Genomic DNA, 142,120 nt, shown 5'->3' with positions numbered 1-142,120 from the left:
ATCCATCTTCAAGCCCTCTGTAGTCGCAATGAAGCCCAAAAATTCCATCTCATTCTGGTGAAATTGACACTTCTCCAACTTGGCGTAGAGTCCTCGTTCGCATAGTTTTTCAAGAACCAAACAAACGTGCTTCTCATGTTCTTCTTCATTCTTGGAAAATATCAAAATATCATCCAGATAGATGATAACAAAGTCATCGAGGTACTCCCAAAAGATGTCGTTCATCATATGCTGAAAGACCGCTGGAGCATTAGTAAGACCAAAAGGCATGACATTGTACTCAAAATGGCCATACCTTGTACGAAAGGCTGTCTTCCATTCATCTCCTTCTTTGATTCGCACAAGGTTGTAGGCTCCTCTTAAATCAATCTTTGTAAAAATCCTTGCACGTCCAAGTTGATCTAAGAGGCCGGAGATCAAAGGTAAGGGATAGCGATTTTTCTTGGTCACCTTGTTGAGTCCTCGGTAGTCCACGCACATCCGCAGTGAGCCATCTTTTTTCTTCACGAATAGGATTGGTGCTCCAGTTGGCGACTTTGAATGTCGAATAAAATTCTTGGCTAGATTCTCATCGATGTACTTCCGCAATTCTGCCAACTCCGTCTGCGATAGGTTGTATATTGGACCAAAAGGTGGTTGCGCTCCTTCCTCTAAGTCTATGGCGCAATCATATGGTCAATGTTCCGGCAGTATATCGGCGTTCTTCTTCTGAAACACGTCTTCAAAATCCCTATATTGCTCTGGTATATTCGATGTTGAGATATTCTCACCGCTAGTTGGAGCTGCATAAATGACAAATGGTGCGCCTTCCTTGGACAATCTTAGGAATGCTCTCGCTCCAATAAACATGGATTTCTTCATGTAGGTTCTACCAACAGGTTTATTATTTTTTTTTTCAGGAAATGTTATCCTTCGTAGCCTCCAATCAATGGACGGATTATGATCTTCTAACCAAGAAAGACCAAGGATAACAGGGCTTGATGGGGTTCTAATAATATTAAAAATAACGTGACTACTATGGTCCTTAAACACCACTTCTATAGGTTCTGATTCGTGGGTAACGTTGCCTGACAATAAGGGTCGTCCATCTATCACCTCTACGTGAACAGGTTTGGACTTCTGTACTAAACGGATCTTGTGGCGTTTAGCAAACTCTTCATCTAAAAAACAAGTAGATGCCCCCGAATCCAATAAAGCTAAAGTTTTTTGTTTTTGAGGGCCTAAAAACAAAGGAATTGTAAAACAACGGGCAGGTTGGACAGAGAAGGAGGAACCTGATTGTTGTCGTGATATTAGATTGTCCAGCCGCACGCTTCTTACTGTGGCTGGGCGTCGTCGTTTTCCGGAATCATCGCACTTCTAGTCTTGACAGGGTGCCAATTTTGCTTCTTTGGGCAATTTCCAACCTTGTGACCTTCTTCTCCACAGTACAAACATAACCCTTCCTCCATACGTCGTTTCTTCTCTGTTGGAGTAAGAGATCGGACACGCGCCGTGTCGATTTGCATGTCTATTGCCTCCGAATGTGAGTTTAAGCTATTTGCAGACATAGTCACGTCGTAACGAGTCATTTGGTGTCTTGGACGTTGGTCTTGGCGACGCTGGAATAGGCGGTTGTCACACTTTACAGCTTGGCTAATAGCTTCGTTGAGCGTTTGAGGATCAGGAAGAGATAACAGCAAGTCCTTCACATCATCCTTCAAGCCCCAATAAAACTGACTCACCAACGCCTCTTCACCCCAATTAATGTCACTTGCCAATTGTCTGAAATCCGAGGCATAGACTGATGCAGAGCGTGTTCCTTGTCGTAGCGATCGGATCTTTGTTGTAGCCCATCGAACTTTATCATGCTCGCCAAATGCTTCTGCAAACGCCTCCAAGAACGTTTCAAAGTTGCTCAGGATTGGCGATTGCTTCTCGAACAAGGGAGTAAACCAAGACAGAGCTTGTGCTGTAAGCAAGGTTCCAACAAGCCCAACACGCGCTTCCTCCGTCGGATAACGTTCGGGCTGTAAAATTGTTATCAACCTGATTTGGTTGACAAAACCTCGAAACTTGGAACGAGTTCCATCAAACTTATCCGGAAGACTAACTCGAGGCTCCTTTCGTTGTAGGACTACTCGATCTTGTTGAAATGGAGGTAGAACTGCTTCTTCTGGCGCAGAAGTTTGAGGCTGATATGCTTTAGATGGCGCTATCCCAGATGCTCCATTGTTATGGAGTCCTACCATGACTCCTTCGATCTCTGTTGTCCTATGTGACAACGAGGCAAGAGCATTTATGATGGCGTCTAGTTTGGATTCCAAACTTTCAGCCATTTTAACGTCTTAACCTTCGGCTAACCTTCAGAAAGAAGAAAAAAGAGTTTTGACAAGAAGACAATATTGGTTCAGAGGAGAGTACTCCGCAACCTCTAAAACGCCTTAAGACTCCAAGATGAGGGGTAATCCACTCTCTCCAAGAAGAATAAGGCTCCAATATTGAGAAAGAAGAGATATCAGTTTAGAGGAGGGTAATCCGCAACCTCTAAAACACTAGCACACCTTCAAGAAGAGGGGTAATCCACTCTCTAACAAGAAGGAACTAGCTCTGATACCAGTGAAAATGCAGTCTCGACAAACTGTCACGGACACAAAATACAGACTTGAAATCTAACAAGAAATTCAAGAAGAAGTGGCAGAACTAGATTAAACAGATGAGTACAAGAACAACACCAGAAAGGTGAGCTAGAGCTCCAAGAGATGTGTTGTCGAGACTGAAGAACCCTTTAGCCTCGACTCCTATATATACTACTGAATAGGAAGCTTCTCGAGCTACTTCCGCTAACTAGGACGCTTCTCCAACAACTTCTACTAATTAGGAAACTTCTCGAGCAACTTCCTAGAATCTATCAAAATATTCTAGAACCTTCTAAGAATATTCTAGAATCTTCTAAGAGAATCTTTAGGGAATATTCTAAGAATCTTCTAGAACCTTCTAAAGGAATCTTTAGAGAATCTTTAGAGAATATTCTAGAAGAATATTCGAAGAATCTTCTAATGTATGTCCATGACACATAGACATTTATATTTATCTAACTAAGAAGTATTAAAAAGAAGATAAATATAGATAGATTTGATAATATCTTGTAGTGAAGCTTCTTAGAAGTTTCATAGATACAAATTTGACTTTAGTCGTGTTTATGATTAAGTGGTAGATTTAAAACTTAGCCAACAAATTGGCCACATATTATGCATGTTGGTAGCTTGTGATATAAGTTGGTTGTGTGGCACACATTTAAAAAACTTATTTTGTAAGTTAAATATGTGTCTTATAGGTTGGACATGTCTTAGAGGTTCTACAAAACATTGCTATGTAGTTCTTAGATAGTATATATAGATGAAAGAATAAAGCCTTCTTTATTCTTGTTAATGTCTTTCTTTTACTTAGTCTTATTTTAAGAGTCTATAGTCTTCTTGTCTTTGGCAATAATCATTTTAGTTTTAATAATATACTATTTTTGAATAAATATATACTCTGTTCTAGTGATATAAGAGTGTATTAATAATTTTATTGTTTGTGATTCATATCCTTGATAATTCAAGTTTCAATATTTTTAAGCAAGTTTAGCTACAATGTCAAATAAATATACTATTCATATAGCCAATGGTACATCAAATGAAGAACTTATTTTTATCTAATACAAAGTATCTTCATCAAATGTTGTAATGATTTTAATTGCCTACTTTGCTTAGAACTTAACCAAATCATCATTTCTTGAAGGCTTAGTAATTACTTAAGCCACTTCAAAAGATAGAATAATCACCTTGCCTTCCAATATCTTATCAAATAAATAGAAAATCCTTCTTGACTTAAAATTTAGAATCAACATGTCAATATTAAAAAAAAAATACATCTATAGTATTTTATAAGCCAAAGTGTATGCAATAGGCTTAAAAATAGTTTCTTCATCTTATATTAAAGTTAAAATATAAGAATTTTTTATAAAACTAATATTTGTAAGTCCAAATAACAATGACAATTGAGCTAAAGTAATAGAAAGGATACGACAATTATAATAGCTATGTAAAAGTATAATATCCTTTTTGGTATCACAACTTTTCCATGATTACAGAGGATATGATAATTATAATAGCTAAAAAATTCTTTGTAGTGTTTATCTATAATATTATAGCTAAATACTCAAACTTCAAAATTGTCATGTTTATATCCATAATTCAATAATATTTTTTAAATATTTTTTTATTATAAAAATAATAAAAATATTCATATTATTAAGATATTGAAACTAAAAAAAATTGAAATCTTTCAATACATATCAATACAAATAAAAAAAATCCTTGATTATATCTTTATATAAATTTTTATTGTTCTTTACTTTGACTTGTGTATTAAAATTGATAACATTAAAGGAAAACAAATCTTTAGTAATTTTGTGAAAGAACTTGCAAGTGTCACAGGTGATATATGTTGAAATTATCAAGTGATTATTTAAATATTTATGATAGAAATATAAATAGTATTTAATTGGAAGTTTATTGACTATGATGTAATCAAATGTTGTTAAATTTCAAAATACTAATGAAGTCACAAACATTACTGGTTTGTAAAAGAAAATTATTCAAAATCTCATGTTAACTGTAATTGCCACAGGCATATGAAAAGAGTTAGAAAACTGGCTGAAAACAAAATACGGTGCATTATGCATTGCTTCTAAAATTGGCAAGACAATTCCAAAACTCATGGATGCTTTTCTCTTTCTTACACATTAATATATGACAATTTCTACACGTTTGTGCGTTCGTATAATTTGACAATTCGTACAACAAAAACCACAATTTATCTGCGCTTATGAGTGAAAAAGAAAAAATAATAACTGCACAGAATATACTCTTGACGCCTTTAAGATAAATATGTCAAATGTAACTCACTTAAAGATACATATCAATCAATGTAAAAATAAGCATGAAAAGCTATGTACACATCCCGATATAGATATTGGCTGCGACCTAAGATACGTCTTTCACAAGGGAACACCGCTTGTGGGGAAAAAAATGGTAATTAATCAAATGATCTGGGCTTTCTAGTACAGGTCATAACTGATGACCGTCAAGTACTAGGTTAACACCTACACTAAATAAAAGAACAATTCTTTACTGTACATAATGTTTTCAATATTTTAAAAGCTCTCCGTATCTGAGAAGTCTGAAACAACGTCGTCGCTTTCTTCATTTGTATCTTCGCTGCTACTATCACTGATGATGTATTGCATCTTCCGGCGGCCAACCCGTGCAGGTCGGGCTGCTGCTTCGGCTTCTGCAGCTTGCAAGACTTGTTTGGCTGTCAAAGCCTTGGTCTTTTTGTTAAGAGGTGAGGCCTGAATCCTCTTGATCTTCGGAGGTGCCTCCTTGGGCTCAGGAGCTGCCACTATCTCAGGTGAGCTTGGAGATGAAAGAACTTGGCTCTTGGCTCCTATCTTCTGGAGTCGTTTCCTTGGGGCAGGTTTGGTCACAATGGGAGCTTCGTCCACAACTTCGGAACGCTCCACATCCTCTGTAATCATGGAAAACCACGGATCAAAAATTACGCAAATAGCAGAACAGGGGCGAAGAGTTTACTGCACTTCCATAGTTTCCTATACTGAAAGTCAGCCCACTCAACATGGCTTCCCATATCTTGTAGATTAGGAGCGATAAATAGAGCACAACAGCTAGGGTACCCACCTATCACAATGCTTGGTTGCACAACCTGGGCATTGTAGGCAGCTAAGCGGTCACGAAGGCTTGCAGTGAAGTCCTCTTCGTCGCTGTCGTCAAGTTCCTGTAATTGCACAACTATATTTGTTGGTATTTTCCAGGAATTCGACAAGAACTGTTTAAATAGAGAAAAATGCTGACTTTCCCAATTCCCGCGACAGGTGAATTGAAGCTGTCCTTACCAATATTTTGGCGGGCTTCTTAGGGACAGCCTTCGCTCGTGGTTTTGGTGCAGCTTCTGCATGAAAACAGAAACGTAAGATGATTGGTTTATTATGCACATAGCATCTAAGATCCACTCAATAATTCGTACCATTCAAGATGAAGAATAAACTGCTAAGCTGATAAATACGGTAGGCACTTACTCGTCGGCGCAGGTTTGCTTACTGCTGGAACAACTGGGGCAGCCGCAGCTGGCGCATCATAATCTTCATCCACAGATTCGACCTTCTTCACTTTAGGGGCAGCTTGCTTTCTAGGAGCAGGTTTTTTGAAGGTTTGATTCCCTTCTTTGGCGGAGTGCTTAGCTTCATAGACAGCATCAATCGCCTCTTGTTCTTCCTGGGCCTGTGCGACAGCAATGTTGTAACGTAGTAACTTATCAGACACTGCATTATCATCAAAGTCATAGTTGCGGTGGAGTAGAAACGTATAGTCGGACGCTTAAAACAGGAACTTAAGGCGGACCAGACTTACATCCAACTTGACTAAAAACTCGTCAAGATCCTTTATCCACAATGCTTCAGGTGTAGCCCTCTTAAGCTCCTCCACTTCCTCTTCCATCTTATCACGCTGACCACGAAGTTGTTGGACTTTTTCGTACGTCAAAGATCCGATTGGCATGGACAATAGATAGTCGTAGTCCGCAACCTTTACCCCTTTCACCTTCTCGTCCTGAATGCATTGGACACAAGATGTCACATGGCTAAAAACATAAATGAACACACGACATAAATGACTCTCAAGTTTTACTAGAAACATTCCTACAAACTGCATTGTTTGATCATTTCTGAATGGCAAGGACTAGAACGCACCTGCTCATTGTCTTCCGGAAGAGGGTCGGCACCTACGACGGGGGGATCAGGCGACTTTGCCTTCTTGGGGAATGGAGCAAAACCTTTGTGTTGAAGCTCGGATAGTAAATCTATACGCTTGCGATTGTTCACAATAATTTCACCCTTTACCACACCCAAGATGAACCTCACTTTATTGTCCACCTTTACAAGCTCGTATTGCAAGTTTTGTAATTGTACCGCCTGCATGGAAAAGTAGGAAAATAAAATTAGACATGTGTAAAGCTGCTTGCACCTACAGCAAAGTCATCATATATCAGAAAGATGACAAATGTCTAGACAGGCACTGAAATACAGCTGCAGTACCTTTCTCTTGACGTAGAGATCTAAGCGGATATGGAAGAACTCCTCAAGAACTGTCAATACGAACACATTAACACACGTCAGTTCCACGATGTAATTATGAGATGCCGACAGGGATTAAACGACTCAAAACTACAGCTTCCTGCAACAGTCCATACACTTTCTAACGAAGAAAGCAATTTTTACTGATAAATAAATCTTACTTTGTTCTGGCGTATCGTATTTCTTAATGATTCCCTTCGCATCAAATAAGTGCATGTTACTAGTGCTTATTGTGGTGGTAAGCTTGAACTTTTTCACTAAGCCTTCCGCCAAAGCTATCGCCATGTTCTCCTCTGAGAGAGTGAGTTCAAAGTGCACTTTGGTATCCGTGTTGTGCTCTCGGAAATCCTGCACATCAAAAATAGATAATTGGCTTTTTAGACATCCACAAATAAGGTAACTGGTGTACAGATAGAAAATAGTAACTCATTGTGAGAGCTGTGAGTATCGGTAGGGCTAAAATGTGCTGAAACAACATTAAATACAGGAGGTGTATTGAGAAAGAGAGAGAGAGAGAGAGAGAGGCGGTCTACCTTGATAAATGGCTCCTTGTTCTTGTCAGAAGGGGTCATCAGGGCATCGAGAAACTCTTTGTAGTCCTGCGTCCACTTGCGGACAGGAAGCTCCAAGATTTTGATCGTTGTTTCATCGATCTGTTCTATGGTACCAGTGATTGTGTACGTGAGACCAATATCCTTGGTAGCTGAGCACTCAATTGTTCCCTGGGAGAAGACATCAAATGGATAACTGTTAGATAAAGGCACCTCGATTTACTCTAGCAGACAAATTTTAAATTCCTCAAAAACACAAAAAAACATAAGATTTTACGATTATCTGCACTCATTAGCCTGATAAAGTAAACATTGAATATCCATACAGCATGGATAGATCTTCAGAGAAGTGCATACCATGAAGCTCTTATACCACGGGTGCATAGGTGTCAATTCCTGGCCAGCCAACAGCCGTCGAATATTGGCAACAATTTCTCTGGGGTTGTAGTTAGGCACGAAGGAGCTCCATCCAGTGCCAATACCTTCGCTGCCATTGACAAGCACTAGGGGTATAATGGGGCAATACCAGCTGGGCTCAATGGACTGTCCATCCTCTTTCATGTAGTCAAGTAGGACGTCGTCCGGCTGAGGAAAGAGAGCACGAGTAATCGGCGCTAGACACGTAAAGATATAACGCGGGCTAGCATGATTTTTCCCTCCCTGCGTATAGCAATCTCGCCATATCAGAGACTGTCCATGTGGGGCATAAGAGATTCAAGAGCTTCTCAAAAATATCATAGACAATTAATTAGCATTGCTAGCGTATGAAGATATCAAAAAAATGTTCCATAACTTTACCTGCTCACGAGTTCCAAACTGACCCTCTGGTGAAAGGAGGTTGATGTTATTGCTTCCAACAAAGTTTTGCGCCATTCCAATGATGGTACTAGCTAGACTCGCCTCCCCGTGATGATACGCCGAATGTTCTGACACGTAACCAGAAAATTGCGCGACCTATCGGACAAGGACACCTGAATTAAGCGAATTTATATACAAATCAAGTGTCAGCACATACATGCTGAGCAGAACTATACAAGGCACATACAGACACCTATCAATGACATGAGTACAACGATAATAACCTTCGCTTGCGTGACAAAGTTCCTCTTGAAACAGCAGAAAAGGATTTTTCGTTGGCCAGGCTTCAATCCATCCACCATCGATGGAATGGATCTTGCAAGATCAGCCATAGAGAAAAGGATTAGTTCTTTGTTCACAAAATCACTGTATTTGATTTTATCCGCGGTCATGTCAAGGAAAGTACCGGGCTGCAGGAAGACAGTCAAATATCATTGTCAGTAAGGTTATTACTTACATCTAAAGGAAATGGAATGAAAAAGAAGGCGTTACCAACTCTGAACCACTTAACAGCACTGAAGCAACCGGAAAACCTCCTTTAAGGACATAGGCGATGGCGACAAGTAGTCAGATGATTGTTATAATTTGAGAAGCTTCTTAAAGAGGGCATGATGAACAACCTCATAATGGCGCAGCCACGTCTTCCGAGCCTCGATCTTTTTCTTACTGAATGCCATTTCAATTGCGTCGCCATCCATTTCACTTTCCCACTTGAAATCCTTTTTGTGCTTGCTGAGCTCACGAAAGTACTCTTTACCTTCTTTCGATGTTGAAGTACCCAAACCCTGCACCGCTCAGTGCTTAAGTCGGATCATCGACATAGGAGGGAGTGAACGAGTTTAAAAAATTCAAATTCTTCAAAAAGTTTGATTCCCACATAAGCACTTCACACACGAAAGAAATCTGATGACCTTAGAAAATACTTAGAAACCTATCATGGGATTTAGAGGGTCAAACCTTATAGTACTTTATGGTCCACCCTTTCGTCTCGCCATTGAGGGATTCTTTCCATGCCTCGTACTCAGGCATCGTGTAAAAGGAGAGCATCTTTTGCTTGTTGCTTGCCTGCACGCGTCGAAGTCATCAGCGAGATGAGCATACAGAAGCTAGTATCACAAGGCCCCAAGGACAACAACCAAATCCATCACAACTTACCTTAACGATTGGAGTGATGAACTCCACGAGGAATGATGGAATTTTGAGCAACGAGGGCCAGAATGAGTGGATGAAGTTGATTAACAATCCTTTGATATGAGACCCATCGTGATCCTGTGGTTACAAAAGCCAAGCAGGTAAATTTTTAGAGCTGATTACCATTAGTCGACACCAAGCTGGATATGAAATTAGCACACACAGGAACTTGAAAGGGCGCCTACAAGACTAATAAAATATGATCTAGACACTAATAGACTCAAACAAAACGAAGTATACACACCTGATCGGTCATGATCATCAGATGCCCATATCGTAATGATTTTGTATTATCATAGTCTTTGCCATGCTGGAGGCCAAGGATACGCTTGATGTTCGTAATCTCAGCGTTTTCCATAATCTGCTTATGGCTAGCTTCCCTCACATTGAGGAGCTTTCCTCGCAGAGGGAAAACACCATATTTGTCGCGGCCCACAACGCTGATTCCACTCATCTGATAGAGTGCAAGGCTGAAAGTAAGGAATGCTCAATTCCATTTCGAATTGCAAGGATATAGTAAACTAGAGTGCTGTATAACAATAAATTCTCTGAAGCTAAGTGGAATAAATGCTTACAGCAAGAGCTTTTGCGGAGTCACCCTCTGTCAGGATGAGAGTGCATTGCTCTGAAGATCTCCCACCAGCATCGTTGGCGTCATCAAGTTTGGGGATGCCGGTAATGCGTTGTCGTTTGGCACCATCGTTTTTCTTCAGCTCTTTGCTCTGCTTGAAGTCTGCCCAAGTTAACACGTTCTCCACAACTCCACATTTCGCAACTGCAGCAGCCGTGTATGACACTAAGACGGGGACCTCCATATGCTTTTCGTTTCAAGAAAGATACAGCTTGGATAACATCCAGCTAGAGTCAACTCGACTTGATGGTCATAATTAGGATAACAAGTAGACACATAGGTTCTCAGCATATATTCAGGAACATTCACTTGAGGGCACTGGTGCTTACCTTTCTTCAGGAATTCAGCTGACAATTCACATTTGGACCCGAAGCTACTAGCGCGAGTAGTAAGTGTCTCTTTCGTTTGGGAGTCGAATGTGGGATTGTTAATGAGAGCATTGACGAAAACCCACATGTGGTTTTTGATTTGAAAAGGTTTTACACCAGCTGTTTTGTTCTTTTTGTTTACGAGTCCCAGGACGTGGGAAACAATCTGATCCGCAACGTACGCGACATGGGTGCCTCCTCTGATCGTGGCAATGCTATTACAAAAACTCACCTGCGTCACAAAAGTCATGAAGCTTTTAAGCTAGCCCAATAGAATGGTTGAATTCGTAGCTGAAGACGAATTGAACTATCATGAACTAGAACAAGGTTTGTCAAATGATGAGAACATACGCACCTGATTGAACTGTCCGTCACTGAGACTGACGCATATCTCCCACCGATCACTTACTTTTTCATAAATCCTGTAACACGAGGAAATTGATTAAGTTAACAGATATGCGTTACAAGTGAAGTACTCATCAGTGGTTGTTGATAAAAAAAAATGCGGCATAATAAACTCATGGGCATGACCAAGAATGGTAGGGCTCGGAAAAATGCGTTTATGAAGAAACACAGATCAGCTCTAGACGTAGAAGTGATGCCCGCAAGCCCGAGTGAAAGACAAGCAGTGCAATGGTTAACAGGATACGAGATAATGACGCAAACCTCGGCAACGGCTCCTCACGGTTGAAATTAGCAACAGAAAGATACAGTCCGACATAATCTTGGAATGATTTAATTGGAAGACGTTTCCCATTTAGCTCAACTTTACAGCCTTTGCCTATGCAGCCAGCAATATCCACCACACGCTTGCTCATGAGGGCGACTACATCACTTTCAAGGTGGGTCATGTTGAATTTGGAGAGGTCGGGTTTAAACGAAACTTTGGTCCAATTTTCGTAGGGCTTGCACGTAGTGATTTTTGGCTCAGATTTGAGGCTCATGTTATTCGTGAAAATCTGTTTGAAAGTGACGGTGGCAAAAGTTAGCTAGTCTGCAGAAACTTCACACAGCAACAGGGCTTTGATCAATCAAACGACTCAATTCGTCATAACTCATTAACGTACCTGCTTATACCGCCTCTGACGTGTCCCGTCTGCTGTTTCAATGGTAAATTCTGTAGAAAAGATGTTAGCCAGCTTTGCTCCATACCCATTGCGACCACCCGTAGTTTTCTTTTCGGAGTCATTGTAGTTACTGCTAGTCAAAAGATGCCCGAAAATCATCTCAGGAACGTAGACACCTTCTTCTTTGTGGATCTCAACCGGCACTCCAGCCCCATTGTTGTAAACGCTAATAAAATTTTGATCGATGTCAATCTCAACCTGCGAAAAGTTGATTGATTTGCGACAGCTCAGTCCTTCATACTAACCAGGAGTATACAAAGCGCTGAGTAATCAGACGGAAGAAGAATCTGATAATATAAGCTCAAAACGACGTCTCCGAAAATACGAATCTTATGGTATTATCAATGCCTATGGACAGAAAGTACCCTTCCACGGCCTACATGATTGTAAACAAGTCCCACGCTCCGACGTGTATTAGCGTATGTTCTGTTATTATTTCCTTTTTCCGTCCATGCTGGCAAAAAATACTTTAACATTTTGAACGACAGCATTCGAAACGCTCTCTACACGTACCAATATCCTTGAATGCACCGAAGACTCTAGTAGCCCCTAGCAAACGGCCATGAATTGCCTTCAAGGAACGACAGTCTGTTCCTCACATTCACAAAGGTACACAAGCAATTGTTCAGCCTACCACGACCTCGAACCCAGCACAGAAAGGATCGCATGGAAACAGATAAAATCGAATGTGTTGGGCTGACCTTCACAGTGTCCATGGAAGGGTCGCGCTGCTTATTATCCGCGGCGTTCACAAGAATTTCATCGAAAATCTTGTACAAACCTGGGACGAATGTAATACTCCGGTTCACCATTTTCCCGTCTTCGTACACCCAAAGCGTTTGAGTGTATTTTTCAATGCTTCCGACGTAAGTGTCAGGCCTTAACAGGATGTGCTCAAGCTGAGTTTTCTTTTGATACGTCTCCTCGATGGATTTGTCCCCGTGAGGCTCGCGCTTTGAAGGTTTAACAATCTTTTCATCGACATCGTTGGCGTCGACGTTGAAACCAGAGCTGGATTGTAGCGGAACCTTGGGGGCCCTGGGAGCTTTCGCAACTTTAGCCCCAGCGGGCTTCGCTTTCGAAATCTGCACTTGGGTGTCAACATTAGAGCGCCTTCATGAAAACAATAAAAAATTCTGCTAACTTCGCTGAGATGTTGGCGGGAAAAATGCAGTGATAACACTTCGGCGCGTAACGCGAAGACCCAGGCACATAATTGAAACGGATTACAATCACTGAAAGGGAGAGATACAAGACACAAACCCCACACTCCAAAACCCGCACACGATCAAAACTCAATAAGCAAGGACACTTAGAAGCACACAAACAACCGGCAGAAGGACAAAGGCAAGCGAAAAGGAAGTCCACAGCATAATGAGCAAGAGCGACAGGAACCTCACCTTCTTCTTCGCCACTCCCACATTCTCCACTTCGCCAAAATCGTAGTCATCCATATTGTCCTCGCCGCACTAACTTTCGCTCAATACCTGTCCTCAAATTACATTTCCACCTAGACTACCACTGCCAAGGGCGGCACACAATCGACACAGACCCCACAATAACGCCGATCTTCACCTCACAACTCCCGAATTCTGCGAATATCCTCCACGCGACCGACAAGAATTGAACAATATGTCCAAGGCCGCCGTGCAAAGCGATCCACCGCCAGTGACGTGAATTCGTACCCTTGGAGCGGGACAGACATTCTCCAGGTGGGAGAAAGGCAGCATTCTCGGGAGCCGGGGGGACGGAAGGAGTTCAAATAGATGTGCGAAAGTCCGTCACCGCCACAATTTTCAAATTCAAATTCGTAGTCGGCGTCGTAGTTGTCGTCGTCGTCGGCCTCGGAACGGTCGCCATCTTCCGCGTGCACGTGAGAGCGTCTGGGAACTCTCAATGGAACGGGATCAAGGCTGGGAACAATGTGAGAACCATGTGACCCGTCAGCATAAACTTTTAATTTATAGTACCGAAAAGTGCATGGATGGTGAAAAGTGCATGCATGGATGGCAACTGGGTGAGGGGTCTACGTACTTAGAAGCCCAAATAGCAATGGCCGTTTTACAAAAAATTAATTAATTAATTAATTAACTACACAAAAGATTTTTGTGCTTTGGAAAAAAGACAAAAAAAAACATTGTCAATAATAATTTTTAATTTAGAGATAGAATAGAAGTTACGACATAAACCAAATCATTGTTTTGTTAAAAATGTAAATGTCAGTTTATATCTTGACATTTCAATCATGAAAAAAAATATATATATATATATATATATATATATATATATATGTTAAATGTTTATATTTTAAAAAAAATAGTATTCTATTATTAGAATTAAAAAACTAACCCTGAAAGTGAATCTAAAAGTAAGTGTCAAGAAACTTAAAATACAATGATTTTTCTGAGTATGAAGCCAACTGAAGAAAGATTTTCATGTATGTTTGTTAACTAAATTTGAAATCAAATTTAAAGTTTAAAAAAATTGTATTTTATTTCTCCTTTTTATTGAAAGTTGTTACATATAATGAATTATTGAAAAATATCATGAAAGCAAAAAATAATAGTTGAGACACACAGTGTCTCATTTGATCTCTTCTGAACATTTAAATCATGTTTGAAGGAAAAACAAAAAATAGTTAAACAAATATACTTGTGGAAAAAGTGATTGCTCAATACCCCACAATGTGTGAAAGTGATTGCTTTGGTTTACACTTCAAGTAGAAGTTGTAACGCACAGATGTAATTCAAATGGCACTTTTCCAATATCACCAGGATGTGATATAATTCTTTCATGTAAATCGCCAACACTTTCAATTGATTTCGATTAAAATTTCCATAAACCTTGAAAAATAATTATGTAATCATTTTGAGTAATAAAAAATTACAAACAGGTGACAGTATCCACAACCCTGCAAACAAAGAGTTCACCCACAAATACAAATCTAAGTGTGCACTTTTCTCAGGAGCTCCATGAATAAAATCTTGATTTACTTTACAAGATTACATTCTGAAAGCATCGATCAACATAGCTTCCGCTTGAATCGTGTCAATCGAAACATTCCTCTCGAGCATGTGAAAAAAATTAGAATTTGAAGGTTTCTGACCTGTCGTCAAATCAAGGTTTACAGCTCCCAAGTCTGATCCAAGTTGGGATTTCTGGCTCTCGAGCCTGTTGTGTACTCGGGTTTGAAGTTTGAAGACCTACTGATCCCGTGGCTACTTGCCGTCAAGACGGGGTCATGAATATAGACACAACAGTAGTATAAATGCTGTAAGCAGCAAACGTGATTCCACACAGAGTGAGCACCATATCAGCAATCCGGGATTGCATGGAAGAGCTTCCTGCACAAAGCTGCATGTGAAACAAAGACGGCAGGACAAACGCGAGCAAAGCACACACAGTGCCTCCAACGAGAGAAATAAAGATGGCGAAACCCGGGGCAGAGACAGCCAGAACTGCTGTGCCAATAACTGAAGCTCCACGAACTCCATTACGAAGAAGAGTATGTAGGTGAGAAGACGGCGGGGCAATTGTCTGGAACCAGGCGCTTCGCATTAGCTTCCCCTCAAAAATTTCATGCACTGGATACATCATGAAGGGGTACGTGAAGAAGAGGCCGATGCAGAGCCCTAATTTCACCAAGATCGTGGACAAATCCTGTAGCAAATTGAGCGTGATAATGTTCTGGGTTTTGTTTCCGAAGGCCAAGTATCCGACGAAGCCGAAGAGGAGGTAGAGGGATGCGATTCCGAAGAAATCGAGGGCTAGGATACGTGGGAATTTTTTAGGGTGTTTCATAGAGGCTTCAAGAGTAAGGGTCATGGAGAATTCTTCAAAGCAGTAGACTGCGACGCCGATAGCGAAAGGGATAGAGCCGAGAGTTGTGTAAGGATGAACGGTTTGGAAGCCGCTCGGATTTTAAAGATCGCCTTTGATCACGAGTGTCATAGCAGCAACATTACAAACGTCTGCGAAAATACTGAAGGGAGCCAGAGATGCTAATGATCGCACACAGGAGAGGATGATCTGGAAGACTAATATGATGAAAATAATGTCGGAGGAGCGGTCGGTAACGCCCATAGTAACAGAAGAAATTTTCTGCCCGATAAAGATAAGATAGGATACGCAACACCCGATTTGGCTTATGCAGATCAGAATATCGACTGCCACTCGACCGGGTGCGCCGTAAGCCATCTGTCCAAGGTCTCCATAAGTGTGGACTTGCATTCCTCCGCCCTTGGCAATCGAATCATTGCACTTTATCTGCAAACTCACCACTCCCTCAAGCTTCAAACTCAAATTTCTTCATAGCCTCATTTCTACAATTGAAAAAAAAACAGTTGAAAGCGCTCAGAAGGTTTGAAAGGTGTGAACAGACTGACCAGAAGTAGCATGCAGTGGTAAGTGAGGCAGGCTGCACAGACGACGGAGACTGTAGTAACAGCCCGGTCACTCCTGCGGAATGTGTAAGGTAATCCTAAGACGCCTGCTCCCACAGTAGAGATGAAGATGTTGCCCACCGTGCGCTCTATCGAGGCTTGGCCCGTTCCAGCGTGCATTAGCAAGGACGTCTCTTCCTCTGCCGGTGGCTTCCCAAATGCTACCTCCTCTACTGCAATTTCTATCTGCTGCTACAATTGCTATGAGAATTGGAATTCCCTATCTCGTCACTGACAGCCGGCTAGGGCGTTCCGAGGTTTTCAAAACCCTTGGATACACCGCAAGGGCTTTGAAGATCAAGATCAATCAGGATACCTGAGTCATTCTTCTCACCCTTGATGGAACTCACAAACGACTGCGAAGCCCAAATTGCTTTCGTGAGACGCTCTTCTAAAGTATCTGGTTGAATTGAGCGAGAAAATTAAAAATACAGAAAACAATGACAAAAGCCTATACACGGGACATGACAACACAAACTACCAAACAGCGGGAGTCTCAAGTAGGCAAAGAAATGCTTTGCATGGGCCCTCAAATTCAAAATCTACAACGACGAAGTCCCAAGAATGAGTGAATAGAAACTCTCTGCACCTACATAATGACGAATTCCTAATATCATGGACAATAGTGCGCGGAGCTTCGGCGACCGCACGATTCTCATGCTCCTCGCAATGCCGAACACCAAATTCCGGCACTGCAACCTCAACTCTCACATTCTGACATGAAACCTCACCAAACACAGCTATTCCCAACCTCCATCCCACAAGTCGCACGCACGTATCCAAATCTGGCCAAATCCTCACAAACCTCGCCACCTAGCAGATCGAGAACGCAAAAACACAACCCTGCCACCTCTAATACAATCTAATCCTTTCCACTTGCAACTTCACAACCTCCGCAATCGCCCACCCGTCAGCAGCAGTTCATGGAAGGGCATCCAACGTGCACCATCAACAGGCCTCGGAATTCTGCGATTGCACGGTACTTTTCAGAGCCTGGAACCATTATCGTGTACATTTTTAGTAGGACATTGTGCTGATGAATTCCGAAATTACGTTCAATGTAAGTTTGAAGCTTCGATGCTAAATTTGGAATACTTCGCGTTGGGAACGAGCATCCACGATGCCTGAGAGAGTACAGTCAGATTTTGACCTCACCTTCGGTTCGTTAACCTGATGTTGCTGCATTATCCTCCTGGAATCTCGATTCCTAACTCGTAACTTCCACTATCGGACAAAGTGTAAACGACAACCATGTGAATTTACGAAACTAGGTGCAACAACAGATGCAGGAAGCTGAAATCATAACTCCTAAACCGTAAATCTTGAAGCCCTGACCCTAATCCGAGATGGTGACATCAACCTCGCCCGTGGACGCCCATCCAAAGTGTGTTCGTATCTTGCGGGTGTGGCACCACATTCCCAGTTAGAATGATTGGTGTGGATGGTGAATTGTTGATTTCCATTCCTCGTGAATATAAAGTTGACGAACTGGGCAAGAAATTTTCCATTTCTAATTCACTTTATTTCTAAAAGAACCACCATTAAGTAGAAACATGAACTGTACAAGCAAATTTTAAGAGAAAAACAACAATATTTACCTCATCCACTGTCAATTTTTGAACTTCATGCGGACAGTGTTTTAACTATAGCACTGGATCTTATGAGATGTCTACCACAAGATTTTTAAAATCACCATAATACAGGTTGACAATATCTTGGTATAAAAATCAAATACCCACAAATGCAATTGATAAGTGAATGGACAAGGCAACACAATGCTGTTCAAGAGACATGTACAAATCTTCCACAGCATTCCGTTGCATGAAAACAACCATGTGGAGAGCTACCCATACAGAGTTACTTCTGTAAAAATATGCAGTGGCCATGAGGAAATGGAGATGAAGATGGATGAGCTACAAGGTTTGTGAGGGAGGACCCCATCAATTCCTTTGATACAAGCACCTCTACCTTGACTAATCAACTTACAAAAAACTGTGGTTCCATGGTACAATGAATCCGGAGACTGCACGACGATGCAGGTCCTTGGAACCAGCCACGCATGGGGTTTGAAAAAGCTAATACCCAGATCACTATGCCATGGTGATGTAGCCATTACATCACCATTCCACCATCGATGTTGAACGTCTGCAATGAACATGCCAAACCAAGTAGTTACTCATCTGCCTCGAACTCAGTTTTCTACTCTGCCATCCTGAACCGTCTACATAATTACAACTCGAAACATCACAATCCAATTTCATACCCTAGATAGGCAGACACAGAAGGAAACTTGGTGAGCTCGACTATCGAATCACTACACTTCAACCAGAACACGGCATCAAAAACTTCCAGAATATGTCTCGTGAGTCCAGGATGTCACGGTTCAAACCTGGCCAGTGATGTACGCTGCTGCTGGATCTGTTGCTAGAAACTTCACCAACCCAGCGACATCCTCAGGCTGACCATATTTTCCTGGAAATGAATAGTCACAAACTATTTAGAAAAATTCAATGCATGCAAGAGAAATCCTCATGATTCTGAAGAAAAGGTCTTGTCTCTTAACCCCTAACGCTTACTAAGTTACAGAACAAAACAGGAATTTTGAGACAGAAAATTCAGACTAAAATCCGCAAACTGAGAACCGTCTAAAACTATTTTTCTAGTACTAAAACATATATATATATATATATATATATATATATATATATAAGCACTCACCCAATGGAATGGTCTTAAGAATCGCCGCCTCGATCTCTTTGTTCAACTTTGCTGTCATATCTGACGCAATGAAGCCAGGAGCCACCGCATTGACCTGAGGAATAAAAGGAAGGCCAGGCGCAATCAAACAACTTCACCATAAGATGTAGTAGACAGTTCCGGGCTTCACAAGGGATCAGCATAAAGCTTACCGTGATGTTACGGCCGGCATACTCCCGAGCGACAGATTTAGTGAAGCCAATCACTCCTGCTTTAGCTGCGGAGTAATTTGCTTGTCCAACGTTTCCCGTTACACCTACTACTGATGAGATATTGATTATTCTTCCCTGAAAGACATTGGGCTCATGTAAATCTTAGTGAAAGCTATGTTAGACAAGAAAGACGCTTTAAAAGATAATAAATCCGTTACCCCGAAGAATTGCGCTGAAGGCATCGCGACAGATAAATCATCCCAACAAACCAGATCTAAGGCTCTCTGGTCCCAAATTTGACAATGAATACAGCAAATGAAAATTTACCTTTCTCTTCTTCATCATCACCTTCGTTGCTGCCTGATCAGAAAGTTGCACAACCAATACTCATGAATTAGAATTCTCGAGCATAAGGACAATGATTTTAAAAACCAAGAAAACAACAATAGTTTTTTTAAAAAAATTAAATTAAATCTTGCAAATTTTGAAACCCTCTGTGATGCAGACATGAAACACAAATAATGCATGTTTTCTATAACCAGCTCAAAAAACATGAACTTAGGAGTACTCCCGAAAAATCACCCTGGTTCAAGGCTACAAAGAAATGTTCTTATGCAAGCATGCATGCAGGGGTACGGCATTCAATGAGAAAAGTAAATCTTTCATTCGACAGCTCATGAAGAGGAACTCTTTCAGACCTGTGTGCAAAGAAAAACACCGGTGAGGTTGAGATCGATGACATCTTGCCATTGTTCCTTCTTCATTCTCATCAACAAAGTGTCCTTCGTAATTCCTAAACTTGCACCAACAACACAGGCCATTAAGACGAAATCAACCTCAAAGATTGGTACCCCACTACACGACCACTACACGACCACTACACGCATAGTCAACCCTTTCAAAAGATCCCAGGAGCTTTCCTATGTCGAATGAGGTTAAGTCAGGGCAGTCTCTTAAATGTGCATTAACGACATAGGGCCAAACATTCAGGCAAATGGTGCAGCACGAATTTCGCAAATCTCATACCGGCATTGTTCACAAGGATATCGATTGTGCCCCACGTATCCATAGCCTGCCAACACGCACTAGTTCTGATGAGTTGGACGCGGAACATGATTGGCATATTCTACAACAAAACCCGATGGTCCGATACAAAGAAATGGTTTGAACTCACGGCTTTAAATAACGCATCAACGTCTTCCTGCTTGGACATATCTCCACCGACGACAAGGGCAGACCCTCCCATCTCCTCAATCTAGGAGCACATCAAAAGGATTAACACACGAAAACCAACCAATCCTGTCTGGTTCAAAAACGCAGTGGCAGAGAATAAGAGAAACATGTCGGCGTTGCCACAGTATCAGTCTACACCTGTTGGGCAACTTCTTCGGCCTCCTTCGCGGATCGCGCGTAGTTCACCAGCACCTGTGTTACAAATCCCAACGATACAGCCAATACACTAATTGAGAAGTTCATCAATATTCAAATCCAATCACAGGAACACCCAAAGAACCACATCTAAAACCCTTCCAGAACTATTGCAAAATAGCCATTGGCAAAGATACGATTTCGAGGATTCACCTTTCCTCCGGCGCCTCCCAGAGCAAGAGCAATGGCCTTTCCAATGCCTCTGGAAGCCCCGGTGACAATCGACACAGGGGCATCCACGAGCTTCGGGGACTCCGCCACAGCAGCTGCGGACTCTATTGCTGCAGACTGGGCCCTGGGAACCCAACAAATCTCCCGTCTCGCCTCAACGCTCTTCAAATGGAGCTGCTGCGCCAGCGGGAAACCAACGGATGCCACACTGGACATCATTGGCATGCGCTGGTGGGGCAATGCCGCGCACCCTTGCTGCAGCCGCTGCGCTGAGCCGCACGCCACCATGCTCGAAGCTGCCGCCCATGTCGAAGCTGCCATTGCTACCAAAACCCGTCGGGCTCAGACCACGACCTAAGTAACCCACCTCGAATCCTACCACCTGCAAGACTATCAAATTCATAACACGAACCAACAACACCGGTGCAGTCAATCAATCCACGAATTTCGCGTTCACTCAAAGCCCGCGTCAATCACCACCCACTTCAAACTCTCCAACAGCTCCGAACCACTTTCACTGTTTCAAAAACCCACAAACAAAAAAGAAATGTACGAATCCAGGAAAGTTGTCGCAACTAACCTCCCCGGCGAGACGCAAGAGTGGCGATGGCGTAGTGGAAGAAATTGGGTGCGAATTCAGACAAGGCAATCAGTCGATTGAGTGAAGTGAGAGAGTTGGTCGTTGAACACGAAATACAAACCCGAAGGGCAGATGGAAGCCAAAGTAGGTTGGCTACGGGTTTCGAGCCGCATCATCGACTGGACGAATGTCATCTATATGAGACGAATGTTGAACGGATGTCGTCCAACGAGGCGACGTAAACGAGGCCAGGTTTTGGAGGACTTTTTAAAAAAGCTGGATTCAAGGGATAAGTTCAAAGTTGTGTATCTCTGTTCGTGGGGCCCACATGAGTGTTGAATTTTTACATTCTTTTGGAAGGGGCAGGAAAATTCGTACTTATTATTCACACAATCCATTCAAAAATACATGTGATGCATAAAAAACAACAAATGATATATTTGTTGTATATTATTTCCATGATATTATAAAAATATCTATAAATCAACAATATACAACAATGTTGATTTTTGAGTTATCAACAAGTAATTAGTTACCATGATATTATCAAGCAAATATCTTTAATTTTAAAATCTACTATTTTTTTGTCGCTTTCTTTTCATTTGGAATGGGGATTTTTCTTGATTATCTATAGCAATGGTAATTACAATTGAAATGTGCATGTTTTTTTGTACAAAAATCTATCTTAATGAAGAGATTAAGTTTTAAACATGAAATTACAACACAAATCAAAAATCAAATATGCATGCATCTATAAAGTTATCAAGGATATGAATCTTGAGGAAAGAAAATCCTTAATACAATCTTGTATCACTAAAAGGAAGTAAAAGGTCACTCAAAGATGACATAATATTAAACTAGAATGGCTATTACCAAAAACAAGAAGACTAAAAAGTCTTGGAATAAGACTAAGGATTAGAAAAGCGTTGACAAGAGTGAAGAAGGCTTTATTCTTGCCTCCATATATACTCTCTAACTATGAGCTACGTGGTGATATTCTACAGGACCCCCAATATGTATTGACTTTGCTAGCCACATGTCTTAACTTGCAAGGCAAGTTATCTATGTATGTACCACATAGTTAGCTTATTCCACAAGCTACTATACGGAGTTAACTTATTCCATAAGCTACCAACACATGCTTAACTTGTTAGTGAAGTTTCTAATCTACAAACACATCTAAAATCAAAACTATGTCTATAAAGCTTCTAAGAAGTTTTTCTAGAAGAATTTATGAAATTAATGTATATTTATCAACTTCTACCTAATCATATAAGTAACTATTGGGATAAATATATATGTTTGTGACATTATCTTCCCTTTTAGTGATGAGTTTTACAAGGAGCAATCATCATCTTTCATGGATCTTACACTTCTTCATCTTGATTTTGATGGATGTCAGTGATAAAAGGCTTTAACCTTCTTTGTTGCATTTACTAATATCATATCTTTGTTGGCTCCCATATGCATTTACTAATATCATATCTGTACCAATGAACAAGATATTTTAATCTATTTCAGTGTCACCTTAAATCTAAAATTTCTTCTACTTCAAATTCTTAATCATTATCCTTTTTTATAGGAGGAGGTAGCATTTGTCTTCTTTCTAAAATATTCACTATCTTATATGGCTCAAGAAAAGACACGTGAAATACAAGATAGATCTTTATAGACTCCAATAGATGTAATCAATAATCAATAGGATTGGTTTGTTCACAAATACAAAAAGGTTTCAGCCTACAATAGTCCAATTTATGACAAAGACGAGTAGTCTTGATATTGTGACAAAGTAACCATACCTTGTCACCCACATTGAATTAAGGTTGTCACTTGCAATAGGCATTCGTGTTGGTCTTTTGTCTTTCTTGAGCTTCATTTAATTGTATCTTCATTCTTACATGTAGCTTTGACTAACAATTTGCTAAATCTTTTGCCACAAGATTATCAACTTTTGAAAGTCAAAAATATCAAGTCATGGATGATAACCATAATTAACAAAGAATCTTTTGCCACAAGATTATCAACTCTTTTGCCATTGGCAGAGTTTGCATATAATAATTTAGTACATTTTTTTATTCAATAAACTATTTTCTTTGCTAATTATGGTTTTTCATCTTCAAACTAATGGACAAATAGAACTAATGAATCAAGTTTTGGAAGAATATTTGAGGTGTACCATCAACTATCATCAATGGCAAAAGATTCATTGAAAAGCTTAGTTATTTCTTCACTTGAAATAAATTTTGTATATGATAAAAAATATACCATTTTGGTAAAGTGGTCTATAATTACAAATATAGAGTCATATAAACTTGAAGTTGAAAGATCTATAATAAAATCCATAGAAATGGAAGACCATGATTGTTCAAGTATAAACAATGATTGGACAAGTCCATAGGATCAATGACAAGGAATTTTTGATCTTGAATAAACGTCACATAATTTGACAAAGTCTTTTATCACCTTCTACATTTGCGGCCACCAAAAATCTTTAGATATAAGCTCTAAAGTCTTATTGTATCCAAAATATCTTCCTACTAGAAAGTTATAATATACTTGAAGAACACATAAACATCCTTCTCATTTTGGAACGTATAGGCATACTTCAAAATAGAGTAGGTTGTTCTTGAATTCAAACTTCAAAACATCATGAGACTTAAAAAAAAATTTCTTGATATCATCAACAAGAAAATCAAAAGACATGCTTGATTGAATTTGTTTAACAAATGTTAAATCAATAATCAATGTTGATTTTATTGCTCAAAGTTGAAAATGCTTTAGCTTCAAGAGAATTGTTCTTTGTTAATCAAAAGATGCATGTCCTTCTTTTGGTACAAAATAAGAACGTCTAGAAAGGGCATCTAATAAATCTTATTGTTTTTTGGATTGATAAGTGATCTTGAAATCAAATCTTGATAAAGACATGCTTCAACAAATTTGGCAACAATTTAAAATACATGTTGACATGAAATATTTGAAATTCTTATGATTTGTATATACAGTGATTAGAGTCAAGGTGACTTCTAAATAATGACACCATTTTTAGAATAAATCCACGATTGCAAAGAATTCTTTGTCAAAAATCTCATAGATAATCTCGACTGCTGAAAATTTTCTAGAATGAAAAGCTACTAGATGGAGTTTGTCATCTATTTCCATTTGTAATAATACTACACTCAAGACAAATTTTGATGCATTTGTTTCTATAAAAAATGCCTTAGAGAAGTCAACACAATATAAGATTAATACAAAAGTAAACTCCTTTTTAAAACATTAAATGAAGCTTTGGCTTCTTTACTCCACTTAAGTTTATCTTTACAAGTCAAACTTGTAAGTGGAGTTGCAATTTGAGAAAAATTCTTGATGAAGATTTGATAGTAATTAGCAAAGCTCAAAAAGCATTGTAGGTCTCTTATTATTCTTGGAATCTTTCAATCGATGATAGTTTAGACCTTCTTCAGATCCATCATTAGTCCTTCATTGGAAATGATATATCCTAAGAAGTCAACTTGAGAAGTATAGAATATACACTTTTTTAACTTAATATATAACCTTGCATCTTTAAGTTTTTGTAAGGCATCATGAACATGAACTTCAAGTTTTTTTGTGTTCTTAGAATAGATTAAGAAGTCATCCAAATAACAAACAATAAAATCATCAAAAAACTCACAAAAAACATCATTCATTAGATGTTGAAAAGTAGATGGTGCATTCATGAGTTCAAAAGGCATGACATTATATTCAAAATATCCATAATTGGTTTGAAATGTAATTTTCCATTCATCTTCTTTTGTAATGCATACCAAATTATAAGCTCTTCATAGATCTATTTTTGTATAGATCTTTGCTTGATTCAATTGATGAAGAAGTCTTGAAATCAAAGGTAGAAGATATCTATTCTTGATAGTGATCATGTTGAATCCTCAATAGTCTATACACATCCTCAAAAATCCATCTTTTTTCTTCACAAATAAGATAGGAGCCTTGGCTAGAGATTTAGAATGATGTCTAAATTCTAGGCTAAGTTTTTATCAATGTATTCTTTGAGTGCAATTAACTCGTTTTGTAATAGGCTATAGATTGGTCCAAATGGTTGTTGAGTTTTTTCGTGAAGATCGATGGAACAATCATAAGCATGATGCTTTAGAAGAATATTTATATTTTTTTTTAAAAAAAACATCTTAGAAATCTTGATATTAGTTAGGAATACCACTTGACATCTATTTACCATTAAAAATAGATGTGGCATATAAGGCAAAAGATAATCTTTCTTTTGCAATATGCGTAAAGGCTCTCGCACTTACCAGTAAAGATTTGGATGTACCAAACTTATGTATTTCTACTAGACTAAGAAGATTTTGGATTAATTATTAAAAAAATTAAAATTACAAGAAATCAAATCTATTTAAGGATTATTCTTCTTTAACCAAGATAGTCCTAAAATATTCAAATTGGATGGAGATCTTATTATGTTAAATATTACTATGTTATTATGATCCTTAATTGCTATATCTAAAGAAACAGTCTCATGCGTAACATCTCTAGAAGTTATCAAATATCTATTTATGACTTTTTTATCTATATTTTTAGTTTTTTTGATTAATAATATCTCTTATTTTTTGACAAAATCTTCATCTATAAAAACAAGTTGAAGCTTCAAAATCTAACAAAGCTTAGACTTTCTCATTTTTTGTCCTAAATAAACTTTTATTGTAAAACAAGGTGAGGGATCTGAGGAAAGAATAAAATCTTTATTAGAAATTATACAAGATTCTAATCATGCGGTTCCTATGATAGGTGAAGAAACTTGTTTTTTAACACATTGTCTTCTTTGGCAACCATGTTCTTCATTTTGTAATTGCATTGTTTTTTTGGACAATGTTGAGCAGTGTATTTAGCTTCTCCACAATATAAGCATAAGCCTTCTTGACGTCATCAAGTCTTTTCCTACTCAATGAAGGATTTAAAATATACTGTATCAATTTGTATTGATTCTGACTTTGATGAATGCATTTTTGAAAACTTGGGAGTTGTTGTCATTATTTAATTTATTTCTCTTTAACCAAGTCTTTATTCTTGATGTCTTTTAAATAATTGATTGTTACATGCAATGGCCTCAAGGAGAAATTGTTCTAAAGATTTCACTTTTGGCATTGACGATAACAAATCTTTGATATTATCTTTCAATCAATATCAAAATTAATTGATAAGGGCTTTATCATTCTAGTCTATGTCGTAAACTAGGTTTTGGAATTCAACAGAATATATATGGTGGTTGACCATGATCCTTACTGTAAAGATAAGAGCTTGGTCTTTGCTACTCTTTTTCAATCACTTTCTCTAAATGTGGCTTTAAAGACTTCTAGGAATGAATTTAAATTGTAAAGGAGTCACAAATTCATTTCTATTAAAGGTACAAATCAAGAGAGAACACTTCTTGATAGAAATGCATCTATGAATCCGACTTGAGTAAATCCATCAGGATATTGGAAGAGATGCAATCTTAAATAGAGCTTGACTTGTCCCAAAAATCCTCAACTAACTAGGATCTTGTTCCATCAAACTTCTCAAGCATACTAATTTTTATCCCCGTCATACTTGTAGAAGCAAAACTCCTTGGATTTGGTTGTGAGGTTAATCTACTTACTTCCTTCAATTGCACAACTTCTTGCTGCAGACTTTGAACTTTTTTTTATAGGTATAGAAATAGTATCTTTATGATTCATGATGAAAATATGTAAAATTTCTACTCTTAAAATGTTAACAAGCCTAGGAAGATCTGTGGTAGTTGTAAATCTATTTTCACTTTTATTGAAAGTAGCATCTATAATCTTTCTTTTTATAAAAAGTTCAAAAAACTTCAAAAATTTAAATTAGAGGAGGATAATCTGCAACTTCTAATATCAAATGAAAATTTCCGTAAAGACAGATAATCCATTCTCTTTAAGGAAAAAGATCAATATTAAAAAATAAGATTAATTGTTTAGAAGTGGGATAATCTACTCACTTCTAAAACAAGGCAGAAATAATAAGTTAGCACTCTTGTCAAATTTTTAAGGACATAAATTTCAAGGAAAGAAAATCTTTAATATACTCTTGTATTATTAATATGAACTAAAGAGTCACTCAAAGATGATACAATATTAAATTAGAATAGCTATTGCCAAAAACAATAAGACTAGAAAGTCTTAGAATAAGATTAAGGATTAGAAAGGCATTGATAAGAATGAAGAAGGCTTTGCTCTTGCCTCCATATATACTCACTAACTAGAAGCTACATTGTAATATTCTATAGGACCTTTAATATGTGTTGATTTTGCTAGTTACATGTCTTAACTTGTAAGGCAAGTTATCTATGTATGTGCTATATAGTTAGCTTGTTCCAAAAGCCACTATACAAAATTAACTTGTTCCACAAGCTAGTAATACGTGGTTAACTTGTTGGCCAAATTTCTAACCTATGAATACATCTAAAGCCAAAATTTCCTCTATGAAGATTTTAGGAAGTTTTTTTAGAAGAATTTACAAAATTAATCTATATTTTCCTACTTCTTTCTAATCTTATAAGTAACTATTGGAATAAATGTATATGTATGTGACAAAAGCTCATCTATCATTGTTCTTAGTCTCAAAGTTTATATTACATGAATATTTTACAACCAAAATATAAAGATCAAAAAATAAATTAATAATATTAAATTTTATAATCTATTCATATCTTATAGAAGCATCTAATCTCAAGGCTATAATTTTTAAAAAATCACATGCACTAAGGCAATACACTTAAGTTTGTTGCATCTATTCATCTTAAAAAAAGGTATATTTTATAGACCTATATCAAATCTATTAATCATAGGCAATTTCAATAGTCTTATAGCAAGCAATCAAAAATAATCTACAATAATAGAGCCACTATAGCAAAAATTATAAATAATATATATATATATATATATATATATTATTTATATCCTTAGAGTTCAACTAAAGTTCATATATAAGTTGTTTTATAGAGATAGATATCTAAAATTCAAATTTATAAAAATAATTGTCAAGTAAGAAATAAATATGATTAAATAGTTATAATATTCTTCTACCACAAAAATTAATATATATATTCAAGCACCACATTTTATAAGATAACTTTGCAAGAATTAAGATCTATATATTTTTACACATAAAAATTGTCATGTGATATGGCATTGGGTGCCAAATCTCATCAAATGTATGTAGTTTAGTTTGATTAGTAGTTTTTCATCCATTGATAGTATTTTAGTTAGTTGATTTTATTTATATCAATTAGGATTTAAGTACCTCAATTGAAAAAAATCCTTGACATGACATTCTTATTAAATCAAGTCTTATGAGTGATTTTGAAAGTCAGAGAACTTTCTATAGGGGTTGCTTGGCTATGGTGTTTTAGCCATTCTAGTAAAGCTTTAGGGTTTTTCATATTTTCATACTTACATTCTTGGATTCTTCTTTTTATGGTGTGAAAGATAGCTTGACTTAGTTTGGTGTAGATTTCTAATCTTTCACTTAACAAAAATCTCTCCTTTTGTTCAATTTGTGGTATAGAAAGTTAGTATGAAGTAGATTAAAAAAATAAACAAATAAATAAATTTGGTTCTGATTTTGGTTTATTTTTGTTGTTGGATTCTGGGCACTACTATGGTGGTTTGTTTTGCTATGCACTACAACTTAGTTGGACTACGTAGTATGATATTTCAGCAATATTGTAACAGAGTAGAAGGTAGTATGGAATAGCAATATAAGAGCAAAATATGATATTAGGTAGTACTAGAGCTATAAGGCAGTAGTGGAATATAGGAACTGAGCTTGGAATTGCGATGTTGGAAAATTATAGGTTGTAATCAAAGAATACAAAATTATGAGGCAAGGCTATGTTGTGGAGATGTGGCAATGAGTTACTAGCTTAGCTTGCAAGGCACAGTGGAGGATTGTAGTAGAAGGCTTAGCTGCAACAATGAAGGCTTTAGAGTCTAGATCATAGAGCTTCTCTTAGAATAAAAAGGTACATTTTTTTTTTTTTTTTTGTTTTTTTTTTTGTTTTACAAGATTTATTGCAAGACTTGTTTTGATTGCAATAAGACATTCTATTTGTGGTTGTTGGTATTGAAAGTGACATTGGGATTGTTTAACAAGGCTCTTTATACAAGGTGATACAATACAAGGATTTTAAATAAATTGTAAAAAAAATAACAAGAATCCTTAGCAATAGATGTTGGCAAATAATGACACACAATGTTTGCATATAGTACAAACTATCAATCCACAATTATAGGACCATGGTGACAGGGCACCAAAATATCATGTGGTGTGATGTACAATTTAAAAATACATGAAATATCTAGTTGTAGAGAGTTTAGTTTTAACTTATTAACTAAGCTTTAATAAGTGATTTATTCCAAATTTAACTTATATACAAAGTCTTGGCTTCTAAAACCTCTTCACTTTACATAAAATGCCCAAATTATAGCAAAACCCTTCAAAACACATTTTTTCCACAAATAATTTCTTCTTCTTGTACTTTAAAAATTCATATGTCTTAATCCAACAATTCAATTTCTTTCAAATTTTATATAATGTAATTATTATCTTTAAGCTTTATTAGAAAGAAAATAAACTAAAAAATTACTACTTATCTTTTGGCATCTTAGAAATCCTAGCATGTACTCTAAATCCTAACTTATAAGCACCCAATTACTATTTTCTTCATATCTCAAAAATCCAAATTTTAAATTCTATAAAATTTATTTAAAAAAATTATTAACATAATTATATAAATTTTTAAAAATTTTCAGCCAAAATCTCATCAAATTGCTCAAGATATAGCTCAAAACACAACCACTTGTGAATCGGGTTATGTACTATCCTTAGATTTAAAGCACTGACTTCAATTTTCAATATCTCCTTCATTCCAATTTAGAATTCATTAAAAAAATATAGAAAAAATATAGCTAAAAAAATTTTCTTTTCAAATCTAGTTGCTAATCCTTTATTTCTTTCACTACACGTGAGTTATGTTCAAAAGAGTGATAATAGGTACAAAATCATCACCTTAACTTTGAGTACCCATATCTCTTTCAAATAAACTCTAAATCACACAAAATTTGTATCAAAACCATAGCCAAAAACTTAAACTTGCTGATTTTAGACTTCAAAGCTCAAATGATACCTAAAAAGTAATCCTAATTCCTAATAAGGATTGAGACAGCCTCCTTGAAGTCCATTGGGTATGATTTTTGGCCAATAGGAATGGAGATTTTCATCATTTATCTCCATTCATCAATATGGATGCCCTAAATTTTCTTTTTGCTACCAAGACTCTTCTCTAACTTTTTTTTAAATAAGATTTACATAATATATGTCCTAAACATCCAATAAAAGAAATAAAATAAAACTTTAAGTCTCACCAATGTCTAACAAAGGTGACTTTAAATTTGTAAAAGTTACTATCAACCAAAATTAATCTTATAACCACTATCAATAGAAAATAAAGTTATTTAAATTCTAATAGAATTTCTTGTAAACAACCTCTTTTTAAATTAGTAATTTAACTACATTCTACAAGTAATTAAAATCCATTAACATGGCTTTTATCATATTACTTAGTAAATTATATACCAAACATATAAACACAATATTTTCACATGGTAGCTAAATCACAACACGACAATGGTCAAAGACTCTTTATAATTATAAAACCATGATTATAAGGCACCATAATCAAAGGCTCTTTGAAGCCATAGGACCATGGTGATATTGGTCCGTGGTCACAGATTTAGTGTGTAGTTATAAGATATTAAAGAAAATAAAAAATAAAATAAAATACATACTTACACACATTGTCCAGAATTCTTAAGTGCCAAATTTAGAAGCTTATTTTAAGTGCATATGGAATCCAAATTTGATTATTTTTTAATCATTTTTATATAGAAGAGATTCAAAGAATCCATTGACATGTTCAACTTTTAGAGTAGAGGTCATTTAGAGCATTGAAGTGGCATTTACTAAATGTTGATTGCTTTCTAAATGTCTTTTTGGTTATCTTTTACTTCTCTATATTTCATTTTATTATAATTATCTCTTATTGTCACATATTTTGTAATATAAAATAATCAACTACAAAGACATATTGGTTGCTTTAGTTTACTTTTGATTTTTTCTTATGTATTATTGGGGATGAGATTTTAGTATGGATTTCCGGATTTTATTTTTGGAACCTTCATCTAATTACAAATATTATTCCTATAGATTTCTCATGGTTATTCCATTGTGTATTTGTATTAGTTTTTTTTTATAAGCAAACTATAGGAATCATGTTAGATTGATGGTTGATGAAATCCTTTTGTTCATAGATATGTTAGACTTATAGCGATCTAGAGGTGATTGCTAGTGAATTGCAAAGCTTGGTGGTTGTGTAAGCATAAGTTGCTCTTTTAGTCTTTAGATAGTTGCAAGTATTCAAATAGCCCTTTTTATAGTACATATTAAGAGTTGATATTATTGATCTTCTTCACCAAATTACTTAGGTAATGACCACATTGAAGATTTTGGGCCAAAGATAAATGCTAATAAGACTTTTTAGCTTCTTTTAGCATTGAATACCAGTTAAAGGCTTTGGATTCTGAGAGTCGATACATTTTATGAGATGGAAGATGATCCTTGCAACATGATAAGAGATTGATTCTCAAGAAGAATTGAGAGTATTTCTTTGCTAGATTAGAAACTTGAATTTTAAACATAGATGAACAAAAAACATCAAAGCATTATTAGAGGTATCATGAATTTGTTCAGATAAAGAATGTTCCTAATTATCTCAAAAAGAAGAAAGCCTTACAGATGAAGAAGACTAAGCTAAAAATTGATATGGCTAAAAAATATATATATATATATATATATATATATAAAGAAGCAATTAGAGTATATTTATTATAGTAAATTTAACCACAATGAAGATAATTGCTTTATATTACATTCATACAAATAATTTGCTTTGGATTAAAAAAAGACTTCAAAAGCTAAAATTACTAAGTTAGAAGAAAGATTCAATAGTGTTCCTTCATTAGGCCAAGTCATCAGATTTTATGTCGCTTTTAGAAGTGAAATAAATTCTTCTCTAAAAAAATTTATGTTTGGTACATTGGAACAAATGGTGGTTGCAACTACCACATATGCCCAAACAATAGTTAAAAATATGGCATCTATAATAACTGAGATATTAAAATCTTTGTCTAGCCATCTAAGTAATCGTGGAGATCCTAATACTCATGTGTAATTGTGTTTATCTTTTGACCTTACAGATGTTAATTCTACAAGAAAGTCTTTTATTTTAACTTCAATATAAGATGAAGATATTAGTATTAAAAATACGGTATATACTTTCGCTTACAAAGTATTGAATATTTTTATATTTTTTAGTGTTGACTTATTGACTTTAGAATTTAAATCAATATGGATCTTTCAATTGGTTGATAAAATATTAAAAGACAAAGTATCTATGCTATCATTAGAAAGAATTCAAGCAGTAATAAAGTCTTTAATATAAGAAAATTTGGCTTAGTTATAAGAAAAATTTAGAATTAAAGCTTTTACCATATTTGATAAAGGTCACTTAAAGGCAATATAAATCCTTGAGTTGAGGTGCCATTGGCTACAAAGATAGCATTTTTATCTAATGTTGTAGCTAAATCTACTTAAAAACATCAAAATTTGCACCTATGAGTTGTATAATTAATTAACAACAATAACGTGGTTGTTATTAGCTCTACTAGTGGCAATACCATTTATGCTACATTTCGCATGTTATCCTGGATTTTGACACTTAGCTAGTTATGATTGATAAGCGGCTTGCTCAAGAATTAGGTTTCACTCCTATAGACTTAAAATCTTGTGTTTTCATGATTTTCACTTTAATAGGAGGCACAAAGCGAGCTATTCGCTATACCAAACAATCTTTGCAATTAATATTTTATATTAGATCTGGTCCACTTTATTCACACTTGTTTTTAAAGTATTTAGTAATTAGTGCCATCAACTATGATATTTTAATGGATCACCAAGCCATTTATCTATTTGATTTTCGGCTAGATAATTAGATTGAAAAAGCATATATTTGACCGAGATGGTCTACTAATGATAGAAAAAAAAGAATTTATTCTAATCACATTTTTAGTAATTGCTATAATTATGTCAATACAAATTTTATTTAGTTATAGTACATTGGCATCTCCTTTGCCTTATAAAATGATTCTATTAAAAGAAAATTTAACATTTATATTCCATTCTATAAGATCAATTAATCCACCATTTTTAGAAGTTTATACAAAATACTAAAAATAATCCATCTGCTCCTTGAAAAACATGTTCATAATTTTTTTGTCAATGTAAAAAGATTGTATCTTCATTGGATATATTGAAAATACCAAAATTTTTTCTTTTACCTACATTGGCCTAATCTATTCATTGGCATCTACTAAATGAAGGTATTACCCTTCTAGAGCTCTTTGTAGGTATTAATATAAGTTTAGCAATAGAATTAAAAATTTGGCTTATAGTTTGATGGTATATTCATGTAGATACTAAAATTATACCTAATTAAAAAACTCAATATCATTTTTAAAGATTTTTGGATATGTATTCTAAAAAACTACAACCTCTTGCCATTCTTAGTTTTTTTAGTCAATTTCTTCTTGATTTTACCTTCATTAGTGATGAAGATTTGAAGATATTAAGCAACATAGACTTATTGATTATTGGATGGCTTTATCAAGGTCATTCTTGTAATGGAGCAAGTCAAGGATTAGATGATCATTGATTCAATTTATTTACAAATTTGATATAGCTCTCATAATGGTCGTTTACATATCAAATCACACCTTCTAGATACATTTATAAAAATGTACTATTATTCTAGGAGATTTGAATACTAGTATTGGAGTCTTATTAATATATTAATAAATTTCTTAGTCTTTCAACTTATACAAATGTTGCAGCTTTAAACTCCTATGCCTATCGACTTTGTTTAATTTAGACTAATTTGAAATTATTTTACATGCATACAAAAGTTTTTTCTAGAATTAAACGACCTTTTGGACACCATGTTGATGATATCTTGGATGATAATTAAATTTCTTTGATTGTTACTAAGGCTAATGAATTTCTTCTTGCCTTGGTTAATAAGCTGGAACCACCTTGTCGTGCATTTCTTACATTTGTAATATTTTCAATATCATTTGTATTTCAAGCACATAGACTTGATATAGTTTAAAATGTCAATTTATAAACCTATGAAGAACCTAATGTCAATAAAAGAGAACATACCATAGGCTTTTTAACTAGTACGACAATTGCTTATGATCTTACTAAAAGACAACATTATTTATTCTTAAGTTAGGCTCTGGTCCTCAAAACTTTAATATGGATTTTTGGCATATGTATTATTATTCAAAAGCATCTTTATGACCATATTAGTACTCTAAAGTCAAAGTATAATGGTCAAATGGTAGTTGATCCTGAATTTATTAAAGTTGAGGAATCCAAGTCATTTTTTTGCTTACAAAGACATACAATTGATGAACTACAAGCTAAATATGTCTTTGTAGTTTTAGCTAAAGACTTAGAGAAAACAAATGCTTAAGAGACTCTCTCACGAGATTTATTTTTGAAAGATACTCCATGTTCTACCAACATTTCTAATATTTATAAATATTATGGTAATGAAATCCTTCATTTAGTTAGAGTGAGGATGTTGAGGACATAGGAGTTATTTCTTCAACAAATTAGCAGTTAAAGGCTGTGTTAGTATATAATAGTATTCCATTAGTGATAGAAGAGACCACACAGTTTGATCATTGGCCATTGGAATTAGGGCCATATCTTACAGATGTCAAAGTATGAAGGATACGAGCTTTTATCTGCTTATATTGTAATTGTTTTGCTTTTAGTCTTGAAGATCTTAAAGATTATAAAGACAATCCTATTCACATCAAATTGAAAAATGATCATTCAATCATTTGATGACCTTACAAGCTTAATGCCTCAAAAAAAGCTAGTATCTAAGCTCATTGTCAAGAATTATTGGTTGCAAGCTTGATTGAACTTTCCAATAGTGAATATGCTTGTGCTATAGTCATACTTGCAATAAAGGATATTTTTGGCAATTAGATAGAGAAGCAAATGTATAGAGACTACTATTTAATTAATTGTAAGACTAAATTTCATCAATATTTAATACTAATGCTAGAAAAACTATTTGATGTAGTAGGATTTTCCTGAGTATTTAGCACTTTGGATTTAAAATTTGGTTATCACCAATTATTATTACTTGTTGAAGTTTGGATGAAGACAATATTTTAAAAAGTTGATTAGGATAACAAGGATTAATTCTATAATTGGAATTTTTTATATTTAGTTTTAAGAATGCCTTAGTTGAATTTCAATGGATGATGGATCAAGTTTTATCTGGCTTGTCAAATGTTAGATTCTACATTGATGAGGTTATCATTTTTAGTAGTATCTCATAAGATCATGTGAGGCATTTATAAATAATATTTAAGCAATTATGATAACAAAGATTGTACTTATATCATGAAAAGTGTTAATTCTCCATAAATGATTACCATACTTAGATCACATGATTATTCCATGAAGTCTTAGCTTACAACAAAAAAAAGTAGATGCCTTGCAAAAAATCTTAATACCTAGTGATATTTCATGATTTCAGGCTTTCTTAGGATTGACAAACTACTACCAAAGGTTTGTTAAAAACTTTAGCATCATTGCCAAGTCTTTAAGTATTCTCACAAGTAAAAATCAACTATGGACTTAGAATCATACATAAAAATATATATTTAATATATTGAAGTAAAAGTTGGATTTAACTCTAATGTTTCAATGTTTGGATGCCAATAGACCTTTTTAATTATACACAAATTGAAATACAGTAGAATTGGAAGCAGCCTTGACATAGAAGGATGATAATGGATGGAAATATGTTATTGTATTTACTTCTAGAAGTAATAGCAATGTGGAGTAAAAGAAGAAGCTTTGGCAGCAATTTAGGCCATTGCTCACTTTTGAACATACTTGTATAATCAATCATTTATATTGATAATTGACCATCAACCTTTGAAGTAGCTTATTGGCAAGCTTTCAAGATAGGCTTTATTGCTTCAAAAATATGACTTTGACGTTGAGCATCAAGCATGCATTATCAATTTAAATGTAAATTAACTATTACCTATTATGAAAGAAGAGAGTTTCTTTGGAATTTTGAAGCTTTATATACTAAAGCTTTAACAAACTATTATACTATATTTAGAAATCATCCTAAGATAGATGGCCTAACTAAGCACATTGTTCAAATTGTCAAACATAGTTTACATATATATAGATTACTTCATGGCAGCATTGTGATTTAGACTTGATGTTGTCGTGGATTGTGATGGATTTTTATTTCAATAGATAAGTATTTTTAGCATCTTATAGTCCTTATTAGTTTTTATATGGATAAAAGCCAATTTTACCCAACTCAATACGTAAGAAGCTAATTCTAATTATGCCAAGAGCATTCAAAGAATTATGCTCCTTGTCATCTTCTTATTGCTAACTCTATACATTTTGAATTGGTAGTTGTATCAATTGGTCTTCCTTGTTTTATATGTGGTGAAAATAAAGAAACTTCTATTATGCTTTTGTGTGATCAAGGCTAACGTGGGTAATATATGACATACTTGACACTACTTTTTTCGATTTTCCTTTCAGGAGATTAGATTTGCCCTTGTTATAAGAAGACTTCTAGTCATGCTTCATCTCTTGATAAAGATTGAAGAGTTCTTCTATTGTGTTTGTCACACACCTTAGTGATCTAGTTGCTACAACACTAGTTTGGAGGAATACAATTCAACATTCACATCAATATCATTGAACAACATTCAAATCTTATGAAAAGTGTCAAGAATGCCTAAACTCCTTGCAAATTTTGAATTCAAATGCTCGGAACTTCCATGCAAATAGTTTCCAACCGACATTAAATGATATCCAAACCCAAATTTGTTTATTACTTCTCGCATCACATTTGATGTGCTAAAAGAAAAAGAAAAGAAGGGAGCACGGAATAAGGAAAAGATAGACGAGAAAAAGAAAAGACGACGACGACGACGACGATCGTCGTCACTGTCGGTGTAGAAAGCTGCGTCCCATCGACGACGGCCGCAGCTTTGATTGCAGGAGAAACAATTTGCTCGGTGCTTCACAGCTTTGCGTGAAACCTCTCCACCTCGGTCTGAACGTGAGCTCGGCTGATGTCTGAGACCTTCGTGCAGCCCGCGAGCGCCATGGCCAACTCAAATTCGTCTCGTAGCATCTGCAGGACCTTCTCGACTCCTTGCTGGCCGTCGCATGCGAGCCCAAATACTACGGGCCTTCCAATCTGTGCAAGCGAAAAACAATCAGAGAAAGAGCTGGAGGGGCGCGATTCAAGACTGGAATCCTACTCCCATGCCGTGAAATTCTTTACTGGAGAAGGTGGAATTTGGATTAGGGTTACTCACGAAAACGCCAGATGCGCCGAGAGCGAGCGCCTTGAGTACGTCGGTCCCGCGACGCACGCCTCCGTCCAGAAACACGGGTAATCTACCGGCTGCGGCTTGCACGACCTGGCACACAATGGATGGAAAGCTGGGAACACATTCTGCAGGTTTTTGCGTAGTGGATATAGAATTTTTCTTGCGAGAAATGGGTTTGAGTGCTGCACATGAATGAACTGATGGTGAGTGAGTGAGTGAGTGAGTGAGTAACCTCCTCAAGAGCTGAGATCGTTGCCGAGACGTGATCGAGCTGTCTGGCTCCGTGATTTGACACTATGATGCCGGCTGCGCCGTTTTGAATTGCAAGCTTGGCTGTGGACATCACCAACGAGCCATGGATGAGTCAGTAAGAGGCGTCACTACACAATGAAAGCGTCCTTGCATTGGAGGATAGTTGATTGCAAATATTCTGCGGAAGAGTTAGCTTGCGGAGAGGACACGTACTGTCTTCGGCGGTGATGACTCCCTTGACGAGGATAGGGAGCTCGGTGATCGATTGCAACCATTTCACGTCCTGCGAAAGAACGAGAAAAGCATTTTCAGAGAAGAAGAAAACACTGCTTTATTTCTTTTTGCATAATATGCAATGCCGTTGATAAGGGATAGCATGTTGAGCTACGCACCTTCCAGCTCAGAGACCTGTCGATTTGACCGGCGACGTAGGAAGCCAATCCGGAATCCTGGGTCTGTGTGATTGCAATACAAACCCACCGCATACAGAGGTAAGTGCGTGTGGTGGCGAGAAGTCAGAGGCTGTAACATTCGAGAAACGTCAGAAGAAAGGTCCACACGTTGCAGTAAGAAGAGAGGAGATGGCAAATAGGCATCGATCCAAATGATCCTACCTTGTCCATCTGTCCAAGGTCCAGCCCCTCAAAGTTGGCGAGGGTGAGGTGTTTCGGCAAGGCGAATCTGCAGGATGATGGGAAAGATGTTGGAGGCATAATGCCCTTAAGTGATCGTGCTGAGAAATCAGAATTGAGAGTTTTTCTATACACGAATTTTGATTGCTGTATGAGGGCAATGCATGGCGAGGGTGAGTGCATGACAATACCTGTTCTTGATGTCAGACTCTCGGCGTCCGAGACGAGGAGTGTCGACTGTGAGCGCTATGGCATTGAAGCCCGCCCTCTCGGCACGGCGCACAAGCTGGGCCACAACATTCCTGTCCTTGTAGACGTAGAGCTGGAAGAAGCGGATGCCGGGGCCGACGGAGGCAACCTCTTCCACGCTGCTGGTAGACCATGAGGAGAGCGTCTGCAACAAGTTAACAAATCCATCACTAAATTCGTAAGCACGTTTTTTCTTCTTCGTTGCCTCGGTTTTCTTCGTTTGTTTGTTTGTTTTTGTGCCTGTTTTCTTTTTTCTGGTATCCTTTTTTGGTCCAAAAAAAATCATTAGAAGCGCCATGCAGAATGATTTCTGATTGTACAGATAATCTTACCATGATTGTGCCGGCCTTAGCGGTGGCCCTGGCAGTAGCCAATTCGCCTGCACCTCAATCACATTATCATATTAACTCACAAAATTCGAAGAGAAAGACGTCGTTGATGCAATTCAGAATTTGCAGCGGAGGGGAGAAGAGCAGCTACCGTCGGGGTGAGCCATCCTTTGCATGGCAGTGGGAGCAACCATGATGGGCATAGAGATGTTGAACCCCAAGACATTGGTGCTCAGATCGACTTTGGTGACATCGATAAGAATGCGGGGACGAAATCTGAATGGCACAACAAAAGCGAAACCTTCTCAAATTAGCGAAAGTTCTTCCGTGCCTTCATGCGAATTTTGATTGCTACTCAAGCATTGCAATCGAGGGGGGGGGGGGGGAGAGAGAGAGCGAGAGAGAGAGAGAGAGAGAGAGAGCATGCAAGTGAATTGCAACTCACCTGATGCGCTCGAAAGCGCTACGATTCTCCTTCAAAGTCCATTGGTCCTCAGCGCCGGAGGCGTAATAATCGTACACCATCTTTGGCAGCTTCTGTCGCGCTAGTTCCTCATACTCGGACACGTTCACGATCTCGGTAGACGGCATCGTGAGGGACGGAAGTAGACTCCGACTGTCCGCGTGCAAAGCTAATTCCGCTCAAAAGCTTCACTGTAGTAGAAGCGCTCTAGTGTCTACAGTATTACCGTAATTGCTCCTCGCTGTGACCGCGACTCTGCGTCACACAGAACCTGACAGTGTCAGAAGCATTCTGCGATACAGATTCCTCATTGATATCGAACTGGGTTTCTCAACAAATACGTGCCAGAACTCAAAATTCCACAAGCACGCACTGTAACACGAACTCCAAACCTCACAGATCGGTTGAAGTGCAGCTAAGAACCTTTCCTGTCAACCGAGACTTGTAGCGTTTGACTGGGAAACAACTAAAACAAGGAAGTGCACTGGAGTCGCTATTATTTTTAATCTTATCGAAGTTTCGTGATTGTTTGATATTGACACGAGGTTGGCGACACCGCTGTCAGCCCCAGCGAGGCACGATAAGACCAGCCCAGAAATCTCGCAAATATTCGGCGCACACGACCGCATTCGTCTCCACCGAACGCACTCATTATCTAACCAAATTGAAACCAGAAACTACACCTCGCTACCCATTCCCTGCATTGCTTGACAGCATCGCCAGACGAACACCCAGCATGGCCATCTCCACACCCACACCGACTCCCCCAGCGCGAACGATCGGCAGAATTTTGCGAAACTCACCAGCATTTGTCGCAACACAACAAACACAATCCACCTCCAAACTCCTAATCCTCGCAATCCTCATGAGAAAGCTTCCGCATCGATCACGAAGACCTCCAAATTACAACCCAAAAAAAAAAAAAAAAAAAAAAAAAGAAAAAGAACTCGACTTGTACACAAAGCAAAACAAAAAAGTATAATCCGCAAAAAGTAGAGAGAGAGATGACCATGCACTTGGAAAACCGTAGCCAGGTCAGCAGTCGGATGGCATGGAGGACCTGGTGAAATCGAAGCAAATCAGTGCTGGAGAAGAATATACAAACGAAAGGGGAATCGAAGCAAGCAAGAGACTGATTGCCCAGCCCTTCATTCAACAAAACGGCCCCTCCTCTTTCTTTCCTTTCCTAAACCCCCTTCTCTTTTGGTGCCTCTCGCTCTCTCTCTCTCTCTCTCTCTCTCTCTCTCTCTCCAAACTGCCTTCGTATTTCGTCGCAGCTTCTGGTTGCTAAATTTTGGGTGGCAGCAGCGGCGTCGCGGCAGACGATCCAGAAGTGTATCGAGCGAGGGAGGGAGGCATCGATGCACACGGGCTCCTCCTCCTCCCCGTCCTCCTCGTGGTCATGGGTACCAGTGTGGGCATGAGTCACCGTCTCATGGGTACAAACCAGTCTGGGTATGGGTGAGCTGCTTCCGTGAATTACTCAGCCCTGCACCCGCCGCACCTGCCGTGGTGGCACCGCCTCGGGATTTGCCTGCATCCAGATTAATTTGATGTATAAATATATACTTACTAATGAAAACTCGTGTCATTGGCCATGAAAAAACATTGTTTTTGTTTGCAGCTTCATATGACATGAAACTCCATGTTGCATGTCATTCCATATTGTGATGCTTGAGAGCTCCACAACTAGTGATCTCGCAATGTTACTCTATGAAATTTGCAGCAACAGCATGCATATTTTGATCTCTGAATGATCAAAAGTTGAGTTATTGTTCCACTTTTGCTTCACTTTTGATGAAAAAAATAAGATTTATCTCCTTTGGTTTATCACATCGGTTTATCCTCCTCACTAGTTTTACATAAGAGATTCACACACACACTCTTCTTAAAGAACATTATAAAATGATAAAGAAGGATTTGTAGAAGAGGATGACTTTTTATTATTATTATTTTAATCTAATTGGATCATGACACCTATAAGTCCACTTAGAAAGGTTGTAGTCCAAAAGTTTTGTTTATGTCTTTTATTTAGTAAAAAAAAGTTACAAAAATAGTATATAGTGATAAGAAATTATAGAATGGATCAAATTGTTATTTTTAATATTATGCTTTTGTATAAGGTAATTTATACCTTTATTAATATTCATTTATTTATAGATTTATTGAATGAATATTTGGATATTTTAGATATTTCATAATACGAGTTTTCAAATTTTTATATCAATCACTTCTTATGGAGTGCCTAAAGCATATTTCAAGGAACATTGTTGTTTATAATATTATTAAAAAAAATGTCTATTCTAATTTATATTTTCTTCTCCTAATTTTTTTGTTAATTATCTCAAATAGAAAGCCAAACAAGAGAGGTTTTTTTATATTGATCAATTACAAACTTTGAAAGATGTTGCTTCTTGTCTACATTTCTAAGTATAATAATTTCCTATAATCGTTTATTAAATACAAGTCTATTTGTTATACAAAACATAGAGTGATAAGCATAATTTCACCCACTATCTTATATTACTAATGAACATTGTAAGCTTTAAAACAATCTTATTAGACATTCTTTTAAAAAGAATATGAAACAAAACCAGTCTATCTCAAGTATCCTAGACCCTTCTAATCCTTAGCAGCATAAAACCTCATTATAAGGTAGGACAAACTAGACCAGAATAAAATTGAATAAAATTAAATAGAATGATATATGAAAGACAAAACTAAGCAACCGATGTCGTGATGTAATACGACTATATAGTGAAACTATAATCAAAATTAAATTTCTAATTAATATTTAATTATCTTGGTTCAATAATAATTCAAGGTATCTAAACATGGCTTTTATAAAAGCCTCTTGGATTATTTTCTTATCTTAATAGTTAGTAGGTTGAAGAATAATTAGTAATTTTACCTTCTAGCTATAGAGACTCTTTTATTACCTTAGAAAGACCATAAATTAATAAAATCAGATTAAAAGAGGTAAATAATTAATATAGTTGATACTAGGGTTAAGTTGAAGGTAGGATTGGGCTAAAAAATCCTTAGGATATACTAGATTGATACCTCGGGATTGACTGTTTGTGAGACAGGATCAAAATCAGACCTCCGGACTCTAAAATGACCACCTAGGACAAAATAGGGATTCATTCAAAGATTATAGATTAGAATTTGAGAGCTAGATTAGAGCTTATTTCAAAGACATAAAATTGGTTTTGATAGGATTTGGGAGGAGTTAGCAATTGTTGTTGGAAGTCAAGGTTTTTATTAGCAACTTGGGATTTATGCAATGAAATTAGGGCTAGCACTCTCAGCTAGTTCATAAAATTGGTGTTACTTCTATATTCCAAATTTTGATAATGCTTGGATAATTACATTTTCTCAATGTATGTGAGATTTTGTAATAATCTAACAATGCAATTGGGAGATATCTAGATTTTGGTACAAGAACATATCATAAGTTGGCAGTTAGGGGTTGGATAGGATTTCTGTGACATCTGGAGATCTACTAGTCGGATCAAGGCGAAATTTGGCATAGTGTTGATGGACTTGAAGATCAAGGTGCACACCAATTTTGAGTCTAAGTTAATGGTTGGAGAAGGATGAATCACTATTGGAACTTTTGTTTCACATTTCAAGTTGGAACTTTTTAGATTGTTCCTAGATAATGGATCCTACTTAGATAACCGCCTTAAATTCCTTTTAGAAGGTTCTATAGTAGGCTCTACTTAGATAATTGTTCTAAATTCTTTTTAGAATATTCCATAGTAGGTCCTATCTTTTCCACTAATCTAACCTCAATTCTAGAAACTTCTATAACTTTTCAAATATGGTTTTAGTTATCTATTCTTATTTGTTAATAATATAAATATTTTATTTATACCCTGTTATACTTAATCCCTCTCCATTATTACAAAACGCCCTCATTTTGCTCTCAATGATATCTACAAATTGCCTCTTAGCAATGGATGCAATTTAGTCAGAGTTGCCATGTTGCATCATGGATGGGATAACCTTTCTAAAGAATTTTGTACTCAAGTTATGGATGTCCACTTCCACAAAAACGTAGCAATGCTCCAAAATGCTATCTACTTCATATTCTTGTTGGTCATCAATTATAACTGGTGATGGTAGTCGTTGATGTCAATTCGGAAAGCGTTTTGGCTCGGTATGAAATTCCTTCAGTTGCAAAAAATGAAAGATTGGATGGACTTGAATATGTCGTAAAAGCTTGAGAGGATATACAACATCAAAAATCACTAGAAAAATGTAAAAGATTTAAGCCATCGAGGTACCAATTTATGGATTTGGATTGATGTAACAAGTGACGAGTTGGCATTGGAGAGTAACACTTGGTTATCCGTCCACAAGGTCTTATCCGCATACTCTTTCTATCAATTTTGTGCAATAAAGAGGCGGTGTCGTACCTCTTATAAGGCTATTATTGTATTGTGGTTTGGTTGCTATGTAAAAATAATGTGATTATATACTTAATGTATAATTTATTTAGTAAAATGAGCAAATATTATGTGAATCTTATACAAAAAAAGGTTGAAGAAGGATTTTGGTAGCAAAAAGAGTGGTTAGGGCATCCATATGGATGAATGGAGATGGATGATACAAATTCTTATTCCTATTGGTCAAAAATGTTGTCCAATAGAATTCAAGGAGATTGCCCGAGGCCATATTAGAAATTAGAGTTAGTCTTTTAGGAGGATTTGAACATCAAAGGCTAAAATTGACAGTTTAAAAATTTTGTTATGGTTTTGGTGAAATTTTTGAGTTATTTGGAGTTATTATGAAGGAGATATAGGTGCTCAAAGTAGAGGTATTGATTTTGTACCTACTGTCACTCTTTTAAATATAATCCATGCATACAAAAAACAATAGAGGATTAGCGACTAGAATTGAACATAATACTTTTTCAGCAATATTTTATATATACTACTTGATGAATTCTAAGCTGGAACAAAGGAGATATTAGAAGTTGAAGTCAGCACTTGGAATCTAAGGAGTAATAACTAATTCAAATTACTAGTCGTTGTGTTTTGAGTTATATCTTAGGTAATTTGACAAGATTTTGGTTGAAAATCTCTAAAAATGTATATTTTCATGTTACTAAACTTTATACACAAGTTTTGTGGCATTTAAATTTTGAGCTAATGAGATATGATGAAATCAGTATATGAATGTCTGTAAAGGTGATATGTACCAAACCTGCTTTTGAATAGACAACATTTGGAGTTCAGTAATGAATTTATGGTTGATTTTTTGTGTGGTAGAAGTTAAGAGTATTATCTGGCTTTTCAAAAAATTTGAGCTCAATTCAATGGTTGGATGGAAAAAACTGAGTATTGAAGTTCTATAATTTTGAAGGAGGTATTGTTATTGGTTATTGGTTATTGTTACTAGTATTGGTTATCATTATTGGTTATTGATTACTGTTACTACTATCGGTTACTGTTATTGTTTTTGGTGATTGGTTATTGTTTCTGATTATTGGTGACTATTATTGATTATTAGTTATTATTATTAGTTATTGATTATTATTATTGATTATTAGTTATTATTATTACTTATTGATTACTATTATTGGTTATTGGTTACTATTACTAATTATTGATTACTATTACTATTATCAATTATTGTTATTGCTATTGATTATTGTTATCAAAGTTAATTATTATTACTATTGTTGATTATTGCTACTACTATTGGTTACTATTACTACTACAATTACTGTATTCATGGAATCTTGATAATTTTTTATTGTTGTAAATAAAATTCAAGTTGGGTGATTTTAACTATAGTCACCAACTAAACGATAGTTTGGTAAACTCAAGAAGTTGAAGGTATAGTTAAGAATATAAAGACTTTTCTTGGATTATATAGACAAAATTTATGTATAAAAGTTTATGATATATAAAAGCTTTATTTGATTAATTTATGTAAAAAAAAAATAGTTATTTGTTTTGATCTTCTATTGAAGATAAATTGGTTGTTGAGTAAGAAGCCATTAAATCAAAAATAAGCTCTCTACAACCAAGTACCCAGTCTATTCCTAGATAGAAAAACATGTACTATGACACCATTATAAGCCATTGTATAAATTCTTCTATTATCAAATTGTTGGTGTTGATGGGACAATGGTAAATTGCTGGCGTAATTAGATGTTAATTGGTGTTAAGAAAAAATGGTGAATGATTGGTACTTGCTTAAATATTATTATAAATAAACTTCAAGAAGATCAAGTATTCATTCCAATCATTATAATGAACCATCATGAATGCTTGCAACATATCTTTCAAGGTCTAATTTACATATTCTATTTTTCCATTTATTTGAGAATAGAAGGGTGTAGACATAGCAAGTCATGTACCTAGTAGCTTGAACAAGACTTGCCAAAAACTTCCTATGAAGCATGGATCTCGATTTAAAAAAATAACACGATGTAATCTATGGTGATGAAAGACAATATCAAAGAAGTCTCATACAATCAATGGACATCAATATCCAAGTGCACTATGATCAAGTAAAGTTGTTTGAAGAGTCAATCCACATAGATGGCAACTACAATATGATTATAAGGCATCTACGGCAAACATATAATGAGATCCATAGTTACTTGCTTCCAACATGTCGTAAATAGTAAAATTAGCTGCAATAATATAGGAGACATTGCATTGCATGCTTTATTGCATTAATATGATTTGTAAGAGCATATGAAAGCTCAAATATTATGATCCAAATATGGCCAAAATCATGTCCTTAAGATCCATTCTAGAGTCTTCTCTCGCCTCAAATATCTGAATATTAGGATATCATATCTCTCTTGAAATATGCGGATCTAGATTATAGTATTATTGGATATATAAATCTGCTTCTTGATATAGAACAACCCATTACTAAGACTGTAATCTTGATATTGTATATCGCCTATCTTCAACCAATTGCTAACTATGTTGAAATAAGCATCCTAATGTGTAGCTTCCTTCCATTCTTGCTCTTTGGTTAGATTTAAAATGACACTACTTATAGTAAAGACTTCTCCCTTGTCTCCCAATTTATCCTTTAAATCTAATGTTTGCAATAAGCTATCTAGCATTGCATGTTATTTTCCTTACTTGTATTTAAGCTGGATATCAAAAAAATTACAACTATTCTTTCAATAATGATGTCGTAATTTCATATTTTTCAGATACAAATCGTGTAGTAAGGGTTGATGGTTAATCCAAACAACCTTTGGCTTCTCTAACAGATAGTATTGTCATATCTTTGTGGTGTATATAATTGTTAATTGTTGTCAATCACGTGTAGAGTAATTGTAGTCTATCATTTTCAGCTTGCATGATTTATATGCCACAAGTTAAAGGCTCCTACCAAAGTCTTGTTGAAAGATTTTTCCAATAACAAAGTCAGAAGCATCAATGTCAAGCATACAAAGAAGCTTGAGATCATATGGTTGCAATATTGGAGCAGCAATAAGTGCATCCTTCAACCTATCAAAGGTATTTTGCGGTTCCGATTTCCATTCAAATCAGGCACCTTTTTCTAATAGATTCGTTAATGAGATAACAATGTATACAAATTGTCAAACAAAATATCAATAATATCTAACAAGGCCTAAAAATGAACAAACTTCAAAAGCATCCTTTGGGGTTGGCTAATCTTCCATGGCTTTCACCTTATCTTATTCCATATGCATGCCTTCAAAGAACACCACATGCTCCAAAAAAGTGACTTTTGACTTTGTAACTTCACATTTAAATTACTTACAATTGAAGACACTATCTTATAATTGATGTAGCACTTCTCATAAGTGTTACTCATGCTCTTAAAGGATTTTATTATATATAAGGATATTATCAATGAAGACAATTACATATTTATTTAAAAGATTCCAAAATAATTTGTTTATATAATATGTAAAAGAAGTTGGAGCATTGGTGAGGCCAAAAGATAAAATCAGCCATTCAAAATGTCCATAGCACGAACAAAATGTCATCTTTTCTACATCATCTCTTGCAATAGGTGTCTTCCAATAGTTGCTCCAAAGATTCAATTTACTAAAAATGGTAGTACCTCAAAGTTAGTCAAGAAGATCATCCACGCATAGAAGTGGATATTCATTCTTAATACTCTGCTTATTAAGGCCTTGATAGTCAATGCAAAGATAAAGTCCACCATCTTTCTTGGATGCAAAGAGTATAGATGCTCTCCATAGTGATGTACTTTCTCAAATAAGGCCATTTTCCAACAGTTCATCCAATGTCTTTTGTAGCTATTTAAATTCGTTTGATACTAGGCAATAAATTGGTCAACTTGCTAGTTTGATTCAAGACAATAGTTCTATTTGAAAAGAGCCATCTCGATGAAGAAACATGCCACCAAGTAGGTAAGTTAGAAAGACATTCCGATATTTTTGTATGAGTTGATCTCCTCGTTCTACTCCTTTGGCTATCTTTCCTAGCATTGATATAAGATTTAGAACTACTATATATACTGATTGCTTATGCTGTATTGGCTTCTTCATAAAAGTCGTTCTTACGAGTAAATCTTTGGTTGCAAATTGTCTTTCTTCTTCACTTGATGCAAAGATACAAAGAGTCATCTTTCGTCTACCATCTTTGAAGAAGATTATTCTTGCTATCCAACCAACTTGCTTATTTTTCATCTCTAGCCATGGCATACCAACTTTAACATCATATCTTAGCTTGTCACCTTGAACCTCTCTCTTAAGATGTAGGTATTAGTCAATACCAAGGTTTCTTCTTCATATGTCTCAATCAATATGTTCTTTTGGTCATCTATAAGGTATATACTTCCTCCCTTAATTATCTTAGTTTTAATTTTAATTTCATTGATAATTTCAATTGAAATATAATTTTTTGTAGAACTACAATCTACAACCACTTGACATAGTTGTCTTCTTAGTAGTCTTGATAGATACACCAGTCAACTCTTTTTATACTTGTCTGAGGTAATGCCATTTGCCTTTGAGAGACAGTAGCTATTTTGAGTATTGGCTCTTGGCGCCTTTACTAAAGAGCCCCGTTTTCCTACTCTGTCTTATTATCGACTTGGTGTTACGGCCATAATCATGTAAGCTAATAATTACATATAGAAATAGGTAGAAGTAAGTAAAAGTAGGTAAAAGTAAGTTAATTCTATAATATTTAATATGGAAGCTTCCTAGAAACTTCCTAGACACTGCTTTGACTTCATAGGTGTCTTTAATTGACTTTTTGGATTAGAAACGTGGTCAACAAGTTGGCCATGTGCCACACATGTTGTTAGCTTAAAGATTAAGGTAACTATGTGGCCCACACGTAGAAAAACTTGCCTTGTAAGTCAAGGCATGTGCCCTACAAAGTCAACACATATTGGAGGTCCTATAGAACGTCGCCACGTAGCTCTTAGTTAGATAGTATATATAGAGACAAGAGTGAAGGCTTCTTCACTCTTGTCAACTCCTTTCTTGCTTCTAGTCTAGTTTCAAGGGTCTCTAGTTTTCTTGTCTTTTGGCAATAGCCATTCCAGTTCCTCTTTCAATATATATACTTATTTATATATATTTTGTTACCTCTCTTTGAGTGAAGGCTCACTTGTCTGAATTATTTTTTTCATCGAGTTCTTATCCTTGACAGATTGACAAGAGTACACCTACAATATCAGAGCTTTGTCTAATCTTGATTAAGAGTGGATTACCCCTTTTTCTTGATAAGATATAAGCGTATTAGAAGTTGCGGATTACCCTCTTCTAAACTGATATTGTCCTTAGTATTTTCTTTGTCTGCAAGTCCTCTTTTCTGGTTGTCTTGAGCGATATTAGACATCTTCTCTCTTCTAAGTGTTATCATGGCAGAACTTCTTGAAATGAAGAGTGCAATGGCACAAATGCAAGAGCAATTGAGGAAGTTAATGCTTGCAATGCATCAATTCAATTTACCACCACAAGGAGCAACAAGATTGGTAAGAAGTGAAGATATAGAAATGGTTGGAGCTGCTTCAACATCTGCACCAAACCATATCCTTTTTCCTATGGTAGAACGCCCTTCAAATATTAGAGAACCAAGAATTGCCCTGTCCGAGAAGTTTGATGGCACCAGATCCAAGTTTCGAGGATTTATCAATCAAGTACAACTTGTGATTGAACTTCAACCCCAAAGCTATCCAACTCCAAGATCACAAGTTAGATTCATTGGTACGCTTCTTTCAGGTTCGGCACTATCGTATTTTTCAGCTTTTCTTGAACAACGAGATCCAATATTGGATAATCTAGAGGCTTTTTTGGCGGAGTTTCAATCCATGTATGGAGAACATGATGTAATTCGTATTGCAACCAATAAGATCCGTATTTTACGACAAGGCAATCGATCAGTAACGTTATATGCTTCACAATTTCGATAACTTGCAACTGATATCAAGTAGAATGATGCTGCACTTATTAGCCAATTTCTCTACGGATTACAATATGAGGTAAAAAAATTAATGCTCAACTTACCTGATCCTCAAACATTGAGTCAAGCAATTGACTTTGCTGTGAAGTGCGACAATCGCCTTTTTGAATTCCGATCTGAGAACCGTACAAGTGGACCTCAATGTTACTATAATTCAATGGCAACACCAACACCTCTTCAACACATACATTCGGAAGTAGAGGATATGCAAATTGATGCAGTACGTTTCAAACCTCTTACTGAGCAAGAAAAGACTCGTCGTCGTCAAGAAGGATTATGTTTATATTGTGGAGAACCAAAGTACACTGCTCAACATTGTCCAAAGAAACGACGCAATCACAAAATGAGGAGTATGGCTGTGAAAGAAGATAATATGTCGAAAAACAAGTTTGTCCAGCTACAATAGGGACCGTGCGGCTAGAACCTTGCACAACTTCTAGTAAAGGTCCTATTCTCTCCTTAGAGCCCTCTCCTTGTTTTACATTAAATGTTATTTTGGGACCTAAACATTACAAAGTCTCTGCCTTGTTAGATTCGGGAGCCTCAGCGTGTTTTTTAGATGAAGAATTTACTAAAAGACATAGCATATCTTTAGTAAAGAAAACTAAACCTGTTCATGTAGAAGTCATAGATGATCGTCCATTGTCTTCTAGAGATATTACTCATGAAACCATTCCTATAGAAGTAATAATCAATGGTCATAATAGTTTTGTAGTATTTAATATCATTAGATCTCCCTCTAATCCAGTCATTTTAGGTTTATCGTGGTTAGAAAAATACAACCCTCAAATAGATTGGATTTCCCGAACTCTTACTTTCTCTAAAAGTATAACTAACAGTGTAGTTAATCAAGTAGAAAGTCATAAGTCCAGTTCAATTAAACCTGTATTTATAGGTGCAAAAGCTTTCTTGCATGCTGCTATGAAAGAATCACCATACATTATTTATGCTACACCCGTTTCTATTGGTGAAAAGACTTCAAGTGGCATTCCAAGCCAATATCAAGAATTTCAAGATGTATTTGAAAAAAAGAATGCGGATACACTCCCGGAACATCGTCCCTATGATTGCTCAATTGACCTTCAAGAAGGAGCACAACCGCCATTCGGACCAATCTATAGTTTATCACAAAATGAATTGGCTGAATTCAAGGAGTATATTGAAGAAAATCTAGCCAAGAATTTCATACGCCATTCTAAATCTCCGGCAGGACCTCCAATTCTGTTTGTGAAGAAAAAAGATGGATCATTGCGGATGTGTGTTGATTATCAAGGACTCAACAAGATTACCATCAAAAATAGGTATCCACTACCTTTAATATCTGGACTTCTTGATCAGCTGAATCAAGCTAAGATCTATACAAAAATAGATCTTCAAGGAGCATACAATCTAGTACGCATCAAAGAAGGAGATGAATGGAACACTATGTTTCGAACTAGGTATAGACATTTTGAATACAACGTCATACCTTTTAGACTTACAAATGTACCAACAGATTTTCAACATCTAATGAATGATGTTTTTCGAGAGTTTTTGGACGATTTCGTGGTATGTTATCTAGACGACATCTTGATCTATTCTAAGAATCCAAAAGAACATGAACTTCATGTTCATCATGTGTTACAAAAATTAAGAGATGCAGGACTCTATGCCAATATAGAAAAGTGTGTATTCCACACTACTCAAGTCGATTTCTTAGGTTACATCATTTCAAATGATGAACTTATGATGGATCCTAAGAAAGTTCAAACTATTATAGACTGGAAGATCCCAAAAACGGTAAGAGATGTCCAATGTTTTTTGGAATTTGCCAACTACTATCGGATCTTCATCAAAGACTTCTCTCGAGTTGCAGCTCTACTTATACGTTTGACTTGTAAAGACAAACTCCAATGGAATCAAGAAGTGGAAGTTGCTTTTGAATCTTTGAAAACAACATTTGTTTCTGCACCAATCTTGTATCGTGTTGATTTTTCCAAAGCATTCTTTATGGAAAGAGATGCATCGAAATTTGCTCTAGGTGCGGTTTTACCACAAATGGGAATAGATGACAAGCTTCATCCAGTAGCCTTTCATTCAAGAAAATTCTCAGCAACAGAAATCATTTATGAGATCCATGACAAAGAACTTCTTGCAATTATGGATTCTTTTCAAGAATGGCGTCATTATCTAGAAAACGCTTCAAGTCCAGTCACTGTGTATACGGATCACAAGAACCTCGAATATTTTATGTCAGCACGCATATTAAATTGTCGCCAAGCTCGTTGGAGCATGTCTTTATCAAGATTCGAGTTCATTATCACTTATCGGCCAGGAAAACAACAAGGTTTATCTGATGCCTTATCTAGACGTTCTTATTTTGCACCAAAAGAAGGAGATGCAGCTTTTGAGCAACAAAGAACGGTTCTCTTGAAGCCGGAATAATTTCATCTTCGAGCAATAAAATCAACATTGACTGTTGATTTAACTTTCTTTAAGCAAGTCCAGTTAAGTATGTCTTCACACCCTCTTGTTCATGATATCAAGAACAATCTTTCTAAATCTCATGATCCATTTAAATTTGAATTCAACAACAACCTACTCTATTTTGAATGATGCCTATATGTTCCAAAGGAGAAGCACGTTTACGTATTCTTCAAGCTCGTCACTACTTGCCAGCAGTAGGACATTTCTGATATAATAAGACTTTAGAGCTGATATCTAGAGATTTTTGGTGGCCTCAAATGTGGAAGGCAGTTAAAGATTTTGTACAATCATGTGATGTTTACTCAAGATCGAAAACTCCTCGTCATCGACCTTTTGAACTTCTTCAGCCATTACCCATTCCAAAACAACCATGGTCTTCTATTTCTATGGACTTCATCACGGATCTTTCAATCTCAGGTTCTTATGACTCTATATTTGTGATAGTAGATCGTTTTACCAAGATGGCACATTTTGTACCATGTACAAAATCTATCACAGGTGAAGAAATAGCTAAGCTCTTTCTTGACAATATCTATCGCTATTATGGATTATCCAAGGATATTATATCAGATAGGAGAACTCAATTTATATCAAGATTTTGGCGGACTCTTTTCAAGATTCTTAAAGTGGATATAAAACTATCTTCGGCATTCCATCCTCAAACTGATGGACAAACGGAGCGTGTTAATCAAGTTTTGGAGCAATATTTAAGATGTACTATTAATTACCAACAAGATGATTGGACAACTCTTTTGCCATTGGCAGAGTTTGCTTACAATAACACGGTACATTCTTCTACAAAACAAACACCTTTCTTTGCTAATTATGGTTATCATCCACGACTTCATACTTTTGACTTTTCAAAAGTTGATAATCCTGCTGCAAAAGATTTGGCAATTCATTTATCAGAGCTACATGCAACGATGAAGGCGCAGTTAAAAGAGACTCAAGAACAACAAAAGGCCAATGCGGATGTCTATCGAAAGGAACAACCATCATTCATCTTGGGTGATAAGGTATGGCTACTTCGTCGCAATATCAAAACCACTCGTCCTTATGACAAGTTGGACTATCAAAGGCTAGGACCATTTTCTATTTTTGCACAAATCAATCCAATTGCATATCGTTTAGATCTACCAAAATCAATGAAAATCCATCTAGTATTCCACGTATCTCTTCTTGAATCATACAAGACAGTGGACATACCAAGAAGACGACAAGCTCCACCTCATCTTATAGAAGTGGACAATAATGAAGAGTTTGAAGTAGAAGAAATCTTAGATTCAAGGCGGCACCAAAATAAATTAGAATATCTTGTCCATTGGCGCGGATATGGTATTAGTGAACGCACATGGGAGCCATTAAAGAATCTTGCAAATGCAGCAAAGGCAGTGGAGGCTTTTCATCGACGACATCCATCAAAATCAAGATGAAAACCTTCTTTATAAAAGAAACAACATCTAGGCAAGATAACATTCTACTTTCAATTCTTATTCATAGCTTCATTGTAGTAGTGGCGCTCAGGAGATGGAGAACCAACAATCAGCGAATTCAACTCAAGAGCCTTCATTTGCTCACCTGCCGGACGAGACATTACAATTGTCACAACCTCCAAGACGACACAATCGAGCTAAAGATCTTCAAGAACGATATGTTCTTCCTCGAATAGATGGTGAGATACAACGCGTTTCGTATCACGATTTGGGAAGGGACTCCCGATGTTTGGTGATTTTGCTAGAGGTAGGAACAACTCCTGATGGTGTTCCAAATATTCTATTCGAAGGAAGTTACGAAGGCCTCAACAATGATCAAATAATTGGGTAGTCTTCCCGCCCTGGTATCGGACACTACCGATGGTTGAGAGGCCCTATCAATCATCTTCGAAGAGAACAGAGATCAGAGTATGTGGCGATTACAATTCGTCGCATCATAGATTTCTTCAACATATGATGACCGCTCCTCGTGGAACTCGTCCCTAGAATGAGGGATAATGTCACGGCCATAATCATGTAAGCTAATAATTACATATAGAAATAGATAGAAGTAAGTAAAAGTAGGTAAAAGTAAGTTAATTCTATAATATTTAATATGGAAGCTTCCTAGAAACTTCCTAGACACTGCTTTGACTTCATAGGTGTCTTTAATTGACTTTTTGGATTAGAAACGTGGTCAACAAGTTGGCCATGTGCCACACATGTTGTTAGCTTAAAGATCAAGGTAACTATGTGGCCCACACGTAGATAAACTTGCCTTGTAAGTCAAGGCATGTGCCCTACAAAGTCAACACATATTGGAGGTCCTATAGAACGTCGCCACGTAGCTCTTAGTTAGATAGTATATATAGAGACAAGAGTGAAGGCTTCTTCACTCTTGTCAACTCCTTTCTTGCTTCTAGTCTAGTTTCAAGGGTCTCTAGTTTTCTTGTCTTTTGGCAATAGCCATTCCAGTTCCTCTTTCAATATGTATACTTATTTATATATATTTTGTTACCTCTCTTTGAGTGAAGGCTCACTTGTCTGAATTGTTTTTTTCATCGAGTTCTTGTCCTTGACACTTGGTAAGGTTCAAGATTATAAACTCGTCTTATTTTCCTAGTGCTTGAATTTTGATGTTTTGGACAACTTCTCATTTAATGGCCTAGCAATAGAAACATAATGTCTTTTACACCAATATTTGTCATCTTTGTGGTGTCAATGATCCTTGTAGGACATTAATTTCCAATGTGTTGGTTGTTTTGCCATAGTATTAAATAGCAGCATAGAACTTTGTGCGATAGATTGTGCTTCATAATTTTTGAAATCTATAGCATCAATTGTCTCTGCAATCCAAATTACCTCTTTAAATGTTTGTGGATTTCTTAGTTCAACCTCTCGCTCGACCTCAAGTTTCAAACCTCGTAGAAATTGATCCATCATCTCTGCCTCCAAAATAATGTTAATTTGAAGACATAGAGACTTGAATTAGAAGACATAATCTTGCACCGACCTAGATTGTGTAAGATCTACTACATAATCGAGTGTTATCTTTTCTGTATTGATGGGCCAAAATTGATTCTTAAATTTGGTCTCAAATTCCTTCCAATTACAAAATCCACCTTAAGCTCCATAGTTTTAAATTCAATATCACCACCAAATGGCTATTATATCTCTCAAATAATTGGCTGCATACATAATTCTTTTAGTGATATTTGTCCCAAAAAATTGGAAGTATTGTCACATGTTGAAGAGCCATTGATATGCATCTTCTTGTCTTAAAGTCCTAGAGTATGTACTAGGCTTATTCAATTTTAGCGTAGCAAATGTCGACTCCCTTATCTTCGAGGCTTCTATTTGCCTCTGCAAAGCAGCTATCTGGCCTAAGAAGTGTTGTATTTGAGCCTCTATTTGGGATTTCTCTACCATATCTCCAATGTTGTAATTTTTTCATTCAGATCTATTATTGTAATGCCTTCTCTAGTACTAAGTGTGACCACAACAACTAAACCTTGGACTAGATAATGACTATTTTATCAAAATTTAATTTAATTTTCTTATGTAGTTTGAATAAATATATATATATATATATATATATATATATATATATGAATATATATATATATATATATATATATATTCAAAATAATGTATTAACTTTGAAAACTTGTATATATATATATATATATATATATATATTTATAAATATAAAGGTAACATAAGTCAATACATCAACATACATTTAGTACTTTGAAGAAGTTGCTTCAATATTATTAAGATTTAGGAATTGAAAGGGACATGTCATTTAAGAGTTAGAAACTTCTTATATTTTTTTTACATTAATCTAAGGTTATATTAAAAATAAATAATATAAAAGATAATGATGTACACAAATGGAAAATATTTTAGGTTCTAAAATTGTTATCGATGATGATTTGTAATCCAAAAATAAAATTGACATATTTAAATGAGTGTTTTAAAGCATTTTGAATTTTCAATAAACTATAATAATTCAATTTTAAAATATAAGAATAATTTGGTTCAAAAAGTGGTATAAATTTGTATTTATTGGAGACAAATAGGATTCTTTTCTTCTAACAAATAGTTGGTAATTACATAGATATGTTTTAAACTATCAAACCTTGCTTAAAAAGTCAATAAGGTACTTCTTATTGGATTTAGCCAATTACAAATAGTCAATTAAATATGAAAAGTTCTAAAGTTGATAAAAATTGAGGAAATTTTTCATTTGAAAAAACACCTACAATAATAAAATTATAAAAATTAAATATAAATAAGTAAAAATAATCAAACTTAAATGATGATAAGTATAAAATAACTTCATATGAAACAATTGTATCAAATTTATAAAAATACATTAGAACTTATAATGCTTTTACATGTGTCTTTTGCCTTTGAAAACTTCTTATAGAAGAAAAACCATGTTTAACTATTGCATCACTTTATCCATATATTCTGACAGTTCAACTGTCCATATTTCTTAGATATATATTAATTCAAAATAATTAAATTGTTTTAGCAACTACGATTGAACATTTTATAATTGCAATTACCTAAGATATACTTCTCTGATTTTTTTGAAAATTTCAACAATTATATACATATCTATTTTTGCTTCATATATATGAAAAATGTGTAAATATCTATTAAACAAAAGTGAAGAATCATCCACCTTTTAAACGTTATTGATTTATTTCAATTTGGTTCTATTACATAGAATTCTAATTATTGCTCAAATTAGCAGAAATTTAAGCACAAAAATACTTTTAATTTGGCATCAAACAAAACAATATGTGGTTTTCTAATAGATTTAATGGAGCAACTATAAAATTTATTCCAAGAAGTATCCAACTCTTCTATTGATAAAATATTGATAAACTTTATTTCTAGAAATAATTTTATCAAATCATTAGCACTATTAAGGATTTTATGGAATAGTTTAATTTACGAAGTTACTTATAAATATTACAAAATATCCATATATCTTACGTTTTAGAAACTATATATTTTTTGTAACTAAGTGAAAACTTAGACATATACATTCAATTTCTAGCATTGCAAGCCACGAAACCATGTTTCAAACACATCTTTATTTACATACATGGTTGCAATCATAGTTACACTTCGATGCTTCCATGTAATAAGGATAATCTAAGTAGATAATGTGATTGTACAAGAATCATGTCTTGTAGATTTTATGAAAATATTACTACTAATGACAATCGACTTATTAGTATATTTTCTACATCATAAATATTTCAAAATAACAAGTGATATAATTATCGAACTCCTTCAAAAGATTTCAATATGTACATACAGTATTTCTTTAAGATTATTATTGCAATAATTTATAGTAGAGTTTCAATACAAACTACATTTCCTAATGACATAAATTAATGTTAACTTGTGAAAAAATAATTATCCAACATAGAATTCGTATTATTAATTTAACAAATATCATGACATATTTTCAAGATTGAAAATATTTACTATGCTCCATGGTGAGACAGAACTCAAATCACAAAAGTCCTACATACTTAGAGAAGCGGACATGACTTAAAACCCAAAATTGTTATGATAACTGATAACCACCCCACGTAACATAACGTATCTACTTGCGACAAACAGTTGGACATCTTTTAAGATTAGGTGTACAATGATTGTCATGTGACATCCACTCGGACCAGTATTCTAAGCCACTTAGCACTTCACTTCCTTCAAGGCGTCACCGAAGTAAAGGAAAGTGGGATTGGCCGCTCCATCCTTATAGTAAGCAAAGACTATTGTGGAATCGTCCTTCATGCTCTCACCAACGAAACTGCAAAAATTTAAAGAGGATCAAGCTCCGAGTACATAATCGAAAAGGTGACTTACTGACCTGGATGAAAATGTTAAAAAACGCAAGGAAAATAACCCCGACATTGGCTATCTGGCATGCTCACAAGCTAAAATCGCCCTGTGAGGAAGGTAAGGGAATCGGAACTTACAACTGCAAATCGGAGAGTTTAGAAAGCAGAAACTTGACTGCAGCTTCCACATCCTTCTTGAAGGATGCCTGGCGTTCCGCTGGCACAAGGTCAGTCAATTTCTTCAAGTACTTCTTTATATAAGCCATGAAGGTCTTCTTATCGAAGGCAGGTTGCTCCTGTAGTCTGAAGGTGTCGATAATGTCGACAACCTTGACAGCCTCATCACTGACGCCCTCATCCTCGCCACCTCCTTCGGCAGAGGCATTGGCTCCAATCAGGGCATCAACATCTAGGGCGCCCTTCACAACCCACTGAAAGACAGTGACGAGGATTAGCTCAGAAGGCACACGAAGAACATGTACATGTATTCGAGGGGCATCAGGTGTAGGAGAATACAAGATGTGGTTTGGTATTCTCTAGACGTAAACTCGAATCTATGTACAACACTACGATGAATGAACACATCACATACACTCGAGATTAGAAAGTTTTTCCGCGAAAAATGAGGAAACCTCGCACCTTCCCCTCAACTTCCCAAAGCACACCGTTAAAGAGCTCCTTGTACTCGAAGGAATCCGAGAGGAGCTCGTCTCCTGCAAAACCGTCGACGGCACGTCATTACAAAGCTATTAAGCAACCCACACATACGAACTCCAGCGATCCACATCTAAAAACCTTCATTCTCAAACTACCTGAAAAGTGACTACAAGCGCAAGAAGAACCCCAAAGATTCCTACAAAGAACTAGAATCAAAACGAGATCTCACAAATAAACACAGAGCCACAACCTGTTGCAAAACCCTAAGAATGCTCGCCAACTTCAAAAATCCCACACTGAACCAAACGAGGCGTCAGAAAAGACCATCGAAAGAGGAGGAGGAGGCGGTGGTACCTGAGATCAAATCCTGGTAGACCAACATGGTGAGAAGATGCAGGATCCCTTGGGGCTCGAGGGAGGAGTCGTGGGAGAGCGGGGCGGCAACTGAAGCTCCGGAGTGAGACGAATGCCTGCGTGAGGGTTACCGGCGGCCGGCTTTATGATCCCTACGCCGCCCCAAATGCTCTCTGCCGCTGCCGCGCCAGTGCGTCTGTTGGCGTCTCGTGGAGGACGACACGGAAAGAGCCTGCGGAAGGAATATATTGGAACTGGGTCTCCACCGTTCCACTTTTACTTTTTTACCCAACTTTTGCTTCCCCATAAGCCCCTTCCACTATTATTGTTTGTATATTCTTTAGTGAACTCATTTGAAAGTATCAACTATAAAATTTTTAATTTAAGTATCGAACTAATAATACGTACATGCATTTACAAGTAATTTTTGCAATGTAAAATATTGTATTTAATTGCACAATTTGTAATTAGATAGTTGTGATAAAAATGTATATTCTAATCGAAAATAAAATAATTTATTGGTGCATTAAGTGATATTGCTGGAAAAAGCCGTGTGTGTGTAATTAGTAATTTTAATAAGAAATGAAAAAATCCTAAGAATAATAGTTTCAATATACTTTTTAATTTATAATTGTTTAAGATTTATTTAGGAAAAGATATTAGAAAGCATTTTCTCTTTGAGATTTTGAGTCTTGTGAAGTGTTCCATCATTTTAAACGTCCATTTATTCATGGAATTGTTCTATAAATTACTTCTATATGTAATATATTTGTTAGATGTAAAGAATCAGGAACTACAAAAAATGAACAAGGATTTTTAACATTAGCAAATGAGCATACAAGATTTTGTTCGAATTTGTAAGCATTAGAGAAAATTACTGGGTTTCATCAATAATAATCACATCATCATTTTGACATCATACAGAATTATTATTATTATTATTATCTTCTAATTTGTTGCTCAACAAAGATTTGATGTTGTGGAAGTTATTACAAGCTAAAAGTAATCTAAAGTAGCACATTTCATTTTGTGATTATGGAAATATAATATCTTAGGCAACAAGGTTCGTATTTTGGTGGTCGGTACAGGCATGGAAAGATCGAGATTATGCTGAATTTTAATAACACTTCTTTGATTTTTGAGAATTATACGTATTGGAGCAAAGTTTTCGACCCCTGTCACTGAGGAGCAAAATTTCTCCTTCTACAAAAGTTTGCCTCCGTATAAAACAACATTGTTCAGCATTGAAACAATTCACACCACATGGCTGATCATTTTCCACAGCATTTGGCGAAAAATCAAGTGATCTGAAAAGTATAGTTCTGTTTGCAACGTCTGCATGGAAACTGGTTGAAGGTTCCACATGACGCCGATATCATCACCGACACAAAGTGTTGACGATAAACCTGGTTTTTTATTCGGTGTAAATGGTCCTCAGTGGGTGCTTTTACAGGACCCAAGTTGACTATGGCTCTTTCCATGGTCAGCTAGTCTCTCCAACTCTTGATCAGATTCTAAAAACCTTCAGTATGTTAGTGAATTGCAGCAATGACTGCGTCTTTCTTCGGTTTGCAGAACCTTCGGTATAGTAGGGTAGACCATACTTGTAGGAGAAGACAGGAAACCCGACGTTCTAGTGGGTTCGACCATTTCTGATCCCACATCGTCCAGGTTGGTGAACCGCTATCTACGGAGCTACGCATTGAGTACCGCGACACCAAAGAAAGGCCGTCCTGATCTGTTTTCTGAATACTAAAATATCAATCTCGAATCCCTTGAACTGCAGAATTCGAAGTTCAATTCAGAGATGATTAGACACCCCTTACAAAACCCGCCCACTCAGAAATAAAACGAAGTGTTCATGTGACAGATTGGAATCGTCATAATCAGCCGATGATTGACCTGACAAAACGAGGAAATTAACCAGAAGAACCACGGGGGATGCGAATTAGGAGGAGTAAGGCGATGACATCGCACAGAGCGATATCACACATGTATATCCAAGACCGAAAACTGGTTGTTTGAACTTCAGAGAGAGCGTTTTGCCTCAAGCAGTCGATGTGAACCAAGTAAATGCTCGGCCAACGCTCAGAGCAGAGAATCGGGTTTTATGAGAGTGCATTCAGTGCATCTGTCAATACAGGCGTCTTAGCGAGATTTGGAATTGTCTCAGTAATAGCAGTTTCGATTGAAGCATGTGACAAATTCAAGGTAATTAATTGGCAAATGAGTAGCCCCACAAGGCAAATACCTCCATCGTCATCCTCCAACACCAAGCTAGATCAAAAGCTGTGGGGATATCTCGACCTCTGCATCAGCACTCAGGGTTCTTGGGGTGGGTCACACCTGTAGCGGTGGATTTCTAATGGGCCACACTTCAGATCTGAACGACGATCACCTCCTACGGTCAGAGTCTCAGATGAATTTGTTGCTAAACTCCGAGCCTCAAACGGAGTACTTCCTACACTCTCAGTCTCAGATAGCTTTGAGGCTCCCGCAGCAACAACGCCATCATCTTCAACATGGACCGATGACTGCGCTGCTTGCAAACTGCCTGCATAAGCATTATATTGGAGTGGTTTGAGGCGATCTATAATCGGGTGAATCGATAAATCATCCAGACTGCAGTCCAAACCAGAACGACGAAGTTCTTGTGCGCTCAAAGCCTCAAGTGAATTTTTATCTACAACAGTAACAGCGCCCTCATCTCCCACATGTACCGACATCTGCGCCGATTCCGACCTGCCTCCTGAGGCCTGCTCTTGGAGTGGGTCCACGCACCTGAAGCGGCGAATTTCCAGAGGTCCACAATTCAGGTTGGAGCGTTCGATCATCCGACCTTCTCCGTGCTGGAGAACTTGGGAAAACAAAAGAAGAACCAAAAAGAGAGCCCATGTCATGATGATCTGTGTCACAAACCACACTACACGCCAGTAGCGTTTAAACATATGAGGCAGCACGGGCCGAATTGCAGCTGAGAAGCACGACCTCGATTCCCCAGGGTTCTTGGGGTGGGTCACACCTGCACAGATTCTTTAAAAGCCTCTCAACCAACCCAAAAAATCACATAGTAAAGCATCGTAAAGCAGAAGTTTTAAAACTGGAAGCAGAGAGGATACAAAATCCTTCACAGAAACAATCAGGAAAGGTTCAAGCGAGATAAAAATATCCACAAGTACCTGAAAGTGCAGGGAGCAAAGAGAGAATGGGAGAATGAGGCTTAGCGCTTCTGAACCCAAGCTTTATATGTTTTGGAGTTGTAGAAATGTTCTGAACTTTTTGCGCCTTCATACCACCGACACCCCACCTCTGCATTAAGATCCCACTCGATTCTACTAGTGATAGTGATGTATATTCCATTCCAGGGGCAACTGAAAGCTATGGGTTTGTTTAAAAAATATGCTTTGATATGGTCACGACTCGTGAGAGACACTCGCCGAGAAGTTTCTATGCAAGGAATATACCTACTGCCGATTTGTGTTTGAGTTCAACTTGGGCCCACGTCTAATAGAAGCAACGACTGCAATGGAATAACCGTATTATCAAAATATCCCAGAAAATAGGCCCTAATGTGACTTGAAATGCGAGATATTAAAAAGAAATAAATCAATCAATAAGGCTTTTTTGGAACTCCAATTCCTCTTCGAGTCGAGAACACTCCAGATCCGAGCAAGGGCTAGTTGACATGTCAATCACTCTTCACGATTCTCAAGAAACGAAGCAATATCAATCAGCATCTGCTCCGCTATCTCGATCTGCTTGAGCTGGCCGAACATATGGACGCCATCCTCGAAGAAACAAACCTCAACTTTTTTCCCAATGGTCACCATTTCCTTCACATATTTCATCTGCGGTCGTTACACACAAACATTCACAATTTTTTGTAAGTGAGAAATCCGAACCAATCACAAGAAGCATAAGATTATGAGACCCAAGTGATGAAAGAGCTCGCCTGCCATTCTTGCAGAGGGTCGAGACCTCCAACAATCACAAGCACAGGGGGGATTGCGACATTTGAAATGTCCCTGGAATATGGTCCGAAAACATTCGACGCAGGATGGTCTCGATTAGAATCTGGAGGAAGGTAAGCCTTCCAATACCAGTCCAAGAGCTCTAGTGACACAATCAGAGGATCTTTCATTTGGAGCTCTGCGGCGGTCCTCTCTTCTCCCCCAAAGAAGGGCTGGATCAATACCAACCCCCTTAGAGTCAAAGGGCTGAGGTCCTTCCCAGCTGCCAGAATTGCCACATGATGAGCAATATTCCCACCGGCACTATCACCGGCAAGATAAACCCGTGAAAGGTCAACGTTAGCAGGCAAGATTGCTTCTGCTTTTTCAGAATTGAGCCACTCCAAAACGGCGTAGCAATCGTTGTACGCAGTCGGACACTTATGTTCCGGAGCTCGCCTGCAACGGCAACAAATACCAAAACCTCAATTACTACATCAAGCAGCACTCAATCAGCACTCAAGCCTATATTGGAATCATTGCACCGGTAGAAAGAATTCGCAGGACAGATCCAATGGCTTGCCTGTAGTGCACAGAAACCACAACTGCAGAACATTTTCCTGCTAAACGCCGACAGAATTGATCGTATAAGGTAACGTTGGGTTTCATGAAAACAAACCCGCCTCCGTGGTAGTAAACGATGACAGGCATCATCTCATCAGCTTTAGGATTCAATTCTGAAGAGTCTCCTCCCATCCCCTGTGAGCAGACAAGCACCACTAGACATTCCAGTTCTGCCCCTCAAACCCCGAGCCTCAAAATCGCTCTGCGAGACTCAATTGCACCCCATTTCCTCTCATAGCTTCCAATTCATCAATTCAAGGTTGAAAGTGAGGAACGTGCGTGTGTGAAGTACCTGGGCAGGAACGAACACGCGCACCCAAATGCCCGTCTCTGCGTCCACAACCACATCGAAAGCCACGACCCCATCGGCTCGTTGGGGATTCGCTGAAATCACCCACTCAAACAGGTCTGCCAATTTGCGGTGCACGGTGCCGTCCTTCCGCCTAGGGATGGTACCCACCATGGCCAGAAAACGCGACAGAATGCGAAGCGCCCACATCGAAGTCATCTGCAGCAACAACAACAGCCCACAATTGAACGAGGCGAGATCGCCGAGAGATCATCCCCCAAAAACTGCTCACCCTGAAAAAACCCAATGCTCAAAATTCAGCAGGATGCTGCACTTGCCTCTTCTAACACCGCCCCGATGCTTACAATTTTGTGGGCTCCGCTTCAGGCAAAGAAGAGCTCCGAGCCTCCTCCTCCGCCGCCGTTTCTGCAATTAGGAACCACGAGATTTCTCATTGCAATGGAAAAATCTGATATGTGGAGAACAGGACTTACCCACAAATGGACAGCATGGTGATCCTTTTAACAATCCATTTACAAATATTTAATTTCTCAAACTGTGTTTGTTTGCTTGTTTTTGCATTTGGCGACCAAGTATCTACTTCTTCTAGCTCATCACTACTACAGTAGTGAGCTTCTTCTGCGTTAACAACAATGCAACCAAAAAAATCCAAAGTTTTAAATTTTAACTATTTGTTTGTTGTTGAGTTGCTCACCAAATTTCAGGCAATTACTGATCTTTTTTTTTTCCTTGTGTGGAGATGTATAGATGATATGCGGGAAGAAGTAAAAATGTTGAAGTTTGAGTTGGATATCTATTTTGTAAAATTGTAATGCAGTACCACATTCTTGAATGAAACAAATGTCCACTAAAACTTTTGTATCCTTCTTGGGTTTGAACTTGAAAGATGTCTGTTTATGAGTTTTTTTAATTTTTTAATTTTTTTTTTGTAACAACCTCAAAACCAAGCAAACAAATGAAAACTAATTACTTGGAATTTTATGTACATCGGGTGGAGCCTTGGAAGCAAATGATTCTATCTATTGTCTACTTGTTGCTCTCTCAAGTTTAAATGCACCAAAGTGAATATTGGATGATACCAAAACCATTCTTTTTATATTAATTTTATATTTTAATGAATAGATATGTTTTGGAGAGGCTTTTTACATAAGTGTTCACTTTATACTTTAGGGACTTTTGATTCAAACATGAGTAGTAGTGCCAAGTGGAGTTGCTTCTTCAAGTGTTAATCTTAATTATAATATTTTGAGATATTGCATTATGGGCACATAAAGTTTTGAGATATTGCATTATGTACATTAGAAATTTTTAACCTTGCAAAAAAAAAAAAAAAAAAACAAAAAAAAACAAATTATCTAATCTAATACCCAAATTGAGAGCAATTTCTTGGTGGCTATTTTCATGTTAAAGTAAAGATGTAATTATAAATGTCAATATCTTCTACATTAAATAAAAATTAAGTTTTAAAAAATAACTATAAAAAAATTATTTGACAAGCATAGATTTTGGATGTTCATAAATTTGGAACTTTTTTGTACCATATTAATTGTGGTTCTTTTTTTTCTAATAAATAATTATTAAAACAATCCTTGCACTATTGTCATTTTTTCAATTTTATTTTATTTTTAAAAATTACATTAAAAAAAGTAATAATCATATAAACCTATTCTTCCCCCAAAGGCAAAGATTATTTTTACATTCATTTTCCAGTGTCCTGCACAAACAATAACCCGGTGGCAGCTAAAAAAAACACACGGCTGACCGCGGGCAGTAGTCCCAGAAAGATAGAGAGAAAAAGAAAAAAAAAGAAAGAAAAAAGCCAACGCCAAGGGAGCAGATGGATCGGAGGAAAAGAGGGTATCCCAGAAGCAATACTTTGTTTTCTGTTGCAATGCAGAGAGAAAGAGGGTGCCTTCGTTTCGCAGGAGAGCTTGAAGCATTGCTCGAAGCACAGGACAACGCAGAAGCATAAGAAGAAGTAGAAGGAGAGAGAGATCGGTAGTATCGCCAAGGGAAGGAGCAATGTGGAGGTTGAAGATTGCCGAGGGCGGGGGAGGAGGAGGCTTGCCATTACGGACCTTGAATAATCACGTGGGGCGCCAAGTGTGGGAGTACGACGAGCATGGAGCAGCAGGCGATTTGGCGCATCGTGTCGCGGTGGACAAGGCGCGCGTTGCGTTCGCGGAGAATCGCTTCGAGCAGGCTCACAGTAGCGATCTGATCATGCGCTTGCAGGTTGGTTGATTTGTTGCCTCGGCCCGGGTTCCCCCATGTGTCTTTTTTTTTTTTTTTTTTTTTTTTTTTGTATTGGGTTCTTTAGGAGTGATCGCTTGATGATGGGTGACGATTTGCTCTGCAAGTCTTTTGCTGGGCTTTTGCAGAGGGATCTCTAGAGAGAGAGGTTTTTCGTTACGAGCTGGAGAAAAGAAATCACTCTTTACTGTTCTTAGAGTAATACAGCTGGTGCATTTCATCATGCGTGACTAATGCACAGTGAGCATGCAATCACGTATTGTTCTCGCATTTTGCACAGTAGTGGGCTGCGACGCTCGACCTGATTGTCTTGGTGCCAACCGGAACAAGAAGTTGCATGTGTCTATCGTCTGCTTTTGGTTCAGATTGTAGTGACGCTCGCCGATTTCACCCTATTTAATAGTCAGGGATTGCGGATCAATCCAATGTCGAACAGATAACACCGTATCCTTTTCGTCTCACAATTTTCTCTTGACATTGAAAATTGCTGATTCAGTTTGCCAGGGAGAATCCGTTGCCTGAGCTCCCAACTCAAGTGAAGATTGAAAACCTCTCTGACCTTGATGAAGAGGCCGTCACCACCACTCTTCGTCGATCCATGCGCTTTTACTCGACCCTACAAGCTCACGATGGACACTGGCCGGGTGACTACGGGGGTCCCATGTTCCTCATGCCTGGACTGGTAATCATTTCATCTTCACATTTACCCATTTCGTCTGCCACTTTTTAAACAAAGCATTCAATAACTTCATTGGTTTTGCTTGTTGTAACTATGATACCCTCTAGAGATGCCAACATTTGAACCTCATATTGATGCTCTGATAAAGTAGCTGTTCTGTTATTTGGAGACAAAATATTAATCTGATGAAGATCCAGTCCTTCGCTTCTCCATCCAAATTTGTGCTGATTGTCATATGTTTATTATGGATGGATTTTGCTAGCCTGTACTAATTATTATGCATTGGTTCTTATGTAATAGGTTATTGCACTGTACGTCACGGGGGCACTTAACACTGTTCTAACTCCAGCCCACCAGAGTGAAATGCGCCGGTACCTTTACAATCATCAGGTACTTGGGTATTTTCCATCGTTTTGATTTACGTGTCCTTAGAGTCTACCTAGTCATGATCTACACAGCATACTGTACTCCTGGAAGCTGACAACATGAGTATGGACGTTTTAGAAACACTTCATCTGTTTTACTACCCGCGTGTTTCAATGCATTAAATGCTTTTGTGTAGTAGGTGGGACTACTATTGATGAAAGCCTGTCTTATTGCAGAACAAGGATGGAGGTTGGGGATTGCACATAGAGGGACACAGTACCATGTTTGGCTCTGTACTGACGTATGTTACACTGCGGATACTTGGTGATGGGCCTGAAGGGGGCGACTTTGATGCACTTCGACGAGGACGGAAATGGATCCTAGATCATGGAGGTGCTACGTATATAACCTCCTGGGGCAAGTTCTGGCTTACCGTAAAGTCCTAACTCTCATTCTCAAGCTCTTTCGTGTTCATCTAACCGCTTAAGATTTCAGCATCACCTATAAACTTTATTTCGCAAATGTAGACTTCTGAATGTAAACGGTATTCAAGACTCGGGTGCTTGTATAGTTATCAACCATGCTGTGGAACGGTTTGAATATATGATTAATCTCCTTGCAACCTTCGGTTTATCTGATGCCAGGTTCTTGGAGTATTTGAATGGTCAGGAAACAATCCCCTGCCTCCTGAAACTTGGATACTGCCGTATTTTCTTCCTATGCATCCAGGTGCACTACATCACATCTTTATGCAATTTCTTCAAGATATTTATCGTACCACATTGTTCGCATCGGCATGATTGAAATGCCGATGCCTGGATCAGAACTGTATTATAGAACGAGTTCCCTTTAGAATGACTTCCCTGTTTATATCATAGACGTTTCTTAAGGGTGGAAAACCGTTCCTGTGGAGACCGTGAACGCTCTAATCTGGTTTTGAAAAATCTCAGATGGTTATTGCTTTAGATATTTGGGGTTACAGGTCGGATGTCCAAATGTTGATATTCGTGGTTACAGGTAGGATGTGGTGCCATTGCCGCATGGTCTATCTCCCAATGAGCTACATATATGGCAAGCGATTCACTGGGAAAATCACTGAACTCGTGAAGGCAATTAGGGAAGAGATATTTGTTCAGAAGTATACTGAAGTAAATTGGAATGAGGCTCGGAATCTATGTGCGAAGGTACGTGCGCATGTAATTAGCTTTAATTATCAAAAATTACTTCGTAGTTAAGCTAACTGTGGTTGAATAATCAGTTTTTTTTTTTTTTTTTTTTTTTTTTTTTTTTTTTTTAATTTTTTTTTTCTTTTTCCGGTGGATGCAAACCATGATCCAGTTTACCCGTTTCTATGGCCATGTAGCAAAGATGGCTTAGCTGATGACACAACAGATCACAATTTGAAGTCATTTCAAGATGATATAAATATATGTCTCGATCTCGTTGAGTGCTCTGTGCGCAGGAAGATCTGTATTACCCTCACCCATGGATACAAGACGTGTTGTGGGGTACGTTGGATAAGGTGGTGGAGCCTATTTTGACAAGATGGCCTGGATCCCTTCTTCGTAAAAAGGCGTTGGCTCGTACCATGGAGCATATTCACTACGAGGATGAAAACACCCGTTATTTATGTATTGGTCCAGTGAATAAGGTCAGCGTGCATATGAGCTGTCTAGGAGATGTCCTCTCATAAGTGATCACAGAAGCTGGTCTTTAGGATGGCCTCTCTGCGCATGATCTTATCCTTACCCCCTTACTCATCCAATTCAAACGGAAGACATCTTTTTTCAGGCTCCCATCTGTGTAAATCTGCTTTGACTTTTTTCATGTCTACATAGGTTATGAATATGCTGTCCTGCTGGATAGAGGACCCTAACTCAGAAGCCTTCAAGCTGCATTTGGCACGGGTTGTCGATTACCTATGGGTGGCTGAAGATGGCATGAAGATGCAGGTATCTTTTTCATTGTACTTTTACTTGCACATTCAACTTAGAGATAAATATTCAGAACTTATTGCTTCATAAATCTTGGATCAAGTTTACCAGTATGATGAATCTTCGTCTTCTCTATTTTCTTTGCCTCTTACTTTCATGTCCTTTGAATGCCTCTAAAACGCAGTTTGTTGTATCTATCACATGTTCTTGAAAGAGTTATAACCTATAATTTCAGTTAGCATACATCTCGTATTTCAATTTTCGGCCGGTTTGGAGTTTTGTGGCAGGGATATAATGGAAGCCAGCTTTGGGACACAACGTTCGCAGTGCAAGCATTGGCCGCTACAAAGCTTCCAGATGAATCTATGAGTATGCTCAAGAAGGCCAATTCGTATATCGATAATTCTCAGGTTCACATCTAGCCTTTTTTCTCTTGCTTCAGATACTTCTAGATTTACCAGTTTCTTGCATTTGGATGGTTGGTGAAATTGATTTATATTTTAAGATAGGAGTTAGGTCAGTAGAGCTATGGACGGATGGGCATATAGGCAGGCTGCTGTCTATCGGTTGAAGTAAGGTCTTTTTCACATCAGACTCTGCCTTTCTATTTCTCTGAATACTTTTTAGAGGAGCTGGAGTACTGTAGTCTGCGAATGCGCTAGTTTGTCATACGAATTACACTAGTTTGTTGAAAGGACTTGTTGAATTCTTCTTTATATGCATTGTTGTATCTCCCTTCTGATTAAACGGTTGCGCCGAAACGTCGTGAGTGTGTACTTTCTAAATGTTTGTTTACTTTAATTCACAATATTTGTTAGTATTAGTTGCACTTACAGAGATTTTAAACGTGTCTCTGAAGGTGAGAGAAGATTCTCCAGGGGATATGGCCTACTGGTATCGTCATATTTCTAAAGGTGCTTGGCCTTTTTCTTCAAGAGACCACGGATGGCCTATCTCTGACTGTTCGTCTGAAGGCTTAAAGGTGTGTTGATTCCCGTGTGTGTGCGCTTTTCTTTTTAAAATGTTTCTGATGATGCTGAGCTTCTGCGTACTTGTAAAAAATTAATGTAACTGTGGCTCTTGGGTACTTAATGATTCAGAGTAATTTCCAGGAACAAAACTGTAACTTGGTATGCCTGGTTTTTTCCATCTCTATCGGAGAGTATCTGTGTAAATCCCTCTCTGTTCAGGAAATACGGACCTTCTCTACATAAATGTGGACGTTGAATGTAGGCGACACTGATCTTGGCAGACTTCCCAAAAGAATTGGTTGGGAATCCGATTGCAGCAGAGCGCTTATACGATGCTGTGAATGTCATCCTGTCTTATCAAGTAAGATGCTTATGTACATACTCCCAGCTTGTCTGGTTGATATGACATCAGAAAACATGCTGTCATTTCCTTGCGATAATAGAACAAAAGGAGTTTGTGACGAAGCAGTTTTACTAATATATGGAGTTGTTTTCAGAACGAAGATGGAGGGTCAGCCACTTATGAAAGAACAAGATCTTATCCTTGGCTTGAGGTGACTTTATCGATGCCCTATTGATTTCGCTGCTATTCTATTGCGCAATTCGTGATGTAAGCTTGTTTAATCACTCTCTAGATGCAGGCCTCGAAGAGCATAATTTCCACAACAATAAATGAAATTATTTCTTGCCCGTTTGGCTGTTTTGATTTTCCAGGTCATCAACCCTGCTGAGACTTTTGGAGATATTGTAATTGATTACTCGTAAGTTTTCAACACTGAGCATTACTGTGCTTCGCCTCAACCTTTGTAATTGTTGTCTGTCGGTTTGGAATCGAATGGTTTCTAGACTTTTGTTTTGTACTTTCAATATGCTCAATGAGACGGTTCTGAAGATTAACGTTAATTTTCATATGTTGCGTAGGTATGTCGAATGCACGTCAGCGTGCATGCAAGCGCTCGCTTCTTTTCAGAAACGATATCCTCACCATCGAACTAAGGAAATTGCTAAGTCCATTCAACGGGCTCGTAAATATATTGAAAGCATTCAAAAGGACGATGGCTCTTGGTAAGTTCTCTTTCTAGTTGGACATAGTTTTGGAAGAGGTCTAGTTGGTTGTCTTTAATTTTCAAGGAACCTCTTTTGCAAGGTATCAGTTAAATTTCCAATCTTCATAACATGAGTGGGTGGTTGTTTTGACGCAGGTATGGATCTTGGGCAGTGTGTTTCACGTATGCAATTTGGTTTGGTGTCTTAGGGTTGATTGCTGCCGGTCAAACTTATGAATCATCTTTCCATATTCGAATGGCTTGTAAGTTCCTTCTCTCAAAGCAGCTTCCTGATGGTGGATGGGGAGAGAGCTACCGTTCCTGTCAAGACAAGGTACAAATACTTGCGCATGTGAATGTTGGGAATTGATATATATAGCTCAGTGATTGTTGATAGCATACGGTCTTAGTATTTTATGACTTTCACTCTCAAAAGGTTTTGCGGTAGCGAACTCATCTTTGGATTTCTTCATAATACGTATGTAGCACATTTTCTGGAACTTTATCGTGTCAAAACATAAGGACAGGTTCTACAGTCTAATATATTAAGTCTGCTTGTCGGGCTGTCGTTGATAACCATTTGGGTTCTGCGCCTTTGGATTTGGATTACATCAAAATAATCTCGTTCCTCTGAGCACCGATGTCTTGGTATTTATTATTATTAATTTTATTGTTGTTGTTTTTGTAGGTCTACTCTAATTTGCCTGGTGGAAAATCCCACGTTGTGAACACATCGTGGGCTATGCTGACGCTTATTGCTGCAGGACAGGTACACTTTTGATGGCTCCCATTGCTGGAATCATTCTCTTGGAAGCTCCAACACGGCTTTGTTTTGACTAGCTTCATGTTCGATATAAGTTGGCTTGCACTGGTGTGAGTGAATTTTCTGAGCGAGTGGCTTTTACTCTTGGGAAAGGGAGTGTTTTATTTATTATTTTATTCATTTATTTATCTATTTTTATGTATTTACTGATATCAATATTTCTCTACTATTCATTTTCTCTGAACTCACAGTGGGAGAGAAATCCCGAGCCTTTGCATAGAGCAGCTTCAGTACTTATTAATAAGCAAATGGAGTCTGGAGACTTCCCTCAAGAGGTACTTGAATATTGGATGAGTCGGAATAACGTAGAGCCAGAAATGACGTAGTGACTGTTGAATTTTTATTTCTGTGGGCTGCGTCTAAGGTCGGAATTATCTAGTTTTCTGCCATGGTCAGAGTGCTGGTTTTGCGCTGGTGTTGATATTGACCCTAACTGTATGCAGGAAATCATGGGCGTATTCAACAGGAACTGTATGATCAGTTACTCTGCGTACCGGTGTATTTTTCCTATCTGGGCACTGGGTGAGTACCGGCAAAAATTGATGGCGTAAGACCGCTTCTAAGTTATTGTATTTAGTCTTCGGCTTGGACTGATCATAGTTTCTGTCCCTAGTGTATCACAGATTCAGACGGTACAGTATATTTTGGATTGATGTGACGGAACTTTGAATCTCCTTGCAGTAAAGTATGAATTCGGATAGTCCCGATCGTCATTTGTAAATATGGGTTGTACCAATGAACTGGAATGGTTCTAGAAAAACATAGAATTTGTGAATCCAATTTGACATCATAACTTCAAGTCCAGGAAACAAGTCCAAATGGGTGACACTACACCAGTTTAGCTTGAGGTGGTTTCACACTCCAGGATCAAGGGACATACAGTCTGATGAAGCTAGTTTTGGTTTAGTTCCAAATATGAGTTCAACTTCGTCATAAACTATCACCAATATCCACAGCTTGTACCAATCGAAAACATATTATGTAGTTTTGCATTCAAGGCTTCGAACAACTGCAAATCGACATCTGATGATGTTTTTAGGAGGTTAGTATGAAACAAAGTGAACTGGAATAAAAAAAACTAAAACTGTTTTCCACTTTGTGTTCTACATCACTAGACGGGTGAGTTATTACCGGCAGAAGTTTACAACCATTTGCCGTTGGTTCTCTGTTAAACTATACCCTAATGTTTGTGAGAACTCAGAAGTGAAGTATGTGGTTAGTTCCAAGAATGAAATGCAAAAAGAATTCAAAACAGTTTGTTATTTTACTCGAATTAAGCACCCTGCATATATATATATATATATACACACACACACACACACACACACACAGTTCCCTTATTTATTTGCAGGACTAATCCAATTTTGATATTTACTATAGTTAACGACAACATTGCTGTTTTGTAAAAACCTGTAGTCTTTTAATGACTTCTGAAACCAACTTTTTTATTTTTTTATGATTAGTTTTTCAATGATTTGTTTTTAGTGATATATATATATATATATATATATATATATAATTTCCACAATAGTAATATTTTTTTTTCTTTAAATAAATATAGAAATCATAAATTAAGATTAAAAATTATTTTCTAATATATCTTGTATAATATCTGTTTTACACTACTCTTGTAACTTATTCAAGTGCGTGCAAAAAAACGTAATCTCTATCATTTCTTAATATTATATACCAAAATATTTACCAAAAAAATTACTTCATGATTTATTGATAGATCTTGTTAAGATTTGATATTTTTTTAATTAATGTTATAAGTTTTTCTATTAAGTTTTATTAAAATTATATTAGCAATATAATTTGAAGAATCTTCAAATCTATAAAGATATGTATGTAAAATAAGAATTTAGATAGAACATTCTCTTGTTTGTATATCATTGTTTTGTGTATTCTAAAAATATAATTTGAGATTTTTTTGTTTTGTTGTTGAAGTAATACCTAAAGCACATAAAATTGTATAATGTTATAAAAATAATGAACAAATGTTCTTCAAATTGAGTCTTTAGAACATAATAAATGGTTTATATTCTTATTCTATAACACAATATATAAACATGTATAGATTTGTTTCTCTTTTTATTATTTTTAAGCCAATTATAGTAAATGGGTAGTAACTAATGCAATAATAATTTGGGGAATTTTTTTCCATTTTCATATTGCTACCTAGATAGTAATTAGGACATAAGAAAAATAGTTTTTTTGACATTAATTTCTTTTTTAACTCCACCTTGTAGTCCATGCATCTACTAATGATTGTCAACAACCTTGATCCTCTTTTCTTTTTGTAATTTTGCAAGGTATTTTTACACTTATGCAATCCACACATGATACTTTTGAGTGTTACAATAATTTCTAAAAACTTACTTTTATTTTGAAAAGATCCTATTATTATGTTAATAATAATTAAATAATGTATAACAAGTTTTGTTTAAATATAAATCATTCATTGTGTTAAAATATTTAGTTTCAATATTAATATTAAAATTTTGAAGAAACCACATCCAAAATATAAACCCTTTAGTTGAAAACGTACAACAAAACTCTAATGTTTGTACCAAACACAAATGCAAATGTAAGAGACGAAAGGTGCATGAAATATTAATCCAGATCTCTAATGAGGCGATAAAACTGGGAGTTTTGGATTCTTTTGGATCTAACCACATAACCCTATAATTTTTTCTATTTGAGGTACTAAAAATGTAAATAATTGAAACATATAAGCATCTGTGAAGGTCTTCTAAAAGGAAGAAAAGCAGAAAAAAATGGGAATCAAATGGTGCGGAAAGCATATCCCACACAATTGTTACGATGCTATTGTAATTCAAGGCTAAGGAAACTTGCTTCTCTGAAGACAGGCATGTCCCTGATCTGGTCTAAAGCTGGTGGCACATTAGTCTTCTTTGCCACTATTCTCTCTGCACCTGGAACTTGAGCTCCCTCCCCTCCATCGTTGATCATGTTCAGAAACAGTTTGTGCCTGCAAAGGATTAAGGTAGGGACCGTGTACATTAGATGCCAAAACAACAATCGAAAGAAAGTGGAGAAACTACAGAAAATGAAAAAAAAAAGAAAAAAATGAGAAGTTTAGACATAAGAAAGAAATCCCAATTTACAGATGTGAGCAGAGGAAAACCATACCACCGTAAATCTGAGGTCAACTCAGGATGAAATGCAGTTGCTAGCATGTTGTTCTGCTTGACCGCCACAATAACCTTATCCTTGCCTACTTCCTTATTTTGAGAACAGATTTACAAAACATCAAAACCACCATTGAGAATCACATGAAAAAAAGTTAATTGCATGTAAATGATCCAAGTAGAAATGGGCATATCTAAAGAGCTCCTGCTGTAATTGAGATTCAAGTGACTCGCATTGGAATGTGTATTGAGATTCCACTGTGCTGAATGGTACCAAGTAGTGTGAGCAGAGAGGTGATTTCACATGAGTTGAAAATCAGAAGGTAAATTAATCACCTGTTGTGGGGCCTGACCAGGTGCCAGGGGATATTCAGCTAGCACTTCCACAGAAGAACCCACATCGACAATTGCAGGAGCTCGAATGAACACAGCACGACAAGTCTCGGCACCTCCCTCTCGTGAGGCTAGAGTTGGAACTGATAGCTCCATTTCGAAGCTATTTAACTGCACACTCATGATGAAGTTTTCAAGTTGAAGACATTGTATAGCTCACTTGGACCATGCGACAGCATATCCAACGCTGAGAATGAAGGGGTGCCGATTTTAAGATCATAATTCACATCACATAGAAGTAAACCTTCCAGTAATGATTGAAATGTGAAATTCAAAGCATTGAGTTATATCTAAAGCTCAATGTAATGCATTGTAGAGGATTGTAGATTTCACTGCCAATTTCATTTTACTCAAGACTCATTCGTAATGATCTGCACTGCTTGTTCGAAAGGCATACCTGGCTACCGAAAAAGTTGCGGTGAACAGTGCAATCAAGTCCCCCCAAGAGCTTTTGACCTCCTTCTTTTACTCCTGCTAAGCCAACAAACCGATCTCAGTTTTTTAGTTAAATTCTTACATTGTACACCACTTACCATCAGAGGCACAGGGCATTCAGAAACATAAATTCACCATCACAGAAACGATCCTTAAACCCATTAACAGCAGAGGAATATCCACATTATCAATAATGTAATCATGCAAACAACCAAAAGAAGCTACCACTTCTAGCAAAGTAGGATACAACAATAAAAAAACCAAGCATTGGAAGTTCTCACCCGAAGCTCTGTCAGCCAAGAAGATAAGCCCGGCACATGTGCCCCAAATTGGTTTCCCTGCGGTGCTAAATTCTCGAAGAGCAGGAAACTGCGACAGGGTTTTACAATCGACGTCAGCGTTTATTTGGTGCACAAGAAAAAGTACAATTTAAAAATAAAAATAAAAACCAAGAAAAAGTCCACTATTTTCGTGAGGCGATTCGAGTTCGCGGGAGGAAGAGGCACAGAAACAAAAGGAAGAGATAAATTTCCACTAACAAGGTTGTTCTTCTCCGCCAGCTTGGCCATGGTGGTGCTCTCGCCACCAGGAATAATCAAACCGGACAACCCCACCAATTGCTCCAGCTTGCGTACTTCCACGGCGTCCACCCCCAGCTTCCGCAAACCTGATATCCCCCAACCGACACAATCCAAGTTCGCATTTAGTGGCAGCTCATTCGACATTATAATGGCCAAAATTCGCCCACCACAAGCGGGACTCTAGACTTTACACTTCCAGTCATCTCTCGCGAGAATGATCGACGTCCTTACCCTTGTAGAGTAAAAATCAAGATCACTGCGCAGCTGCCTCCAATTGCCGTTGTTTTCCAACGAAATCCATACCCACATAAGCCACGAGTTTCTTGGAAAATGATTTAGGAATCTAGAAAAAATAAAGAGGATAAGCGGGAACAATACTCACAGACGATGTGCTCCTTGAAGGAGCCCTGCAGGGCCAACACTCCGACTGCCATCGGTGTTGAAATATCTTCCTCACAAGCTAGCGCAGTCTCTGGGTACCTTTCTGTTGGCACCTACACTCCCACCTCGATCACTTCTCACGAAAACGAAACAGTACAAGTGAGAAATTGCGGCACGGGCCGGATTGATGGGCAAGGAAAAGAGCAACGCGCAACGGCGGGTGTGCAAATCTGACTCTGGCAGAGGTGGGGGAGAGTGTTGACAGATAGTTGTGAGGAGGAAGTTGCTGCTGCTAAACTGTTGTGGTGATGCAAAGTTTAGGGCCATGTCCCCGAGTTCGGAAAACCTGGTACAACCGAAGCCAGGCAATAGCAATTGGCTCTTGAGCCCTTCTTCTGGACCCCACCAAATTTAGATCCTGCATCGGGGAATAGAATCTCTAGTAGCGACCTTTTATTTTCCCTGTTCTGCCGCCTGGTTGTTCGGCCAGTAGGCCCACCGTCGAGTTGCCTTCAGCTGGTCACTGCAGAATCAATCGGTATATTTTTTTTTTCATTTGCGGTATTCCTTTGATGCCTGGCCTTGTAAACCAGGGACGCGGAACAAATAACCGCATTTTTTACTCCATTTTTAACTCCGGTGGGGACTTCTTGGTATTCCTTTGATGCCTTCTCACACCTAAACAAAATCCAAATATCATCAGAATCCATTCTTTACCACCGGCAACAGCTCAACAGCAGCAATAATGCTAGTGCTATCAGTTTGTGGTTTCTTCTTAGGTCGAAAACTCGATTTGTTGTAGCCAATATCGGAAAAGTAATTTTTTTAAAAATCAATTCGCTACCTAGAAGTTAACTATGCAGAGACTATGCAGAAAGTCTAAAGGTCATTCGTGTTTCTTCTAATAAGGAAGAAATTGAACCCCACAAGCTCATCAATAAACCAGTCTGTTAACTGAAATGTTAATAAGTCTGTGAAGTTCAATTCTTGAGTATAATCCGCCCTTTTGATGTATCCTGACTTTAACAGTAATATATAAACCATTTTTGAGCAGGATGAATGTCATATCCACGTCTGGTAAAACCACTAAGGTTTGAAGACTTTATTCCAACTAACCCATGTCATCGCCAGTTGGTTGTTCCAATTAATACGATGGCTAGTGGAGGCTTGTGACCCAACGAGAGTATTGAATGCAGAAGTCACTGCCAAAAGGACATTCCGCAGGGAATCGGGACAGTCGTCCAATCTACACTCTCGGCACACTGCTGGAATGAAATTGAAGGCGTCAACGCTAAAATTTTCGCCCCGCGCAGTCTGTTTGGGTGACACCTCAACGCACTGCATTTCAATCAGTACGATCGTGAGCCAGAAAGCGAAGAATTTGTCTTCACAAGCTCAGTTGTAGTCCAGGAACACGCTCAAGATGTTTCAGAACTAAGCATGCGAGAAGCAAAATCGGTGACGCTTTCGGTTTCCCATATCTCGGATCTTGTTCGCCCCTCAAGGAAGCATTGATCTTCTGAGATAAGCTTCCAGTAGTCACAGAGTTCTATAATACCAACACCAATCAAGCCAGAAAACATCGATGCAACCCTAACAGGATCCGATCCATTAGGGCATACCATGTTTTTCCGATTGATAAAATCTCAACATAATTTTATCTCGTCAAGTTTGTAGCCTGTGATATGTAACACACGGCGGGCTGGACTTTAGATCTCCGCTTGAATCCGCTAGGTCCATCGAGTTGGCTTTGAGGAGGTCCAGAATTGATAACTACTGATCTCCGAGGGTTGTAGTCTGCGTTGATCGACACCGTTGGCAGCACATTAGATGACCTAAGGCGCGGTGGAATGCCGCGAATAGCCGATGGTCTCCACAGGAGCAAAAATTTTCAGGCTGACAAACGTCACTTCTCTTAGCGTTGCCAAAATACTAGAGGACTGGTCTCAGTGAAGTTTTGCAGTTTCTGTAGGACTGCCAAACAGAAGAAGCTCATCGTTTCCTCACATGAGGAAGTTGTTCAGAGCAAGATCATCCTCCAAAATTGCACCGACAACTCGTTTCCCTCCAGCCCGAAGTAGTTTGAGTTCGATGCACTCAAACTCGGACTCTCCACGCAAAAATGGTTGTGCGAAACCAGAACGAACTCAACTGAAGGGTTCAAGTTGTGAACTCGAGGTTTGTGTTATCAAGTTAAGTTCGTAGGCAACAGATATTCGTTATCAATCTAGAAAGCTCTGTTTGCTGACTGTTTCAAGTAGAGCTGTTGCGTAGAATAGGAGATGATTCCTGGTGTGGTTGTAGCGACGGTGAGTCCAAGCTGGAAATGTGAGGCTGTTTCTCACTTCGGAATACACAGCTTTCACATCCTAGATGGGTAGTTATTGCTACCAAACAGGAAACTTAGGCATGACACAGGAATCATCGTGTGGAAATGTTCTCCGACATCACCAATCGGACAATCTGGAACCCCAGGATTGGGACCTTTTGTGGCGTTACAAGCCACTCGGGATATGAAACAGAACGTGGCTAATGAACCCAATTGTCATCTATCTTACATCTAGTACAGGAGAACCACACATGCCTAGAAAGCCTCAACAGAAGGCTGTTGTTGTTACCAGGTGATTGCCCGGTTCAGCACACTCTCTGGCCTGCTTTGCATCGACCATCGGCAGAAACCACGACTCGGTGTCGGTAACATCATATCAAATATTGGAAACAGTCGGTACGCAACAAAGTTTCTGTATCAAACGTGAAAAGCATTGTTTGCAGATTCTTCCTGGTGAAACTGTTCCATGTTCCAGGTGAAGACTCTTGATGTAATTCTCGCCGATGTCATCAAGACAATGTTTAGCTTCTAAACACACAACACTAGTCAACTTTCACATGAATATTTCTTCTTTGTGCTACATTTGAACCTGATCTCATTCTTGGGCACTTATTTCGATGAATCTCACATACTTTGCCCATCGTTCGACAAATGGGTTCTGTATAAAATGAATGGATATCAGCGGTTATAGCACTTGTTGTAAGTTCCATACAGCGGAATCTCTAAATGGCAAGCATTTTTGAAGGAAACATTTCATACTGAACGTGTTAAAAAAAACTTTTATTTCATGTCATTCAACTTTTGTAGTTGTAATTGATGGAGTTGGAATGTGAGTGTTAATGTTAGGCTTTGGTTGGATTTTTACATGCAAGTTTCTTTAGACAGTGGGTTTCTATAATTCTGACCTAGAACCTCATTTCTACTATTGTGATGTGATGTTTGTTTCTAAAAAAATGAGCAGATGTTATCTCAAAAGATGATTTCCGAAATACATAAACAAATCTTTTATTAGGTGGTTTGGAACAGTGCCATTAATTGCTAAAAATACAACAATGTAAATTTTTTTTATGACATATAATGGTGTCTATTTTTTGAACGTTTGTTACATGTATCCTCAATAAAATTTGAATTTTGGTTTTTTTAAACACAGTACATATTTTTATTACATTATTAGAATATTTATAATTTTAAATTTTTTAAATTTTCAAAATTAAATTATATATATATATATATATATATATATATATATGATTTTTTCATTTACATATATTTTCAAAATAGCATGATTAATATTGTGAAACTGCATAAGTATATTAAAATAAAAATTACCAGATATATTTTACATGTTTGACTACATACTTGATAATTAATTATTGTTCATATTTTTAATGTACAACACAGGTAGACATAATTCTTTTTATTAGTACTCTTTTTAGATTACTTTGGCAAATACTAATAAAACTTGCAACAAAGAAAGAATAAGCTATAATTTCAAATATATATATACATATATATATATATATATATACAAGTCTTATTTTTAAAACAACTAGCTACTATTATTTTATTTTTTAAAACTCCGCCCATTCAAAAATTTAAAACTAGTGTAAATATTTTTGGTTGTATCATAATTACACACTACAAATTTTACATTATTATGGTTTTGCAACAATGTCTCACTTAACTACAAGAGACGAATTTTTTTATTGGTCAAAGCATGTTGCATATGGCTTTGATTTCTAAACCATCAAATATTACAATATAAAGTATTTTGATTCCAAAGTAATAACTTTAATTTGAAAAGATTTTGATTTTTTTAGAATTAGAATTCAACTCAATTAGAATTCAACTATTTGTTCACAAAACATAAACAAAAGAAAATTAAAATTGAACATTTTGAATGAAACTCTATAAATGCAACATAAACCACACTAGAACAACACACAAAATACTACCCAATAAGCTTCACACAGTATGCACATGTCAAAAAATATAAATAAAAATCCAACCTCAAGGCTTTGAACTATACTTCTAATACAATAAAGTATTGATGTACAATACTCAGAAGACTAGACGTTAACAATTAAAATTCATATCACAAAAACGCATGTGGATGCTTGTGTGGGGAAGCTTGTGTGGTGGATGGCCATTACAACTCAAAATGAAAACATTCTTTGAAAATAGTCCAACAGCCGTGTCAGCGGCCACCTCCAACTTGAGCATTACTTCAAAATTCCTCTCAGAAGTTGTTTCACAAAGTGTTGAGATTATCAACATTGAGGACTGCATATCGAAGTTCTTTTTCTCACTTAATATAGCTCAGCGTTAAATAATATGCAGCTGGAATAGATAAACAGTATGGTTCGTCTCCGCGTGTGAACAAGAGGACAAACTCACATCTCGTATGTGACACTCGTACTCTCTGCGTCCACGCACAACTGAATTTAGGGTTCGAAATCTGAATGGAGCATAGAATGACATCTAGTGTATTCAATTCAACGAAAACTGTTACAGAATTACCCCACACATACCTCCATGACGCTGCTTTCTTAGAATAGAACAGTTGTTTTGAGCATGAAGCTTGGACCAGGTTACTCAGGAACAATCTTCTATCGAATTTGCACCAGAAAAGATGTCTGAACATTACTTTAATTAGGGTACAATCTCTGAAACTTTGCAACTGACTGGGCAGAGTACATTACCTGTGATCATACATGAAATCGAATCACTGCTTGCTAGTCATTTTCTGGCTCGAATTCGTGCTGAAGGACATCGGACAGACACCCTCAAACGTGAACATCATCACAGAAGTGCATCAAGTGTCTTTGGAGCATTAGAGTCCAATATCATACATTAGCTTTATCTTTTCTTTCTCCACTATTTGAAGAATCTTCATTCTTAAAATCCTAATGAGGTTCAATTCGGTACTAGAGATACCGAGTTGCAACACCCAGTCATATACCTTCAAAGTATCAATTTGGTGCTGTTTTCGCGTGCTGGACCTCCTCATCCGCTGACATTTGTAATTTGATTTTTCTTCATTCAGCTGAAGTTACTTCTCTTTTATGTCGAAGTTGCGCTCTTGCTGCTCCTCTTTTGCAAAATCGTGTGTCAAAGAGCAACTTATGCTGTGACTTTCCCACACAAGCATTCGAACATTAAAATTGAACATTTTCGAACATTAAAATTGAATCTGAGCTTGATCGATTCTAGAGTGCAGCCACAAATTTTTTGAGTAAGAATCCTCCGCTCCAGGACGTTCGTCTTCGAACACGATAACTTCAGAATAGATCCGATCACCAGTACATCGCTGGAAACATCCTTGAGGTGCTGACGGCGAGCGATAAAGACTTAATGTAAAATCTTAGTCAAATTTCGACTTGGAATTCACAGTAACCTGACCAGGAGTTAGCCTAAAGATATTGAATCGCTATTTTGATTCTGCTACATCCGTGTCCCTCAGGACCAAGACATGGTGAGCTTACTTAAAATTCCACATCGAGATTTAACTCAGAGATTACGTGAAGTCCTTCTTGTTCAGTGCCTCAAGGATAGTAGTCCTCTTGCTAAACCTTCAGCATTATCTACTTTTCGGGGCTGAAACACCAAGGCCTGAGTATACTTTCTCTATCGCTCCTCCGCTGCATCAACGATTTGTCACTATTCCTGACAAAAGTATTATAGTAAACTGAGAATCCTATCACCTTCGGCACAGCGTATATCGGTGCAGTGTTTCTCGATTCAGCTGAACCCACTGCATTTCAAACATTCAGATGAGGATTTCATGTCCATACCCTTCCCTAGCGACTGAACGTGAATGTCTTTTTCTATCTTCTTACAATTATTTCCTCTTTGCTGATCCCTCAAATGGCTGGCTGGGGTTTGCACCTCCAGACACCTCTTCTTCAGGCCGTTCCTCAGATTTCGATGCTTAACATTGCGAACCCATACTTGCATAAGCTTAACGCCGTTAATGACGGAATCTGATGATATCACCACATCATTTATCATAGAACATGTCAAACACATGACTTGTCAAACACAGGACAGATCAAGTAACAGCTTCATTTCTTCAAAGCAATAACCTAGAAACACCCTTCTGTCGAAATTCTCTGAACATGTGTCGTTCTGATGTCCTGTGACACAGCGAATCAAGAGCTAGAAAACAACCGGATTCGTCCACTAAAACTACAATTCTTTTCACATCGCAAGTGCAAATACAGGTCCCAAATCTAGGGTTCCAGACTGTCTGTGAGTATGAGGGTGAATCTTCACCAGCACACGGCTCATCAGGCATTAATTACCTGGGACGAGTTGATACTCAAATTCAACAACCTGTCGGTAAAACCAATTGAAAAGAACGAGGTTATGAACTGCTTTATCTACGGCGGTGGGACAGGCAGGCACTCAAATTGCTTTTGGTTACAAAGAGGATTTTATCACTGTTGAGGACGCCAGAGATTCCTACATGTGACACCCGTCGCAGATATGTTATCTTACTATTTCAATGACGATTTCGCTGAATTTCGACGTTATGATTCCCTTGTCATGTAAAAGTTTATTGTTTGGTCGGAGTTACTAACCATTCAGGACAAAGAAGCTGCATGCCGTAGTAAGAAACAGACACACGTTTCTAGCTCGGTCCCACCTTGATTGCAATCATAGCCGGAATAATCCCCTGTTCTACGCAAGAGTTCCACGGGAAATAGTCAGCAAACAGAGCTTTCAAGTTGATACAGAAAGTTTGTTGTCTAAGACTTGTTTAGAATCCCTGAATTGATAGCGCAAAACCCGAGTCTTTTGTCGATTGTGCGTGTGCACTAGCCAAGAGGTGCGAATTGGCTTCTACCATTTGCTTTGTCAAGCTGGCAGACGTGCTCTTGTGGGTAATTCTGGCTCACGACTAGAGGCAGAGGCACTTGTGGGAAGATCCAAAGAGTCTAAAGCATTGCGTTTCTGTCTCGTTCTATCCATCTTCGCGATGATGTCGTTGATTCTGGTGGCTCTTGTTCTCTGAAGCATTGCGCCTGTCTCCTGCCCTTTGTTGCTACCTCCGGCTTCATCCGAGTTCATTATGGCTTCATGCAACCATTTTTACGTGGACAGTCCGAGTTTGAGTGCATCGAACTCAAACGACTTCGGGCTAGAGGGGAATGGGTGTCGGTATAATTTTGGAGGATGGCCGCAACCTGAGAAGCAGAGTCGTTCAGAGCAAGACCAGGCAGAGATTTACGCCATGTCTCTGTGCACAGATACACCACGGCCTGGTCTGAGGGGCCACGTTTCTGCGATATTGCAGGGTGAGTTACACTTGAGGGGGGTGAACCATGTTGGTTTGTCGAACACAGAGACAGATGTTGAAAGCGATTCGGAAGCACTTCCTGATGTCAAGAAGCGAAGAGCTTCTTTTGCTTGTCAGTCCAACGGCAATTGGAAAAGTTCACTAAGGAACCAGACTTTTATGGAATCAAGCGGCGGTAGTAAACATCCTCAACTTTTGTCTGATAAGACTCTGAACGCCGCGGGGGTGATACATCTGCTTGATACTTTGTTCAACAAGGTCGATGTTGATACGGATGAAGGATTTGGGCAGCTGAGGAACCGAATCACGCAGGAAAGCTTGGCAGAAACCCTCACGTCAGACAGTCAGGTTTCGGGAATTGAAGAAGGAGTTGAATCGAAGAACGTTGAGGAAAGAAGACACACTTCCAATACCGATCTGGATGAGTTCTTGTGCAGCATTCGGTCTCTCCTCTCTGTCATAAGGAATCACGAAGAGTCACAGGAGAAATACAGGGACAAAATAAAGGTGCTGGAAGAAAGGAAGAAAATATTGAAGGAGGAGAAAAGACAGTACAAACGGCAACGTGATTCATATTGTAAGCTTCCTGTGTAGTTGGGCTAAAGAAATCAACACGGAAACACTTTAAACTCTGGAGAATTGGGATTTTCTGTTATGGTGCAACTCTGGTGTGTCCCAGGAAGAAATTCACCATTCCCACATGCCACGGACTACATTGACGACTCTTTGCGAGCTTCTTCGTCTGCTGTCCGTTAATGCCTTCTTCATCGTCCTCCAAGCTGCCGATTTTTTTTTTTAAGGTATCGAACCAACTACAGGTTGATGTATAATTGGGAATGATTACGAAAAAATCCAACCAATCTTCTCCATCATCTCAATTTGTGACCTGGGGATTGCTGGATTACACGACATCTCTGATTTTAATCCAGGACGACGGCACATTGTACAAGGCTAAGGCACGCCTCATGCGACATCGATTATCAAATTTTGCAACTTTAGTGCATCTGTGGTATCGTAGGTCTTTAGATAGGTTTGTATTTTCCCCTGATCAATAGATAATAGATACTTACCATGAAGTGCTGCTGCTTTCACGACAAATCGAATCGGGTTTGCCAAAACCTCCCCTAGCATGGTGGACACAGCTTATCTGCGCATCAATCAAAAGACTGAGCAAGCAATCCGATATGTAGTTATGCTTCACACTCAAATCAATATGACTGTCAAGCCAGAATGGGAGGGTAGATTATCTTGTCAATACAGCACTGAACTTTTAATAGGAAACAACCGTTTGCAAACCTAGCAACAAATAATTACTGATAAACAGTCTCCACTCGAGACTCTCTACATCTGTTAACTGTTAAACGTTCCCTTGACGACGATCATGAACGCAAGCAGATGAATTACTATAATCAATAAAAAGTAACGCTAATTTTGCCCCAAGATGGAAATTAAACATGTCAGTGTCCTTTGGCGAATTTTATTCTTTTAGTATTTCCAGAAGAAAGTGCCTGCTAGACAATGCTATCAGGATGGTTACATTATGTACTCCTAAAAAATTTCGGTTAACTAGTGGAATAGGTGTTACGTACAACTCAAGAGATTGGCAATCATAGAGAAAAAGACGAACAACAACTTCACAAAAGACCAGCAGCCGGATCTATCTAAAAATAGAAAATGTGCAAAAATATTCTTTCCCACGACCGACCTTGTTGAAAACTGGAGTACTCAGTTCCATTCAATCCAATAGATAAGTTACATTAAGTTAAATTTGACATACAAAGAATTGAAGTTCGTCACAATTTCATTCAAAGCTCAATTGCTAAGTCTTCCTCATAATATGCCAAAATCGAAGCTCTTATCACAGATCTGTAAATAAATAAATTGGTCATCCATAAAAGAACCATTCGTCAACTCCATCGCACACTATGAGAGCTTTAACAATTGCTGAACCTGGGAAAATGAAGTGGCAAGAATTTTCTTCATCTTGAACAATTCCTATTTTAATTTATGAGTGATTTTTACGTAGAGAATTATACTGTAGCAATCTGTTTCCACAGTTTTTAGGCCGGAGTAAGCTAGAATTCTACAGTTTTTAGGTCAATCACAGGCTTGTCCTAATAGTCCAACAACTCAGTCTTGGTTTCTTCAGCTTGAGGCAACTTAAACGGGCTCCCTCTCATGACGATGGTGGAATATTCTATTCAGATTCCTTCAAACTCAACAGTTCTGCATGGAACAGTCGCTCGAACAGAAACCCTAAATCCTATTACATCGAAACACTGACTAGGGAACTTCTGAGAACTTTGAGCGAACGCATTTGTGGAGTTTTTTGGGAAATAGTGGGGATTTTGGAGTACAATTAAAATGATGGATGTTAATTATTATGAAAAACTTAATTATTCAAGAAGTGAGTATTCTAACTAGCCTAAGTCACTCTAATCTTAATTCATACTTTAGTGTGTATAAAGAAATATTTAAAGAAAATATTTATTTCTAGTCAATGAATATAAAGAAATATATAAGAAAACACACCAAATGGAGAACTATACTTGGGAATGGAATTGATTCAAAAAGGCTTAGATCACATGTGGAAAGAGAACAAATCCATATCATGTACATTTTTGTTATTTTTATCATATGTCAAATTGCAAAAGAAATGTGTTATTTGCATGACATTTGCACACTAAGATCTAAAGTTTGACAATTTTTTGTTAAATATTGTTCAACTTGTTATGGTATAAATAATTTGTTTTTATCATGTCTAAAGTTGATGTTGGGAGGAATCTAAAAGCCACTAGAAATAATTATGTTTATGGTAGTGTACAACATAAGATTTGAGAAATGAATTTGAGACAATAAAAAAAAAAAAAGAAAAAAAGAAAAAAAAAGGGGGGGGCGAAAGACCAAATCTATCTTCAAATTGTGATGAATTGACTCTGCTCATCCAAAAATGGTGAAACTTGAATCCTATACAACTCTCAAATTTTGAAAATATTTGTAAAAGACTTCTCACGTTAAAAGAAAATTCAAATTGGTGGAAAAATGCATAGTTGAGATATTGGGCTTTGATGCATCCAAGAATAATGTTGATGAAAATACACATCCTAATGAAACACAAAGTGAATTGCCTTTGGTGAAGCTTCTACCAACTACTATACCGAACATGTATTAAACATATTTGATTGATATGATGATGTACACATTTTTATTTTGTTGATTTTAGTAAGTTAGGAGTTTCGTGAAACTTTTCCAGTTTCCATTCCCATCACCTCTGATACAAACAGCAAGCCACAAGCTCAACAAAAAGGTCCCAAAAACCAGTTGCACAAATCCAGATGTGAGTGTTTTGATGGGCTCGGCAGTTGAATGATCTGTTATGTAGTTCCTGTACAAATGTACTAAACCCTAAATCATTCGGTCCATCACCTTTTTTCTATTGTTTTCTATCTACAAAACTATGACCTCAACACCTCCAATTATGCACACATTCCCGGCAAGAAATTTACTCGTTCGCACGCTCTATTCCATGCACGATCTATGATTCGTAAACAGGCTTGGCTTGCATTCTTCGATTAGGGTTTGTTGTGGGTTTGGCCGGTCTCGCAGTGCCTGCAGCCACCAGGCCGTTGAACGCCTCCATAACGGAGGGCATGAACCGGGCCGACACGGAAACAATCCCAGGCAGAACACCATACTGGAAATGGCGTTGCAGATCCAGCTGCACCCACAATGCCTTGGCGAGCAAGAAGGCCACAAACACGATGGGGAGATAGAGAGGGTTGCGCAGCACTGCCATGATCTCGTTGAATCCCAGCACAAACATGGCGACGATTGTCCACGGGGGCGGCATCCATGTGTTGCCCCGCCGTTTTGCTTCCTGCGCTGTGAGTGCCTGGCTGATGGTGTACTCCGTCTCGGCTCTGAGTTGGCGCCACAAGCTTCGGCATTGCGCCGGGGTGAGCATGGTGTCCTTGGGGTCTACCCCTGGCCATGTCGAGGATGCGAAGGGGTTGGAGCCAACGGACCCATCACGAGAGCCGTCGTGTGAGGAAAAATCGGAGTCGGTGATTAGAGTCATGAGGACGTCTTCGACGCCGTCTTGGTCTGAGTCTGGGTTTAGTCGGATGGCTGCGATTACAGAGAGCATCTTGAGGGCTCCTTGTCTTGCAGATTTTGTGATGGCGCGGACGTCGTGCTCCTCACCCCAAACTCGAGGGATTGAGTCATCGTCATGGCCGAAGATAGTGTTGAAGCGATCCTTCATGCGGATTAGAATCTGAGAGTTCACCTCGCGTACCTTCTTCTCCACGATTAAGCGTGGGTGTTTGGACAGGTCCGTGAAGATTTGTTTCTCCTCGTCCTGGGTGGGCTCGAATCCGGAGAGTTCTTTTTTGAGGGAGGTGGTGACCAGCTCGGTTTCGTTCTCGACGATCATTCGAATAGATGGCCATGCGTCTGAGGAGGCTGCGTCCAGGATCGCAGACACTGGTTCCCCTATGACGTCCTCCAAACGCTTCTCATAGTTTGATTTCAGCAATTGTAACCTCTCAGTTCGCAAGGATTGCGCGTTTGCGTCGATGTTGCTCTTGAGCTCCTCCCGCGCCTGGAATGGATTCCAAGCTGATTGGGACACGCTCGCATCTGCATGCAAGTAGTAAATTCATTTAGATCGGATTACGAATTGCGAATTTTTTTTCTCTTTTTTTAGGTTCGTCAAATGGGTACCAAATACTATTTGTATGAATGGAGAAACGTACCTGCGCAAGCTTGGTCAAATTCACTCAATGTCGTCTCAGAGAACCGTCGGACAGTAGCTGCAAATTCCTCGTTTGAAGACTCCGCCGCAGCCTGCAGGTCCGTTTTGAACTTCTCCAACGCGTTCGTGCGATGATTTGCGATCACAGCATCATAAGCTGGCTGGATGATCGCAAGCGCTTCCGATATGAAGTAATTTCGCTTCGCGCCCCTCACACCCTCGTCGAAAAACCCTGCCTCGAGATCATACTCGGAAACATACTTCTCCAACATGGAACTGACTTTCTTCCCAAACGTGGGAACCACGCCCGACTTAGACGCTTCCTCCAGCTTCTTCCACTTCGCATCTTTCATCAAACTCTGCAGCTTCTCATGCGCAATCTCCTCGCATCGCACCGTCGCCACCATAACCTTGTGCGCCGGCAAGTCTAAATCCCTATTTTCTTTGATCACTTTCCAAATCTCATGCGCGCTAAAAGGAAATCCACTGCCCGGAACCACTGCCCGCCTGTCTCCCGCCACTCCTCCCGGCTCGACCGAATTCTGGAACCGCTTCCTCAACTGTACAATCTCTTCATTGAACTGCTCCTCCTTCTCCTCATAATTCGACAACGCAGTCACATCCACGTTGAAAAACTCTGTCAGCGGCGTATCCTTATGCTTATCAGGCTTCGGCACACCATCCCAAATCTTCCGCACGTCCTCTCTCAAGATCGGCTCCAAAATTTCCATGGGCGTCCTCGTTTTATCTCGAACCACAAACATCAACGTCGTCTTCCTCGGCGAGAACAGCCTCATCATCACCTGAAACACGGTTTTCAACAGAGGCTTGTTGGACGCTTGCTCCCGTCCTATGTCATGACACCACAGGTTGATCAACACGATGTCGGCAATCGCAAGGGAGAACAGTGCACTCTGCTTCTCGAACGACGTGTCGTCTTCTCCCCTTTCCCTCCCATCCGTCCCCTCCAAATCCATCACCAAAGTGCAAGGATCTATTCTCTCTGCTCGCTGCAACCACACACCCTTGGTTGTCTGGTTTCGCCCCGTCAACGCGTCCATCTCCTTGAACGTAGTCCGGAACAAATGATTCAACAAAGTGCTCTTCCCGGAGCTCTGCGGCCCCATGATCGCTACCACTGCATATGAAAGTCCACATTCTGAAAGCCCCACTTCCTTGCAAAATCTCACCAACGCAGCCTCGTTAAAACTTCCTTTCTCATCTATCAGTTGAATCGCTGGTGCTTCAGTTGGCTCCATCACTCCCACAATCCCCACAAACCCACCTTCGTCCTCGCAATCCTTCCAACCCTTCACTTCCTGAAACCACCACCACAGCCTCCTACCCAATTTTTTTCACAAATCCTTACAAGTACCCACAAAGCTAGAAGACTTCTAGACACAAATCTGCTGATCCATGGCGGAGCGCAACCCCTTTCGGCCGGCGCATGAATGAGCAAAATCCCGACTTTCCACTCGAAATTCCTCAGTTTTACTATCAATTTTTTTAAAGATTTTTCCCACCATGGTGCCCACAAAGCTCGCGATCCCTGCCAGCTGTGCGGTCCACGTCACTACTACAGCGGGTTGGTCCTTTCCGGTGGCTCCACCTTGACGTCTACCTGTCTCGTAGATTGCTTCCAACTTGTCTTCTGCGACCACTTGTCCCCGAAATGCCTCCAAAAGTTGGCCGTTCTCAGGTTCTCTCAAGTTTGAATTCTTTTCGTTTTTATTTTGTTAGGTTTTTTAAGGTTTTGTTGGGTTTTGTTTTTTCTTCTGATTGCCCATTCGATGATTGAGAGTTGCGATGAAATCCTGTGTAGTTTGTGTGGATATGGACCATTTTCAGCGATTTATGGATCCAAGTGGTTTGGCTGAGAACTAGCTTGGTAGGAGTTGAGTCCACCGTGGCGATCCGACGTGGAATTGACACGTTCCCACCCTAGCAGGCACGGTATTAGGGACCCCATCCTGAAAGAATGGGCGGGTGGAAAATTCTTAGATAAATTAATAAAAAAAACATGATGAGAGAATGCAAAGAGTGAATCCCTTTGGAGAATTTTTATTGGGGAATTGAATTGTTTAGAAAATAGTTGGAAGGTGGATCTTAAGTTCTTCAAGGGTATTATATGGAGGTAATAATGGAAGATTGGAGAGACACAAATTTTGTGTAAGGATGTCTTTAATTGTAGTACATAAGTCATGCCTTTGTGTATAAAATTTGCTTTGATAGAACTATAATTTAGTGTAGGTAATAGTTCTTAACTTTGAAATATGTCAACATATCTATTTGACAAGCATGATATGTTTGTTTAGAATTTGCTAGGCTATTGGATAACATATAAGTCTACTATTTTAGTGCCCAAGATTCCAAAATCTAATTAACAATATGAGTTTCAAAATAGTAGAATTATTTTAAAATAATAGCATTGCTATAAAATAAGTCTACTATATAGTTTTAAAATAATAACATCATTTGTGTATGTGTATATATATATATATATATATATATATATATATTAATTAATTAATAAATAATAAGTATTCAAATTAGTTATATAAAATTTATAAATCATTATATGTATTCATTCTAATTTTAAATAAATATATTTAAATATTCAAATTAAGTAAAATATAGATTTTAAGAATTATATATATTGCATATTTAAAGAAGCAAAAGTTTATTTAAGGTACAATAATATTTTCTTTGTTTATCTATGCTTAAGATATTAATGTCAATGAGTTCTAAAAACTCAAGTAAACAAATATTTTTTAGTTGGTCTCAATAATAAGTATATAATATATTTTTCTTTTTATACATAGAATATTAATGTATTTATAGAAGAAGAAAAGTACTGTATATATATATATATATATATATATGTACATATGTAATAGTAATAGTTGCATTTTATACCAAGAGATTTTATATTTAAATGGCCCACTTTAAAAGAAAATAGTCCGAAAGCCTATTTAAGGTATCCTATTTGATAATTTGTCATGGGAGAAAATAATGCATCCTATCTTATCTTTTCTTCTTATTATCTTTAGGCTAGTTTCTATGAGTATAAAGGCAATTTAGGGAGACTTCTCAATTTAAGGAGACTTCTCAATTTAAACCACTCATAATATTTATAAGTTGTTTCTTTGTATCTTAACTCTTCGGTATGCAGACCCTCTAGAAACTTTACAAATTCCACTCACATCTGTACATTTTTAGTTAATAAAATAGTGAATATAAATAATTAAAATAATGTATTTACATAAGTAAAACATGTAAATTTTGTACAAACTAAATGATCATTGACTTGAATTCTTTACATCTAATTCTCATAGAATTAATATGTTGTGATTCAGATAATAATCAATTACAGACTTCCTCTTTTTTTGAAAATTTATAACAAAATTATTCATTACGGATATGTAATTACTTTTACACATATAATTAATAATTTCAAATTAATTACAAGAATAAATTTTACTTGAATTCTCCACTTTTAGAATTTTAATTAATAAAATACATATCAAATAATATAAATAAACACTTACATATTTAAATATGTGAAATATAGAGTCGTAAAATGAGTAAACTTGCTCTTTGAAGGGCTTAGTTCAATATTATAGACCTTTTTATACCAAGCACCTACAACTACACAAGACGTTAATAAATAGTAGATAGCAAGATTTAAAGATGCAAATTGATTACTTCATATCTTGCTTCTTTGTATTCAGATAATTATTTAACTCAGTGCATTTTCCGAGATACTTCACAAGCTGTAGCTAGCGTTCCGCAGCATACTGTTCACCGATGATACCAAATATTCATGTCACAAATACAAACACTGTTTCCAATTTATCAGTTTTGTCCTAAGGTACCATCTTTCTTTGTTCTTTTTCTCTAATGGAGACACATGATCAACACGAAAAAATATAATGGACATGGACTTATCTGGGAGCAGTGACTTGCTTATCCAGATGGAGATCGTTCCCAAGCACTTAGAACAACGGCCCTACACATGTAGCACGGTTGCATCTACAAATGATATAAAATCATGAATCTCCTCCGATCCGCTTTTCTCTTATGCAAAAACACTTCGTATTCACAATTTTTTGAAAGGTAGCTTATCCAGCACTATGTAAATGCTTCGTGTTTTTCATACGTTGATTAGCAACTGTGCAAGAAAACATTAGTTTCAATGACATACAGCTATGTCTCCTAAACAGGATGCAAGAAAAATATGCGTTACAAGGAGTAAAGACAGCAGTCGAAGATTTCAGCTTTGCAAAAGAATAGCATTTAATAATCCATGCGGACGAGCGTGGACAACCTAACAACGGGAAATCTTACAACAAGATCGGAAGCCGCATAACAACAGTCAGACGCGACCTGGTGTTGCGCTTTCAAGGTTAGAGTCCCAACCGAGTTCTACTCCAAAAATGAGGTTAAGATTCTGCATAATAAATATTGCTGTAAACGATCCAAATAGAATCCACCACAGATCTACTAGCATTTACCCAAGTGACAGATCACTTGAAGCACTTAGCTTCCAAGAGCTTCTCGCCTTGGATTGTGTCAGGCTCCTCGAAGTAGGCATTCACAAGCGTTTTCTGTTCTTCATTGCTGATGTCCACCTTGGTCCAGTCGTAGAGTTCGGCATCGTAGACCTCATCCATGACCATCTGTGGCATGTCTTGTCCCCTGAAGAGCCAGACTCCTCTAATCTTGAAAGGAGCTTCCTCGCCAAGAATGCACATCTTTCCGAAAGCGTACTTCCTAACCAAATCCATTCTTTGAAGGAATCCTCCAACTTTATTCATAGTCACAAAGGTTACTTGGTTCTCGTCATTGTACTTGTAATCACAGAACCACAAAGAGTAACCTTCAGCGTCGAACATTTCCCAGAATCCTGCCACATACAACCACCAAATTAGCTCACTATCAGCCCCAAACGTCCGAGACATGAGAGAAACACTCTGACTCTGCAGACTAGAATGACTAAAAAGTGCAAACTTGGTTATTCATTCATGGCAGTAAACATCTTGAGCACAAACACAGACAATCGGATCTATGCAGATGAACGCGAGGATGGACGCGAAGAATATCATACGCACAGACTAATAAATGGGAGATAAAAGCACAGCCTGGACCTAACCAACAAATACAGAGACTAATGAACTCACCGCTAATTGCCAAATGAAAATCCTTAGCCTTGGTGTTAGAATATAAACGCTTCCAGTTATCAAGAACCATTGGACTAGGTGGGAGCAAATCTAGAGTATTTTTTGGCTTCTTCACTGGTGCAGCCTCTTCCTCATCAACAACCTCGGGTGCGGGTGTTGGCTTCGGTGCCGGTGCGGCCTTCTCCTTTTTCGGCTTGGGTGCAGAATCCTTCTTGGGAGCTTCCCTCTCAGCTACGGAAGGCTTTGCAGTCTGGGGAGAGGGTAATCCCAAAGGCTTGACGGCTTGGGCGACCTCTCCGACGATTTTCTTAAAGTTAGGCTGATTAACGAGAGTCCAGAAGTACCTCTCCACGTGAGGGTATTCCGAGGTGAATTCCTTGGTAGCAGCCACCTTAAAAAGCGTTGCCAAATTGCAGGTAAGAACAATATCGGCTAGTGTCACTGATTCGCCAACCAAGTATGTTCGAGATGCAAGGTGCCCATTTAAGCAGGTCAACGCCCTCTTCAAGTTGCTGATGGCAAAGGCTTCCACCTGTTGTTAGACAAACGTATTGTAGCATCAGTCAGTGGCTAAATGAAACTAACACAATTTCATCTTCAAAGATCACTTACGAACAAAGAGTGAACATGAGGTAAAAATTTAAATCCTCAGCTCCACCCTGGCAACATCATATATTACATGAATATTCCGATACGAAGTAAAATATATTTCGAAGAAACATTACTAGACGAGTCCCACATACGTAGCAGAGCGAAGGGATACACCTGCTTCAGGATAAACACAATATCGAAGTTTGCGCTAAATTATAAATTACACCTAGGACAAAGAAAGCACCTCCTCGATGAAGGCAAAATATCCAAGACGAGGGTACACCCATCTTCCGATGTTGGCATCGACCTCCAAGGAAGAAAAATCGATCCATTGCTCCACCAACGCCTGTGATTTCCATCCCACTTGCCCATTAACACTTGAATTTTTCTAGCCAGAGAACACACAGGAAATCGCAGCACAGAGCCGGCCAGTGTACATGAGACGGACCTTTTCATAGGCCGATGAACCGGTCAGACCCACATCCTTCTTGTTAGCCACTGCACTCATGTAACACTCTGATCAGGGCCCCGAAACGATAAAAAGGAGAAAGAGAAAGACGACAAACTTACTAACCCTGAAATTTGTATGAAGAACACTAACCGTAGCGAGCCATGGCGTTACTTTCGAAAATGGGTCCGTCGGGAGTCTGAAGAACTGGGACCTGCATACACACAAGAGCAATCTTTAGAGACCGTGCATTCTTAGGCATAGTTAACCTGTAAGAGTGATACGAACACGGAGGGTACAACCGATACTAACTGAACCTCATCAATGTATGAATCAGGTCCTCCATCTTGAAGCTAATCGTATACATAAACGACCAGCTCAGTTTTATTCATGACATAAGAACCTAAAGGGGCTCTAACAGAACTGACGCGCACTGGCTCAAATCCTTAAAAATAAGATGAACCAATGTAAGACTCTACTATTTTGTGCCCACCCTGAGAGGTAAATCACTTGTACGTAATTTGAAACAAACACCAAATGAAAAATAAATAAAAAAAATGAAAAAAAACACGAAGCCTGATAAATCGTCTCAGCCGTCTAGTAGAAGGGTCCATCACATGATTTGCATCCATTCCTTGATCAGCCGCATTCGAAACAACGATGCTAGTAATGATAATGGATCTAGAACGTATCTACGCAACTCCCCCCCCCCCCCGCATTTGGACTCGACACCGTCCGCTCGCACATCATGTCTAAGCTTCGACTAAACTGACAAAGCCTCACAAACTGCAAGCAAACCTACAACCATCCAAAAAAGCGCACTCGTGCAGGTCATAAACTCCTTGACCACGACGACAGGCCATACCAGTCTCGAAGTATTACCTTTCCGATGGGATTCAACTTCAAGAATTCCGGGGTCTTGTTAGTCACTCCCATCTGGAAGTCAGGGGTGGTCTCCACCTTGACACCGACGTACTCGGCGGCAATCAAAGTCTTATAGGCATTTTTGTTCACCTTCGGTGAATGCAGCACCTACACACACCCAAGAGGAAAAAGAAACACACACACAAAAAACAAAACAAAACAAAAATACATCAGACTTCGCTCTAGGTCCACGACTACAACCCCTTCAAAACCCCCAAAAACGCCCCACCACCCTCAAACACCGCCTGACAACATCAAATCTTCGCCATCGAAATGGGCACCCAACTGAGAAGAGAAAAATAATGCCACCTCCATCTTTCCACCTAAACTGATAAAAACTAAGAGATGGGTTTTACCAAGCCAGCCATCACTGCGATGAGAAAATGGGGGGCAGCTGCAGCAGCTGTCGATGGTGAGGACGGCAATGCAGGGCCTTGCGAGGGAGAGACTAGACTGGAGCGGCTCAATGTGCAAAGGTTTGAGCTTTGTAGCACAGCAAAGCAAGCTTTGTAAAACCCTAAATCAGTGCCCCGAATGCTGCAGCGCTGCTGAACTGCACACACATCATCTTCTCAGCTTCTTCTTCTATAACTTCTCACTCTCTCGCAAAAGAGCCATCTTCTGTATTAAAAAAAACATCTTTGCAGAATAAGCCACTTTCTGTGTGCTCTTCATGGTGTGGATGCACGCTTGTGCTTATATTTAGTGTGTGTATTTTGTATAGAGTGTGTGTATTGGATTCATACAATTTTATTTCTTTATTTTAGGGGAATGTTAAATAGACCTATGTTTTTAATAAATCAACTCACCCATCTTATCTATGAAAAGTAAAAATGATATCTTGATTCATTTCTCCATTGGATCTGCAACCACAAGAAACCAACCACATTCATCATGATTATTGTATTCTTCATCAAGGGTGGGTATATTTAGTAAAAGCATGGGTGTATTTAACAGTCCTTTTATTTTATTTTAAAATTGAGTTGGTTTATTCTTGTGTTGGATTGGAGTTTGGTTTGCATATAATGATAATTGTGTGTATGGAGGAGTGTTTTTGGCTTTGGAATTAAGAATTAGAATTTATTCCTTATAGAAAAAAATATGAGGTGGTTTCTAGGTGATTAATAAAATCATTGATGTTTTCATTCTACAACCCAAATATTCATTTGTTTTGTTTTTATAGAGTCTAGGATTGGATTTTAAGGTTTTTGTAAGCATGTACTTAGTGTAGGTAGTATGTTCACATCTATGTTATTAACATATGATTTTACATGTTTTTAGAGATTCACAGATAGATTCTAGGATTTTATATTATTTACACTTAATATGATTCAAATCATCATGTTTATATATTTTTCATTTTGCATAAACCACCAAAAAATAAAAATAAAAATAAAAATAAAATACAACATGATAATATTATAATTTTGTAACAAATTGTAGATATGATTAGTTTGGTGTAAAACATTATTGTTATTATTTTATAATTGTATTCATATTGTATTATTTTTAATCAATATATATATATATATATATATATATAGTAAAATATTTTAAATATTTTAAATGGACACAAGATAAGAGGCTAAAACTTTTAAATCATATGATTGGTTAAAAGTAAGAAGTTTTAAGATTTTAGCCAATTAAAAGATTGAAAACATGAGTCATCTTACCTTGTTTCTTTAGTACAAAGACCTCATAAATAACATAGTGCTATTTAAGATTAACATTTTTTTTAAAAAATAAATTATAATTTTACACATATTTTTGAAATTCTACATCATAATCTTCAAATAATTTAAGTCTTTTTTATAATTATAGAAAATATCAGAAAAAAGTATATATATATATATATATATATATATATACGCATATATTTTTAGGAATAAAGATTTATTTTTATAACCTTATCTATGTATATTTTACTAAATGGTGTACCAAAAAAATTTAAAAATATTATTAGATATTAGTTGCTATACAATACTTAGCACTCTATTTTTAAATATATTGCCAATACTTAAAAGAATTTCATACATAATTTTTAGTATATGAAAAATATGGATAAAATACTTTCATATATGTTTTAAAACAACTATTATGTGAGAAGAAATTGATTTTATTTTAAGAGAAATCATGTTACAAATTTGTAGGAGTAAACTTGCTAAAATTTCTTAGCTCCTACAATAGCATGTTGTGTACAAAATCATTAGCTATAATATATTTTGAAACATTTGGAAGTATTTAAGACTTAGAGAATAAAGATTTTTGTATAAGTAGCAAATACAAAGTTTTATAAAGCAAGTAAAAACGTAAAATTTATCATTTTATGATATCCACAAAGTCCAATATTTATAGAAGTATGCCAATGCAATTATTTTTTTCAAAATCACCATATAAGAATCAATATACTTATTTGAGAGTACTTTTAAAAGTACATCTCTATTATAAAATACATTAGAGGAGATATAAATCAATAGGATAAACAAGAGAGACAAATTAGCCTTTTAATTGGCTAGAATTTTCAATCATCATTGTTTTCATCAAAACTTAGATTAACTTGTTAATTCACAAGGTCTTAATAGAACCAATCTTAGATTAAGGTGAGAACATCTTAAACCTTGAACTAGATCAAATCTAGCCCATATCAATATTTACTATTATATAAAACCAATGTCGTGTAATATATGAAACAAATTATTGGCAAAGTGCATAAGTAGTAGGCAATGGCAATAATTTCCTTGCATAGATATGCGCACAAGCAGAATAGGCAAATAGTGGTGCCAATGAGCCTCATGGTGAGTAGAAGCAGCATAGACCAATACAAACAAGTAGAGATGCTCATGGCCCAATTAAGAAACACAAATTTTTGGCAATAATTGAAGTAGATAATAGCATTCCACAAATTGTCACTTTATAGTGTGTTTGTGAGAATTTGATTAAGCCATAGAAGTGATTTAGGAGAGTAAATAGTGATATCAATATTTAAAGGGATAAGTAAAATAATAACAATGGTATGGATTATAATGCAAAATAGATGGTGGTGGAGCAAAAAAAAAAGTGATGCTAAAGAGTTATCTAAAGAAGAAGAGGATTTTATAGATTTAGATTACAAATACAAGCATGCATCCAATTGGTGTTAAAATGTCTTTATTAAATTTACAATTCTTATATATTCCATAGAATTGTAGTATTTCTTAAGAATAGTTGATTATGAATTGCATTGCATAGATTTAAGAGAAAATTACTAGTTTAGAACAATGTAATATTGGACTTTCTTCAAAAGTAAAAACTACTTTTAAGTATGTCCAATTCAATTTGCATCTAAGCTTGAGTTTGCCTTAAAAATCTAAAATTTGTATTTAAGCGCTATGTATAGTTAAGATATGCCATATTTTCTAATCTATATCTTTTTCAAAAATCCTTCTTTAAAGTCCAAATTTAGCAAAACATACTCAATGTAATGTTCTATATACATTCAACTTCTATATTGAGAAGTTACAACCCAGTTCAAATGGCATGGCAGCTATATCAAAGACTTTTCTAAGGATACATAGACCATCAACATATTTCTATTAAACACTCATGGAGGATTGGAATTAAGTATTATCTAAGAAATTACTTAAAATAGAAAATATAATTATTGCTTGATATGTCATTATAGTATTCAGCCAATTGGACTTATTTTTGAGTTTACATGTTGTATAGTATTCTTTATCCACGTTCAATTTACATTTGCATACAAGTATAGCTTCAGTGAGGTATCTTAATTGCCTTGGATGATGCATATAAATGATGTGACTTTTTTGGGAATTATTTTCTTTTTATGATAAACAAGTGCTTTGCAATACTATTCAAAAAGCGGGATTATTTCAATTCATTGAGGCATACAATGCATGCACAAGAAAAACAATTATGTATAAGGCTTATATTGGCATGCAAACAAACTGACATAATTCTTTTGATTAAATTTATTGTAAAGATACTAAAATACATATATAATTTAGATACATGTTTAATAAATTTACTACTAAGAAAAAAAAAAAAAAAATTGTAACAATGTCATGGATTCAATTAGTGTTTTTTTTAAAAAGTGGGGTCCAATTTTATGAACTTCTCTATAAACTTTTTAATGCCATAAGTAATTTAAATAATCTTTTTATTATCTAAAAAATATATAATTCATTAGATAAACATAAGATATTTGTACTTACTTTTGTAACTATTATAATATATATATATATATATATATATGGAGAGAGAAAGAGAGAGAGAGAGAACATACATCCAGTTAACAACCAATATTATTTATTTTTCTATTCATATAAAATTATCTTTATTGATTCAATTGATAATCAATTTAATTTAGGAGTTCTTTATATATATAATAGATGAAAGATAAGAAAATATAAAACCTTTGATTGATTGAAATTAAAAAGTGCAATTTAATTGGCTTTATTTTTTAAAAATTCAACCTCAAGGCTTAAAGAAGAAACAACAATATATATATATATATATATATATATATATATATTTTTTTTCTACATAGCATAAATAGGATTATTTCCTCAATTTTTTAGTAGGTTTACCTTAAAAGTTGTTAATACAAAAAAATCCATAACGTATATAGCTCAAAATAATGATTGAAGTATCTTAAAATTTTATATTTATTTTATTTTTATTCATAATTTTTGGATTTAAGATACAGGCTATTATAATAAATTTATATTAAAATAATATTTTTATTTATTTTATAATATTTTTCTTACTTTATACTATCTCCAAAGACCACAGATCCTAAAGTATAATTTTTCTTTATTAAAGAATAGATTTATAAAGACTTTTGTTCCATGGCCTTTTAAAGTGGATTTTTAGATATAAATATATTTTATGTAGAAAAAAAAGAGAAATAAATTTAAAAAAAAACACAATCAAATTATAATATTAGTTATTGATAATAATTGAATTAAATATATATTTAGATGTCTAATTTCTTCAAAAAAACTAAAGTTGTGAATATATTCTACATGTAAATATGCATCATTACATAACCTAAGGAAGATGAATACACTATACAAGTATAAGTGTGTTATTAAATAAGTCAAGGAAGGTGAATAAAATTAATTCTATACATATAAGTTTATTATTAAATAATCAAAAATCTACCAAGATATATTCTCAAAATAAAGGTTTATATATAAGCTCATGAAGGAAACTCTCACTAAAAAGTATTGAAGTGAGAAGTTGCATTAAAAAATAATATTATTTGAATAGAATATCCAATATAAAAAAAAAAAATCATACTACTTCATATGAAAGACACATCTTTATAAGAGAACAGTAAGAATATTTGCTTGATTTTAGAAAAAAGAATTAAAGGTATGAAAGAGTGGATTGAAATCATATGGTTTCTATCTCTTTCTTTTAGTTTATATAAAACAAATGCATTAGAAAATATTATTATCGAGAGAATTAATTACAAGACTATCATATTACAATTATGCAATAATGTAAGTTACTATATAAACTATATAAACTATTTTTATATAAAATATTAATTTATATATATATATATATATATATATATATATCTTTTCACATCTATTACTATTATTTTTTTACAATATAGCCATCTTAAGTAAGATATATTTTTTTAAACCTCAAATTTTTGGTCTAAAACATCAATAGATTCTATTATAGATGTAATATCTTTCTTAAGACGTTTCTTAGACACATAATAGATACTAAGACTTTTATAAATACGGCAAGTAGCTATTAAAAAAATTCTTAAAATTTGTTCTTTTTTAGAAAGTTACTTTTGAATCAACCTACAATTTGATACTTAAACCACAAGCCTTATAATCTTCAGGAAGCTTCTATAGGACCTTCTTAGTACCTAGTATATATGGATGTAAGAGTGAGATCACCCTTATTGTTATCACCTCTTATAATTCAATCTTAGGTTAAGGATCTCTAGTTTCTTTGTAATTGGTAACAATTCTTTTAGTTTCATTATATCTTATATTAATCTCTTGTTTAAGTACTATCTTTCATATCGTAACGCAAGAGAGTATTTTTTTCTTAAAATTTTGTCTTGATTCATATCTTTGATAAGATTTCATATCATATAAAAGTATTAAAATGATGTAGTCTTCTTTGCAACAACTAATGGTGTTGGGATTTTATAAGCCTTAATATAACTGTTGTTTATATGTTGTAAAAACTACAATACACATGTAAAATAAAATAAAATAAAATAACTACAATAAAGATGATTTTATTTTTATTTTAAATTTTTTGTATTTTTATTTGAAATAGTTTCAGAAGAATAAAAAAGGAAAATCACTTTCTGAGAATCACATCAAATCTTCTTTCTTATCTATAATGATATCAAAGAAAATTAAAAATAGTTCACAAAAACATATGCGGAGATTGAGGATTAGATTGTAAATTATGGAATATAATATCTTCCACTACATCCATAAAATTTTCCATGAATAAAAGATGCATATAAAATTACAAATTATAATTGATGGTATTGATAACATATAGATAGTATCTTCTATCTAATCAATTGAATCGTCTATTTAAAATGTCCAAATCTAATCTTGTATTATTTTCTCTTAAATAATTTTATGTCTTTTAATATTTTTGTTTGAAATACTTAATCTTGTTTAAGTTTTAACACATATGAACATCTACAAATAAAGCAAAATGATTGCTTATAATATAAATAATTTTATTAATAAAATAAACATTAAAAATTATAAAATTATATTCTAAGTAAAAAGATACAAAGTAGTAATTGTATCTTTTTCTACCTTAAAATATAAGTAAATATATTACTTTATTTTTTTCATATTTTTATAGTAAACATAATTTTTTTTTCTTTTCAACTAATCTAACATTATAGAATGTGAATCGCCATTTCACTTCTTATATTATATATTAGTTTTATATTTCTTAAATCTAAGAAAAAAAATCCAATATACTAATTGTGTTATGTCATTCCAATTGGTATTCCAAAAACTTGTAATTTAGGAACTACATCCATTTGGAATATATTTAACAAAACTAGAAGTTACATAATTTTGGTGCATTTAGAATAATAACAAACCAAGAAGTTTATTTTAGATATTTATATATATAGTTTTAATAAAAAAAATTATATTTTTCTTTAAAAAGAATAATAATACATTTAAAATCATATCTATTTTATTTAATAGATTTCAATAAATAATATTATTAGTTTATTTGAATCAAAACACATATATATATATATTATATGTTATCTTTTGATGCATATTCTATTGCTCTAATATTACAAAACTTAATCTTGAATGGAATATTTAAAAAATACAAGCATCAAAAGAATAAAAACTATAAATCCATAATTATATTTTTAATTCCTATAACAAGGAAAAATTTAAAAATGTAATTAATTGAGCACATAGCTGCAACTTGAAAGAAATATTTTTAATTAATTAATTATTATTTGTAATATAAGGCACTTCTAAAGAAAACTTAACTATTGGGAATAATGAATTGTGGCATTTTCAATGGCAGTCATAAGTTCTTTAATATGTTTTGATCATTGTTATACTTATAACATTATGCAGTAGATCTAGTTTGCAAAAGCAACTTGTGAGACTATATATATATATATATATATATATATATAAATATATATATTCTTTTCTTTCTTTCTTTCTTTTAATATTAATGATGTTTTATCATCTTTGTTATTACATAGAACTTATAAAGAAAATATAATAAATGATTTATTCATCAAACTAATGTCTAACTTTGAAAAATTACTAAAAGAGATTAAGAGATTGTCTTTTTTAAAAAATTATGTTTCTAGCAATTGGATTTAGATGGATGTTGTTAGATGCAACTAATTTCTATGCACAACCATATTTTTATCAAAATGATTTGTCTTCTTCTACTAGGCTTGGTATCCTAATGCAAAATGCTTTGGCATTTAAAATTTTAAGAAATATTATATGGATTAAATATAATGGAGTAATACCTCTATTTGTTTAAAAAATGGTGATAGGAAGCCACAACCCAATTCTCCAAAGATGCAACATTTTAGGTGTAGAAGTTGTAATTTCATTTTTAATAATATATATATATATAAAAATATATATATATATATATGCAAAGAATAAGTCATAATAAAAATATTGTATAACATATAGATAAAAATTAATTAAAATTAATTATATATATATATATATATATATATATATGCATTATTTATTATAGACTTTGCAAGAGTATTGTATTGTCCAAACAATAGGTCTTAGGACAATTATTTTTTAACATGTAAACATAAGGTATTTAAAACTTATCAACATTAAGGTATTAGCAATTCCATTGTTTACAAAAGTATTGCATTCACATACTCCTTGATGTATGCATCTTTACAATGCTTGTAAAGATAAGTATAAATGGTTTATTGTACAATAATCAACTATACAAACCAAAGTTCCATTATATTTAAGATTTTCATAACACAATCACAAACTAGTTTTCAATATAAATAAATATATTTACATATATTTATTTTGATTTGTAGGGATTCTTAATCTTGTTCAAAGAAATACTTGGCTACTCAACTATCTCCATGAAAACTCTCAAAACTCTCAACTTAAAGAAATTCAAATTTTACTCATCTTATTTCAAAAAAATATATCACAACAAAATAATGTACAACTTTGCAACACACAGACATTATACACTTACCATAGCATAGACATAAAATTGCTCAACAACATACACCTCATTCCTTCTATCAAGCATTGCAGTACAACAACCAATAACTCTAGTTTGATGTTCAAATCTACCTTCCAAATATCTTGTAAAAATAGAGTACGTCCTTGGCACCCTTCACATTGCACATAAACATATGATGAAAACGGTTCTTACCAGAGAAAACAGACTGCACCTCTTGAGGGCACAAAACTGAAAGCTATCCATTGCAACCTCATTACCTCATTGGCTGAACTGCCTTTTGACGGAAGTTTTTACATTGCCTATTTCTGTCACGCCGGCGACCTCCTGTGGATAGTTCAGAGGCAACCCCATCAAACTTGCCAAGGGAACAGTAGCCAAGGGCACTCCCGGAAATTAGGCTGGAGATAAAAGCTCCAAGATCAGTTGAACAGGCTTTCGAACTTCCAGATTTCTCAGATCGCGAAATTCGTCTCAAACAGGTACAAGACTGTAAACCACTTGGTTACCTCAGAAATGATGTGCGGTAAATACCACTGTTGAATAAATCGCCAGACCTAATAAAAAAATACTGCTGAAATCCCCGAGTCTATGGCAACTAAAGCATCGAAGAAGCGATTTCTTTAGAGAGCAGCGCTTGATTCAGTAACTCCAATACAACCCAGAGGGCTTCGAGAGAATCATTGCTCGTCTCCGGAACTACAGGTAATGCTGTGTTCACGCTCTGAGATGATGAAAGATTACACCTGCATTCGATTTACAACAAACAAGATGATTCCGACTGTTAAGAGTACATTAGTTTAAGTGATGCCATAGCATGTAATTTACATATTCGACTTCTGTGACATCAGACACTTGTAAAGGTGATTGCTGCACATTTTTTCCTCCTCTATATCTGGATGCTCTGAATCGAAATAGGATTCCAAAATTGCAAGTCGTTCTAATGCACCAAAATCGGCACGCAGCCCAACGAAGGCACTGCCTATCCTAGCACAGCCAGTTTGGGGCCAACGACAACTTTCTCCCAGTCGCAGCCTACAGCTGCTGTTGAAATCAGCACCACATGGTCTTCGAAATACATCAACTGTTCCATCCACGTCTGACCGCAAAGATACAGAGACTGAGAGCTGCCGTTCCATGTTGTCATCATCCTTCACATTACCACCTACAGTACTTGAAGTCTGGCAACTTCTCTCGCCTCGCACACCAGTAAAATCTGGACTATCTTCAATTGAGGCATCTAAAAGTTGTGGCGCTAAATTATTTATGCGAATATTGCAACCAACAGCCTCTATAACTTGCTTCAAAGCTGCAGTCTCCCGTCGCCCACGCATGGCTGCTGCCATGGCCGCTATCCGCCCTTCTTGTTCCTCCCGCAGCTGCTCCAATAGCAGCTTCTTTTCTGCCAATAACTCTCGAACTTTCTCCTCCGCTTTATCCTTTGCCTACACAATAGCGAATAAAATAACTACTACAGGAATATGAAAACAGTGAAAAACGTTCACTGCACAACGTGCACAATCTTGATGGACATTTAAGTGTGTGTGTTTATACATACAAAGTGTGAGAGAGTGAGAGTCCTCACTTTTCGGACAGTTGAGAAGGTCTCAGCAAGTCCATGTGCAGCTGATTCAAGGTCACCGCCATGAGCCCAGCCTACAGGAGGATTGCCTCCAGTATTTGCAGGGCTAGCACAAGACCAGCGTAAAAAATATTGGCGCCACAAGCTGGGAGCGGAAGCTGCAGCTGGTGGAAGCAGAACTCCAGCATTTTGAGAGCTATTGTAGAACAGATTATAGTGCTCATGTTCTTTTCCCCTCCGGTCACGTAACTGCTTCATATATGCCCACACACAAGAAGTAGACTCTGCAATTCCTCCTAAAACTCTATCCTTTTCGCTGCAAACCAACAACATTTATTATACTAATGCACTACATTATAGATACTCCGAAAAATAACCATGTATCTAATAACCGCCAAAATACAGGAGTAGCTGAAGTTGCAGTGGACAAGAAAGATAACATTGTCAGAATCGTTTTGCGCAACAGATTAACAAATCTAAAATTTGCGATAATTATCAGAACGATCTGAAAGGAAAAATATACCTGTTACAGAGGAAGTTCCCAAACCGGCATGAAAGTACGCAATCCATAAGATCCACAAGGTATGCCTAAAAGGTTTGAAACGAAAAATACATTACAAGGCAGATCATACTCTTGAACTTCAACATCAGTTACTTCATTGGCAAAACAAGCTGTACTCTGGATACGAATATATATATATATCCTCTAACCACCACTCACAGAGTTGGCTCATGATCCACTTAAAGTACAGAAAATTTCATTATAAACATGACAGATCACTCGCATCCAGTTGATTATAACACCTCAAAGGTATAACGCTTGCGAAAATCCAAAACGCTCGCAACAAACTTACTTGGGTAAATTCAAAAGCACTCGGATAGATTCGCAGAAGCTGAGCCACGGCATCCATCCACTGTGCAACCAGATGAATTAGTCAGAACATTTCTTGTTCTCATGTCGAAAAATACTGAACAAATCACCTTTTAAAACTGACACTTAGGGGAAACAGACATTTACCTGCAGAAAAATTGGTGAGTAATTATTGGACTGTGCACCCGGTGAGTGACTGGCGACAGAAGACGAAGAATTCTCGACAGCACCTCGACCTGGTGACGTGGAAGCCTGGCCTGCTTGCCTCATCAGTGAATCAGTAGCAGACAAGTTTCGCGTCCCCGTGAACGTGGGAATTCCCAATCTATCTGAGAACATGTGTCCAAAAGCTAGCCAATCCTTCTCTACCAGTGCCTGATCAAGTGCCATTGGTTTGCATTATCAAACGGTGACACGGCATTATGCAATAAACGAAGCAACTGTAAAATCCAACCTCGGTCAAATCATATCAACGATACCGGAAATCATGTTTCTTCTTAAAATGCCATTGACCCGTCATATCATGACGTACTGAAGTAACTTAACAGATATAAGTGTTCAAAATTCCACACGAAGGACATCTAAAATGGGCTCCTTTACCTGAAATCCCTGAAAAGTACGGTAATATGGATCAAGGAGGAGGCTTGCCAAAGAAACTAATTGTGTCGTTCTATCCCATCCGTCACTGTAAAAACACAACATAGCGAATTGTTGTTTTGCGATTAAAACTAACCCAAAGCGCAGCCGTAGAATCAAACTATATAATCTAAAAATTCAGAACTTATATAGTAAGTACCTGCAATGAACTAGAACGGAAGCACCCTCAAGGTGAATACGAGCGGCAATCCAAACAGCACTTGTTATAATCTTATGACAGTGGAGAAGCCAGCCACTATCCCCTAACGCCGATGCAGCTCCTGCTACACTAGCTACATTCCCTCCAACCCATGCACGTCCTCCACTCCGCTGTACCCAAACCCTTCATGTAAGTCCATGTACAAGTCCATGTACAAGAGCAAGATAGCAGGGTCTAAGATTCAGAAGAGAACCAGACTAAAAACTAACTGAAGGAACCCCTACCACTTAAACCAGTTGACATCTGCATCTTGTTATTAAAACCACTAAAAGGACTATTCATACCAGTAAAGAAGATGATCCATCAGAGGAAGATGCGCCGTGGGTGTCCAAGAAGTCACGCATCTTAGTCAAGCTATCACGCATCCCATGAATATTATCGATGCCCAGGAAAATCACCTGATGTAATGGTTTCAAAAGGCCGATTAGCAGAGTTTTTGAAACGATACACAGCTCACAATACCACAAAAAATAAAATAAATAAAAACACCAAATAAACAGGTCTTACCTCAGATTGTAGATAGTTAGCAGATGATTCCGAACCGCCACCAAATGCACTGTTAGCTAGCGCATTCTTTCTTGGTCGAGCATCAGCAATGTACAACTTCCTGCTACAAACAGATGACGTTATATGCGTAAACTATTGAATGTTCGTTCAACATCAAAATAAATTAACAAGGCTAACATTGCAATATTGATGAGCTAGTGCAATGAAAAACCCATAGAATAGGATTGAATTGCAAATTCCAAATCAAATCCGAAATTAAAGACTCTGGAACAAGATCCCTAACATAAGCTTCATACAAGTGTAAAACATCTGTACAAAACAGTAATTGTGACACAAGAAAAATACCTGCGCTGATTTATAGTATCACAGACAGCAGCGACAAGCTTTTCATCAGCAGTGCTGCATAAAGCCAAATTATTTGAATGTCAGTACTTTCCGCAAGTATTCATAGTGTGTTGAAGTAGCCATTAAACAAACCACAAAAACACAAGCAATAGAGAAATGTCACAGAAGAATCCCAATAACTCAATCGATAGGGACTAGCCTAACCACTCCGTGGCACTACACCATTGCGTGCATCACGTCGTAGCAAGCCCTACCTGCGTGTCATCCCGAATGCTGTAAATGGTTGAGAAGATCGAGCGAGCACAGCTCCATTATCTGCACATTGCAGCAAGTGTCAATCTCATTAAGCTAGAAGAGGTAGACCATTTAGATACAATCATTACGCTCAACGCCTGGCATTATATAAAACTAAATGGACAATAAAAATATAGTGTGCATACCAGAGTGCTGCCAGCAAAGATGCGCAAGCCTACCCCTTGAACGAAAATGAGCGGCTAGCTGTATTTCGTCATCACTACATCATTTGTCAAAGAATCAATTTGTTAAAGAAATAATAGTTATTTGTATAAGCAGCAGTATTTATTCAAGACTGCATGTCTATCTTCAAGAAACCCAACCATCTTGCCAAAAGACCATAAAGCAGATTTCACACAATCATTTTAACCATACTACTGGGAAAAAATAGAATCTCCAGGAAATTTAACCCATTAATAGAAGTACCTGATAGATGCAGGCATCACCATAAGCGATGGATACGTTGGACACACATTGTAGTTTGCATTCACTTCACTAAGTCGCCAGCTACTGCCACGTTGAGGTTGTTGCGATGTATTTTGAAAATCATGAGTATACCCGGACATCAAGCGGATATATTCCGCACGCAATCGTTGGCGCGAAGCACCGCTTGTAGGAAAGGGATCAGAAAAAGCGTACAAATCCCATAATCGCGTAGGTCTTGTACGATACACCAAAGCCTCGCACACCTTCCTTCTCTGACAAGATCAAGGATTCCAAATCTTTAAAATTTAATCCTTTGAATACTTTAGAATTAACATTAATAAAGAAAATCAATGCTGCCAATCCTGCCAACGAGAAATAGCAACAGGTGAAATGGGTCTTGAATTCTGAATTTACCTGCTTCGTGTGAGGCAAAAACCCATATGTAACAGTTCGCAAATCCTTTCCTACATTAATCCGATATCTTAGGTTCACGTGTTTACAGGTGAATACATGAAGGATCCGCTGTATCAAGCACGACGAATATGGATGCAGCAGTTAACATATTAAAAAACACCAACTTATTCCCAGCTGACATCCTACTAGGATAATTGTGGTCTAATTATAGAAGACACTTAAACATCACGCACCAAATGCTGTAAGAAAACGCCTCGATGCTGTACTTGAAGGCCCTATGGGTGTTTTGACAACCTGCACCTCAAAGTTCGACAGATCATACGCTTATCTCTGTCCGTAGTCTTCGAGAAACCCATCCTCTCAACATCGCAAGAGAAAACAAAAGCTCTCTGTACGCTCAAAGCATGGAGATAGCAAAGTAAAGGAAGCAAGAGCTTAAGCACGCCCTGGGAATGTACCGATTCAAAGACGACGCGAGTAATTAAATATTAAAATTAACAAAACACGGCTATAAAAAAATCTGGTATTTAACCAATGAGTCACATACTGTACACCACTAAACCAGTAAGTAATCTACTTCAAGAGAAACGATGGTTAACCTGCTTAGAGAAATTTTCGATGGTTAATAAGGGAATCGTCCCGAGCGGTAATGGCTGCTTTGCACCTCCACCCTGCACCATCAACAAAATTATGTAGTGTAAGATGAATGTTGCGTCATCGATTAGGTTTCAGAGAACGCGAGATCAAGAGCAACTGCAACAATACCCCAGAATACAAATTTTAAAACCGCAGTTCGCCCTTCCCAAACTATTGGACCAGAACCGTCAATAATCATCAATATGGCATTGTCTGAGCCCAAAGATAATCCTCTCTCGCGAATAAAGCTGATGTATAAATTAGGTACTCATAAATTACTTAAATTTGCTGAGAAATGCAGAGGTGTATAGACGTTTGCTGCGAAACATGTAGTGTTAAACATATAGTTAGGTTGACAAGAACATGCCAACGGCGTGAGCCATACCAAGAAAACCACTCGAAAATTTGTGACAAACAACGTGCCGGCTATCTCCAAATTCACAAGCACCGCTCCACGCGCCTGCACAGAAGTAAGATATAATGCCACTACACAAGGTTCCATAATTCATTGTGACGATCAAACCAGACCTCGCAAGCAAGTAATACAGCTCACCAACCTATCAACTCCACGCTCCAATTATGAATTGTAATCATGGCACAACTAACTGATCAAGCTACACTTTTTATATTGCCCGCTCCGTCACACTTGCAACCATTCAACCTCGTAAGACCGTCGGCATTTCTCCAACGCTCATAAACACACAATGAGCTCCAAAATCTATAATCCCATCGCAAACTTCCGATTTAAAAACCAAACACAATAAAACACCCCGCTCCAACAAGAAAAATAAAACATGTAGAAAGACAAACCTCTTCAACAATCGCCTCTGATGGCAACAGAAACCCGTTTCCCGCGTGCACCATGCCCCTCCCCGACCCCTGCAATCCAAATGCCTCAGAATCCTCAATTTTGAAAACAACAGCACCGCGATCAAAAACTCAAGATCCTTCCGAAAAAAAACAAAGATAGAAAATCTTGGCACCTTCGACGAGGCGTGGTTGCCGACCTCCACTGGCGTCCAATCCAAGCCATCGACCCAGCTCTCCCCCGAGCTTGCCATCTCCATGCTGTGCCATCCCACCATCGCGATGCGAACCCGCTCAACCTGTCTACAATCCTCCCATCGTTGTCCTACAGCAATCCATGCCCTGTCTCAAAATTAATCCCTAATCGCGACGGTAAGTTCCACTGATCCTGTACACTAACATCAACATGTTCCGACTCCAGTCCAAGCGCGCCACCATCGATCGTCGGCAATTGCGCTGCAGGCATGATAGTCACTCCCTCACGATAATTTAATTTACTTGAGAAGAATGCGAATGCGTGGCGCTGCGATTGGGAGTTCGGCGCCATGTATTTGGGTTGAGATTCAAGGCACTGCGGTTCTACTTACGTAAAGGTCGAAGCCTGGCGTGGCGTTGTCTTGGCACGGCCTATGTGGCAACACCACGAGGGCACGGGACTCCTTTTGGCACTCAAGAATTTTCCTGCTTGCCAGCGTGGCGTCCTAGGTGACGGACACCGTGGAGGATCTCTTGGGTTCGAACTTCCACGTCATTCTTAGATAATGCGAAAGTTTAGGAGAGAGATTTAAAGTAGGAATTGAGTTACCCTTATATGTTCTCTAAGCTCCGCCCAATTGGGTGTTGTGGGCTAAATGAATAAAAATACAGTATTCTCAGTAAATGAATTTTTTAAACAATTTTTTTAAACCCTTTCAAACATCTTCTCACTGTGGTACAAGATTTGTTTTTTTATTTTTATTTTATTTTTCATTTTTTCTTCTTATGCAATGATTGAATGAAATTTTGTTTCAAAATTTGCCATTAGTTAATTCCTTTTTATTTTATTTTTATTTTTCTAGTGTTTGAATATAATAAGACAATTGAACAATAGTGATTATCCATGTATAGAAAAATGTTACATCACTATTTTTTTTGTGTGTGTATGTGTAAATTTTAATAACAACTTATTATATATTTCAATTTTTTAGAATTGTAGAACATTACTATTTCATTATTATTTTTTTATGGTTCTTAAGAACATAAAGTACTTGATGAAATATATATTAAGAAAATAAAATAAATGCATATATATATATATATATATATATACACTACTTATATGTGTACATTATGTATTTGCATTTAAATAATCAAATTCTCATTTAAAATATTAAGACTATAAGTCAACAAACTGTTGTCCACTTCATATTTATTTTCTTAATGGTTACATGATATGTCTTAATAGTTGTGTTTTTTAAGAAATGCTAGTTTTTAAAAATTAAAATAATTAGTATCATAATAAATATCATTATTTTATAAATTAACATTATTAGGATTAATTTTTTTGACATAGTTCTCCATTGTTTTTAAGATACTCACAAATATTTTGATGTCTTCACAAGGTTAAAAAAAAAACTTGTTGTTTGAAATGTAACATTATTTGCACATGTCACAAAATTTCTTCCAATGTACCCTTTTTTGCTAAAAAAAGAGTTTATGTCTCTCACATTCAATCAAAAGTTAATAAGTTATTTAAACATGGTCTATACATATTATTAGTGTCATATTAATTATAATCCAGATCATTAAACTTTTCACACAAATGGGTACATTTTTAAAAAAAATCACAATTCATAACCATTGCACTTCCTCATGAAAAGACAAGCACAATAGTAATAATAATAATAATAACAACTATTTCAATCATGATTTATGTTAAAAAGTCATGACACTTGGCATTTTGGAAATTAAATAACAAATATTGTTATGAACTTTGAATTTAATTAATTCCAATTTTATTAGATTTATCAACCAAGATCAACTTAAAATTTATTTACATGGTACATGCGACTTGATTATGACACCCAAAAATACAATAAAAAAGTAGTCTACGTTTAAACAGCCCTTAATGGCAAAAATGACAGTGAGGAAAGGATGCAAAAGAACCTCGAAATTTAAAATTTAAAGATTCCCGCCCCCGCCAAAGTGGAATGATGTGGACTGCGATGTTTTGGCGGGAAATCGGGTCGGTTTCCGCGGGTGGTTCGAGATAGCAGACAATGTGGGCCCAACGCCGAAGCAGGGTTTGCTTGGAGATATAGCGTGTGGCTGCAGAATGAGTGGTTTTCAAGGGAAGAATCTGGAAATATATTTGCTGAATTAGTGCGAAAGATGTGTTGAGGGGTCTGCAGTTGCAAGGCAATTCTATTCCATGCGGGAGACATCTTAGTCTGCGGTATCGAGGTTTCTTTTGTGTGCACGAACTTGAAGTATTGGAAACCGAGGCGGCTTCTGTAAAGAGTTACAGAAAGGTCTACCTTCTGTTGCCACAGCACCTTAGTTCAGAAGCTTTTGGTGCAACAGCACGCGATACGATATAACCTGACCTAAATTGTGATCCAATTAGCTGTAAGGCCATGATTACAGCTAATTAATCTTTCTTGCGAAGAATTTTCTCAAATAAAAATCAATAAGATGAAGCTTATAATTTGTATCTATTTGTGGTAGAATTGTACATAATGGAAAGTCAAATGCATCTATTTCCATAAAAATAGCTTTAAATTTTTTTAGATAATATAAAATAAGAGGTGAAATAAAGGCCATTTTCAAACCTTAAAAAATTACTTTTGCATCTTTACTTTATTCTAATTACTCTTTAGAAGTTAATTAAGTAGGAAAAGTGACAACTTAAAAGCAATTTTTATTAATTATCCAATAATAGTTTATAAATTCTAAAAAATATTAAATATCACATGTAATTTTTAGAATATTTTAATCAATAATAATTTATATATTTTTAGAAATTATTTACGAAATACCATTTGAAATAATGTATCTTAAAAATTCTATTTAAATTGTAAAAAAAGACACAATTTTCTATCTTAGCATATAATCTTGTATCTCTAAGTTTTTATAATACAAAGCAAATATGTGGTTTATATTTTTCTATATTCTTAGAATAGATAAAAAAATACCATCTAAATAGCACATGAAAAATTATTCAGTTAATTATAAAACTTATCATTCTTCAAATGCTAGAAAGTAGCTAGAACAATTATAAGTCCAAATGGTATAACACAATATTCAAAATGGCAATACATAGTTTTAAAATATTTTTTTATTTTTTTATTTTTTTATTTTTATATATGTACCAAATTATAAGCTCTTTATAGATTTATTTTAGTATAAATCTTAACTTCACTAAATTGATCAAAGAGTCTCAATATTAAAGACAAAAGATAATAATTCTTGATGGTTAGTTTGTTCGGTCTACAATAATTGACACTTATTTATAAGGATTTACTATTTTTTCTTTGTATAAAAGATTGACGCTCCTCCATGAAATTTTGAATGTTAAATAAAATTCTTTGAAAGATTTTCATTAACATATTTCTTCAAAACATAAAGTTTATTGTGCAACAAGTTGTAAATTAGTTTGAATCGTAGTTGAACTCCTTCTTGAAGATAAATTGTACAATTATAAGATTATAACTATAAGAAGTTGATATTATGAGATGTATAATTGATGGTTTATAATTTTCCAATAATAAGGTTTCTACTACAACTGAATGTCTTTGTTTTTCAACTCTTTTATGTTCAAATTTTACATTTTTTTCTTTGAATCTTATTGATTAGATGCAAATATTTTGTACCTTATGACATGATTTTTTACAACACAAATATAAGTTTTTATGGCAAAATTTGTCTTTTTTTTTTTTTTTTTTTTTTTTTTTTCTTTTGATGTCAATTGCTTAAATTGGATTGTATAAATTTGTATAGGTTTTAACTTTCATAAATAAATTTCTACAAACTTCGAAGTTATTGTCATGACTTGATTTATTCCTCTCAAATCAAAACTTTATTCTCTCTATCTTTAAAATAATTAATTATTGCATGTAATCGCTTGATTGAAAAATCATTCCAATCCACATTATAAGGAAGGCTTTAGAAATCAATAACTTAGATAGTAATTGATTATGACACTTGTTGTAAAGACTAGAGTTTTTTTTTTTTTTTTTTTTTTTTTTTTTTTTCCACTACCTTTTTTTAATCACTTTCTCCAAATTAATTATAAATACTTCTAAAATAAATTTAGATTATATAAGATTTGTAAACACTTTTTTATCGAAGATAAAAAAACAAGAGAAATCACTTTGAGATAAGAATACATTTATAAATCTAGCTTGAGTAATTTTGTTAAAATATTAAGAAAGATGTAATATTAAATAAAACTTAGCTTATAATAGAAACCTTTAAAATTTTAATCTTGTTCTATCAAAATTATCTATTATACTAATCTTTACATCTTTTATACTTGTAGTGGTAAGATTTTTTGAATTAACTTTTTTTTAACTATACAAATTCTTTGCATTGACATTGGATTTCTTTATTATTGGAAAATTATAAACCATCAATTATACATCTCATAATATGTAGTAGAAACCTTATTATTGGAAAATTATAAACCATCAATTATACATCTTCTTTGCATTGACATTGGATTTTCTTTAAAAATATTAAAAAGTTTGTAAAATTTTACAATAGTTACAAATCTATTTTCTTTTCTATCAAGTACAAGATCATTTTTTTCTTCCATGTTTATAATAGAAAAATTTTAAAAAATTATAAGTCAAATTAATAGAAGATAATTTATAAATTTTAATATCAAATAATTTTTTTCATAGAAAAGGTAGTTTATTTGCCTTAAAGAAAGAAAAAATAGTTTAAAAAATATTATTTTAGAAATAGATAGTTTGTTACATTTAAAAGATAATAATAAGAAATAAAGTAATTTTTTCACTTTTGAAACAAAACACATATGATAAATTAGCACTCTTTTTAAACTATCAAAGATGTGAATTAAATTTATTTTTTAAAAATAATAATATATTCTTATATCATCAAAAAAAAAATATAGATATAAAATTTTAATTTTAATAAATATTATTAATTATTAAATAATTAAGAAGTATTAAATCAAGATATAATATTTTCAAAGACATAAATTACAAAATAATCAAAGAACCAATATGCTCTTATGTTATTAGAAAGAATAGATAACCACTCAAAGATAATTATAATATTAAAACTAAAATGACTCTTATTGAAGACAAGAAGACTAGAGACTCTTGAAAAAATGCTATAAAATATATATATATATATATATATATATATATATATATTAAAGTAAAAAAAGCCTCACTCTTGCCTTTCTATATACTATATAATTAAAAAAAACATATTTTCATATGTTCTATAAGATCCTTTATATGTGTCAAACTTGTATAATACATGTTTAACTTGTAAGATAAGTTTCATATTTGTGTGCCACATGACTAACTTGTACCACAAGTAGCTAACATATGTGACATGTGGTCAACTTGTTAGTCTAGTTTTTTAACCTACCAATCACCAAAAAAATATGAATAAAGTCAAATCTACATCTATGAAATTGTGTCTTTTTTAATTGTGTCTTTTTTTATAATTTTTATAATTAATAGAAAATTTAAAATAAATTACTTATTTGAACTTCTTTGCTATAAGTTGGTTTGATCTAGGCAAATACCATCTTTTTAAGCTTAATTTGAATGTTAATAAAATACTTTCAAATAATAAATTTTAAGCCTATCAATTTACTTATTGTCTTTATACATCAAATTTATATTAAATTAAATTGGTCAAACTTATTTATATAAGTATTATTACAAAAAATTTAAATGCTATTATTTCTAAAATACTCTATGAGATTTGTATAATGGTCATAATTATTAAACCATAGTAGATTGGAATTCCTTAAGTTGTCTTTAGTTGAAAACTTACAAAAGAGTTATTTGGTTTTAGAATGGTGGCACTACCCAAATTGTAAATACAATAAATTTTATTTTTATCTTAAATATTTATTCTAAATATAAATTAATAATGTAGATTTTCTAACATATGTCTTATAGTTAAATAAGTCTTTGATCCATCACAACAAGCTCTATTCGACTTTCTTTAAGTAATGATTAATTGTTTTAGTAAGGCAATAACAAACTTATAGTCAAAGTAATAATTATTTTTTTTTCTTTTGGTTCAAACAATATTCCTTTTAATCAAGTACATCTTCTTCCTCTATTGCTCTTATTTATAATCATCCCTCTTCTAAGGTGTCTTTTTTTTGCCAAATGTGATCTAATTTGACCCACTTTCTTTACTGCGTATATTCAAAAAAATTGACCTGCTGTTTCATTGCTATTGCAAACATGAGACTTTGCACGACGATTGAGACACAAAACAGTGCATATAGGTGCATTCTACTTGTGTTGGTTTGCAGATGATGAGAAAACCAAAGTTTGCACTAAGAATGTGGTCGATGACGTTGAGCGTGGTACCTTGGAGGTGTGTCCATGGCCAGTTGGGTTTGTAGATGCAGTTGCGTGGAACATTAATGGCTGTTTTGCATGCCCAATGCTGGTGAATGGACGTCTTGAACGGAAGTCAGTCCCAGTGGTATTCTTGTAGAATGAGGACTTCAGGAACAATGCTGTGCATTCAGGCCATGCACTTGTGGAGGAAGTGTCGAGATGAATTTTTTTAGCTAGATGCATCGAAGTACCACGTGAGACAAGACTTACAAAAAGCTCTGATTTTACAGCTACGGTTGAATGTGTATGAATGAACTTAGAAAAGTCACTGGAGTAGAGATTTTCAACGTATTGTTCCAGATGCTTTGAACACGTCTTTGGGTTTTGGTAGCGTTCAGTTGATAAATTTGTCGCATCCTTGTGCGTCCTGTTCTGTGCTCCAAAAACAGGTGGAGCTTTTCATCATTCTCCATGAGTTGAAGGAGTTTTTATTGTTGAGTGGGATAGAGGGGATCTGACATTTGGCAACCAGGTAGCATCGTTTGTGTGGTAGCTGATTACTTCTTGTTGTATCATATATCACCCTCCAAAACTTTGCCTACACAATCCATTTTGATGTACACGCAGATGCTTGGTCTAGCTTGGGAGTTCATTGGTAACTATCCACTTCGACGTATCAGGGTTGAAGAGCTCCGCTCTATTTGAAAAGTCCGGTCCCTAAACACTTCCTGCCATAATGACCATGTATGATTGATTGGTGGGATTCTACAACATGTGGTAGTGCAAAAGTGCTAACGCTCGTCTTTCAACTCAAGGGATTGACGACAATTAGTTCTTCTTTCTTAGTATCTTAGGACACGTTCATGCAAACGAGGCCGAAGTAGTGGGGGTGTAATTTAAGCTTCGGAACAAGGAGACAAGTGAGAGGTGGCAATTATCTCAAAGCATTTGTAAGTCAAAGCTTGCCCAATTCCAGGTTCCTGCCTTCTAGAAAAAGTACATGGCAGTTAGTCGTGCTTCATCAGAGTGACGGTCGTCTCATGTGTGGTGAAATGTTCACTGTTGATGAGATCACGGAAACATGGAGATAATGCCGTGCATCAATATACTTCCTTGTACAGAAGCAATACGAGAATGGATTCTAAGATATGTGTGGGAAGAAAATTTATTTCACTGGTGGACGGAAAAGGGCCATGGGGTTAAGATGAAGTAGAATCGGTACCATGCACAGACTTCAGTGTCCCAGACAGCTCAGAAATCAGTGGCAAGGATAGATGATCACAAGAAGAAAGATGCTGAAACAAGTAGTCATCGCCCAAAAGAATGCATCTACACTTTTTATTACCTCTAATCATCATAGAGTATGCATCTACACTTTGCATAACTTCCATCGGTTGTTCAGCGGATTGCAATTCACTTTTATAGCCTGTGCAACGAGGGTTTGAGGGGTTACAATGGTGTAATGAAGTGTTTAGGTTACACAGTGAGTGAGCATGTCAATAAAGGATCAACAACTTGCCGATAAACCACCAGTAAGAGTCGAATACACAAAGTATTCAAAAATTTACATGGCTTTCTAGGCTTCCGCCAATTCAAGTTCATCTTTTCTTGGACCAGCACAACCTGGACTCCTAAATATGGCACTTTTGAATCCTTCAAGGTTCCAACTAACTTCCAATTGGGGCATCCCGGTTATCCCTCTCATCATCTTAAAGACAGTGTTTCTTGGGCACATTACATGGTTCATGACCAACAGAGTAATTCTACAAAAGAATTTTCCTGGTTACATCGAAACCAGGAATGCTCCTCATAGGACAAAGGTGGAACCAGGGGAGAAATGAGTAGCGAAATCGCTTCAACATTGTCATCTGCTATAAATTACATGGAGTTTACGTAGAGTGGTTGTCGAAATATCTCATTGTAGAGCATCAATCACTTGACTACTCAACCGGGTGAACTTGCTTCTATTGCACTTCTGTGAAGAATGCAGTCGGCCTTCTAAGGTAATTGACTTCCTAAAATTGTGTAGGTCGATAGATGAGTTCCGAGCGCGAGACCTTTTCGTGCAAAAAACAACATAAACTGCGCAAAGTATCTTGTGTATCTTGAGATGGTAATGTCGTTAATGACCAATGTAGTATAGATACATACTTACTGTCGCGGACTTTGAGAGGTGTTACTCTGCAGACGTTTACATAGAAACTGACAAATTAACCGACAAAGTAACCATCCACATCTTCACGTTTGTTGCTTATTATAGTGCACCTGGTGGAGTGTGATGTAGAGAAGAACGTCACTTGGTCGCATGGTGCACACGGTTGCTACGTCTTTCTGAGAACATAGTGTCCTTACCAACTTGTCCATATGAAAAAGAGGTCCGACATTACCACCTGGCTGGATAGGACATACATTGTGTTGGCAGTTTCGGCACGATGCGCTCTCAATTGATTGTTGATTGCCGACTCCCTGATGTCACTCTTTCTGAATCCGTGCCATGTTCCATCGTAATCTACACCACTAGGTTCTCAATGTCCAGAGAACAAACCTCTGTACTTTGGGTGCTCTATCTATAGCGATAATTGTTCTCCATATTTTGGTAGGTAGATTATACACAAAACAGGATCTCAAATTCCCTTGCTACAGTCGAACGGATACTAGTACTGATGAGGTTTGCGGAACTGAAGGAAGTTATAATTTAAAATGAAAAATAACATATGGTGCTGCCCGTGGTGTGGGCACGTTTATGAATTCGCAGATGAAGAGCAAACCTGCAGGTCAAAATTGTGAAGTACAAGCTTCGATGGACAACGTGTGCAACTAGGATTCACAAATACATGCAGAAAATTATCTCCGCGATTACTGATGAAAAACGAATTTGCTGCTACTTTAAAGATGGTGAGAACCAGCACCAGTCAGGATACACAATTGCCTGTAGCAAAAAAGCCGAACCTCCTCAACCTTCCGCTTCTGTAATTACGCTATTATGATCACTTGAATTCACGCAGTGCTCACGGTTGACACGTCTTTTTAAACACTAGTCTCTATTTTTATCTATTCGTCCGAATGTGTGACTAGATCGACTGCAATCAAAACAATGCAGGGCATTTGCGCAAAAACAACCCTGTTTAGTTCAATTTTAAACAACCTATTTCTTTACCCACCTAAGATAGCTGAGGTTTTATTAGAAAATCTCGACCACCTCTAACGATTGACTGTCGCTAGCACTAGATGTTATGCACAACCTACAGACCTTTGCTCCTCAAGAACGCCTCCTGTGTCGGTTCCCGACCTAAAAACTCTCGCAAGATGACAGCAGCATCTTTGGTAGCTCCGGGTGCAAGAACCTGACATAGAACAAACTAAATCAGATTGGGATGAAGATCAAACCCTTCTGCAAGTGCATGTATTAAATGGCTGAAGGAGGTTCTTTCTAAAAGCAAGGCGTTAAGGTCCATTACCTCATAAAATCACATCTAAAATTAAAAATAAGCTGCAATAACATTCCTGAGGAAAAGCGACTCAAATATGCAACAATTACCTTGTCTCGGTATTCTCTTCCTGCTGACTTGCTTAGGACATTGCCTTTAAACTTGGTTTCAAACATATCTGCAGAGAAGACCTGCATACAGTCCATAGAGCGAGCTATTTAGCGTCCAACCCCACACCATTGCTTGACCTTAATAGGTACTGAAGCAACATTTATTGGCCCATAAACACACAACTGCGTATTGGAATTTCGAAAAGTAAATTTGTCACAAAAGTAGGATGATTATTAATCAAAATCTTCTCGTCAACGACAGTGGAATAAAGTTTTAGACCATGTAAGTTTCTCATAAAAGTACCCAAATTACCAGACAATTTTAAAAGAAGACTCTCCCAAGTGCTTCGAAAGCATGATAAAGATGAAACGAAATCGGATACGATAATTCTGTGTTGCTCGTCGAGGGTTGAAAAATAAATAAATAAATAAAACAAGTATCTATACCTCAGCCCAAAGATAACCATAATATGCAGCATCATAGCCGCCTGCCATATGACCAAACGAGGCGCTGAAATTGGTACCCTCCAACATTGGCAGTCCCTCCATCACCTGCTTATACATTAGCAGTTGATGACACGAATTGTACATGTTAATAAGAAATTACTAGATTAAAAAGTAGCCATTACTACAGTTGCTCATGTGAACCGCTGTGATCACAGATCTGAAAGATAATTACGGACAAAGAAAAGTGAAGGAAGAAAACCTTGGGCGTCAATTCCTTAAGGACGGCCGCTGTATCAGCTTTCTCACGCATATGTATTGACTGGTCGAAAAGCCCTGAACGTCCCAGAACAATTAATATCAGCAATACTGGTGTTGACTCATCACGGTAGTCAAGTAAACCTCTAGATGATAAAATTTTGAGAATGCCATTCCTAGAACGGTGTGAAACAATGATGCTGTGAGTTCCTCATAACAATGCATACAAGAAGTTTGAGTGGTATCTACCAAATAGTAGTTGTCGCTTAGTGAGAAGGCCGGAAAATGCACGTTTCTTCTGCATTAAAGCTTCAATTATTTCTTGTGGTAAAGGTTGATTCGTGTCCTGCAATGTATAACCACCAACGTTGTCAGGATATAAGCACCTCATAGCACAGTTGGCCGTCACATGGGAAAACCTATGCTCAAAAACAAACTATGCGGACGTTTCAAGGGGAGGGAAAACCAGCACACAAAAAAAGAAAAAAAAGAATAATAAAGGAATTACCTCATAGTGACCACTCATCATCTTCAAAGAAGCACTTTCCAAGCACCTGCAAAAAAACAGAAAGAAATCATGACGGAGCTCAATTCGTCTTAATTCACAATCAAATTGAAGTAAGGCCGTAAAGAGCAATGGTAACTAGGATGTAATATCGACCACTGAAAGACAACCACACCACATCCTCAAACACTTGGGTTATCCTACCAGTTTTCGAGCATCTGACTGGGAGCCTCCACAAAATCTTCTTCAACACGCAAGCCTGAGAATTTTGCAAACACTGAACGGCTGCAGATATGATGCATCTGCAAACAAATATAAAAGGGAAATCATTAAATTAGACTCAGTTATGCACTTTAACTACAGGTACCAGGATGTTTCGTCAACACTACTTATTGTACCCAACACAATCTAGCTCCATCATAATATGAACAGCATCGACCAACAGACATCCTGAACTAAATGGAAAAAATAAGAATAAACAAATGATTCCAGTCAGATGCTAACCAGATGGCCGAACTCATGAAAATATGTCTCAACTTCATTGTGACCCAGCAGTGAGGGCTTCTCCGTTGTGGGCTTAGTAAAATTTGCTAGCATTGCTCCCACAGGAAGCTGAATCAATGAACAGAAGCCATCAAATAAAGAACATGATTAATGCACCCAAGAATAGCAGTTTCGGATATTGTTGCATAACACAATTAATTCAGAAATTCCAATACGCGCTAGAGATAAAGAAGCAGCTTCAATTTTATGCCCAAATCTAAAGAAAGAAGAAAATCACCTGACGGGTTCCGTCTATCATGAGACACCCTGGCTGCAGTGAGCAGACGCACGCATGTGTATATTTCCCATCCCTAGCGCAAATTGCCGACAGTTAATTTAGAAAAAACACCTTCGCTCTAGAAATCAATTTTGGGATTTTGATATCTTCAGTTCGACATTACGCTAAGCCAAGATGAAACTGAAATGTTACAAAACCAAGATATGCAAATGATTTCTAATTGTGAGTCACGAAGTCTGAAATGTAAAAATATGACTTTCATCGCCTACCGAGGATGGAGGTCTAGATAAAAGTAACCCATATTCTCCCCAGTGTTCTCATCAGTAACAGAAAACTTCTGAACCTCTGGATGCCACACGTCCGGGTCTGAAACTTCCTTGAACTTCAATCCTGCAATCGCACAGACCTGCAATACTTAGAAACTAGTAGTTGGCTGCGAAAGAAGGACAAATTCGTACCATGGTGTAAATGAATTACATCGGACCAGAATGAAAAGACTAAAGAAAGGGAATAAATAGAGAAATTCTACCACATGAACAAGAACAGAATAACTTAAAGAGAGTTGTATATTGAGGCTTAGATACATGTACATATACATATACACTTCTACTGGAAAATAGACAAAAATGGAAGCAGGGTGAAAGCGTCATACCTAACAAATCTTGATAAATTTGAAGTAGGCCAGCAGTGACAATATTCAATGGAAAGTACTGCTTTACTGTCTCATAGTCCACATTAAAGTCAGCTTCTTCAGATTTGCGGATGTAGTACCTCATATCATACAGGCCAAAAGGTTCATCACCTTCCTCTTGTCTCTGCACATAAATGAATGGAACCATGTATTCACAACGATCATCGACTGAGCATTCACAACAATTCCGACTGTAAAAACATAAACGTATGACAATACCCAGAAAATAATCAATGGTGAGCGTTAGTGCAAGGTGTCCAACCCACAATTGAATACACATATTCATGTGTGTGTTCTAAAATGTTCCGCCTTGGACATGCGAAATACCTACATGCACTAATGCCTTAATTGCTTGCCGACTGAGCGGTTTCCAACAGCAACAGTACGTACCTTCATGGCTTCTAGCTTTGCAAGCTCCTTTTTCGCAAGAGGCGAGATTTTGTTGGAGGTATCTTCAAGAAAACTTTTCACCTAAAGAAGAGACACGAACGAGAAATTGGTCACATTCTACCCCAATCATGTCATCTAATATTTTCATGATTATCTCACGAATCAATCAACGATCAGGAATACAAAGGAGAATAAGCTATACCGTCACAGGAGATTTCGCCATGCGCGTCGCGATTGCATACTCTGCATGATTCTTGTGACCCAGCAACTGTGCCATGGCACTTCTCATCTCAATCTAGAGTCAATATAGACCAAGCCCAATCAATATCAGCCCATGAATTCAATTCCCATCATTCCAGAAATGCAGATGACAATGTTCCTTTTGGTCAAACGCATACCACTTTCTCCAAGATTGTCACATTTTGGTCCATGCAACGTTGGTCATATGCAGTTGCCATAGCTTTCCTCGTACTTCCAATCTGCACAGACAGAATAATGAAACCTTACCCATTAACTAGAATTTATGAAAAACCGCAAGTTTCGACCAGAAGAATATCCACTTCAAACTCATGAGGAGCGCGCATTTCGATATAGCACATGTGGCTCCTATCTCGAACAGGATAAAACAATAACCCGCCAAAGGCAGGATAATTGTTTTCACAAGAGGGAACTCGCTCAATAAAGAGCTTATTCAAGTTAAAAGGCATTACAACATAGATATTAGAATAAATATCATGATTTATCCTCTCTGTATTCAATGAACTGGGGCATTTATTAGAAACCGCCCGTAAAAACACCGTTAGCCCAAAGGTTTTCAATCGATGTACCTTGCATTTCTCCATAATTGGAAAATAATGCGGGTACTTAAGAGTGACCTCCAGCTTGTCTTCACTATCACGATTAAGTTCCTGAATAATTGCACCACAAACAAAGCGTTTAGAAAACCAATGATCTTGCCACAGATGGAGTTCGCGACAACCCGTACGAAAACATTTGAAATTTACTGATCATTCCACAATAGTTGCGGGTTTACAACATAAGAACCAGGCTTGCATTTCTCCAAGTATCAAAGGAAACTGAAATCAGTATTAGATTCCTGCACAAGCACAACCTTAATGAAGTCCGCAGGCAATCCTGCTAGCTCACTGTCTGTGAAATAAAGGCGCCGATTTTCTTCATTCATGTTCTTCTGAAATTCAATACAGAGCTCGCCAATTGTGGTCTTCAAACGCTCGACCTCCTTCCTTATTTCTGGAGATAGGTTCAAGCCCAACCTTTCATAATCTCTAACCTGCACCACATGATATCCATAGCGTTTATACCATACATTACGAAACAGGCATATCCAAGATGAAGCATAAATGCGTGGTCCAGGGAACAGGTACTCACCACACGATCCACAAATCGCTGGGCCTCAGGCTCTAAAGTTACTTTCTTCTCAGAAAAAGCCTTCACAACACGATAAACATCCTCGCGCATGCTGCATATTGCTCCAAGAACGTAGAATTTTAAGATATCCCACTACAATAAAGGTCTAAGACCTGCTAATCGTACTAGCCAATGCTAAATCACGAGCATTGTGTTTGGACACAGCATGCTAGACACAATAGAGTCCAGCTCACAATTAGATCACGGATTATGTAGCTACCTGCATTTCACATTATAAGCATCAAGTCTCTTCTCTGCCTCAGAACTAGCATCTCGTACTTCCTTGGAAGTTGATACCAGGGCAGGAAATACACAGCTTTGAACCAATGCAAACTCCTCGGCCTGTAGATTAGCCAGTGGGGCAATGACATTATCATAACTAACCTGTCACCACATCCAAAAAAATTAAACTCGTCAATCCTGAAGCTGTAACTGAAGCAGGTGAAAGTTGAGAATTTTTCTATTTTGTTTTTTTGCTTTTTTTCCTTCTGAATCCAGCATTCATCCTGTCACATATATGAATTTCAGATTAAACCACCATGATATGAAGGCTGTCGAATGAGGGTTTACTTGATCCAACGGAACAGCAGCAACCGCGTCATGAACACTCGTTGATGTAGAAATTATGAAATCCGCTAGGCTCAGAATTTCTGATGCAGATAACCCAAGACGAACATTGATGCCGTCTGAAACCGAAACATCTACCCTTCCATCCAGAAGCAAAAGGTTACTCTTGAATGCAAAAGAATAGCGACGCCCAATCTCACTTCATATGTACGTAGTGTTCCTCCAAATCGACTTCAATCAAAACTGTAAAAACTTGACTTCAATCCCTCTCACAAAATCAATAAATCCCAATTTGTCAATAAATTCACCAAATTACCAATCAGTAGGATCCTAATTCACTATAAGTCACGATTGGTTTTGCGATTCCTCTACGACACGTTAAACTCTAAGAAGCAAAATGACATGGCAGTGACGCCCAGAATTCCTTCAAACCCTAAACCCTCTCATTGCAGAATTCTCCCGCAACACTATCGAGACACATACATGCAGATGGGGTGCAAAACCACTCACATCTCCCGCTCCTTAAACCCTTACAATTCAACAAACAAGGTCCAATCTCTCCAGCCCTCAAACAATCTGACCTCCGCAGCCCCAACACCCCACACACCCATGACTCAAAGTCAACACAGAGATCCCTAGCTACAACCAGACCCAATTGACCCAAAAGAAGAAAAAAACACACAGTGATCAGTTAAACTCACCGGCATGGCTCCTCCGCACCATGCTCCTCACCATTCCGGCGGCAACAACAGTGCTGGCAGCTGCCGCGCCCATCACCGCCACGTCTTTCCACTTCACTATAACGCCTCTGGTGCCCACCCTAAGCCCCGAAGACGATCGGCCGCGGAGGAGGAGATCGGATTGCGACCATTCACGGGGGCAACAAGCGAGCCGCGAGGCAGCAGCAGCAGGGCAGCAGCTGCGGGTCTTTGATGAGGAGGGCGCAGGGGAAGAAGAAGAAGAAGAAGAGGAGGAGGAGGAGGGGAGCAAGTGGAGATGATGCGCAGCGACGATGGCGAAAAAGGGTCCGCCCTTGGCACGCAATGTGTGCTGCAGCATTCGCCTGCCCGGGGGGGCAACAACCGAGACGAGCTCCATCACCGACCCCGGGTTTTGAATTTCTCTCTTCTTCTGGGTTATTGTTGTGTATGGTGTACCGAGGTGCGAATTTTGCACTGCAGTTGCAAAATTGGGTTGTAGCCCTGTGGCCCCCAAGGGACCAATTTTCGCTTCCTCCTTCCTCCTCCTCGGTTGTTGCTCCCTTGCCCTAATTCCCCTCCCTGGATGCCCACCTTTTTCCCGCACACTACCACATCTTCCAGGTACTCTTTTCCCATCTCCAGCAGCACCGACAGGTCGAAGGTACTGTTCCTTTTTACAACCGTCTTTTTTTTTGTTTTTGGGTCTTTTTTGTCACATGCTCAAATCCCCCTCTCTTGATGGTTGCACGAGTGTGTATTTGTTTGGCTGAACCAAATATCAAATTTGATATTTGATAACCATTCTGTGAAAGTGTGCATGTCTGAGTGGATTGGTTTCCTCAAACTGGTACCTTTTAACTTAATGTCGTTACTTTACTGTTCACCAAATCATGGTTTAATGGGTACTGATTGTGTTTCGAATTGTTTAACTTAGAATATAAACTTCATCTCTATTGAACTCCTAATTTTTAAAAAAGATTAGAATTTGTATTGCAATACTCACCGTTTGTACTGCGAATTTAAATTGAGAAATTTAATCATCATAAACTTTGACACTTGTTAAAGATAACCAACAAGTATTTGAATAGACCATTTATGTTTCTTGTATTTCAAATAAATAGTCCACCTACAAAAAGAAATAATTAAATATACATATTTTTTAAATTATAATTTTACTTAAAGTAAATTTTTTAATGTAATATAACATAAATAAGATAAAAAATCAAAACATAACTACATTCAAAATAAACACACATTTGATGTTCTTTTACAAACTATTAGAAAATATATAAAACACTTTAACTAAATTTTATTGCAAATTAACTACTATATAAGTTATGTTATATTGCACTAATAAAACACTACACATTTTCATAAAATATGGCAATAAAACAATATTTTTGAATTTGATTGAATATTAATATTATTTTTAAGTGTTTTTTTAAATACTGACAAGATATTAAATTATATGGTTAAAGATAAAGTTATAATTTATGATTATTAGTTAATAAATAAAATATTATTATGTTTCTTGAATAACTCACTTAAATGTTATTTTTTACATTATTATAATTTTTATTGTGCCTCTAAAGTGATAAAAATTTTTCTCAACACATACCTTAAATAGGTACAAAACAATTGTATATATCAAAAAAGAATTTGATTGTATTTGTAAAAAATATCATATTTACTAAAAAAATTATTAAAAAAAAGATAGGTTGAAGCAATTAGAAGCTTTGGATGAATTTAGAAAAATGGCAACCTAAAATATAGAGGCCATTCAATAGCAAAGAAAGGTAATTTTTGATAAAAAGATTAAAAAGATGGTATTGGAGCCTGGTATGTGGATCATGCTTCAAGATGCACAAAAAATAAAATTTTCAAGAAAATTTGATGCCTTATGGACTAGCCCTTATGTTGTGGTGGATGTCTCCACCAACAACTCTATCTAATTGAAGACCTTAAATGGCTCATTATTTCCTATAGGAACTATATGAGAACATTGTAAGGAATACAAAGTGTGACAATAGGAACAAAATTCTTTTGTAGATTATATTTTATCAATGTCAAATAGTATGTTGGAGAAAAAAATCGAAGCTATAAAGGTCAACATTAATCAATCCTCAAGGATGGTTGATTGAGGATTTAATAGCAACCACAAAGCTGAAATACTAGCTAAGTGCCTCTCTTTATAATATTCTTGTTATTTCTCAATTTTTTTTTCTTTTTTTATTCTTTTTTTTTTTTTTTTTCATAGTTCAATAAGAGGATGTTAATATTATGAAATTAAGTGTGATAATATAATTTATATGGTATTTACATATTTATTAAAAATACATAAAAATAAAATATAATATGAATATTCTTCCATGTATTAGGTCCCAAACATACTATGGTGTCAAGGACAAGAACTCGATGAAAAAGCAATTCAGACAAGTGAGCCTTCACTCAAAGAAAGGTAACAAAATATAAATAAACAAGTATGTATATTGAAAGAAAAACTAGAATGGCTATTGCCAAAAGACAAGAAAACTAGAGACCCTTGAAACTAGACTGGAAGTAAGAAAGGACTTCACAAGAGTGAAGAAGGCTTCACTCTTGTCTCTATATATACTATCTAACTAGGGGCTACATGGCGACATTCTATAGGACCTCCAATATGTGTTGACTTTGTAGGACATATGCCTTGACTTACAAAGCAAGTTTTTCTATGTGTAGGCCACATAGTTAGCTTGATCTTCAAGCTAACAACATGTGTGGCACATAGCCAAACCACATTTCTAATCCAAAAAGTCAATTAAAGACACCTATGAAGTTAAAGCAACGTCTATGAAGCTTCTAAAAAGCTTTCATATTAAATACTATAGAATTAACTTACTTTTACCTATTTTTACTTACTTCCACCTATTTTTATATATAATTACTAGCTTACATGAGTATGTCCATGATATTACCTCCCCTTCTAGGGACGAGTTCCACGAGGAGCGGTCATCATATGTTGAGGAACTCTATGATGCGACGAATTGTATTTGCTACATATTCTGATCTTTGTTCTCTTTGAAGATGATTGATAGGGCCTCTCAACCATCGGTAGTATCCCATACCAGGGTGAGAAGACCACCTAATTATTTGATCATTGTTGAGGCCTTCATAACTTCCTCCAAATAGAACATTTGGAATACCATCAGGGATTGCTCCTACCTCTAGGAAAATCACCAAACATCGGGAGTCCCTTCTCAAGTCGTGATACCAAATACATTGTATTTCACCATCTATTCGAGGAAGAATATGTCATTCTTGAAGATCTTCATCTCGATTGCGTCGTCTTGAAGGTTGTGACAATCATAATGTCTCGTTTGACAAGTCAACAAATGAAGGCTCTTGAGTCGAATCCGCTAGTTATTGGTTTTCCATCTCATGAACGTCACAACTACAAAGAAGCTACGAACAAGGATTGAAAGTAGAATGTTATCTTGCCTAGATGTTGTTTCTTTTATAAAGAAGATTTTCATCTTGATTTTGATGGATGTCGTTGATGAAAAGCCTCCATCGCCTTTCCTGCATTTGCAAGATTCTTTATTGGCTTCCATGTGCGTTCACTAATATCATATCCGTGCCAATGGACAAGATATTCCAATTTATTTTGGCGTCGCTTTGAATCTAAGACTTCTTCTACTTCAAACTCTTCATTATTGTCCACTTCTATAGGATGAGGTGGAGCTTGTCGTCTTCTTGGTATGTCCATTGTTTTGTATGGTTCAAGAAGAGACACGTGGAATATTGGATGGATTTTCATTGACTCCGGTAGATATAAATGATATGCAACTAGATTGATTTGTACAGAAATAGAAAATGGTCTAAGTCTTCGATAGTCCAACTTGTCACAAGGATGAGTGGTCTTGATATTGTGACGAAGTAGCCATACCTTATCACCCAAAAAGAATGGTGGTTGTTCCTTTCGATAGATATCCGCATTGACCTTTTGTTGTTCTTGAGCCTCTTTTAACTGCGCCTTCATCATTGCATGTAGCTCTGATAAATGAATTGTCAAATCTTTCGCAGCAGGATTATCAACTTTTGAGAAGTCAAAAGTATCAAGTCGTAGATGATAACCATAATTAGCAAAGAAAGGTGTTTGTTTTGTAGAAGAATGTACAATGTTATTGTAAGCAAACTCTACCAATGGCAAAAGAGTTGTCCAATCATCTTATTGGTAGTTAATGGTACATCTTAAATATTGCTCCAAAACTTGATTAACACGCTCCGTTTATCCATCAGTTTGAGGATGGAATGTCGAAGATAGTTTTATATCCACTTTTAGAATCTTGAAAAGAGTCTGCCAAAATCTTGATACAAATTGAGTTCCCCTATTTGATATAATATCCTTGGGTAATCTATGATAGGGATAGATATTGTCAAAAAAGAGCTTAGCTGTTTCTTCACGTGTGATAGATTTTGTACATGGTACAAAATGTGCCATCTTGATAAAACAATCTACTATCACGAATATAGAGTCATAAGAACCTGAGATTGGAAGATCCATGATGAAGTCCATAGAAACAGAAGACCATGATTGTTTTAGAATGGATAATGGCTGAAGAAGTCCAAAAGGTCGATGACGAGGAGTTTTTGATCTTAAGCAAATATCACATGATTGTACAAAATCTTTGACTGCCTTTCATATTTGAGGCCACCAAAAATTCCTAGATATCAATGCCAAAGTCTTATTATATCTAAAATGTCCTACTGCTAGGAAGTAGTGACAAGCTTGAAGAATACGTAAATGTGCTTCTCTTTCTGGAACATATAGGTGTCCTTCGAAATAGAGTAGGTTATTCTTAAATTCAAATTTAGAGGGATCATGAGATTTAGAAGAATTATTCTTGATATCATGAACAAGAGAGTCTGAAGACATACTTAACTTGACTTGCTTAAGAAAAGTTAAATCAATAGTCAATGTTGATTTTGTTGCTCGAAGATGAAATTGCTCCGGCTTCAAGAGAACCATTTTTTGTTGCTCAAAAGCTGCATCTACTTCTTTTGGTGCAAGATAAGAATGTTTAGACAAGGTATCGGACAAACCTTGTTATTTTTTTGGCCGATAAGTGATGATGAACTTGAATCTTGATAAAGACATGCTCCAACGAGCTTGATGATGATTTAATATACATGTTGACATGAAATACTCGAGGTTCTTGTAATCCATTTATATGGTGACTGGATTAGAAGCGCCTTCTAGATAATGACGCCATTCTTGAAAAGAATCGATAATTGCAAGAAGTTCTTTCTCATCGATCTCATAATTGATTTCTACTGCTGAGAATTTTCTTGAATGAAAGGCTACTGGATGAAGTTTGTCATCTGTTTTTATTTGTGACATAACCGCACCCAAAGCAAAGTCTGATGCATCTGTTTCCGTAAAGAATGCTTTGAAAAAATCAACACGATATAAGATTGGTGCAGAAACAAACGCTGTCTTCAAAGATTCAAAAGCAACTTTTGCTTCTTGATTCTCTTGGAGTTTGTCTTTACAAGTCAAACGTGTAAGTGGAGCTACAACTCGAGAGAAGTCCTTAATGAAGATTCGATAGTAGTTGGCAAATCCCAAAAAGTATTGGACATCTCTTACCCTTTTTGGAATCTTCAAATCTATAATAGTTTAAATTTTCTTAGGATCCATCATAAGTCCATCATTTGAAATGATGTAACTTAAGAAATCAACTTGAGTAGTGTGGAATACATACTTTTCTATCTTGGCATAGAATCCTGCATCTCTTAATTTTTGTAACACACGACGAACATGAAGTTCATATTTTTCTGGATTCTTAGAATAGATCAAGATGTCGTCTAGATAACAGACCACAAAATCGTCTAAAAACTCTCGAAAAATATCATTCATAAGATGTTGAAAAGCTGCTAGTACATTTGTAAGTCCAAAAGGCATGATGTTGTATTCAAAATGTCCATACCTAATTCAAAATGCAGTCTTCCATTCATCTCCTTCTTTGATGCATACTAGATTCTATGCTCCTCAGAGATCTATTTTTCTACAGATCTTAGCTTGATTCAGTTGATCAAGAAGTCCAGATATTAAAGGTAGTGGATACCAGTTCTTGATGGTAATCTTGTTGAGTCCTCGATGATCAACACACATCCACAATGATCTATCTTTTTTTTTCACAAATAGAGTTGGAGCTCCTGTCGGAGATTTAGAATAGCGTATGAAATTCTTGGCTAGATTTTCTTCAATATACTCCTTGAGTTCAGTCAACTCATTTTGTGATAAATTGTAGATTGGTCCGAATGGCGGTTATGCTCCTTCTTGAAGGTCAATTGAGCAATCATAGGGACGATGTTCCAAGAGTGTATCTGCATTCTTTTTTTCGAATACATCTTGAAATTTTTGATATTGACTTCGAATGCGACTTGAAGACTTTCCACCAGTAGAAACAAGTGTGGTATAAATAATATATGGTGATTCTTTCATAGCAGCATGTAAGAAAGCTTTTGCATCTATAAATACGGGTTTAATTGAACTGGACTTATGACTCTCTATTTGATTAATTACACTGTTAGTTATACTTTTAGAAAAAATAAGAGTTTGGGAAATCCAATCTATTTGAGGGTTGTATTTTTCTAACCACGATAAACCTAAAATGACTAGATTAGAGGGAGATCTAATGATATTAAATACTACAAAGCTATTATGACCATTGATTATTACTTCTATAGGAAGGGTTTTGTGAGTAATATCTCTAAAAGATAATGGACGACCATCTATGACTTCTACATGAACATGTTTAGTTTTTTTTATTAAAGATATGCTATATCTTTTAGTAAATTCTTCATCTAAGAAACACATCGAGCCTCCTGAATCTAACAACACAGAGGCTTTGTAATATTTAGGTCCTAAAATAACATTTAATGTAAAACAAGGAGAGGGCTCTGAGGAGAGAATAAGACCTTTACTAGATGTTGTGCAAGGTTCCAACTGCACGATCCCTATTATAGCTGGACAAACTCGTTTTCCAACATATTGTCTTCTTTGATAGCCATACTCATCATTTTGTGATTGCATCATTTCTTTGGACAATGTTGAGCAGTGTACTTTGGTTCTCCACAATATAAACATAATCTTTCTTGACGACGACGAGTCTTTTCTTGCTCAGTAAGAGGTTTGAAACGTACTGCATCAATTTACATATCCTCTACTTCCAAATGTATGTGTTGAAGAGGTGTTGGTGTTGCCATTGAATTATAGTAACGTTGAGGTCCACTTGTACGGTTCTCAGATCGAAATTCAAAAAGGCGATTGTTGCACTTCACAGCAAAGTCAATTGCTCGACTTAATGTTTGAGGATCAGGTAAGTTGAACTTTAATTTTTTTACCTCATATTGTAATCCATAAAGAAATTGGCTAATAAGTGCAGTATCATCCCACTTGATATCAATTGTAAGTTATCAAAATTGTGAAGCGTACAATGTTATTGATCGATTGCCTTATTGTAAAATATGGATCTTATTGGTTGCAACACGAATTACATCATGTTCTCCATACATGGATCGAAACTCTACCAGAAAAGCCTCCAGATTATCTAATATTAGATCTCGTCGTTCAAAAAAAGATAAAAACCACGATAGTACCAAACTTGAAAGAAGCATACCAATGAATCTAACTTGCGATCTTGGAGTTGGATAGCTTTGGGGTTGAAGTTCAATCATAAGTTACACTTGATTGATAAATCCTCGAAACTTAGATCTGGTGCCATCAAACTTCTTAGGGTAGGGCAATTCTTGGTTTTCTAACACTGGAAGGGCGTTCTACTATAGGAGAAAGGATATGGTTTGGTGCAGATGTTGAAGCAGCTCCAAATATTTCTATATCTTCACTTCTTGACAATCTTGTTGATCCTTGTGGTGGTAAATTGAGTTGATGCATTGCAAGCATTAACTCCCTCAATTGCTCTTACATTTGTGCCATTGCACTCTTCATTTCAACAAGTTCTGCCATGATAACACTTAGAAAAGAAAAGATGTCTAATATCGCTCAAGACAAATAAAAGAGAGGACTTAAAAACAAAGAAAATACTAAGGACAATATCAGTTTAGAAGAGGGTAATCCGCAACTTCTAATATGCTTATATCTTATCAAGAAAAAGGGGTAATCCACTCTTAATTAAGATTAGATAAAGCTCTGATATTGTAGGTGTACTCTTGTCAATTTGCCAAGGACAAGAACTCGATCAAAAAGCAATTCAAACAAGTGAGCCTTTTTTCAAAGAAAGATAACAAAATATAAATAAACAAGTATGTATATTGAAAGAAAAACTAGAATGGCTATTGCCAAAAGACAAGAAAATTAAAGACCCTTGAAACTAGACTTGAAGCAAGAAAGGAGTTGACAAGAGTGAAGAAGGCTTCACTCTTGTCTCTATATATACTATCTAACTAGGGGCTACGTGGCAACGTTCTATAGGACCTCCAATATGTGTTGACTTTGTAGGACACATGCATTGACTTACAAGGCAAGTTTTTCTATGTGTAGGCCACATAGTTAGCTTGATCTTCAAGCTAACAACATGTGTGGCACATGGCCAACTTGTTGACCACGTTTCTAATCCAAAAAGTCAATTAAAGATACCTATGAAGTCAAAGCAACGTCTATAAAGCTTCTAAGAAGCTTCCATATTAAATACTATAGAATTAACTTACTTTTACTTACTTTTACTTACTTCCACCTATTTGTATATGTAATTACTAGCTTACATGAGTATGTTTGTGACACCATGTATAATGTGGGAGTAAATTTCTCCTTCAATCCAAATTACAAGATAGCCTCAATTGAAAGTTTTTTATAATTAGAAGTGAAGTAGAAGATGCAATAACAAGAACAAAAAAAAGAAAAATATAAAATAAGTGAAATAAATGTAATAAAATAATCTCATAATACAAAAGTAATTTACATTCTATTTCTTAGATTTTCATCTAATAAAAGATAAAAGTAAATATTAAAAATATTTTTTTAAACAGGTGATTTTATAATCTTTTTAATGGCATAAGAAATAAATAAATTTAAATTACTATGAGTAAATTATGAAAGTTTAAAGATAAGAAGTGAATAATTAAAAAGTTAAGTGAAAATATTTTACCTCAAGATAGCTTGCTTATAGATCTTAACTATAGTAGCTGCTGGTCTTCCTATTTTCTATTATTAGAATTCATATTTTTGCTTTTTGACTTCACCATGGTATTTAAAAATACTAAAATAGCTTAGGAACTGTGAATGGCGTTTAAATCTTATTCCATTTTTTCATAATGGCTTCCAAAGTCATAAAACTCAATTTTACCAAGGTCTTGAAATCTTTTCTAAAAATTCCTAATAACTTCTAAATAAATTCTAAAAAATCCTATAATATTTTTATAATAATAAAATCTATTTAAAGCTATATTTTTCTATATTTGAGATTTTTTATAATAATACAATCAATTTAAATCTACTAAAAATCTTATTTTCTACATAATTAACTAAAAAGACATAAAGTTCTTTTTTATGCTTTTTTTAACTATTAACTAATCATTGATAGGATTTTTATATGTAATACATGTAGCTAGAAGGCCAATCAAGACATAGATTTCAATAACTAATCCTTAATACTTAAAAACAAGTAAAAGTATTAACCAACTAAAATAATTGGTTCTAAGACTTAATTAGACTCTATTTTTACAAATTTTCTTCTAATAAGACTTTTGCAAATTATAAATACTTTTAAATTCTTATAAATACTTAAATAATCAAAAATATTTTTTAATCTTAATATTTTTATAATTAAATGATTTAAAACTATGTTTTTAATTAATCCACCAATTTAGATGCATTGGTGGGACTCACAAGTGGTACATGTTGAAAACTTATTTTACAAATAGATAGTGCATTGCATATATTAGCTATTTATAATATAAGTTGATTATATCACATTTATATTGAAAACTTACCTTATAAATTAGATATATGTTCCACAAGTTCAATACATGTCAAATAATATATAAAATATTGCTTTATAGCTTATTAATTGGATAATACATATAGAAGCAAAAATGACGTCTTTTTTTGTCTATTGCAATAGCTATTTCAAATTTTTCTTAAATATGAATTTTTATTTATTTATTTATTTATCTTTCTTTAGAATATATCTTAATTTTTTAATTATATTTTTTCAGTTTTTGTTTGTAATTGATTGATAAGAATAAATTCATAATATTATAGCTTTATCTTTTTTTGATTAAGAAAGAATTATTCTTTTTTTAATAAAAAATAAGCATATTAAAAGTTTTAAATTATTTAATTTTAAATTAATATTTTTTTAGAATTTTCTTTATTTTTCTATTTTTTTTCTATTTTTTCAAATTTATATTAGATATTTTCTTATTTATTACATTATTATAGCAAAGCTTGTTGAAATAAAAGATACAATAACACAAATACAAGAAAAAATGACAAAATTAATGCTTACAATGTATCTACTCATTCACCACTACAAAGAAAAATAAAGTTGATTAAAATGAAAATATAAAGATGGTTGAAGCTACTTCAATATCTACATCAAATCATATTACTTCTCCTATGATAGAATATTATTCAAGCACCACCACAAATATTAGCAAATCAAGACTTTCTTTGTTGAAAAGTTTAATAATATAGGATCAAAATTTTAAAGATTTATCAATCAAATATAATTGGTTATTAAGCTTCAACCTTTAAATTATCAAATTTTAGGATCATAAGTCTTTTTTATTAAGATATTATTTTTGACTTTAACTTTATTATGGTTTTTATTTAATTTTGAGTATTATGATTTAATATTAGATAATTTGGAGTTTCTTTTGCAAATTTTAAAAAATATAAAAAATGATACAATTTGTATTCCAATTAAGAAATTTTTTATTTTACGTCAAAACAATAAATTAATGTCATTATATTTTTTACAAATTTAACAACTTAAATTGATATCAAGTGAAATGATGTTGTTTTTATTAAAAAATATTCTATAGATTGTAACATGAGATAAAGAAATTAGTATTAAACTTATTTGATCTCCAAACATTGAATCAAAAAATTGATTTTGTTGTGAAGTTTAGCAATCGACTTTTTAAATTTTGATTTAAGAGCTATATTAGTTTGCTACAATGTCTTTACAATTCAATGGCAATACCAATATATTCTCAATACATAGCTTTGGAAGTAGAAGATATGCAATTAATGTAATAGATTTTAAACCTCTTACTAAGAAAAAAAATACTTAATATTTTTAAAAAGAATTACACTTATATTATACAAAATTTAAGCACATTATTTAATATTATCTAGAAAAACAACGCAACTACAAAATAAAGATCATGGTTTTTAAAAAGAAATTTTTTTTAGAAAATAAGTTTTTTTAGCTACAAAAAAAATATGTAGCTAGAATCTTGTGCAATACTTAATAAATATCATATTTTTATTTCACAATCTTCAACTTCTTTTATGATTGATGTTTGTTTAAGATCTAAAAATTACAAAGTCTCTTTTTTGTTAGATTCAAGAGCTTCAATTTATTTTTTTAATATAGACTTTATCAAAAGATATTGTATAATTTAGTAAAATAAACTAATCTTATATATGTAAAAATTATAGAAAATATTTCTTTATTTTTTAGAAATATTATCCATAAAACTACTCCTATAGATGTAGTAAACAATAATCATAAAGGCTTAGTAATATTTAATATTATTACTATTTTAGACAAATATATATATATATATATAGATTATAATAATAGAATTAATTCAATTAAAATCTATATTTAAATAAAATTAAGAAAATTACTTCAAGAATTTATAAAATTCACATGATAAATGACAATAGTTATAAGACATGTTTAAGAAGCTTGATATGTCTTTAGAACAAAGTCTATAGAACCAAGATTTTGTTTAGATCTAAAATCTATAAAAGATAGAAGTTTTTCATGCAAATAATTAAGTTAATTTAAAACAAAAAATACTTATAATTAACTATAATAACCTTGTTATTAAGTACAAATAGATTAAAAATTTATTAAAAAATCAAAAATTATCTCATTCTCCAAAAATCAAAGTCACACTCAAATAAATCAATGTAAAATATCATATTTATATTTAAAAACATGCAATATTAAGAAAATTAAGTTAGATAGAAAATAACTAAAATAAAATAAAAACTAAATTTAGAAATATAATTATTGTATGAAAAACCTTTCAAGTGGTTATTTTTTAATAAGATTGCAAATGAAACTAATTAAGAGAGAATTTTAAGTAATAATACAACATAATTCACACTAATTTCAAAGATTTTAAAAAAAATGTATCTTAGATGTAAAGTCCAATATCTAATAGAAAAATTATAATTAAATAGATTGGACTAAACATAAATAAATTGAATTGAAATAAAAAAAAAATTATACCAACCAAAAATCCAATAATCTTTATTATAAGATATCTCTATGCCTTGTAATATTTATCTTTGATATGTTATGCATCTTAACAAGATATATTATAAATTTATATAAATAGAGTTGCAATCAAGTGTGCTTATTTATTTCCTACCATAATTATCAATGTCTAGTAGCTAAAACCAATCATCTTTACAATAACATAGAATAACTTGGTGCAAGCCATAGATATATTACAATAGAAGTTAAATAAAAATTTACATGAAACTCAAAACAATCATGATCAAATGATAGAAAAGACAAAAGCATTGAACATAACAATTTTTATTGACTTGGCAATTATTGCTACATCTTAATAAATTGATCATTACAAAGGCTATGCAATGCAAAAATGGAACTTGACCTTATTATTGGCAACTCTCTTTACATTATAATGTTAAACTAAGATATAAATATTTCTTATATGCTAATATAAAAGAATAATTTATTCATAATTACAAACATAATTTTATTTGCCTTTGGATCTCAACTAATTATTATTGTAATTCCACTTATTAATAGGTTTTTATCATGAAGGCATCATAAACAGCTCCTTAATAAAATTTATGACTGCAAATATATAGGTCTAATAACTACAAATAGCTATCATAGAGATTTACATTCTATGATGTATAATATAAATATTTTTGGTTCCAAATCAGAAAATAAACTTAGTGATGAAAACATTGCCTAAGATAACCTTAGATATATTCTAATATGTAACTCAACTTTGGTGTTGCCAATGTTGCTACAATGAGGTATTGGCTCTATGTGATAGAAGATTTTTGGCAATATAAGAAGAAAATATATAATAGTATATTATAATAGATTAAAAATATGCATGCAAACAATATATAAAATCTAATAAAAAAGATACTAATCTGAATAATTTATTTTAAAGTTAAAGCTATGTATATTAGAAAATATATAAAAAAAATTGATTTTATTAAAAAGTACATCCATTAAGCAATACAATAATATCTATGTAATATTAAAAAGAAAATCCTAAAAGGTTCTATTGCTAATCCTAGTGCCTTCACTAAACTAGCTCCATATTAGACTTAAATCAATTTATAGATATAAAACTCTGATATCTTTGTTTCAAAGAAGTAAGAAAGAGGCTAAAGTTTTTAACAACCTCTATTCTTTT

General features: G+C 36.0%; 13 protein-coding genes, 1 long non-coding RNA gene and 1 pseudogene across 22 annotated transcripts; 1 reads left to right on the top strand and 14 right to left on the bottom strand.

The window, feature by feature from the left end:
- Positions 1 to 4,901: 4,901 nt before the first annotated feature.
- Positions 4,902 to 13,651, bottom strand: LOC112294983 (DNA topoisomerase 2). Its single transcript, XM_024546023.3, has 23 exons — positions 13,301 to 13,651; positions 12,602 to 12,985; positions 11,841 to 12,098; positions 11,440 to 11,732; positions 11,129 to 11,195; positions 10,735 to 11,005; positions 10,350 to 10,549; positions 10,019 to 10,228; positions 9,739 to 9,852; positions 9,541 to 9,648; positions 9,204 to 9,368; positions 8,808 to 8,993; positions 8,524 to 8,679; positions 8,083 to 8,385; positions 7,708 to 7,896; positions 7,336 to 7,522; positions 7,136 to 7,185; positions 6,791 to 7,012; positions 6,453 to 6,650; positions 6,122 to 6,323; positions 5,939 to 5,994; positions 5,724 to 5,820; positions 4,902 to 5,553 (listed from the first exon to the last, which is right to left on the bottom strand). The coding sequence occupies exons 1-23, from the start codon at positions 13,352 to 13,354 to the stop codon at positions 5,180 to 5,182; spliced, it is 4,344 nt and encodes a 1,447-aa protein (XP_024401791.1). The 5' UTR covers positions 13,355 to 13,651; the 3' UTR covers positions 4,902 to 5,179.
- A 1,218-nt stretch (positions 13,652 to 14,869) lies between these two features.
- LOC112295545 (amino acid transporter ANT1) lies at positions 14,870 to 17,301 on the bottom strand. The gene is made up of 2 exons (XM_024547302.3): positions 16,286 to 17,301; positions 14,870 to 16,166 (listed from the first exon to the last, which is right to left on the bottom strand). Exons 1-2 carry the CDS (start codon positions 16,460 to 16,462, stop codon positions 15,822 to 15,824), a joined length of 522 nt encoding a protein of 173 aa, XP_024403070.3. The 5' UTR covers positions 16,463 to 17,301; the 3' UTR covers positions 14,870 to 15,821.
- On the bottom strand, positions 15,129 to 15,725 carry LOC149987490 (amino acid transporter ANT1 pseudogene; annotated as a pseudogene).
- A 756-nt stretch (positions 17,302 to 18,057) lies between the features above and the next one.
- Positions 18,058 to 21,535, bottom strand: LOC112295544 (3-oxoacyl-[acyl-carrier-protein] reductase 4). 2 transcript variants are annotated; one of them, XM_024547300.3, is made up of 11 exons: positions 21,431 to 21,535; positions 20,833 to 21,240; positions 20,623 to 20,676; positions 20,426 to 20,506; positions 20,278 to 20,323; positions 19,950 to 20,044; positions 19,579 to 19,611; positions 19,252 to 19,386; positions 19,061 to 19,154; positions 18,732 to 18,814; positions 18,058 to 18,487 (listed from the first exon to the last, which is right to left on the bottom strand). In XM_024547300.3, exons 2-11 carry the CDS (start codon positions 21,169 to 21,171, stop codon positions 18,455 to 18,457), a joined length of 993 nt encoding a protein of 330 aa, XP_024403068.1. In that variant the 5' UTR covers positions 21,172 to 21,240; positions 21,431 to 21,535; the 3' UTR covers positions 18,058 to 18,454. The 2 variants fall into 2 exon arrangements, with proteins under 2 accessions (XP_024403068.1, XP_024403069.1); XM_024547301.3 differs by having other exon boundaries at positions 20,833 to 21,232.
- Positions 21,536 to 37,486: 15,951 nt separating this feature from the next.
- LOC112295015 (glycolate oxidase 3) lies at positions 37,487 to 41,298 on the bottom strand. 6 transcript variants are annotated; one of them, XM_024546105.3, is made up of 11 exons: positions 41,005 to 41,298; positions 39,927 to 40,199; positions 39,633 to 39,757; positions 39,485 to 39,531; positions 39,095 to 39,297; positions 38,886 to 38,952; positions 38,664 to 38,726; positions 38,485 to 38,554; positions 38,252 to 38,352; positions 38,005 to 38,109; positions 37,487 to 37,883 (listed from the first exon to the last, which is right to left on the bottom strand). In XM_024546105.3, exons 2-11 carry the CDS (start codon positions 40,070 to 40,072, stop codon positions 37,704 to 37,706), a joined length of 1,107 nt encoding a protein of 368 aa, XP_024401873.1. In that variant the 5' UTR covers positions 40,073 to 40,199; positions 41,005 to 41,298; the 3' UTR covers positions 37,487 to 37,703. The 6 variants fall into 6 exon arrangements, with proteins under 6 accessions (XP_024401873.1, XP_024401872.1, XP_024401874.1 ...); XM_024546104.3 differs by having other exon boundaries at positions 40,954 to 41,281; XM_024546106.3 differs by having other exon boundaries at positions 40,961 to 41,105.
- A 16,980-nt stretch (positions 41,299 to 58,278) lies between these two features.
- On the bottom strand, positions 58,279 to 59,827 carry LOC112295590 (translationally-controlled tumor protein homolog). Its single transcript, XM_024547370.3, has 4 exons — positions 59,721 to 59,827; positions 59,349 to 59,422; positions 58,848 to 59,140; positions 58,279 to 58,678 (listed from the first exon to the last, which is right to left on the bottom strand). The coding sequence occupies exons 1-4, from the start codon at positions 59,746 to 59,748 to the stop codon at positions 58,561 to 58,563; spliced, it is 513 nt and encodes a 170-aa protein (XP_024403138.1). The 5' UTR covers positions 59,749 to 59,827; the 3' UTR covers positions 58,279 to 58,560.
- Positions 59,828 to 61,868: 2,041 nt separating this feature from the next.
- LOC141046519 (uncharacterized) lies at positions 61,869 to 63,156 on the bottom strand. The gene is made up of 2 exons (XM_073540896.2): positions 62,900 to 63,156; positions 61,869 to 62,742 (listed from the first exon to the last, which is right to left on the bottom strand). Exons 1-2 carry the CDS (start codon positions 63,078 to 63,080, stop codon positions 62,042 to 62,044), a joined length of 882 nt encoding a protein of 293 aa, XP_073396997.1. The 5' UTR covers positions 63,081 to 63,156; the 3' UTR covers positions 61,869 to 62,041.
- Positions 63,157 to 63,412: 256 nt separating this feature from the next.
- Positions 63,413 to 65,063, bottom strand: LOC112295263 (gibberellin receptor GID1C). Of its 2 annotated transcripts, none has more exons than XM_024546571.3 (5): positions 64,922 to 65,063; positions 64,587 to 64,802; positions 64,254 to 64,429; positions 63,673 to 64,129; positions 63,413 to 63,568 (listed from the first exon to the last, which is right to left on the bottom strand). In XM_024546571.3, exons 2-5 carry the CDS (start codon positions 64,800 to 64,802, stop codon positions 63,413 to 63,415), a joined length of 1,005 nt encoding a protein of 334 aa, XP_024402339.1. In that variant the 5' UTR covers positions 64,922 to 65,063. The 2 variants fall into 2 exon arrangements, with proteins under 2 accessions (XP_024402339.1, XP_024402344.1); XM_024546576.3 differs by having other exon boundaries at positions 64,350 to 64,429.
- A 1,407-nt stretch (positions 65,064 to 66,470) lies between these two features.
- On the top strand, positions 66,471 to 73,376 carry LOC112295262 (cycloartenol synthase). Its single transcript, XM_024546570.2, has 18 exons — positions 66,471 to 66,839; positions 67,354 to 67,539; positions 67,837 to 67,926; positions 68,139 to 68,336; positions 68,547 to 68,631; positions 68,920 to 69,086; positions 69,365 to 69,553; positions 69,741 to 69,854; positions 70,124 to 70,246; positions 70,696 to 70,818; positions 71,070 to 71,168; positions 71,305 to 71,361; positions 71,522 to 71,568; positions 71,729 to 71,872; positions 72,010 to 72,187; positions 72,542 to 72,622; positions 72,868 to 72,951; positions 73,120 to 73,376. The coding sequence occupies exons 1-18, from the start codon at positions 66,627 to 66,629 to the stop codon at positions 73,225 to 73,227; spliced, it is 2,286 nt and encodes a 761-aa protein (XP_024402338.1). The 5' UTR covers positions 66,471 to 66,626; the 3' UTR covers positions 73,228 to 73,376.
- A 1,890-nt stretch (positions 73,377 to 75,266) lies between these two features.
- Positions 75,267 to 77,971, bottom strand: LOC112295106 (putative pyridoxal 5'-phosphate synthase subunit PDX2). 2 transcript variants are annotated; one of them, XM_024546291.3, is made up of 7 exons: positions 77,620 to 77,971; positions 77,196 to 77,323; positions 76,938 to 77,025; positions 76,619 to 76,695; positions 76,165 to 76,332; positions 75,830 to 75,921; positions 75,267 to 75,668 (listed from the first exon to the last, which is right to left on the bottom strand). In XM_024546291.3, exons 1-7 carry the CDS (start codon positions 77,669 to 77,671, stop codon positions 75,503 to 75,505), a joined length of 771 nt encoding a protein of 256 aa, XP_024402059.1. In that variant the 5' UTR covers positions 77,672 to 77,971; the 3' UTR covers positions 75,267 to 75,502. The 2 variants fall into 2 exon arrangements, with proteins under 2 accessions (XP_024402059.1, XP_024402060.1); XM_024546292.3 differs by having other exon boundaries at positions 76,619 to 76,692; positions 77,620 to 77,923.
- A 4,149-nt stretch (positions 77,972 to 82,120) lies between these two features.
- LOC149987489 (uncharacterized) lies at positions 82,121 to 84,515 on the bottom strand. Its single transcript, XR_016498358.1, has 2 exons — positions 84,252 to 84,515; positions 82,121 to 83,930 (listed from the first exon to the last, which is right to left on the bottom strand). It is a non-coding gene; the product is annotated as an uncharacterized LOC149987489 (long non-coding RNA).
- A 4,072-nt stretch (positions 84,516 to 88,587) lies between these two features.
- Positions 88,588 to 91,464, bottom strand: LOC112295498 (protein ROOT HAIR DEFECTIVE 3). Its single transcript, XM_024547197.2, has 2 exons — positions 90,007 to 91,464; positions 88,588 to 89,890 (listed from the first exon to the last, which is right to left on the bottom strand). Exons 1-2 carry the CDS (start codon positions 91,262 to 91,264, stop codon positions 88,785 to 88,787), a joined length of 2,364 nt encoding a protein of 787 aa, XP_024402965.1. The 5' UTR covers positions 91,265 to 91,464; the 3' UTR covers positions 88,588 to 88,784.
- A 2,812-nt stretch (positions 91,465 to 94,276) lies between these two features.
- On the bottom strand, positions 94,277 to 97,614 carry LOC112295662 (elongation factor 1-gamma 2). Its single transcript, XM_024547524.3, has 7 exons — positions 97,505 to 97,614; positions 97,107 to 97,256; positions 96,378 to 96,438; positions 96,225 to 96,274; positions 96,021 to 96,122; positions 95,186 to 95,717; positions 94,277 to 94,911 (listed from the first exon to the last, which is right to left on the bottom strand). The coding sequence occupies exons 1-7, from the start codon at positions 97,514 to 97,516 to the stop codon at positions 94,532 to 94,534; spliced, it is 1,287 nt and encodes a 428-aa protein (XP_024403292.1). The 5' UTR covers positions 97,517 to 97,614; the 3' UTR covers positions 94,277 to 94,531.
- A 9,042-nt stretch (positions 97,615 to 106,656) lies between these two features.
- LOC112294987 (phosphatidylinositol-3-phosphatase myotubularin-1) lies at positions 106,657 to 113,168 on the bottom strand. Its single transcript, XM_024546030.3, has 19 exons — positions 112,799 to 113,168; positions 112,626 to 112,694; positions 112,201 to 112,275; positions 111,779 to 111,850; positions 111,413 to 111,473; positions 111,180 to 111,229; positions 110,766 to 111,037; positions 110,486 to 110,559; positions 110,300 to 110,360; positions 110,046 to 110,099; positions 109,701 to 109,800; positions 109,478 to 109,591; positions 109,134 to 109,303; positions 108,938 to 109,022; positions 108,485 to 108,712; positions 108,321 to 108,380; positions 107,990 to 108,054; positions 107,470 to 107,782; positions 106,657 to 107,329 (listed from the first exon to the last, which is right to left on the bottom strand). The coding sequence occupies exons 1-19, from the start codon at positions 112,898 to 112,900 to the stop codon at positions 106,709 to 106,711; spliced, it is 2,646 nt and encodes an 881-aa protein (XP_024401798.1). The 5' UTR covers positions 112,901 to 113,168; the 3' UTR covers positions 106,657 to 106,708.
- An 8,852-nt stretch (positions 113,169 to 122,020) lies between these two features.
- On the bottom strand, positions 122,021 to 129,508 carry LOC112295568 (uncharacterized). The gene is made up of 21 exons (XM_024547334.3): positions 129,471 to 129,508; positions 128,468 to 129,171; positions 127,770 to 127,900; positions 127,420 to 127,583; positions 127,161 to 127,251; positions 126,883 to 127,062; positions 126,599 to 126,679; positions 126,170 to 126,250; positions 125,974 to 126,066; positions 125,772 to 125,852; positions 125,343 to 125,505; positions 124,960 to 125,080; positions 124,691 to 124,763; positions 124,414 to 124,521; positions 124,114 to 124,211; positions 123,913 to 123,958; positions 123,654 to 123,750; positions 123,409 to 123,482; positions 123,150 to 123,254; positions 122,703 to 122,783; positions 122,021 to 122,508 (listed from the first exon to the last, which is right to left on the bottom strand). The coding sequence occupies exons 1-21, from the start codon at positions 129,506 to 129,508 to the stop codon at positions 122,407 to 122,409; spliced, it is 2,712 nt and encodes a 903-aa protein (XP_024403102.2). The 3' UTR covers positions 122,021 to 122,406.
- Positions 129,509 to 142,120: the final 12,612 nt, after the last annotated feature.

Source organism: Physcomitrium patens, chromosome 18, assembly GCF_059467195.1.
Source record: "Physcomitrium patens ecotype Gransden chromosome 18, ASM5946719v1, whole genome shotgun sequence".
Taxonomy (NCBI): domain Eukaryota; kingdom Viridiplantae; phylum Streptophyta; class Bryopsida; order Funariales; family Funariaceae; genus Physcomitrium; species Physcomitrium patens.
Note: the sequence above shows the minus strand (reverse complement) of the source record. Positions and strands in the feature narration are given on the sequence as shown.

Coding starts and splice junctions, on each gene's coding strand:
- LOC112294983 (XM_024546023.3), bottom strand. CDS start 13,354: ATGGATGACTACGATTTTGGCGAAGTGGAGAATGTGGGAGTGGCGAAG. Junction 9,649..9,738: donor TCATCACTCCAATCGTTAAG/GTAAGTTGTGAT, acceptor CGACGCGTGCAG/GCAAGCAACAAGCAAAAGAT. Junction 6,651..6,790: donor TTCCGGAAGACAATGAGCAG/GTGCGTTCTAGT, acceptor CAATGCATTCAG/GACGAGAAGGTGAAAGGGGT.
- LOC112295545 (XM_024547302.3), bottom strand. CDS start 16,462: ATGCACGCTGGAACGGGCCAAGCCTCGATAGAGCGCACGGTGGGCAAC. Junction 16,167..16,285: donor ACCACTGCATGCTACTTCTG/GTCAGTCTGTTC, acceptor GTGAGTTTGCAG/ATAAAGTGCAATGATTCGAT.
- LOC112295544 (XM_024547300.3), bottom strand. CDS start 21,171: ATGGCAGCTTCGACATGGGCGGCAGCTTCGAGCATGGTGGCGTGCGGC. Junction 19,612..19,949: donor GTGTTTTTCTTTGCACACAG/GTCTGAAAGAGT, acceptor CTTTCTGATCAG/GCAGCAACGAAGGTGATGAT. Junction 19,387..19,578: donor TGATGATGAAGAAGAGAAAG/GTAAATTTTCAT, acceptor AATGTCTTTCAG/GGAAGAATAATCAATATCTC.
- LOC112295015 (XM_024546105.3), bottom strand. CDS start 40,072: ATGCCGTCTACCGAGATCGTGAACGTGTCCGAGTATGAGGAACTAGCG. Junction 39,532..39,632: donor AAGGATGGCTCACCCCGACG/GTAGCTGCTCTT, acceptor ATTGAGGTGCAG/GCGAATTGGCTACTGCCAGG. Junction 38,555..38,663: donor ACAGGTCTCTGAGCTGGAAG/GTGCGTAGCTCA, acceptor GTTCTTTCGCAG/GACGTGAAATGGTTGCAATC.
- LOC112295590 (XM_024547370.3), bottom strand. CDS start 59,748: ATGTTGGTCTACCAGGATTTGATCTCAG. Junction 59,141..59,348: donor TTTGGGAAGTTGAGGGGAAG/GTGCGAGGTTTC, acceptor ACTGTCTTTCAG/TGGGTTGTGAAGGGCGCCCT. Junction 58,679..58,847: donor AAACTCTCCGATTTGCAGTT/GTAAGTTCCGAT, acceptor AAATTTTTGCAG/TTTCGTTGGTGAGAGCATGA.
- LOC141046519 (XM_073540896.2), bottom strand. CDS start 63,080: ATGGAATATACATCACTATCACTAGTAGAATCGAGTGGGATCTTAATG. Junction 62,743..62,899: donor TTTGCTCCCTGCACTTTCAG/GTACTTGTGGAT, acceptor GAATCTGTGCAG/GTGTGACCCACCCCAAGAAC.
- LOC112295263 (XM_024546571.3), bottom strand. CDS start 64,802: ATGACTTCGATGTGGGCGCTTCGCATTCTGTCGCGTTTTCTGGCCATG. Junction 64,130..64,253: donor GTGGTTTCTGTGCACTACAG/GCAAGCCATTGG, acceptor TTGCCGTTGCAG/GCGAGCTCCGGAACATAAGT. Junction 63,569..63,672: donor ACCCTCTGCAAGAATGGCAG/GCGAGCTCTTTC, acceptor TAACGACCGCAG/ATGAAATATGTGAAGGAAAT.
- LOC112295262 (XM_024546570.2), top strand. CDS start 66,627: ATGTGGAGGTTGAAGATTGCCGAGGGCGGGGGAGGAGGAGGCTTGCCA. Junction 69,087..69,364: donor CTCGGAATCTATGTGCGAAG/GTACGTGCGCAT, acceptor CTCTGTGCGCAG/GAAGATCTGTATTACCCTCA. Junction 72,623..72,867: donor CGCTTATTGCTGCAGGACAG/GTACACTTTTGA, acceptor CTGAACTCACAG/TGGGAGAGAAATCCCGAGCC.
- LOC112295106 (XM_024546291.3), bottom strand. CDS start 77,671: ATGGCAGTCGGAGTGTTGGCCCTGCAGGGCTCCTTCAAGGAGCACATC. Junction 77,324..77,619: donor CTTCAAGGAGCACATCGTCT/GTGAGTATTGTT, acceptor GGGGGATATCAG/GTTTGCGGAAGCTGGGGGTG. Junction 76,333..76,618: donor GCAACTTTTTCGGTAGCCAG/GTATGCCTTTCG, acceptor ATGAGTGTGCAG/TTAAATAGCTTCGAAATGGA.
- LOC112295498 (XM_024547197.2), bottom strand. CDS start 91,264: ATGGAGCCAACTGAAGCACCAGCGATTCAACTGATAGATGAGAAAGGA. Junction 89,891..90,006: donor ATTTGACCAAGCTTGCGCAG/GTACGTTTCTCC, acceptor ACTTGCATGCAG/ATGCGAGCGTGTCCCAATCA.
- LOC112295662 (XM_024547524.3), bottom strand. Junction 95,718..96,020: donor ATTTTGCCTTCATCGAGGAG/GTGCTTTCTTTG, acceptor GTCTAACAACAG/GTGGAAGCCTTTGCCATCAG. Junction 94,912..95,185: donor TTTTCATTTGGCAATTAGCG/GTGAGTTCATTA, acceptor TGTATGTGGCAG/GATTCTGGGAAATGTTCGAC.
- LOC112294987 (XM_024546030.3), bottom strand. CDS start 112,900: ATGGTGGGATGGCACAGCATGGAGATGGCAAGCTCGGGGGAGAGCTGG. Junction 110,560..110,765: donor GTGATGCCTGCATCTATCAG/GTACTTCTATTA, acceptor CAAATGATGTAG/TGATGACGAAATACAGCTAG. Junction 109,801..110,045: donor GATACTATAAATCAGCGCAG/GTATTTTTCTTG, acceptor TGTTTGTAGCAG/GAAGTTGTACATTGCTGATG.
- LOC112295568 (XM_024547334.3), bottom strand. CDS start 129,508: ATGATTAAATTTCTCAATTTAAATTCGCAGTACAAACG. Junction 126,680..126,882: donor TGCCTGCGGACTTCATTAAG/GTTGTGCTTGTG, acceptor GCAATTATTCAG/GAACTTAATCGTGATAGTGA. Junction 123,483..123,653: donor TAAGCGACAACTACTATTTG/GTAGATACCACT, acceptor TGGGACGTTCAG/GGCTTTTCGACCAGTCAATA.